This window comes from Aotus nancymaae, unplaced genomic scaffold (assembly GCF_030222135.1).
Source record: "Aotus nancymaae isolate 86718 unplaced genomic scaffold, 86718_ANA_hifiasm-v0.15.2.pri h1tg000069l, whole genome shotgun sequence".
NCBI lineage: Eukaryota > Metazoa > Chordata > Mammalia > Primates > Aotidae > Aotus > Aotus nancymaae.
Genome location: NW_026988484.1, coordinates 1,577,600 through 1,719,987, shown reverse-complemented (window position 1 = coordinate 1,719,987; position 142,388 = coordinate 1,577,600). Strand labels below are relative to the sequence as shown.

At 44.0% G+C, this 142,388-nt stretch overlaps 7 protein-coding genes and 1 non-coding gene across 17 annotated transcripts in view; 3 read left to right on the top strand and 5 right to left on the bottom strand.

Annotated features, from left to right (window-relative positions):
- The window catches only part of ZSCAN4 (zinc finger and SCAN domain containing 4), a 103,203-nt gene extending 77,379 nt beyond the window's left edge, over positions 1 to 25,824 (bottom strand). Inside the window, exon 1 of the mRNA XM_021668177.2 lies at positions 25,754 to 25,824. Coding sequence (XP_021523852.2) covers positions 25,754 to 25,763 — 10 coding nt within the window. The 5' untranslated portion in view covers positions 25,764 to 25,824. The remainder of the gene's footprint in view (positions 1 to 25,753) is intronic.
- On the bottom strand, positions 25,323 to 32,881 carry LOC105731383 (zinc finger protein 134). The gene is made up of 3 exons (XM_021668180.2): positions 32,601 to 32,881; positions 27,778 to 27,879; positions 25,323 to 27,087 (listed from the first exon to the last, which is right to left on the bottom strand). The coding sequence occupies exons 2-3, from the start codon at positions 27,815 to 27,817 to the stop codon at positions 25,844 to 25,846; spliced, it is 1,284 nt and encodes a 427-aa protein (XP_021523855.1). The 5' UTR covers positions 27,818 to 27,879; positions 32,601 to 32,881; the 3' UTR covers positions 25,323 to 25,843.
- A 2,386-nt stretch (positions 32,882 to 35,267) lies between these two features.
- On the bottom strand, positions 35,268 to 45,200 carry ZNF530 (zinc finger protein 530). Its single transcript, XM_012473213.2, has 3 exons — positions 44,989 to 45,200; positions 40,415 to 40,544; positions 35,268 to 38,816 (listed from the first exon to the last, which is right to left on the bottom strand). Exons 1-3 carry the CDS (start codon positions 45,016 to 45,018, stop codon positions 37,093 to 37,095), a joined length of 1,884 nt encoding a protein of 627 aa, XP_012328636.2. The 5' UTR covers positions 45,019 to 45,200; the 3' UTR covers positions 35,268 to 37,092.
- Positions 45,201 to 49,149: 3,949 nt separating this feature from the next.
- On the bottom strand, positions 49,150 to 58,738 carry ZIK1 (zinc finger protein interacting with K protein 1). Of its 6 annotated transcripts, XM_012473208.2 has the most exons (5): positions 58,512 to 58,738; positions 57,922 to 57,960; positions 54,033 to 54,159; positions 53,076 to 53,111; positions 49,150 to 52,781 (listed from the first exon to the last, which is right to left on the bottom strand). In XM_012473208.2, exons 1-5 carry the CDS (start codon positions 58,542 to 58,544, stop codon positions 51,517 to 51,519), a joined length of 1,500 nt encoding a protein of 499 aa, XP_012328631.1. In that variant the 5' UTR covers positions 58,545 to 58,738; the 3' UTR covers positions 49,150 to 51,516. The 6 variants fall into 6 exon arrangements, with proteins under 6 accessions (XP_012328631.1, XP_012328632.1, XP_012328633.1 ...); XM_012473209.2 differs by lacking the exon at positions 53,076 to 53,111; XM_012473210.2 differs by lacking the exon at positions 57,922 to 57,960.
- A 20,525-nt stretch (positions 58,739 to 79,263) lies between these two features.
- On the top strand, positions 79,264 to 88,096 carry ZNF416 (zinc finger protein 416). 2 transcript variants are annotated; one of them, XM_012473220.2, is made up of 4 exons: positions 79,264 to 79,500; positions 80,028 to 80,069; positions 82,442 to 82,568; positions 84,816 to 88,096. In XM_012473220.2, exons 1-4 carry the CDS (start codon positions 79,468 to 79,470, stop codon positions 86,396 to 86,398), a joined length of 1,785 nt encoding a protein of 594 aa, XP_012328643.2. In that variant the 5' UTR covers positions 79,264 to 79,467; the 3' UTR covers positions 86,399 to 88,096. The 2 variants fall into 2 exon arrangements, with proteins under 2 accessions (XP_012328643.2, XP_064223459.1); XM_064367389.1 differs by lacking the exon at positions 82,442 to 82,568 and having other exon boundaries at positions 84,816 to 88,095.
- A 16,348-nt stretch (positions 88,097 to 104,444) lies between these two features.
- Positions 104,445 to 119,548, top strand: ZNF550 (zinc finger protein 550). Of its 2 annotated transcripts, XR_001110724.3 has the most exons (5): positions 104,445 to 104,620; positions 106,827 to 106,953; positions 109,037 to 109,132; positions 114,153 to 115,682; positions 117,686 to 119,548. XR_001110724.3 is itself a non-coding variant. In XM_012473132.3 (4 exons), exons 1-4 carry the CDS (start codon positions 104,594 to 104,596, stop codon positions 115,163 to 115,165), a joined length of 1,263 nt encoding a protein of 420 aa, XP_012328555.2. In that variant the 5' UTR covers positions 104,445 to 104,593; the 3' UTR covers positions 115,166 to 119,548. The 2 variants fall into 2 exon arrangements, 1 of the variants encoding a protein (XP_012328555.2); XM_012473132.3 differs by having other exon boundaries at positions 114,153 to 119,548.
- Positions 119,549 to 127,725: 8,177 nt separating this feature from the next.
- Positions 127,726 to 141,976, bottom strand: ZNF549 (zinc finger protein 549). 3 transcript variants are annotated; one of them, XM_012473123.3, is made up of 3 exons: positions 140,169 to 141,976; positions 133,051 to 133,177; positions 127,726 to 131,145 (listed from the first exon to the last, which is right to left on the bottom strand). In XM_012473123.3, exons 1-3 carry the CDS (start codon positions 140,325 to 140,327, stop codon positions 129,413 to 129,415), a joined length of 2,019 nt encoding a protein of 672 aa, XP_012328546.2. In that variant the 5' UTR covers positions 140,328 to 141,976; the 3' UTR covers positions 127,726 to 129,412. The 3 variants fall into 3 exon arrangements, with proteins under 3 accessions (XP_012328546.2, XP_064223456.1, XP_064223457.1); XM_064367386.1 differs by lacking the exon at positions 140,169 to 141,976 and adding an exon at positions 136,854 to 140,132 and having other exon boundaries at positions 133,051 to 136,427; XM_064367387.1 differs by lacking the exon at positions 140,169 to 141,976 and adding an exon at positions 136,322 to 140,127 and having other exon boundaries at positions 127,726 to 133,177.
- LOC135270938 (U6 spliceosomal RNA) lies at positions 135,920 to 136,026 on the top strand. The gene has a single exon (XR_010339091.1). It is a non-coding gene; the product is annotated as a U6 spliceosomal RNA (small nuclear RNA).
- Positions 141,977 to 142,388: the final 412 nt, after the last annotated feature.

The following is a 142,388-nucleotide window of genomic DNA, read 5'->3' as shown; positions in this document are numbered from 1 at the left end:
CATTCCCTTCGTGGAAATCCATCCATAAAACAATTACATCTCAGGGCTCCATCTGCCACTCTACCAACCCCCAGGGACTTTTAAGACGTCCCTCCCTTTCCCATTCACCAAGCCCGGGGATTTACCCACGTGCAAGATTGGCAAATTGACTTTATTCATACGCCTTGTGTCCGAAAATTCAAATATCTTCTTGTATGGGTGGATATCTTTACAGAGTGGACTGAAGCCTTCCCTTCTGGAACAAAAAAGGCCACTGCTGTGATTTCTTGTCTGTTAAATGATATAATTCCCTTGTTTGGCCTGCGGACTTCCATATAATTTGACAATGGTCCCATTTTCATTAGCCAAATCACCCAAGCAGTCTCTCCAGGCCCTTAGCATTCAACGGAATCTCCATGCCCCTTAGCACCCTCAGTCATCAGGAAAAGTAGAAAAAGCTAATCGCCTCCTAAAAACAAATCTTATCAAACTCACCCTTCAATTAAAGAACTGGGTATCCCTTCTATCTACTCTTCTCTGAATTCATGTCACTCGCCAGGAACCCACAAGATACAGCCCCTTTGAACTCTTTTTTTTTTTCTTTTTTGAGATGGAGTCTTGCTCTGTCGCCAGGCTGGAGTGCAGTGGCACAATCTGGGCTCACTGCAACCTCCGCCTCCTGGGTTCAAGTAATTCCTCCGCCTCAGCCTCCCGAGTAGCTGGGACCACAGGTGCATGCCACCACACCTGGCTAATTTTCATATTTTTAGTAGAGACGGGGTTTCACCATGTTGGCCAGGATGGTCTCGATGTCTTGACCTTGTGATCCGCCCACCTCGGCCTCCCAAAGTGCTGGGATTACAGGCGTGAGCCACCGCGCCCGGCCTCCCTTTGATGTCTTATATGGCTGCACCTTTTTGCTTGGGCCTAACTGTCTCCCAGACACTAGCCCTCCTGGAGACTATCTTCCCATTTTACAACAAATTCATCAAGCTGCTAACCTCCTCCCCACTCCAGATACACAGCCTTATGAGGACACCTTAACTGGATGATCAGTGCTGGTCAAGGATCTAACCTTTCCAGGTCTACAGCCTCAGTGGAAGGGCCCCTACCTGGTTGTCTACAGTACCCCAACTGCTGTCCATCTACAAAACCCTCCCCACTGGGTTCACCGGTCCAGGATTAAACTGTGCCCATCAGACAACCAGCCTAGCCCATCCACCTCCTCTTGAAAGTCGCAAGTACTCTCTCCTACTTCTCTGAAGCTTACTCAAATTCCTGAAGAGTAGACACAAACCACACATGAGTTTAGTTTATATTTCTTTTCTTTTTTTTTTTTTTTGAGACGGAGTTTCGCTCTTGTTACCCAGGCTGGAGTGCAATGGCGCCATCTCGGCTCACCGCAACCTCCGCCTCCCGGGTTCAGGCAATTCTCCTGCCTCAGCCTCCTGAGTAGCTGGGATTACAGGCACACGCCACCGTGCCCAGCTAATTTTTTGTATTATTAGTAGAGATGGGGTTTCACCATGTTGACCAGGATGGTCTCGATCTCTTGACCTCGTGATCCACCCGCCTTGGCCTCCCAAAGTGCTGGGATTACAGGCGTGAGCCACCGCTCCCGGCAGGCCTCTTCTTATGTGGATCCTCCACCTATATGTGTTTAGCTACTAACCGGACAGGCACCTGTGCCTTAGTCTTCCTTATTCCTAAAATACAATTTGCCAATGGTAATAAACAACTGCCTGTCCCCCTAATGACACCCACTAGACAAAAAAGAGTCATCCAGCTAATTCCATTACTCCTAGGAACAGGGTTTGCAACCTCCATTGTGGGCCTCGGAACTGGCATAGTGGGGGTCACCCCCTCTGTCACAACATTCTGTAGTCGGTCTGTTGATTTCTCTGCTAGCATTACTGACATATATAATACTTTATCTGTCCTTCAGGCTCAAATTAATTCTTCAGCTGCAGCTGTCCTCCAGAACCGTCATGGCCTCGACTTACTCACTTCAGAAAAGAAAGGACTCTGTATATTTCTAAAGGAGGAATGCTGCTTTTACTTAAATCAGTCCGGCTTAGTTTATGATAATATCAGAAGGCTCAAAGACAGAGCCCAGAAGTTTACTAACCCGGCAAATAACTATGCCAAACCCACCTGGCTGTTTTCTAGCTGGATGTCACGGCTTTCTCCGATCCTTACTCCCCTAATAACCATCTTCCTTCACCTCCTATTCAAACCTTGCATTTTCCACTTAGTCTCTCAATTCCTACAAAACCATATCCAGGCCATTACTAATCACTTTATATGGCAAATGCTACTTTTAATAACCCCACAATATCAACCCCTGTCCCAGGACCTCTCAGCAGCTTAAGACAAGACACCTTACCAATCCTCCCGGCTCATTTGCCTGCCTTGTCTCCAGTTCTATTTCATAGGCTTCACTCTTCTAGGATCAACCACAAACACCAGTTCACCACTCATAAATTCCAGGCGGCTGGGCGCAGTGGCTCACGCCTGTAATCCTAGCACTTTGGGAGGCCGAGGTGGGTGGATCACCTGAGGTCAGGAGTTCAAGACTAGACTGGCAATCATGGTGAAACCCCATCTTTTTTTTTAAAAAAAATAAATAAATAAAAAATTAAAAGAATTCCAGGCAACACCTGGCTAAGGTTAAGATGCAGTTTAATACCTCTCCAGAACCCACACATATCCCTTTCAATCCAAGTCTTCTAGGATCAACTCCCCATAATAGTAGTTTGACCTATTCTCAAGAATCTTCCCTACCCCTGAATTAAAAAGCCTCTGGGAAAAAATCCTAAGACGTAATGAGGTGGCAGCCATCAGACACTTGCCCATGGTGTCCCCAGGCCCAAGCTTATGAAGATAAACTGCAGTACACATATACAGAGCCTGCACCCCATATCTGGCAGCCAAACCAACATCCAGGTCACCACAAAGTATACCAATGGCTACCAGAGGGCTTGGGACACTTTTCCTTTTGCCAGCCTCAGCTCAACTCAGGAGATAGAGAGTATTATACTTATCTCTCTTGCACAGGGTCGGCAATCAGAACTATTGAACTCCTCCATTCAGACCACCACTTAAACTTATGGGAAAAGGGTAATATAACAGATTACTGGCTTGACGACAAGCAGTCTTTTTCATATGATTGAAAATGGAGACAAAAAGCATTGGTAGACTGGACACTATCCCAACCTTGGCCCAAGGCTTCATCACTACTCCCATTAAAGCTATTATGTTTAAAGGCTATTTTTAGAAAATTCACCCTATTAGGAAAATTTCAAGCTCAAAAATATGCTAATTGGCACCTTGTTAAATACATAAAATGGTGCCCTAAGCCAAAGACTTAAGTAAACACTTACTGAACTACAAAAATCAAAGACTTTTATTTTAGGTATCTGCGCCGCCCCCTGTCATGCTTAAAGAAGCCTTGAGAAACATCACCCCTACTCCCTTCTCTTTTTAAACTTTTTTTTGTACATATATCAGAAGACAGGAATGTCAGGCCTCCATGTCCAAGCCTGGCCATTATATCCTTGGTGACCTGCACATACACCTCCAAATGGTCTCCAGGAGCCAGAAAGTCTGAAGTAACCGGATGGCCACAAAGAGAAGTGAAACAACTAGTTCTTGCCTCAACTGACTGCTCTCCCCCTGCAATGTCTGACCATTGTTCCTGCTCAGCCTTGAGAAATTTCCTCTTAGACATTAGGTTTCTCAAGACCCCCACCACTGTTTGTAATTTACCACACCCTCCCCTCTGCTAGCAACAGATAACCCCCACCCTTATGACTATGCCAGTTGGTAATAGATAACCCCCACCCTTGTGACCATGCATCCCGTGACACCCTTCCCCTCCCTAAAATACATTACCATCTTTGACCATTTGCACCAACCTATAAAATCAGTCCCCTTTCCTACTCCCCTTGCCTAACTCCTATCTTGGACTTGGCCCGCTTGCACCCAAGCGCTAAATAGAACAGCCTCGTGGCCTACACGAAGCCTGCCTGGGGGTCTCTTCACCGAGCAACGCGCTTAACAACTCCAACCCCTCCTGTCACTACTCAGGCCCAGCAACCACCAAAACACTCCTGGAGTCTGTTGCAGGGGCTTTCTTAAAGGTCTCCCTGCCTCCATCCTCATCGTTTTCTTTTTTTAATTTTTTATATTTTTTTACAGTCCCTTTCCCCCAATCCCATCCTCACCGTTTCTAACTCACTCTAGTCTGTTTCCTAATCAGTGAACCTATGAATACTTTAAAAATGCTTTATCAGATTTCCCTCCACCTTTCAGAACGCGCCGTGACGCCTATCGTCCTCACAATGGAGCAACTTCTCCCCGCGCTACTGCAGGCGTGACTACCGCTCACACACGCTCCCGACTGCTCTGGGGTCAGTCCGGCTCCAAGCCTCTGCTCAGGCTGCCCCTCTACCCGTCACAATCGCCCCCACCTTAAACGCCGGATTCAGGAAGGGGGCCCCACCACCCACCGGCGCCCCGCTGCCCCGCTGCCCCGGACACTAGCGCCTGCGGCTGCAGCGACCCAGGCGGGCGCTCCTGATTTGGGACTTCAGGATTCCCGGCGGGCGAAAGTCTGGGGAACACAGCACCCACCTGCGCCAAGCCCATCACCGCGGCTGCCGCCATTACGTTCGTAGGCCGCGATGATCCGGCCCCGGGGTCGGAGGCGGGGTCTTCGCTGGCGGGCAACTCTGCAGGGCGAACAGCGCCTCCTCCCCACCCTCCTACTTCCGTTTCCGTCACCTCGAAACTCCGCAGCAACCCGAACCTTTTAGTCAAATGCTTCCACCTAAGAACCGGCAAGATTGCCGAGGGGAGGAAGATGCCGGAAGTCCCGCCCAGAGAGCGTCCGCCCGCAGGGAAACGCCCGTAACATTACCGCCGCCACGCGGCGCAGAGGTTTCTGGGCAATGTAGTTCTCATGTGCACTTGCCCGAGACGACTTCTAACTCCACTGCGCACTGGGCAAAGGCTAAATGGTACTGTGAGGGGCGCTGGGAAATTATGCCCTGAGACTCTGATGGCAGGGCGTAGCTTCGCTCCTCTTAAAGGACCCTCATCCAGATCCTGTGAAGTCTCTAGGGATCCCCGAAATATTGAGAGGTATATTCTTACAGATGTTCCCCAAAGTCACAAAACCAGATGGACACACAACATCCAATGTCACTCTGAGTCCACTCATAGTTCACTTGGATTTCCTTCATTTAAAAAATATGTGTACTGTAGAGAAAAGTTTTGGATCAATTTTGTGAGCCTCAGTTGCGTCAGGGTTCACCAAGAATTGTCCGCAGGCAGGGCCAGGGAGTGGAAGAAGAATGGTCTCCAGACAGTGGCTATGGAGGGACGTTGAAGCTCCCTGAGGCAAGTGGACTAATGTAGAGCTCTTCCTCTGGTTTCCTCAGAAACGAATACCTGGGAGAACCAAGGCAGGCAAAAGAAGGTGGTCAAGGAAGGCAACTCTCCTGCCTATATAGTCACTAATGTCCAAACAAAGGAGCAATACTGTTATCAAAATGAGAGTTCCTAGTCCAAAAGTTTAGATATATGTATTTCCTTTTGGGAATGTTTCTTATCTGAAAAGAAGAACCATTATAAATGCCTTTATGTGCCAAAGCAGGGGCTGACATAGTGCTAGTGAAAAGGTGGTATCTGAACCAAGAAATAAAGATTTGGAAAACTGGGATCACATTTCTTGGCTAGGAGGTGATTCTCATTTCACCTGCAATTACAGGGACAGTGTCTGAATCGAAACTTGAGATTTATTTATGGTTAGAAAAACGAAAGAAGGGGGCAAAATGTATGGAAAAGGAAAGAAAAAAACATTTGCAAATTGTTTAAGTTACTGATAATAATAATTCTGTAGTTATTCACAGATACATGAAGAAATGGATCTGGAGAAACATCTATGATAAGTGAAAACAGTTGACAGCAAAATTCAAGCAGGAGATATTGAAGTCTGAGAAGTGAGCACATGAAGCTGAGCACACAGCTGTGACAGAACTATGACTACAAACAGGTTTTACTCTCCAAAATGTAATTTTATTTATTTATTTAATTTTGGAGACAGAATCTTGCTCTGTTGCACAGGCTGGAGGGTAGTGACATGATCATGGCTTGCTGCAGCCTCAAACTCTTGGGCTCAAGGGATCCTCCCACCACAACCTCCCAAAAAGTTGGGATTACAGATGTCAGCCATCATGCCACACTTCCTTTCATTCTTGAAAACACTAATATCTGGAAAGAAACCTAAAGAAAATATTTAGAAAGTGCTATCAGAATGTTAAAATGAACAGGGATGCTGTAGTATTCATGCTTATTCATGGTTCTAACAAATGTTCAAGAAACACCTACTGTATTTCAGGCACTATCTTAACTGCATGAGACATTTACAAAACAAGAGACAGACCCCAGTAGCTTACATTGCACTCAAGAAAGAGGAGGAAATATGAAAAAAAAAAATCCTGAATTATATAGAGTCTTAGATTGTGGCAGGCATAATGGATAAAAGAGAAGGTGAAGGCACTGAGACGTGCTGGAATGATATGTAATATTACATAGCCAAGAAAGGCCAATTTGTGGATGGATCTTTATTGGAAAAGGACATGGAGAGTTCAATGCCACTGAAATAAAATTTCAGCGTTTCTCAGAATTTCCCTAGAAATCTGAAGTACAGTGTGCCATGCAGGGCCACAGGAGGAACAGGTTTTAGTGTGAAGGAAGAGGCAAGAGCTAGGGGAAAGCCTAGACCAGATCCTTTATTGTGTTTTCCATGGGAAAGGCAAGGCAGATCAGAGCCAACATCTGAGTACCAGCTAGTCTGAATAATTCTGGTTGGCTTTGATTTACAGGAGTGGTCTCTAGTTGCCTCCCACCTGGCCCTGGTGTTACAGTAGGTAGTTAGATATGAGTAGGGCAGGAGAGAGGGACCCCAGGAATGTCAGGCAATTTTGGAGTCAAGGACAGGCAATCATAAATCTTTTCCTCTGAGATAACAAACATAACAAGAGAGGAACCCCAGAGATGTCCAGCTGTCATTGGCTGAAGGACAGGAGAGCATAAAACTATCCCTCTGAGATGCTAAGTGGCCATGATTGGTACTGGGAGGGAAAAGAATTTTCCAACAGATAAAAAACCCCTGGAGCCAGTGACCCACAATCCCTACACAAAATGTGGCAAGATGGCAGAATTTGACTGGTATTTGACCTTCCTCTGGGGGTGCTTGACTCACCCCAAATGAGTATGTGCATTAATTCAGCAAACAAACAGTGCACGCGGCCCCTCCCAAGTGCTGGCAGACTACTGTGCATGCAGTGGTCAAGCAACGGCCTACCCAAGGGAGGAATCAGGAGGAGAATAAAGAGCCTGGGAAATGAGCAAATGTATCAAGTCCCAAGTCAAAGATCAAGTGGGGCACTTGACGTCTCAAGTCATCTACTTGGCCCTTTTCCAAGTGTACTTTGATTCCTTTCACTCCTACTCGAAAACATTTTACTAAACTCTCACTCCTGCTAAAAAACCTACCTTGGTCTCGTCCTCTGCCTTAAACTAGCTCTGCCTCAGTTTAATTCTTTCTTCTGAGGAGGCACTGACCAAAATTGCTGCAGACTGCTGCAAACTCACTGGCAGTAACACTGGGATGATTTAGTGCAGGGAAAGAATTGGCTTGGTAAGAGTTAAGTAAAGAGGGTGTTTGGCTTGCCTTGCTCCCAAAGTCATTGTTTACTATTTTTAGAAAGCAGCTACCTCTGGTAGGGAAAGTCTCCCCATAGCCAGCAAGAATTTTAAGATGTTAAGACATAAAATACAAAAAAGAAAAACCATGATTAATACATAAGCCTCCTTAATGAGAAGGTGGTTGAAAAAAAAAGGTTGAGGAATGAGGGCCCTGAGCAGATCATTCCACAATTATAGACATAAAAATATTCACTTAATGTGCGTGTTCTTGGAAATTATAAGATGGCACATGGAATTTACGGGCTACTGATTTAGGCAAGGTTTTAAGCTTAGAATTTTGTTCAGGAAGCATTTAAATGACTCTCAATCCTATTTTATAGAGCCTAATCCATGGTAAGCCAATGAGTGCTTATGTAAAAGCTTCAGACCCTTGATAAATATTAACACCAGTTAAACCCCTTATACATGCAGATTTTCAGTTACACAATTAGGGAAAAAACCTGGCTCTTAACTATGAGACATATTTCTCTTGAGTTTATTAGAAGCCAGAACTTTATGTATTTCTTCATGATTTATCATTTATAGCAATCACTTTTCCCAAATACATTGAATTTAAATATTAGATAATTTACAGATTTTATATTTATATACATTAAATATTTTATACGATTCAGCTTTTTAAAATAAAAAATAATTTTTCAATACAAATTTGATTAAATAGACATCATGTAAGAGAATTGTACATTTAGCCACACACACACACACACACACACACACACACACATTGCATTTTTTTTTTCTTCTTTCTTCTCTCTAGACCACCAGGGATTCCTGGTTTCTTTTTTGAGACAGAGTCTTGCTCTGTCATCCCGGCTGGAGTGCAGTGGTGCGATCTCAGCACACTGCAACCTTTGCTTCCGGGGTTCAAGCATTTCTCCTGCCTCAGCCTCCTGAGTAGCTGGGATTACAAGTGCCAGCCAACATGTCTAGCTAATTTGTGTGTTTTCAGACGAGACAGGGTTTCACCATGTTGGCCAGGCTGGTCTCAAACTCCTGTCCTGAGGTGATCCACCTGCCTCAACTTCCTAAAGTGCTGGGATTATAGGATTAACACACATATGTTTTAAGAACCAAGAATTATGGGCCGGGCGCAGTGGCTCACGCCTGTAATCCCAGCATTTTGGGAGGCCGAGGCGGGTGGATCACAAGATCAAGAGATGGACCTGGTCAACATGGTGAAACCCCGTCTCTACTAAAAATACAAAAAATTAGCTGGGCACGGTGGCACGCTCCTGTAATCCCAGCTACTCAGGAGGCTGAGTCAGGAGAATTGCCTGAACCCAGGAGGCAGAGGTTGCGGTGAGCCGAGATCGCGCCATTGCACTCCAGCCTGGGTAACAAGAGCAAAACTCCGTCTCAAAAAAAAAAAGAAAAAGAAAAAAAAACAACAAGAATTATGACTATAAAATTGGCAAGGCTGGGTGTGGTGGCTCACGCCTGTAATCCCAGCACTTTGGGAGGCTGAGGCAAGTGGATCACCTGAGGTCCGGAGTTCAATACCAGCCTGACCAACATGGCGAAACCCCATGTCTACTAAAAATACAAAAAATTAGCCAGGTGTGGTGGCGCATGCCTGTAATCCCAGCTACTTGGGAGGCTGAGGCAGGAGAATTGCTTGAATCTGGGAGGCGGAGGTTGCACTGAGCCCATATCGCACCATTGCACTCCAGCCTGGGCAACAAGAGTGAAACTCTGTCTCAAAAAATAAAATAAAATAAAATAAAATAAGTGGCAATAAAATTAAATGATTATTTAAAAATTGAATAAAGGTGAATGAAAGTGAAACCACGAAGGTTTTAAGTGGCAATGACTGCCAAATATTCTAAAAGTTACTTTTTAAATGACAATTTCTAAGATATATTTTTAAAAACTAGTGCTAGATAGTAGCTAAAGTGGTAAAAGCAGATTTCAACCAGTACCTCTTGCAACAGGTGGAAAGAGACCTCGTTATGAAACTGGGCTCAATTCTGAATACAGCAAAGATAACTGGGAATTTCTAGCCAATAAACAGACTGGGGGTGTGGTCAGCTAATGCTTAATTACCAAGAGGAAACATTAGAGCTAAAGGGAAAAATTTTTTTTTTTTAAGATACAGTCTCTCTCTGTTGCCTGGGCTGGAGTGCAATGGCACAATTTGGCTTACTGCAGCCTCCACCTTCCAGGCTCAAGCAATTCGCTTACCTCAGCCTCCTGAGTAGCTGGGATTACAGCCGCTTACTACCACATCTGGCTTATTTTTGTATTTTTAGCAGAGGCAGGGTTTCACCATGTTGGCCAGGCTGGTTTAGATCTCCTGACTTCAAATAATCCATTCACCTCAGCCTCCCAAACTGCTGGCACGAGCCACCGTACCCAGCCGGGAAATTCTTATAAAAGGATCTAATAGGATTTCTGCCAAAGGTAGGCTAGGGTGGTCAGCCATCACCTGCAGGATGGTCAGAGGCTCAATAATTTAATCTGATACTGAAGTCATTCAGATATCAAAGGTGAGGGCTTCTTGCTAAGGCAACTTATCAGAAGTCTTACTGAAATTGGGCAATGCAAAGATGAACATCAAAGTTCAAAAGTCAAAGGCTGGTTGGGAAGAAGATTCAGAGGAGCCTGACTAAAGTTTGGTCATGAAGAGACTGTCAGTCCCTCCCCTTGTTCAAGGAAAGAAGTATTTGAACAACATAAATCAATTTCTCATGCAATCACCTTACTCTTCACTAAGAATCAGCTGAACTATCTGCTGGACTTGTCAATGGAGAATATTTGCTGAATGGGGAAGCGGTCAGATATTTATTGAGGGGAATTCCTATGAAAATAAAAATAGAAAGTTTAATAGATAGAAAACCCATTTTCTTGAGTCCAGGGACAGTCAGTTTAGATTTCTAGATGTTGGGCTTAAACATATTTATTTATTTACTTATTTATTTATTTATTGAGATGGAGTCTTGCTCTGTCATCAGGCTGGAGTGCAGTGGCACAATCTCGATTCACTGTAACCTCCAGCTCCCGGGTTCAAGCAATTCCCCTGCCTCAGCCTCCCATGTAGCTGGGACTACAAGTGCACGCCATCATGCCCAGCCAATTTTTTTTCCTGTAATTTAGTAGAGACAGGGTTTCACCATGTTGCCCAGGATGGTCTCGATCTCCTGACCTTGTGATCCACCTGCCTCAGCCTCCCATAGTGCTGGGATTATAGGTTTGAGCCACCACATCCAGCCTTAAAACATCTTTTGTAGGCCAGGTGCAGTGAGTGGCTCATTCCTGTAATCCCAGCAGTTTGGGAGACCAAGGTGGGTGGATCACCTAAGGTCAGAAGTTTGAAACCAGCCTGGACAACACGGTGAAATCTCGTCTCTATTAAAAATACAAAAATTAGGCAGGCACAGTGGTGGGTGCCTGTAATCCCAGGCACTTGGGAGGCTGAGGAAGGAGAATCACTTGAGAGGAACTCAAGAGGCAAAGGTTGCAGTGAGCCGAGATTACACCACTCCACTGTAGCCTGGGTGGCAGAGTGACTCCAGCTCAAAAAACAAAAAAAGAAAAAAAATTACATCTTTTGTAGGTTAAATGTTTTATGTTATGGCATCAGGTGTTCTGGTAAACTTTCTGAGTGACCCACATAGCAGGTATCAAGGTTAATCATACACGGTCTGTCAAAATAATTTCTTTTAAGTTTCTATCAAGATGTCCAGCTTCCACTTTCAGGGCTTCAGGGAAAGGTCATTTTAATGATCAGTGATGCCAGTTCAGAAGGGTGGGACAAAATTGGAATTGTTAGTTTGGAGTGTCATAGCCAGATACTGGAGAAGTAAGAATTGAGAACCCACAGGGGTCAGTATAATTTTCTATTTCAACATACAATTTTTATCTACAATTACCCACTTTTGATTCTTGTTTGCAAAATTTGTCTGGTTTCATTATATTTGGCTGGATTATTTATATTAGTGCAGCAAAAATGATAATTAACTACTTAGGCCTTTTTAAGTTTGCTTTGCTAGAATGTTTCATAAAGAATCTCAAATTAGGCCGGGCGCCGTGGCTAAAGCTGTAATCCCAGCACTTTGGGAGACTAAGGTGGGCAGATCACGAGGTCAGTAGTTCGAGACCAGCCTGATGAACATGGTGAAACCCTGTCTCTACTAAAAATACAAAAATTAGCCAGTGTGGTGGCACACACTTGTAATCCTACCTACTCAGGAGACTGAGGCAAGAAAATCACTTGAACCTGGGAGGCAGAGGTTGCAGTGAGCTGAGATCGTCCCATTGCACTCCAGCCTGGGTGACAGAGCAAGATGTCATCTCAAAAAAAAAAAAAAATCACAAATTAGAGTTTTTAAGACTCAAGACTTGGAAGCTGAGCCAAGAACGTGCCACCAGATGTTGCCTTCTGTAGATTTGGGTGGATTCCTCTATTCTCAAGATACTTCAAATATTCTGTTTCTTGACTGTATTAGTTAATTCACACATTGCTATAAGAAAATACCCAGGACTGAGTGATTTATAATGAAAAGAGGCTAAATTGACTCACAGTTCCAACAACTGGAGAGGCCTCAGGAAACTTACAATCACGGCAAAAGGCACGTTTTCACAGGGCAGGAGGAGAGAGAATCACTGCTAAGCAAAGAGGGAAGACCCTTATAAAACCACCGTATCTTCTTCTCAGCACCACATCACACTTGCTCTAAAATTGACCACATAATTGGAAGTAAATCACTCCTCAGCAAATGCAAAAGAACGGAAATGATAACAGTCTCTCAGACCACAGTGCAAATTAGAACTCGGGATTAAGAAACTCACTCAAAACCAGACAACTACATGGAGTCAAAGCCTTGTTTCCAATTATGTCTTGTTACAAGGAGAATAGATTCTTTTTCAACTTAGACAAATGTTCACACTGCTGTGAAAAGAATAATATTCACATCAGTCATGGTGGCTCACATCTCTAATCCCAGGACTTTAGGAGTCTAAGGCGGGTGGATCACCTGAGGTCAGGAGTTTGAGGCCAGCCTGGTCAACATGGTGAAACCTGTCTCTACTAAAAATGTAAAAATTAGCTGTGTGTGCTGGCATGTGCATGTAATCCCAGCTACCCAGGAGGCTAAGGGAGGAGAATTGCCTGAACCTGGGAAGCAGAGGTTGCAGTGAGCCAAGATTGGACCAATGCACTCCAGCCTAGGTGACAGAGCAAGACCCTGTCTCAAAAAATATACATTCAATAGGAGTTCCAAATTTTGGAGGGATGAGGCAAGAAGGAAAAATAAATGTTTTCTTTCTGTTTACAAAAGTATAATCTACCAAATGTCATGAGTATAGATAATTTAAGAGGCTTCAGAGAATGGAAAGGATTTACTTATATCTGGAAAATAGGACACTAAATAACCACTAATGTTCCAAACAAAACCATAATTATCTTTAGTCAGGTCATTTCATCTATGAAATTCACTTTCGTTCTGATGGATCTTGTGTTAGTCATTTCATGAACCCATTTTTTGAGAATTTTTGCATGTATGTTCATCAGGGACAGTGGCCTGGAGTGTGGCTCATGCCTGTAATCCCAGCACTTTGGGAGGCCGAGGCGGGTGGATCACGAGGTCAAGAGATTGAGACCATCCTGGTCAACATGATGAAACCCTGTCTCTACTAAAAATACAAAAAATTAGCTGGGCATGGTGGCGCATGCCTGTAATCCCAGCTACTCAGGAGGCCGAGGCAGGAGAATTGCCTGAACCCAGGAGGCGGAGGTTGCGGTGAGCCGAGGTTGTGCCATTGCACTCCAACCTGGGTAACAAGAGCGAAAACTCTGTCTCAAAAAAAAAAAAAAAAAAAAAAAAAATTGAAAAATTTAGTAATATTTAGCACTGACAGCATATTTTAAAATTTTCTAAAATATTAATCAGCTATATGAAAATCCCATGTACTTCAGAAAATTATTCTAAAGAAACTATGTATTAAATTACATCTCTGGCTTTAACAGTAAAATAACTCATTAATGTGCATAAGAATGCATGCAACAAGAATGATCATAAATTGTAATAGAAGACTGAGGGGGAAACCATGGAGCTTCCTAAGAGTGTTTACCACTTTTATGTATATTTGAAAACAGCCACTATGAAAGATAAAGTATCTCCTTGTATCAGTAATTTTATGTGTAAGAAAAATTTGCAAGAGCAGGATAAAACTTTATGTAAACATTTATTAAAACATTTTAATTAGGAGTTAGGTCAGCTATATAACTGATTTAATCAATTAAGCTGTTTAAGTTATATTCAAACCTTGTCACTCAAGTATTTTACTATGTGTGTTACCTATGTGCTTGAAATTATTTGCAGTCACTACATCAATATGGCACAAATAGGATGGTGTGCTACTGACAACTCTGTACATCTCCATGTTCAGTGACAAAATATTGACAATTTGAAATTGGCCATGGTGAGATTCCTAGTATCAAGGGAATGGCAAACACTACAAACTAGAGCTGCATTTCTGCTATTATTAAATTTTTTTTTTTTTTTTTTTTGAGACGGAGTTTCGCTCTTGTTACCCAGGCTGGAGTGCAATGGCGCGATCTCCGCTCACCGCAACCTCCGCCTCCTGGGTTCAGGCAATTCTCCTGCCTCAGCCTCCTGAGTAGCTGGGATTACAGGCACACGCCACCATGCCCAGCTAATTTTTTGTATTTTTAGTAGAGACGGGGTTTCACCATGTTGACCAGGATGGTCTCGATCTCTTGACCTCGTGATCCACCCGCCTCGGCCTCCCAAAGTGCTGGGATTACAGGCGTGAGCCACCACACCCGGCCTATTATTAAAATTTTACACTTAGAAGAGTGATGAAAAATGTTAATATATGCTGATGAAACTTATATAAAAGTATATACTAAAGGAAGCCATTATGTTGTACAACAAGATGAAAAAAAATTAGAAAATGTTTAGTATGCAAAAGCAAAAATGTCATTCATGTTACTGAATGAAAAAAATTCCAACATATATTTGTTGTTCCACTGTCTATTTTTACTGAAAGAAAATGAACCAAAACTCATAATGTGTAAGACAGGTGAAATAGACAATTCACTGAAAATATACAGGTGGCAAATCTAAAAGTAAAAAAATTGGTTGGCCAGGCATTGTGGTTCATGTCTGTAATCCCAGCACTTTGTGAGACTGAGGCAGACAAATCATGAGGTCAGGGTATTGAGACCATCCTGACCAACATGTTGAAGCCCTGTCTCTACTAAAAATACAAAAATTAGCTGAGCGTGGTGGTGTGCACCTGTAGTCTAAGCTACTCAGGAGGCTGAGGCAGGAGAATGGCTTGAACCCAAGAGGCGGAGGTTGCAGTTAGCCGAGATCGCACCACTGCACTCCAGCCTGGTGACAGAGTGAGACTCTCTCACCAAAAAAAAAAAAAAAAAGATCTTCCATCAAGATGGCTAGATAGCCAAATAGGAACAGCTCTGGTGCACAGTTCCCAGTGAGAGTGATGCAGAAGAAGAGTGATCTCTGAATTTCCAACTGAGGTACCAGGTTCCCAGGTTCATCTCAATGACACTGGTTGGAAAGAGAATGAAACTAAGTTGGAAAACATTCTTCAGAATATTATCCAGGAGAACTTTCCCAATCTATCAAGGCAGGCCAACATTCAAATCGAGGAAATACAGAGAAATACCACAAAGATATTCCTCAAGAAGAGCAGCCCCAAGGCACATAATTGTCAAATTCACTAAGGTTGAAATGAAGGAAAAATGCTAAGGGCAGCCAGAGAGAAAGGTCAAGTTACCCACAAAGGGAAGCCCATCAGACTCAAAGCGGATCTCTTGGCAGAAACCCCACATGACAGAAGGGACTGGGGGCCAATATTCAACATCCTTAAAGAAAAGAACTTTCAACTCAGAATTTTATATCCGGCCAAACTAAGCTTCATAAGTGAAGGAGAAATAAAATCCTTTACAGACAAGCAACTGCTGAGAGATTTCATCACCACCAGGCTTGCCTTACGAGAGCTCCTGAAGGAAGCACTAAACATGGAAAGGAACAACCAGTACCAGCCACTGCAAAATCATGCCAAATGGTAAAGGCCATCAACACAATGAAGAAACTGCATCAACCAATGGGCAAAACAACCAGTTAGTATCAAAATGGCAGAATCAAATTCACATATAACAATATTAACCTTAAATGTAAATGGGCTAAATGTCCCAATGAAAACACACAGACTGGCAAATTGGATAGAGTCAAGACCCACTGATGTGCTGTATTCAGGAGACCCATCTCATGTGTAGACACACATAGGCTCAAAATAAAGGGATGGAGAAAGATTTAGCAAGCGAATGGAGAGAAAAAAAAAAAAGTAGGGGTTGCAATCCTAGTCTCAGATAAAACAGATTTCAAATCAACAAAGATCAAAAGAGACAAAGAAGGGAAGAAGGGTATTACATAATGGTAAAGGGATCAATGCAACAAGAAGAGCTATTTTAAATATGCATGCACCCAATTCAGGAGCACCCAGATACATAAAGCAAGTTCTTAATGACGTATGAAGAGACTTATACTCCCACAAAGTATTCGTGGGAGACTTTAACACTCTACTGTCAATATTAGACAGATTAACAAGACAGAAAATTAATCAAGATATCCAGGACTTGAACTCAGATCTGGTCCAAGAGGACCTAATAGACATCTACAGAACTCTCCACCCCAAATCCACAGAATATACATTCTTCTCAGCACCACATCACACTTGCTCTAAAATTGACCACATAATTCGAAGTAAATCACTCCTCAGCAAATGCAAAAGAACAGAAATCATAACAGTCTCTCAGAACACAGTGCACATTAGAACTCGGGATTAAGAAACTCACTCAAGCCGGGCGCGGTGGCTCAAGCCTGTAATCCCAGCACTTTGGGAGGCCGAGGCGGGTGGATCACGAGGTCAAGAGATCGAGACCATCCTGGTCAACGTGGTGAAACCCCGTCTCGACTAAAAATACAAAAAACTAGCTGGGCATGGTGGCGCGTGCCTGTAATCCCAGCTACTCAGGAGGCTGAGGCAGGAGAATTGCCTGAACCCAGGAGGCGGAGGTTGCGGTGAGCCGAGATCGCGCCATTGCACTCCAGCCTGGGTAACAAGAGCGAAACTCCGTCTCAAAAAAAAAAAAAAAAAAAAGAAACTCACTCAAAACTGGACAACTACACAGCAACTGAACAACCTGCTCCTGAATGACTACTGGATAAATAATGAAATGAAGGCAGAAATAAAGCTGTTCTTTGAAACCAATGAGAACAAAAACAAGACATACCAGAACCTCTGAGACACATTTAAAGCAGTGTCTAGAGGGAGATTTATAGCACTAAATGCCTGCATGAGAGGCGAGGAAAGATTTATAATTGACAATCTATCGTCACAATGAAAAGAACTAGAGGAGCGGCTGGGCACGGTGGCTCACACCTGTAATCCCAGCACTTTGGGAGGCTGAGGTGGGTGGATCATGAGGTTAGGAGATTGAGACAATCCTGGCCATGGTGAAACCCCTTCTCTACTAAAACACAAAAACTTAGCTGGGTGTGATGGCACCTGCCTGTAGTCCCAGCTACTCAGGAGGCTGAGGCAGGGGAATCACCTGAATCCAGGAGACAGAGGTTGTAGTGAGCTGAGATTGTGCTGCTGCACTCCAGCTTGGCAAAAAGACCAAGACTCCATCTCAAAAAAAAAAAAAGAACTAGAGGAGCAAGATCAAACAAATTCAAATGCTAGCAGAAGACAAAAAATAATTAAGATCAGAGCAGAACTGAAGGAGATAGAGACATAAAAAACTCTTTAAAAAAAAATCAATGGGGGCCAGGCGCGGTGGCTCAAGCCTGTAATCCCAGCACTTTGGGAGGCCGAGGCGGGTGGATCACGAGGTCAAGAGATCGAGACCATCCTGGTCAACATGGTGAAACCCCGTCTCTACTAAAAATACAAAAAATTAGCTGGGCATGGTGGCGTGTGCCTGTAATCCCAGCGACTCAGGAGGCTGAGGCAGGAGAATTGCCTGAACCCAGGAGGCGGAGGTTGCAGTGAGCTGAGATCGCGCCATTGCACTCCAGCCTGGGTAACAAGAGCGAAACTCCATCTCACAAAAAAAAAAAAAAAAAAAAATCAATGAATCCAGGAGCTGGTTTTTTGAAAAGATCAACAAAATAGATAGACTGCTAGCCGGACTAATAAAAAAGAAAAGAGAGAAGAATCCAATAGATGCAATAAAAAAATGATAAAGGGGATATCACCACTGATCCCACAGAAATACAAGCTACCATCAGAGATTACTACAAACACCTCTATGCACATAAACCAGTAAATCTAGACGAAACTGATAAATTACTGGACACTTACACCCTCCTAAGACTAAGCCAGGAAGAAGTTAAATCCCTGAATAGACCAATAACAAGGTCTGAAGTTGAGGCAGCAATTAATAGCCTACCAACCAAAAACAGTCCAGGTCCAGATGGGTTCACAGCTGAATTCTATCAGAGGTACAAAGAGGAGCTGGTTTCATTCCTTCTCAAGCTATTCCAAACAATACAAAAAGAGGTAATCCTCCCTAACTCATTTTATGAGACCAACATCATCCTGATACCAAAACCTGACAGAGATACAACTAAAAAAGAAAATTTCAGGCCAATATCCATGAGGAACATTGATATAAAAATCTTCAATAGGGCCGGGCGCGGTGGCTCAAGCCTGTAATCCCAGCACTTTGGGAGGCCGAGGCGGGTGGATCACGAGGTCAAGAGATCGAGACCATCCTGGTCAACATGGTGAAACCCCGTCTCTACTAATACAAAAAATTAGCTGGGCATGGTGGCGCGTGCCTGTAATCCCAGCTACTCAGGAGGCTGAGGCAGGAGAATTGCCTGAACCCAGGAGGCGGAGGTTGCGGTGAGCTGAGATCGCGCCATTGCACTCCAGTCTGGGTATCAAGAGCGAAACTCCGTCTCAAAAAAAAAAAAAAAAAAAAAAAAAAAAAAAAAATCTTCAATAAAATACTGGTAAACTGAATCCAACAGCACATCAAAAAGCTTACCCATCATAACCAAGTCAGCTTCATCCTGGAGATTCAAGGCTAGTTCAACAAACACAAATCTAAAAGCGTAATCCATCACATAAATAGAAACCAAAGACAAAAACCACATGATTATATCTCAACAGATGGAGAAGGCCTTCCACAAAACTCAGCCCTTTATGCTAAAAACCCTCAATAAACTGGGTATCGATGGAACATATCTCAAAACAGTAAAAGCTATTTATGACAAACCCACAGCCAATATCATACTGAATGAGCAAAAACTGAAGGGTGTCCTCTCTCACCACTCCTATTCAACATAGTATTGGAAGTTCTGGCCAGAGCAATCAGGCAAGAAAAAGAAATAAAGAGTATTCAGTTAGGAAAAGAGGAAGACAAATTATCTCTGTTTGCAGATGACATGATTGTATATTTAAAAGACCTCACTGTCTCAGCCCCAAATCTGCTTAAGATGATAAGCAACTTCAGCAAAGTCTCAGGATGCAAAATCAATGTGCAAACATCACAAGCATTCCTATATACCAATAACAGACAAACAGCCAAATCATGAGCAAACTCCCATTCACAATTACTACAAAGAGAATAAAATACTTAGGAATACAATTAACAAGGGACATGAAGGGCCTCTTCAGGAGAACTACAAACCACTGCTCAAAGAAATAAGAGAGGACACAAAGAGATGGAAAACCATTCCTTGCTCATGGTTAGGAAGAATCAATGTCGTGAAAATGGCCATACTGCCCAAAATAATTCATAGATTCAATGCTATCCCCATCAAGCTACCATTGACCATCTTCACAGAACTGGAAAAAACCACCTTAAACTTCGTATGTAATCAAAAAAGAGCCCACATAGCCAACACGATCCTAAGCAAAAAAACAAACAAACAAACACACACACAAAAAAAACAAAGCTGGAGGCATCACAATACTTGACTTCAAACTATACTACAAGGCTACAGTAATTAAAACAGCATGGTACTGGTACCCAAAACAGAGATACAGACCAATGGAACAGAACAGAGGCCTCGGAAGTAATGCCACACATCTACAACCTTCTGTTTTTTGACAAACCTGACAAAAAGAAGCAATGGGGAAAGGATTTCCTGTTTAATAAATGGTGTTGGGAAAACTGGCTAGCCATGTGTAGAAAGCTGAAACTGGAACCTTTCCTTACACCTTATACAAAAATTAACTCCATATTTCTCTGCCTGCGTTGATGAATTAAAAAAAAAAAAAAGAAAAAAAAATTAACTCCAGATGGATTAAAGATTTAAACATAAGACCTAACACCATAAAAACTCTAGAAGAAAACCTAGGCAATACCATTCAGGACATAGGCATAGGCAAGGACTTCATGACTAAAACACTAAAAGCAATGACAACAAAAGCCGAAATAGGTAAATGGGATCTAATGCAACTTAAGAGCTTTTGCACAGCAAAAGACACAATCAATATAGTCAACCAGCAACCAACAGAATGGGAAAAAAATTTTGCAATCTACACATCTGACAAAGGGCTAATATCTAGAATCTACAAAGAACTTAAACAAATTTACAAGAAAAAGACAAACAACTTCATCAAAAAGTGGGCAAAGTATATGAACAGACACTTCTCTAAAGAAGACATTTATGCAGCCAAGAAACATATGAAAAAAAGTTCATCATCACTGCTCTTTAGAGAAATGCAAATCAAAACCATATTGAGCCCGAGGTGCGGTGCAGGCTGGAGTGCGCAGAGGCATGCAGGGCGGAGGAGCCCTGGGACTCTGCTGTGGCGGCTATGCCCACAAATGCATAGGTTGGGGCTGGAGGTTGGGTGAGGCACAGTGGCAGCCCGGGAATTGGATGAAGACCCTGAAAACCCATCAGGTGCGGAGGGAATGCTCAGCAGACACTGGCTACACCCATGGATATCCCAGAAGCTGGGCTGCTTGGGGCCACAGGGGTCAGGGCAACAGGACTTGGCGCCTGGAAGCCAGAAAGCCCATAGAGGCAGGCTGATGGCTCCAGAGCTCTCTTCAGACTCACCAACTGGGTGCCCACCTCGGTACCCAAGCCCAGCAGAGGCAGCCAGGCCTGGCCAGCCCCAGTGCCTTTATACCTACAAAGTCCCCGTGGCCCCAGGTATTCCCAATGCTGGCAAGTTGTTACCTTCAGAGGGCTCTATGGTATCAGATTCCTCTCAACTGGCTTGTTGACAGAATTAAGTTCCATGTGGTTGTAGGCCTGAGGTCTGTTTCCTTGCTGTGAGATGTGTGCTCCCCTTGGCTCCTAGGGGCCCCTCTTGTCCTGGATAGCCCGGATATCCCCCTTCCATCTCTCTGACTCCGTTGTCCTTGCATCTTTCTCCTTGCAGCTGGGAAAGGTTGTCCGTTGTTGAGGACCCTGTGATTAGATTACGCCCATCTGAGGTGTCTTGCAACACTAATCACATCTGCAAAGTCCCATTGGCTGTGTAAGGTAACATATCTACAGGTAGGGATTAGGGCATAGACATCTTTCAGAAGCATTATTGTTCCTACAAGTTTTCCCTCTGGACCCTCAAGATTCACATCTGTTCTGAATGCAAAACATATTCATCCCATCTCAGGTTCCCAAAAGGTCTCATCCCATTATACTATCAACTCAAAATCCAAATAGCAAAACCTAGTTAGCTCAAAAGTCCCCATTCTCATCTAAATTGTCTAAGTCTGATATTGATGAGGCTCTGGGTATAATCCATCTTGGGGCACAATTCCTCTCTGTGTTGCTGGGGGATTCAGGAGGGTCTCTGGACATTGTCAGTAAGATCCAGGTTTTTAACGTCATTGAAAGAATTCAGTGATGAGTCAGAATGAAGCACAGGCAAGCACCTTTTATTGCAAAGCAGAAGTACACACACAGAAGTGAGGGCAGGCCCCTGAGAGCGAGTCATGCACAACGGAGTTTGGATTTCTAATTGTATGGGTGTTCCTTTAATCAAGGGATAATCATTCAGTATTCTGAAAAGGGAGGGGATTTCAAGGACCCCCAATTACCACCCCTCTTCCCTTATTTGGGTTTGCCTTGAAGAGTCATGGACACATCATCCTGACTGGGGTTCTGGCTGTTTTCCCTTTTATTTTTGGTTTTCTGTTATCCTGTGTTTTCTTCACCTAGTTTCCGTTTTAGCTGTTGTTTAGGTTTTTTGTTTTTTTTTTTTTTACTTTTTTTCACCTGCACCAAAACCAGGGTGGTGGTTGAGATTTTCAATCCTCCTGTGACCAATGAGTGCTATTCCTGTCTCATTTAGATCCATAAAACTAGAAAATTAGTTATCTGTTCCCAAACAAAAGGGTAGGAAAGACCCAGGATAATAGTTATATATACATATGCATTGCTTCAAAGCAGAAGGAAATGGAAGTGGGAAAACAAAAAAATGGGATCGCCAGTCCCAAGAAATTTTGAAATCCAGTTTGGCAAATGCCACTGGGAGTCAAGACATGGGATATCAGGTGGTTCAGGGCTCTGCCCACTGGATTCTCCTCTGCTCTGAGTCATCCTTCTTTTCTTATGAAAGACAGCAAGTGTCTACACCTGTTTCCTCAGCCAGTCCCATGTATAGAATATTAACACCCATTAACTTCATATTGACAAGGTTCCTTTAGACCCAAGGTGAGCATTCTCACTGGTATAAAATTTTCAAGAACTTTTTGAGTCTCCTGTATGTCACTGAAATTCACATCATTAGAAAAGAGGTTTACGCAGATTATTTTTCTTAGGGAATCCCCTATCTATTTTAGGTTTTTGCTGATATGACTGATAGTTTAAACTTCTTATAAGCTCTCTGCTCGTACTGAGGAGATAGGCAAGGCACATTTAATCTTTTCAAAGAGCTTTTTGTGTGACAATGTTTTTACATATGTTTTGATCTTGATAATAGCAAACACTCCTGGCTCTCTCTCTAAAACATTCTTTTTTTTTTTTTCTGAGACGGAGTTTTGCTCTTGTTACCCAGGCTGGAGTGCAATGGCGCGATCTCGGCTCACCGCAACCTCCGCCTCCTGGGTTCAGGCAATTCTCCTGCTTCAGCCTCCTGAACAGCTGGGACTACAGGCACGTGCCACCATGCCCAGCTAATTTTTTGTATTTTTAGTCGAGACGGGGTTTCACCACGTTGACCAGGATGGTCTCGATCTCTTGACCTCGTGATCCACCCGCCTTGGCCTCCTAAAGTGCTGGGATTACAGGCATGAGCCACCGCGCCTGGCCCTTAAAACACTCTTTCCTGACAACGAATCTCTTAATTTCAAATTTTTTTTTCAATTAAGATGGGCTGAGCATTTCCCAAATCATCAAATCTTGGGTCTTTTCTTTTGCAGTTCCTCTTTATAATCAGTAAAAAACATAGCCACACTTTCAAAACTTCTGCTTAAAAATGTTCTCAGCTAAACGTCCATATACTTATGCATCAATATTTGTAGCAGCTTTTTAATATTTTAATATTAAAAATGGAGGTTGCTCAGTCTAACAGGCTGTAAAAAAAAAAAAAAAGAAAAAAAATGGAGGTTGCAGTGCAGACAGCAATTAAGATAAATTGATAAACTGTGGTATATCCATACTGAATATGACTAATTTTAAAATGGGCTATTCATACCACGGGCAAATTTCAAATTATGTTGCATCAAAGACGGGAGACAAAATTAACTGTATAGACTTATATAAAATTCTAGGAAAGACAAATTTACCTATAGTGAAACCTATTCAGTGGTTGCCTAAGGATTTGTGGGGAAGGAGAGCACTAAGAGAAAGGTTAAGTAAGGGCTTGAGGCTAACTTGAGGGGTGACAGGTATGTCCAATACCACTGATAAGGTGATAGTTCCAAAAGTGTGTGTGTGTGTGTGTGTGTGTGTGTATTACGACTTACTGGTACATCTTAAATATGTGCAGTATATTGCACGTTGATTACACCTGAATGAACCTATACAAAGTTATTCCATTTAAAAATCTGGGTCTCCCGGCCGGACACGGTGGCTCACTCCTGTAATCCCAGCACTTTGGGAGGCTGAGGTAGGCGGATGACGAGGTCAAGAGATCAAGACCATCCTGGCCAACATGGTGAAACCCCATCTGTACGAAAAAATACAAAAATTAGCTGGGCAGGGTGGTGTGTACCTGTAGTCCCAGCTACTCGGGAGGCAGAGGCAGCAGAATTACTTGAACCTGGGAGGCAGAGGTTGCAGTGAGCCGAGATGGTGCCGCTGCACTCCAGCCTGGCAACAGAGCGAGACTCCATCTCAAAAAACAAACAAACAAAAAATCTGGGTCTCCGACTTCTATGGATAACTGGACAACTGGACATCACTGAGTGACTCTACCTCACTATGGTGACTCTTATCACTCCAAATGCCTTGGGAAGACAATTTCTTCCTCAGTAATAAGAAAAACTGGCAAACAATGAGGACAACTGCCAACAGAGTCACCAGAATCTCTAGCTGGTCTCCAAAGCTACCACCTTGGACCCCCACATTTCTTTACTCCCAGGATTACTGAATGTGCAGCAAAGACATTAGGTAAAGAGCCCGGGGAAGTACAGGAATCTAAGAAAACTACATTTGTTGCTGCACCAGTGACCCCGGCCATAACAACATGGCCCTGGATATCCTGAGATTTTTAGATACCCTGATCCCATTCAGTCATAGTGCCTGGACTGTCTGGATTTTTTTTTTTTTTTTTGGGAGATGGAATCTCTCCTGTCTGCCAGGCTGAAGTGCAGTGGCTGATCTCGGCTCACTGCAACCTCCACCTCTCGGGTTCCAGCAATTCTCTTGCCTCAGCCTCTCAAGTAGCTGTGACTACAGGTGTGCACCACCACGCCCAGCTAATTTTCGTATTTTTTAGTAGAGATGGGGTTTCACCATATTGGCCAGGCTGTTCTTAAACTCCTGACCTCGTGATCCACCCGCCTTGGCCTCCCAAAGTACTGAGATTACAGGCACGAGCCACTGTGCCCAGCCAGATGTTTTTATAATGGGCACTTCTCCTCTAGTTTGCCACAAATCACCCAATCCCAATTATTCACACCAAATATTTATCAGTTTTGTTTCCATACTGGATGCTTTAGTTCTTACTAAGAGTGGCCTGTGTGCCAGATTCTGGCCTTCAGGGAATGTGACCACTCAGCAGGGTCTGAGGAACAGCTTTCCCTCAACAGTGTTGGGGAACATGGGGCATATGCTGGAAACAAGAAGCCCAATCCATGCTGTTTCAAAACACTGCAGGCTGTCAGCAGCAGCACCCTCCTCAAGGTGGCACATGGGCTCTCAAACAACTCTAAAATCCGGACAAATCAGGCCTACAAAGATCTAAATTCTTACTTAACAAGCTTAGTCAGCTATGGAAGTTAAGTTAGTCCAGTCCAAAACTGGACTGAGAACTGTTCTCCCTCAACCCCCTGTCCCATTTGAGGCACAGAGTTGGAGGCCCCCACAAAGGCTGTCTTCAGTTTGGCAGGGCCTGGTCTCAATCCAATCCAGTGAAAAGAACCCCCAAGATTAAAGGTGGCTTAAACTGTAAGGCCTTTATTATCGCAAACCAGAGCAACATGAGGCAAGTACTTTCCCAGGACAGGTGACTTGGAGGCTGGAAAAATTCATTACAAGTATGTGACACCAAGACTATCCATGAAGAAAGCAAACCTTTTTAATAAGCCACCAACAGATACAGCTCAGACCTTCTTGGCTAAAGATGGGTCATGTTCGTATCTATACCTGTCACACAGAAGGGAATGAGGACCCCCAATGAACTCAGGCATTTCATGATTTTCTCCAGGGACTGGAGAATATAAAACCCTGCCTTCCCCAATGCTGGGGTATCTAAGCTGATAAAGACGGTTTTGGCCACAGGCATTGACAGTGACATAACTCCGGCAAAAAACCTGAGCAGGTCAGAAAGTGCAACATATCTCTAGATGCATCCTACATACCTGGCACCATAAAGTATCTCCCTTGAGTCAATGTTCAGATATATGAAGTTCAACATCTGACTGATGAGTTCTGTTGTATTCAAAGCACTCCTAGAGCCTGCCTGCAGTGTGAACTTTCTGGTGCCGATTAAGGTGGGAGCTTAAGCTGTAGGCCTTCCCACATTCACTGCACTCATATGGCCTTTCTCCAGTGTGAACTCTTTGGTGACGAACAAGGTGGGAGGTTCTGATAAAATCTTTCCCACATTTACTGCATACAAAAGGCCTTTCACCAGTGTGAACCCTCTGGTGTGCAATAAAGTCAGAACTTCGACTAAAGAATTTCCCACATTCAATGCACTCAAAAGGCTTTGACTCAGTGTGAATTCGTTGATGTTTAATGAGGGTGTATTTGTGGCCAAAAGACTTCCCACAATCACTGCAATCATAAGGATTTTCTCCAGTATGAATACTCTCATGCTGAACAAGTGTAGATTTGTGTCTAAAGACTTTCCCACAATCACTACACTTATAAGGCCTTGCTCCATTGTGAACTCTCTGGTGTACAATAAGATTGGAGTGATGGCTAAAATATTTCCCACATTCATTGCACTTATAAGGCATTTCTCCAGTGTGGATTCTCTTGTGCTGAGTAAGGTTGTCTTTTCGACTGAAGGTTTTTCCACATTCACTGCACTCAAAAGGTCTTTCTCCAGTATGGATTCTCTGGTGCTGGACAAGAGTAGCTTTGCGGCTGAAGGCTTTTCCACATTCGCTGCACTCATAAGGCTTCTCTCCACTATGGATTCTCTGGTGCTGGACAAGTGTGTCTTTACGGCTGAAAGCTTTTCCACATTCACTGCACCTGTAATGCATTTGTTCACCATGAAATGCATCCCCACTCTCTGTGCTCCTGTGTGTCTTCCTCTTGCTTCGGGTGGCCTTTTGTTGGCAAGCACCCAAAGTAGCCTGGAAGTTTTTCTGCTCCTCCTTACAGGCAAAGGGCTTTTCTGACGGGTGAGGTTCTTTGCTAACTGTGCAGTTCTTCACAAATGAGGCCTCACCTTCATCCTTTCTTAAGGGTTTCTCTATACTGTAACACTTCTGGTTCTGGTGAAGGTTTGCACTGACCCAGAACTGTCTCTCACATGCCTCACATGTGTGAAGTTTCAGTCCATGGTGTGTACCCTGGTGTTCATCCAGGTGCAAAATATCTTTAAAGATGGGGCCACATATATCACAATGGTGAGCTGTCTGTGTGGGCAAACCTGCCTTGGAAGTATTAACATGTGACACTGCTATAGAAATGCTCTGTTCAGAAGACACCTCCTCATCCTTCACTCCATGCCAACAACCTAAAGGCAGAAAAATACCATTGTCTACATGGTGACTTTGGTGAGTGGGGTAACTCCATCACAAAAGTCTGTCTGGTGTACCCAGGACTGAGTACATACCTAAGTTTCCTGGTGGAACAGAGCTAGGATCAGGTTGAAGTACAGTACTGAAGTACAGGCCTGCTGTACAGTATTGGAATCTACGAGTCACAGAATGGAGATGGCCTCACAAGAAACAAAGACACAAGGATGGGGTGTAGTGCAGGGAGAAGTGCAAGGTCTCCAACTTAATCCTCTGTAAATGACTTTTAGCTGGACCTTGGCTAACTGTGGGTGACAGGAGACTGCTATACAGAAATGTGTGTCCAGGCCAGGAAAATGTGATTAAAAGTGAGTAATGTGTTCAGGGACTATTTCAGGATGTGTGTGCATCTTATGACACATTAGTGTTTAAGTGTAGTCCAATACTGGACAGCACTGCAGAGAAAGCTATTGCTCTACTAGAGCCCCTCTGATAGAGAGTGGGGGAGAACAGCCCGGGTGAGAAGTCAGATTAGAAATGACAAGAGTGTACAGAATGGGGAAAAAAAGGTAGAAATAAGTTAGGGCCTCTGGCCTTGGCACCAGTGATGGGCACAACATAGGTTTCTGGAAGTACAGGAACCCAGCCCTGAGGTTATGCCCTCCCCCTCAGCCTCAGCTCCCACTCACCAGGGCCTGCCCAAGCCCCTCCTGCTGTGACTAGAGTCATCCCCTCTTGAGTTAGGTACCCGGAGTTCTCCCTCTTGTTACAATTCAGCAACCACAGAGGATCTGGAAGATACAAAGCATAGACAGGGGAAAGATGAAAACCACGCAAAATCACAAGAAAACAAATACTACAAAATGAACCTCAGAAAACTGTCCTACAGGAACAGTCCAGTGGGCCCAGAAGTAGTGACCATGATGACTGAAACTGATGACACACAAGCAGACTCAAAGAAATTGCAATTAGAGGAAGGGGGTGAAGTCTGGAGTCCAGAGGTTTCATGAATATGGACAGTCACCTGGCCAGGGAGAGGCCAAGCAGGATTCAGCGGTTTACCTTAGGACCCCTGACCTGTAAACCATTCCTGGCAAGGCTTCAGGGCAGCAGGAGCTGAGGGACACAGGGAACAGGGGAGGCAATGCATCTAGCTGAGCCTGTGCACCAGAGGACCTATGTGAGGGAATCAGAGAAGACAGCAGTGCCCATGCTCTTCCTTTCTGCGCTATTGCTCTTGTCTTTCCATAGTACATGCAAGAGCAATCCCTAGGGCAAAAAGAGCAGAGCAGAGCCCAGCCCACAAAAATGGGACACTGGGGCCTTACCTAGGGAGACTACAAATGCAAAGCACAGAAACCATTATTTCATCATAGAAGAGTCTCTGAGCCTCATCAAGCAGCTCCCATTCCTCCTAAGAGACGCACACAAGTAAGTCCTCAAAGGTCACACAGTCCTGTGTGAGGTGGTGGACAACTGAGCCTAGGGGCAGCCTCTCTCTCCAGGAACTCCTTGTCACATCTAACTCAAATGAGACAACAGTCCCTGATGTGATTGGTGTCTGTTCTCTCCTCATATTCCATTAATCCTTTTGTCCAGCCTAGAACAGGCAAGTGGACAGACAAAACACCATGGCCTGGCTTCTCCTATCAGCCTGCTCCCCTGGGAACAACTGATTATGCCTCATAGACAAACCTGAGCTCAGCACTCTCTCAGAAACCCTCAGTAGCAAAGCTCTGGGCCCGTGAATTCACACTCCATCTACACGTGCACATCACCCTTTTGGCCATGCCTCCTTTACATCTATGGATACCCACTATATAGGTACCGCCCAGGCTTCCCCACATGCAAATCTACGTACAGCATCCAGAGAATGCTTGGATAATGCATTCAGGATTACATCTGTTCCTGGTCAATGGCCCCACTGCCATGGTTTCACCTGAATCCAGCTATTAAATCCTCCCCTCCTGGCTCTATTTCATGGGTCAATTCAGCAATCCAGAAACATGGGTAGAGCTCAGTTGAACTCAGCACTTTTCTGCTTTGCTGTTGTACTACTGAGGTCAGTCTCCGACTTCTGCTCAACATTTAACTCATTCAAAACCCACACCCGCTGGGCACCTACCCCAAGCACAGTGATTCTGCCTACCGACCCAATCTGTCCCTGGGCTAATTCACTCGCTTGAAACTCCACAGGGGCCACCGCGGAAGCCTGAGGACACATAAAGAGCTGAATAAGCACTGGCTCTGGCCTCACGGCCACCTCCCTTCCATTACTACAGTGCCTCACCTCACGTCCACCCTCTCCCTGAAACACTTTGCCACCTGCCTGACCCTATTATTCCCCTTCCTCCCAAGGACACTTCCCTCCCTCTTCTAGCCTCTAAGATGGCCCCTACCCCCACCCTGCTGCGCCTGCCCTTACATTGTGCTCTCTGACGGCACTGCCACCATGACCTAAAGATTCTCCCTCTAAACTGGAAGCAAAATTCTATCCTGATCCACATGCCAGTTGCCATGTGTCCAGCTGTCTACTTGACACCTCCACTCACGTGGCTTTGGAACATGGCAGATTCCACATAGCCAAACTACACTCGAGATATAACCTCTGAAAGGTACTCCTACCACCAACTTTGTCACCTCAGTCGATGGCATCCTTGTATCTTCTCAGAATGAAAAAATGCAGGGTCATCCCTCACCCCTCCCCTTTTCTATCTCATCTTCCAAAATCTGGTTGGTCCCTCTTTAAGGAAAATGATTCAGAATCCATCCACATCTCCCACCTCTACAGCCACCACTCTGGTCCAACCTAAACTGTTGCATTCAGCTCCTCAGTGGTATTCCTTCCCTCATCCTCACGCTCAGTCTCTTCTTCACTGGACAGTGAAGACAAAGCTGGTTAAGACCAAAGTCAGATCATTCCCTCCTAGCTCCAAACCTGCAGTGGCTCCCACCTCTCAGCATAGAAACCCAGATCCTCAGGCTGCCGTTCCTGGGCTGAATCCTGTTCCTGCTGTCTGATCCCCCCAGACATAATGGAGACCTGAGGTTCCCCAAACACTCCTAGTTTAGTCTCAAGTGAAGTATTTGCATGTGCTGGTTCCTGTGCCTGAGATAATGCTCCACACTTCATCCCACTGCTTGCCAGAAATGGAAACCCTTCCACATAATTCCAAAACAGAATTTACAACACAGAGCTTTAAGTGACTACAGGACCTCCCCAAATGGTAGGTAGAAGGGACACTGAAGAGTCCCAGAACACTCTAACTCTCTATACTGAGTTGCTGAGATAATGGGGGTGTGTTGGGCTACGTGAGGGACTGAGACAATCTGGACTCATCTAGGTAGGAATCACAAGCTTCTGCCACCATGGCAACCTCACAACAAGAGGGAAGCTGGGAGTGGCAGGTTCCCACAGTGGGATCTCATGGACTGAACTGTTCTCCTAACCCCTGCCAACCCTGCCCTTTGGCAGGGATGATTTTGGGTTGCCTCTCTAACTTCAGATACTCACACCTCAGTGCTGGCTCCTGCCAGCTGTGTGGACATAAAGAAAGACTGGTGTCTCAGTGTCCTCATCTTACAAGTGGGAATAATAACGGCACCCACCTCATAGAGCTGTCGTTTGCATCAGGCTTGTCTGTACATGTCAAGTGCCTCTGAAACAGCTACTACTATCCATGCAAATGAACTGATGAGTTTTTGAAAAATTAGGTTTGTTTTGCTTGCTTTAAAAGCTTTTCAGAAAATATTGTTAAGATTTCCCATTGTAATAAAATACTTTAGACAAATTAGTATTTTGACCAATCATTAAGTGCTGGTATAAATTTAACTTATATATACATTTTTTAGTTCCCTACTTCTGTGTACTTGCAAAGTATACACTAGCCCTTGCACTAAACCAGCCTACCTGATACATATTCCTCTGAAGGGGAGCTGCATGATCCTTCATTAGAGATGTTCATAATTTTTGCTTACCTGTTTGGGTAACTGAGGCACAAGTGCACTGGTTGGGGATGGGACTGTTCCACAGGCAGTGCCCATGGGGGCGTGCTGAGCCTGTAGGTTGGCAAATCCACTGCATCCCACACCTTGGTCTCCAGTGCAGGCCACGCTACTTATGCTCTACAGCCCTGTCCTCTTGCTGACACCATACAGAATCCTTTTACATACCAGGACCTCTCCTTTCTGGAAGGAATCTTAAATGTCCACACCTTGGCCAGGCGCGGTGGCTCACGCCTGTAATCCCAGCACTTTGGGAGGCCAAGGCGGGTGGATCACGAGGTCAAGAGATCGAGACCATCCTGGTCAACATGGTGAAACCCTGTCTCTACTAAAAATACAAAAGAAAAAAAAAAAAAAGTCCACACCTTGTTCCCTGGTCTGCCAACCTAACCCTACCTCTCACTTCAGAGACCACATAAAATAACACCCTTAATATCCCACCCTCTAAATCTCATCTACACGCTTTGACCTTATGCCTCAGGCAGTGAACGTCTCTAGCACAACTCCCTCTCTCGAACTCCAGACCCGCATGTTGAGCTACCCATGAGAACCTCCAACGCAGAACACCTGAGATTCACCAAGTCCAAAATCCAATTGCTGATCCCTCTGAAAGGTGCTCCCTGATCTGACTTACCAATTTCCATTCTTTCACACGTTCAAGAAGGCAAACAAACTGGCAATAAAATAAAAACCTGGAGAGCCCTTCCCTCCATACATTTACTCTCGACCACATCTGCTGCAGCAGGAAATCCTGTTGGTTCCATCTTTAAAAATCCATCCAGGATCTCATGACTTCCCCACCCCAACCCCTCCTGCCACTGCTCGGGCCCAGCCATCAGGCAACACTCCTGGAGTTTGTTGCAGGGGTCTCCTCAAAAGTCTCCCTGCCTCTATCCTCACCGTTTCTACCTCACTCTAGTCTGTCTCCTCCTCCTCAGCGAACGCTGGAATACTTTAAAATGCTTTATCAGATTCCGTTCCTCCACCCTTCTATTTTTCTTTTCTTTTCTTTTTTTTTTAAGACGGGGTTTCACCATGTTGGTCAGGCTGGTCTTGAACTCCCGACCCCAGGTGATCCGCCCATCTTGGCCTCCAAAGTGGTTGGATTACAGGCGTGAGCCACCACGCCCGGCCTTTTTTTTTTTTTTAATATAATTTCAACTTTTTTGCGAAAGGACCCTGCACCCTTATAAACTCGCCATGGCTCCTATCGTCCTCCCAATGAAGGTATAACTTTTCCCCGCGACACTGCAGGCCTGACTACAGCTCACACACGCTCGCGACTGCTCCGGGCTCAGTCCAGCCCCAAGCCTAAGCTCAGACTGCCCGGCCCGTCTGCCCGTCACGCTCGCTCCTACCTCACACGCCGGTTTTAGGAACGGGCCCCACCCACCAGCGCCCCGCTGCCCTGGACACTGCGACCTGCGCTGCAGGGACACAGGCAGCCGCTCCTCATTCAGGACTTCAGGATTCCCGGCGGGCAAAGTCTGGGGAACGCAGCACCCACCTGCGCCAGGCCCAACACCGCGGCCGCCGCCGCCATCACAGTTCGTAGACCGCACCAAGCCGCGAGGTACACCCAGGTCGCGGAGCCCTGGCACCGAGATGGTGCGACCCCGGGGGCGGAGGCGGGGGTCTTCGCTGGCGAGCCACTCTGCAGGGCGAACAGCGTCTGTTCCCGCACCCTCTCGCTTCCGTCACCTCGGAACCGTCCAGCAACCCCGAGCTTTTGCTCGGATGATCCCGCCGGAGAGCCGACAATATGTCCGCCGCGAGGAAGATGCCGGAAGTCCCGCCCAGAGACCCTCAGGCCGCAGGGAAACGCCCGTAACATTGCCGCCGCCGCGGGGCGCAGAGGTTTCTGGGCAACGTAGTTCCCATGTGCATTTGGCCAAGACGACGGCTAACTCCACCGCGTGCTTGGCAAAGGCTAAATGATACTGCAATGGGCGCAGGGAAATTATGCCCTGAGACTCTGATGGCAGGGCGTAGCTTCGCTCCTTTTAAAGGACCCTCATCCATTTCCTGTGAAGTCTCTAGGGATCCCCGAAATATTGAGAGATACATTGTGTTCCCCAAAGCCACAAAACCAAATGGACACACAACATCCAATGTCACTCTGAGTCCACTCATAGTTCACTATTTTTTTATAATGGAAAGAGGCTTAATTGCCTCACAATTCCAATGACCAGAGAGGCCTCAGCAAAAGTACAATCACGGCAAAAGTCATCCCTTCACAGGGCAGCAGGAGAGAGACTGAGTGCTGAGCAAAGGGGTAAGCGCCATATAAAACCACCAGATCTCGTGAGAATTCACTCAATATTACGAGTACAATATGGGGGAAACCGTCCCTGTGATTCAATTATCTCTACCTGGTCCCGCCCTTGACATGTGGGGATTACTACAATTCACAGTGAGATATGGGTGGGAGCACAGAGCTAAAGCACCACTGGGCCTGCCAGAAAATGCCCTTCCTAACCTACCTGTAAGTCTGCTAACCCTGTAAGCCAGGTACCAGGCCGGTTTTCCAAGAGACGTTTCTAAGCATTGGCTCCATAAACTCACCTTAATTCATTAAAACTGGTCATCTTTTTCAAAAATGACATTCCAAGCCTTGGTAATATAACCAATGTTTCCAATTATGTCCTATTACAAGAACAGATTCTTTTTCAGCTTAGACAAACGTTCATACTGCTGTGAAAATAAGAATATTCAGGCCAGGCACGTTGGCTTGCACCTGTAATCCCAGCACTTTGGGAGGCTGAGATGGGCAGATCACCTGAGGTCAGGAGTTCAAGACCAGATGATCAACATGCAGAAACCTTGTCTCTACTAAAAATGCAAAAATTAGCTGGGTGTGGTAGCATGTGCCTGTAATCCCAGCTACCTGAAGGCTGAGGCAGGAAAATTGTTTGAACAAGGGAGGCAGAGGTTGCAGTGAGCTGAGATCATGCCACTGCACTCCAGCCTGTCGACAGAGCAAGACTCCTTTTCGAAAACAAACAACACATTGTTGTTAATTATAGTTACTGTTCTCTGCTATGAAATATTAAAATTTATTCTTTTAATATAACTATGTTTATACTCATTAACTGTCTTCTCTTCATCCTCTCCCATCCTCCTTAACATGGCCTTCCCAGTCTCTGGTATTTATCATTCCACTTCCTATCTCCAAGTGATCTATGTTATTAGTACCCATATATAAGTGAGAATATGTGATATTTGTCTTTCTGTGCCAGGCTTAATTACCTCCAGTTCCATTCATGTTGCTGGAAGTGATATGGTTTCATACTTCTTTGTGGCCAAATAGTATCCTATTGTGTATATATACTACATATTCTTTATCTATTCATTTCATGATGAAGACTTATCATATCTTGGTTATGGTGAATAGTATTGCAATAAACATGGGAAGCATGTATCACTTTGATATCACTGTACTGATTTACATCCCCATTAACAGTGTACAAGAGTTTCCTTTTCTCCACATCCTCACCAACATCTGTTAATTTTTGTCATTTTAAATAAAACCCATTCTAACTATAGTAAGATGATATCTTGTGGTTTTTATATGTATTTCTCTTATAATTAGTGATTCTGGCTTTCTTCATGTATCTGTTGGCCATTTGTATGTCTTGAATTTAGAAATACCTGTTTATGTCCTTTGCCCATTTTTAAATGAGATAGTTTGCGTGTTTGCTCTTTGCTGTTGAGATGTTTGAGTTCCTTGTATATTCTAGGAATATCCCCTCTGGATGAGTAGTTTGCAAATATTTTCTCTCATTCAAGAGGCTGTCTCTTCACTCTGTTGTTTCTTTTTTTTTTTTTTTTTTTTTAGATGGAGTTTCGCTCTTGTTACCCAGGCTGGAGTGCAGTGACGCGCTTTAGAATATATCCCATTTGATCATAGTGTATATTTTTTGATGTGTTATTGATGAATTCATCAGTTAACTTGTGTGTGTGTGTGTTTTTTTTTTAGAATTTTTACATGTGTGTTCATCAGGGATATTGGCCTGTAGTTTTGTTTACACTTACTATTTTTAAAAAAGTCTTTGAAAAACTTAGTAATATTCAGCACTAATAGCATATTTTAAATTTTTATATTTTCTAAAATATTAATCAGTTATATGAAAATCCCATACACTTCAGAAAATCATTCTAAAGAAGCTATGTATTCAATTACATGTCTGGGTTTAATAGTAAAATTACCCATTAATGTGGGTAAGAATGCATGCAACAAGAACAATCATAAATAATAATGGAAGTCTGAGGGGGAGATCATGGAGGCAAACAAAATTTGAATACTTACAAATCTGATTTACCCTTTTAAGCTGACAGAGTCCTATTATCTTTCCAAACTATTCCACAGTTAATACAACTTACAAGATCAAAGGTACTTAAACAAATCCTTTATCACTGCACACGCCAGTTAACAGGTAGTTCATGGTATGTGGTGGAAGCTAAAGAAAACTTCATCACAAGCATCACCTGAGATCAATAATGTCCTCAAAAAAGGCAGTCCTCTGAAAGTTGCCAGCAGAACTCACATCAGGTCCTTTGGCCAGTGCTGGGGTAGTTACATGCACTATGTGTTAGGGACAAACTGCCTCAGAACACCTGCTCCGTGTAAGCTGACCCTTTCCAGTCTGATTGCCATCTGCAGCTCTGATTGCTCTGCAGTTGCATTCCTTTTTTATTTATATTTATATATTTTTTCTTTTTTAAAGACGGGGTTTAACTATGTTGGTCAGGCTGGTCTTGAACTCCCGACCTCAGGTGATCCGCCCGCCTTGGCCTCCAAAGTGCTTGGATTACAGGCGTGAGCCACTACGCCCGGCCTGCAGTTGCATTCCTAAACCCCTACCTAGGCGCCACATCAAGGCTGCCGGACATGCTCCAATTAAGCAAAGTCTGATTACAGCCATCTGGGCAGCTCAGGCAGCTCGAGGGAGGACAGGAAAAATAAATTTTGTTATCCATATTTGTAAATTCCTGTTTGACACATATCTGTAAAAAATCCTGGTTTCTCTTTTAAAAAAACTGCTGCCACAAAAGTCACAGGATGATGTATTGTAAGTCTGTTACAAGTTAATAAACTAGCTCTGTGCCTGCTACCAGCAGATAAATTACCTCAGTCCTGAAACTCCCTTATGCCCCTCACACCCCATATAAATCCCTTGGTTTGTAAGTCTGGGGCTGCCTCCTCTGATTGTTATGGAGCAGCTCAGCAGGTTAATAAAACTTGCTTTCCTAACTTTGGGTCTTTTCTCCTTTCTCTGGGCTACCCTTACCCTATGTAGCCAGAGGAGGAAACAAGAAACCCCTCTAAGAGCTCAGACTACTTCAGCTAATGGAAGAAGTTTGCTTCCCTGAGATGCACACTCTGTGGGTCTCCCAGGTGGCGTAAATGAAAAGGCTTCAGCTGCAGAAACTGGTAGTGACGTGAATGTTGTAAGGTCTCTGGGCAGGTTTAGAGAGTACAACATAGCTACACATACTTCCCACATACCTCAAACTTATGGGGAATCCATGGATGTTTGGATACATAAGTCAAATCAGGAGAACGCTCTTCTCAAAGGCTAGCCTCCAGTGCCATCACACCTAGTTAAAAAAAAAGCACATTCACAGCATATATAAGGCCTTTCTCCTTTGGGAAATCTTCAGTGTTAAATGTGACAAAACAGGCTGGGTGCGGTGGCTGACACCTGTAATCCCAGCACTTTGGGAGGCTGAGGCGGGTGGATCACCTGAGGTCAGGAGTTCGAAACTAACTTGACCAACATGGTGAAACTCCGTTTCTACTAAAAAAACAAAAATTAGCTGGGCATGGCAGCAGGCACCTGTAATCTCAGCTACCCGGGAGGCTGAGGCAGGAGAATCACTTGAACCCAGGAGGTTGCAGTGAGCGGAGATCCTGCCATTGCCCTCCAGCCTGGGTGACAAAAGCAAAACTCCTGTCTCAAAACAAACAAAAAAAGTGACAAAATAATTTCCCAGATTCACTGCACATGAGCTCTTTTGTGTCTTAAGAGGCTAGAGCTTTGGCTAAAGTATTTCCCACATTCACTGCATTTGTAAGGCCTTTCTCCAGTGTGAACTGTCTTGTGTTGAATTAGGTGATTTTTGCAGGTAAAAGATTTCCCACATTCACTGCACTCATAAGGCCTTTCTCCAGTGTGAACTCTCCTATGCTGAAGGAGGGCAGATCTTTGGCTAAAGTATTTCCCACATTCACTGCATTTATAAGGCCTTTCTCCAGTGTGAACTCTCCTATGCTGAAGGAGGGTAGAGCTTTGGCTATAAGATTTCCCACATTCATTGCACTCATAAGGCCTTTCACTGGTGTGAACAGTCTGGTGTTGAATGAGGTGGGTTTTTTGGCTAAAAGATTTCCCACATACACTGCACTCATAAGGCCTTTCTCCAGTGTGAACTGTTTGGTGTCGAATGAGGTCGGTTTTGCAACTAAATGATTTTTCACATTCACTGCACTCATAAGGCTTTGTTCCAGTGTGAGCTCGTCTGTGTCGAAGGAGGCTAAAGCTTTGGCTAAAAACTTTCCCACATTCACTGCACTCATAAGGCCTTTCTCCAGTGTGAACTCTTTGGTGTTGAATGAGGATAGATTTCCGGCTAAATGATTTCCCACATTCAGTGCACTCATAAGGCCTTTCTCCAGTGTGAACTCTTTGGTGATGAATAAGGTAGATATTTTGACTAAATGATTTCTCACATTCACTACACTCATAAGGCCTTGCTCCAGTGTGAACTCTCCAGTGTCGAAAGAGGTTAGTGCTACAGCTAAAGGATTTTCCACATTCACTGCACTCGTAAGGCCTTGAGCTAGTGTGGGTACTCCTGTGACGAGAAAGGTTAGTGCTGTGGCTAAAAGATTTCCCACATTCACTGCACTGATAAGGCCTTTCTCCAGTGTGAACTCGTTGATGTTGAATGAGGACAGATATCTGCCTAAAGGATTTGCCACATTCACTGCAGTCATAAGGCTTTTCTCCAGTGTGAACTCTTTGGTGCTGAGTTAGGTGAATTTTGCGACTAAATAATTTCCCACATTCAATACATTCATGAGTCTTTTTTCTATTGTGTGCTTTCCTGTGTCGAAGAAAGCCAGAACTTTGACTACAGAATTTCCCACATTCACTACACTCATAAGGCCTTTCTCTGGAGTCAATTCTTTGGTGTTGAATGAATACAGATTTCTCCCTAAAAGATTTCCTGGATTCAATGTATTTGAGAGGCTTTTGTACAGTGGGAACTCTGAAGTGTCGAATGCTGCCGTGTGGTCTCTCACTGCTGGGAGTCACCTGATGCTGGAGAAGTCCTGAGGTGGCTGGAAAGTTCCTCCCAACTTCCCCAAATGTGAAGGGTTTTCCTTCCACATGGAATCTGCAGTTCAACATAAATGAGGCCTGGTCCCCATCCATTTTAAAGAGCTTCTCTCCATTATCAGGCTTCTGGATCTGAAGAAGGTTTGAACTCAAACGGAAGACTCCTGATGCCCCACCCAAGTGTAATTTCTGTCCAGAGGGTGAGGCTTGGAGCTCAATTATTTGTAAAATGTCTCTCAGGACTGGGGTACAAATCTCACAGGGGTGACTCTTATGGGTGGATGGATCTGCCTTTGGAGTCCTGCCCTGTGACAGTTCTTCTTCAGAAATGCTCTCTGCAGAAGGTGCCTCCTTATCTTCTGCTCCACACCAACAACCTGAAAAAAGAGAAATGGTGAGAAAATGCAGGTTCATTATGGTGTGAGACGTTACACCAAAAATGTGTGCCAGACAGAAAAGAATGAGTCGAAGAAAATATTCGTAGGATATGAGAGCTGGTGGCAATTTGGGGAAAAAAGCTCCTAAAAGTCACAGAACAAGGGAGGCTTTATGAGATGAAAGACACAAAGATGGGGCACAATTCAGAGAGAAAAGGCAGGGTCTCTGACTCATATTCTGCCAAAAGCTTTTATCAGGATCTCCTCTCCTGATGACTTGGGTACACTGCACAGAACATTATTGGTGTCCAGGCCCAATAGAAACCCATGGGAACTGAATACTAGTTGTGGAAGGACTATTTAAAAACATGCATTATAACTCGATCAAGACAGTTGAAGGTGAGCAAAAAAAGAAAATGTGTACATCTGACAACATATTACCTGTGGGTCAGTGTCAGAGAACCCTCTAAAAGTTGCACTGGAAAGGAACAGGTGACACATGGAGGCCAGAAATTGGGAGCAGCTAAGGGCTGGATGTCATGGATGAAATAAAAATTAGAACATGTGTAGATAAGAAAAAAAAATGATATATATCCTATGTAATTGGTCCCCAATCACTGACAACTCAGGACAGGTTTATGGGGTGATTAGAAACAGCCCCAGCATCTTGCCCTCCCTTAGTTGTCACTCATCAGGGCCAGGCCTCCTCTGAGAGGATCTTGCTATGTGCACCCTGTAAAGCAACCAGAGCCATCCCCAATCCCAGTTGTGCAACTATACCGGATCTGTAAGATGCAAGCCCTAAAGGGAAGACCAGAGAGGTGCACAGCCAGCACTGGCACAGAGCAACTTAACACATGACAAACTACAGCAGAGAAAAATAATGTTACAAGAAAATCTTTTAGGTGGGTCTTTATGAAAAGCCTATGGACCAATCAAGTAGTTACCATGATGATGCCTGCAATTCCTGAAACAGGTGGCTTGAGATTTCAGTTAGAAGTAAAAGGCATAGGCTGGGCAAGGTGGCTCATGCCTGTAATCCTGGCACTTTGGGGGGCCAAAAGGGGTGGATCATTTGAGGTTAGGAGTTCAAGACCAGCCTGGCCAACATGATGAAATCCCATATCTACTAAAAATATAAAAATTAGCTGGGTGGTTCAGAGGCTGAGGCAGGAGAATCCTTTAAACCCAGGAGGCAGAAGTTGTGGTGAGCCAAGATTGTGCCACCACAATCCAGTCTGAGCGACAGAGTGAGATCCTGCACCCCCGACCAAAGAAAAGAAGCAAAGGCAGATCATGGAACAAAGAGCACCCTAGAAGTAGACAAAGCCATCCTGTCATGGAGAAGGCAAGGACAAATCCTTTAGGTTAAAAGGAAGATCCTGTCTCCCAGACCCTTCACTGCATGCCTAGAGGCAACAGGTGTTAGGACAGTCTTGAGGGCACATTGCCTGGCGATGTCCCCCATAATACATATGCCAAGAAAGTGGGAAGGTCTGTAGAGCTCAGGGTCTGACTGAAGAATGGGCAGAACTGCCTCAGGAACAGGGGAAAAGCAGAGACCCACAAAGGACACTGGAGAAATATGAGGGCCTTACCTAGGGATGCCATAACTGCAAAGTTCTCCAGCATCACATCACGGTACAGGAGCCTCTGAGTCTCACTGAGGAGCTCCCACTCCTCCTGGGAGAAGTAAATGGCCACATCCTCAAAGGTTACAAAACCCTGCTATGATGGGGGACAGTTCATTCCATGATCAGCATCTCTCCTAGGACCCCAAGTTGATTCCCCAACATGTCCATCCCAGCTCACCCTCCTCCCCATCTCAGGGAATACAACAGGCCCTGATGCCACTGATGCCCCTGATGCCCACTCTCTCCTCATGATCCCATTGGTCACTGTATTCTCCCAGAGCAACAACAGGAAGGTGGACAAATAGAAACCACATTCTCGTGTCTATAAATTCTCCTGGAATCCCTCAGACCGTGGCTTCCAAACACAACTGAAGGTCTTGATTTACATTTCACCCTCATGTCCTCAATGTCCAGACTCATGAAACAAAAACTCACATTCCCTCTTCATGTGTGTATCACTTTTTCTACCACACCTCTCTTACCCAACTCACTCCCTCAGCCACCTCCACCCCGATCCCAACACGGGCAACTCTCCTGCCTTCCTATATGTTACTCAGCACAAGACATCTAGAGAGTGCTTGCAAATTCAAACAGGTTCCAGGACTACCCAGACCTCTGATGGTCCCCACTACCACAGGCAGTCCTATATCCTGCTCTGAAGGCATGTCTACCTAAGTCTATTCCTTTCATCAATCTCAGCCACTCAGAACCGCATACATATCTCAGATACACAAGGCCCTTTCCAACTTGTACCGCACTATATGGTAACCACCTTTTTCTCCTGCTACCCTTCATTCAAAACCTTGCCCAGTGGCCCTCCACCCAAGGTTAAGTGATGCTCCCAGATGACCACTTCTGTCCCTAACTGATCAACTGGGATGCATGAAGCCCCCTAGGCATAGGAGCAGTCACAAGATACTGGTAAGGCCACAGAGCAGCAAAGCACTACATCTGGCTTCAGCCTCATCACGTCTGAAATCCCACTAGGTCTCTAATATTGTTTGGTTGTGTCCCCACCCAAATCTCATATTGAATTGTAACTCCCACAACTCCTACGTGTCATGGGAAGGATCCAGTAGGAGGTAATGGAATCATCTTTCTTGTGCTGTTCTGACAACAGTGAATAAGTCTCAAAAGAACTGATGGTTTTAAGGCCGGGTTTAGTGGCTCACGCCTCTAATCCCAGCACTTTGGGAGGCCAAGGTGGGTGGGTCACTTGAGGTCAGGAGTTTGAGACCAGCCTGGCCAACATGGTGAAACCCTGTCTCTACTAAAAATACAAAAAGTAGGGCCGGGCGCAGTGGTTCACATCTGTACTCACAGCACTTTGGGAGGCTGAGGTGGGCAGATCATGAGGTCAGGAGTTCAAGACCAGCCTGACCAACATGGTAAAACCCAGTCTCTACTGAAAAAAAAAAAACATTAGCCAGGTATAGTACTGAACACCTGTAAACCCAGTTACTCGGGAGGCTGAGGCAGGAGAATCCCTTGAAAATAGGAGGCGGAGGTTGTGGTGAGCCAAGAGTGCACCACTGCACTCCAGCTGAGGACACAGTGCCGTCTCAAAAAAAATAAAAATAAAAAATAGCTGGGTGTGGAGGGGCACGCCTGTAATCCCAGCTACTTACGAGGCTGAGATAGGAGAATTCCTTGAGTCTGGGAGGCAGAGGCTATAGTGAGATAAGATCTCACCAGTGCCCTCCAGCCTGGGCAACAGAGCAAGACTCCATCTCTCAAAAAAAAAAAAAAAAAAAAGGAACTGATGGTTTTAAAAAGAGGAGTTCCCCTGCACACACTCTCTTTTTGCCTGCTGCCATTCATGTAAGATGTGACTTGCTCCTTCTTTCCTTCTCCCAAGATTGTGAGGCCTCCCCAGCCATGTGAACTGTAAGTCCATTCAACCTCTTTTTCTTCTCAGTAGGTATGTCTTTATCAGCAACATGAAAATGGACTAATACAGCTTCCACATCCATCTCATGTTCACTCATCCTTCATAACCTTTGGCCACCTGCCTGGGATCCTCTCTCTCTCTATTATTTCTAGGGTCATGACCTATGTTCGTGATTTCTGCAACATCCATCCAGATACCCAAGTATGGTACCTTCCTGTGGCTCCCACCCCTCCCCTTCCTGGCCTGCTGTTAATATTATCATCATGACAAGGAATCCCACTACTAAATGGGATCTATGATGTTATGGGCTCAATGTGTCTGTCCCAAGCCCACCCACAAAATGCCTATGGTGAAGCACTAACACAATGAAGCCTAGTAAAATGTGATAGTATTTGCAGATGGTATCTTTGGGTGGTGATTAGATTCAGATCAGGTCAAAAGAGTGGGGCCCTCATGATGAAATTAATGCTTTTATAAGAATAGAAAGAAAGAGATTCCTTGCTGTCTTCACATCCTTCCTTCCAGGAAAGGCCATGTGAGGACAAAGCAAGAAGGCAGTCACTGCAAGCAAAGAAGCAGGCCACCTAAAAGAAATGAATCTATAAGCACCTTGATGTAGAATTTCCTAGACTGCAGAACTGCGAGAAATAAATTTTTGTTATTTAAGCCACCAATATAGGCTATCTCATTATCAGCCCAAGGTAAGACACTGATATCATCTGGATGTTTGTCCCCTTCCAATCTCACATGGAAATGTAATCCCCAAAGTTGGAAGTGGGGCCTAGTGAGAGGTTATCTGGGTCATGGAGATGGATCCCTTATGAATGGCACAGTGTCCTCCCCACAGTAATAAATTCACATGACACCTGGTTGCTAAAAAGAGACTCGTGCCTCTATCCTGTTTCGCTTGCTCCCTTTTTGCCTTCTGCAACGACTGGAAGCTTCCTGAGGCCCTCACCAGAAGTGGACACTAGCACTAGACCTACTTGTGTCTATTCCTTTCATCAACCTCAGCTCATCAACCTTCCTGTACAGCCTGCAGAACTATGAGCTGTAATAAACCTTGTTTCTTTATAAACTGCCCAGCCTCAGGTATTTCTTTATAGTAATGCAAAAGGCCTAATACAGACACAGGGCTCCATCCTAGTTCAATACTATCTGCCACTCTCTGTATGTCTCTATCCTGCATCCCTCCTCAGAGTTCAAGACCTGTGTGTCCACCTAGCCACTTGATACAGCTACTTATTTATTCCTAAAACATCTCATATTTTTAACATGGATGAAACACAATCCTGATATCTGAGGGAAAAATAATCCTACTATCTACTTGGCACTCCAGCTGCTAAACCCAAAAAGCCTTCAGTCATCCTTTCTTTTTTCAATTTGGAAAAGGCAAGAGTCACCCCTTCTTCCCTCTTAGTCCCAATACCAGAAAATCAGAGCTGACCTACAAGCCAAAATTCAACCATCTCTACCACACTGTGACCACACTCTTCTCTGGCCCACATCATCTATACTCACTTGGACTGTTGCAGTAGTCTCCTCTTCCCTCTCTGGTATTGCTACCATCTCCCTTACACTCACAGTCTATTGTCTGGGCTCAGCCACAGGAGCCTTATGAGGCCTGGGGATCACCTCCCTCTTCTGCTCCAAACCTTCATTGCTGCCATCAACTCCACAGCGGACACATCTGAGACAGCCATTTGGTTTCTAACTCCTCTACCCCTGCTCTCTGTTCCCATGAGAAGGAAACGAGACTTGAGGTTTTCTGAACCAGCTCAGCCTCACCTCCAAGCAGCTCCAAACACCTGTACTTATCTCTGGGAGGAACTTCTACATTCATCCTATTATATGACAGCAACAGGCACCACTTCATATAACACCCACCCTGGACATAGGATCTGTTCAGAGTCCCTAGGTTCAAAGTCTGGAAAAGTGGTAAATAAAGGATCCCAGGTCACCAGAGTCCCAGAGATCTCACTGCTGGAATCAGTGAGGTTCCGGATTTCCTTTATTCATCACCCTTGTAGGATCTGTAAGTGCTCCTTACAGATCTATAAGTACTAGTGGCAATCTGTGGGACGAGAGACATTCTGAGAGGCAGGTGACCACAGTGGGGCTCCATGGGCTTCCGGTTCCCCCGTGCAACACTAGAGTCAGGTGTTTTAGGACGACTGCTTTCTATCTGGGTGTCACTCCTTGGTGCTTTTACCAGCTATGTGACCTTGTAAAAGGCCCAAGTTCTCCCACGCCTATCATCATTGTCCTTCCAGAGCGTTCCCCTGAACAGCTTTTGTGAAACTTTTAGAAGCGTGATGGGGCCGTGTCCCTCTTCTGTCCACAGAGAGCTGTGGCCCTGAGGGTGCTGGTCAAATGCAGGGTGGCGCTGTCCCACCCTCTGCTCCCCGCACACGCGAAACCGGCCTGGGTCTCCCGAGTCGCCCGGCTCGGGTGGAGCTCCAAGCCGCTGCCCGCGCGGCCCCCGGCCCGTCTCACTCTCCCGCTACCCGCCACACTGCCAGAAACGAGGCCCAGCACCAGTGCGTCACTGTGCTGCACAATGCGGCCCGGGCTGCAGAACGCTCTTCACGCGCCGCTCCGTTTCGGCTGCGGAGGGCGGAGGAGGCCGGGAGGACGCAGCGCTCACCCGGGTTGGGACCCTCAGCGCCGAAGCCATCGGACTCTGGGCGGAAAGGGCCGGGAGCGGTGGACGATCCGGGCGGAGACACGAGCAAAGCTGTCACCACCGCCAGTGACGGTCAGGCCCCGGCCGTGCAGCTAGGAAACCGACTCCCTTTGCGCCTTCTCGCTCTCAGCACCGCGGTCCAGACCCGGCGCCCGCGGAAGGAACTGACACAGGACAAAGTGCCCGCCCCTTGGAGGACGCCGGAAGTCCCGCCCAAACGTCCCTCCCCTGGGCCTCATTGGCTCCATGCCAAACGCCTGGCGCACAGACCTCTGGGTACTGTAGTTCTCAACGCTCCCTGGGCTGGCAGAGGTCGCCCTTCTGCTGGACCTCAGGGAGAAAAGGCCACGTGCTGTGGAGAAGAGTGGAGGGGAAGCCTGAGAGAGAGGTGGTGTCTCCAGCCTCCTAGGACTAGGGAGGAGCTTCGCTGTTTTTTTAAGGTACCATACAGAGATTTTTGGAGAGTATTGTGTACAACTAGTCACGTATGTAGTCAGTCATTCAGACACAAAATGCTTCTACCCTTGGCGAGAACCTAGTAAACATTACTTTCTCCTCACATTTGTGTAGAGTAGAAAGCTAGAGTCAGCTTTGTGAGTTTCATTATACTCAGTAAGGAATAAGAGAAATAGGGTTCACATAGAGCCATGACAGGAACGATGAAACATCCGTTAGATGGCACCAAAGCAGGAGGACAAAGTGGAATTGGTGTCTCTGGTTCTCACAGAAAATGCTTCTCGTGGCTGTGTAATTAGTGAGTGTGTCTAACCCTGTAAGGTACAGTGTTTTATTCAAGTAATACTTCTTCCTCCATATTCTTAGATATGCTTCTTTTAGGATTGTAGCAACTTCTAAAAAGAGTCACTTAGCATATGTTTTTTGTTGTTGTTGTTGTTGTTTGTTTGTGATGGAGTTTCGCTCTGTTGACCAGGCTGGAGTGCAGTGGCACAATCTCTGCTCACTGCAATCTCCACCTCCGGGGTTGAAGCGATTCTCCTGCTTCAGCCTCCTGAGTAGCTGGGAGGGACTACAGACACGCACCACCACGCCCAGCTAATTTTTGTATTTTCAGTAGAGACAGGGTTTCACCATGTTGGCCAGAATGGTCTCAATCTCTTGATCTTGTGATCTCCCCGCCTCGGTCTCCCAAAGTGTTGGAATTACAGGCGTGAGCCACCGCGCCCAGCCGCATATGTCATTTTAAAGTAAAGCAGTCTCTATAGTGTTCAGAGTCAGAGCACTTTTGCAAAGGGCACATCAGAATGCCAGAATAAAGGTTTGTGACACCTAGCTCTCATCTCTTTGATGGGAAATTTTGATTATTGATACTGTTACTGCAGGAGCAGTGCCTGCATGGGGAGTTATCTCAGAAAAACAGCTGTGAAATGAAAATTACTGAAAGCTATTGTATTAGTCAGGATTCTCCAGAAAAACACAGAACCAAAAGGGTACATAGATGTGCAGGAGGGGATTGATTATGGGAATTGGCTTATCCAGTTATGAATGCTAAGTGTAAGGTATATTGTCGAGTTAAAATGAGGAAACTGAGGCCAGTGAGAAAAAATGAGAATCCAATTTATTCAGCTCCCGGGCAAGGCTCTGTGGTCCAGGAAGGGTCCAGAGAAGTCGCAATGGGCTTCTCAGGGCGTGGGGTTTTATAAGAAGTGGAGGTAGTTGATTGGTCATTGGGAAACAAAGAGCAGACAATTTCCTTGGTAAGGAGATTTGATTGATTGTTAGGGAAACAAAGAGCAGACAGTTTCATTGGTAGGCTGACTGGCTGGGGAGGTTAATGTTAAACTGCCATTGGACAAATCTTCCGCGGGCTTTTTAAATTTTGAAAGGGTTGAGTGAGGAATGCAGGAGTGGGTGTGTGGAGCCTGCATGGAGAAACCAAATAGGAGCAGGTGTGAGGAGCCAGCACAAAGAGATAAGTGTGTCCATTTGGCTCTTCAGCGAGGCAGCCGGCCTTACACTAAGAAGTCGCAGGATATGCATTTTGCAATCTGATTAAACATGAAGGTAGGTGTTATCATTCAGTCTGCATCTGAAGGCCTGAAAACCAAGGGAGCCTATGATGAAATTCTCAGTTGGAGACTGAAGGCCTGACGACTGGGTGAGGGTCACTCTTGTAGGTTCGAGTCCAAAGGCCCAAGATCCAAGAACTTTAACGTTGGAAAACAGGAGAAGGTGGATGACCCAGGTCAAGAAGAGCATAAACTTGCTCTTTCTCTGCTTTTTTGTTCTATCTAGGCTCTCAATGCATTAGATGTTGCCCCCAACACTGATGAGGCCAGATCTCCTTTACATTTTCTGCAGACTCAAATGCCAGTATCTTCCATAAACATTCTCACAGACACATCCTGTAATAAGGTTTTCCCAATGATTTGGGTATCCATTAATGCAGGTAAGTTGACACAAAACATTAAACATCACAACTATTAATAATTATGTGGCTATTAAGAAATAGTGGAAGTAATGCCTCTGGGAAAACCATAGTAAAGGGTTAAAAAAAAGCTAAAATCTCAGAGAAAATTGAATGAGAGACAATAGAATCCAAATGAGTTAAAAATTAAGTTAAACTGTTGAAATCTTTGGCCAGTCTGAGGGTTTTGTATTATTAAAAAGTTGATTTTTTCATTCATGAATACATTTTTTTTTTTTGAGACGGAGTCTCACTTTGTCGTCAGGCTGGAGCGTAGTGGCGCGATCTTGGCTCACTGCAATCTCTGCCTCCTGGGTTCAAGTGGTCGATCTCCTGACCTTGTGGTCCTCCCGCCTCGGCCTCCCAAAGTGCTGGGATTACAGATGTAAGCCACCGCATAAGCCGCCATGCCTGGCCTGGAGTTTTTAGGGTAAAACGTGCAGCCACTCACGTCTTCAGACTTTCTTGCCAAGACTCGTGACCACTGGGGGAGATAAGCATTTTTATGAAGTGATACCTATGCTACTGCTTCAGAACATAGGTCACCATGACAGTTTCACTTCAAGATGACATCAGTCTTGCCACACCACATGCTGTATGTTCCTACATAATTGTTCTTGAGGTCATCTGTGGCTACTATATCAACATGATGAAAATAGAATACAATGGTGTGATGCTATCCACTTCTCAGTTCATGTTTGGTGACATTCTTTTGACAACTTGTAATTGGCCATGAAGGGATTATTTTACCAGGGAAATTTACAAATATTAAAAGCCAGGGCTTATTTGTTTTGTTGAATGGTTAGACCTAAGAAATTGATGTAGAATTTGTCAATGAAGGTAGTGTTTCATGTATATAGTGTCTGTGGTTGTTATGATGTATACCAAAAAATTGAGAAAATATTTTCCCAGTATTTGAAAGCAATTTTATCATTTAGCAAAGAAGTGCATCACATTACTGAAGACTGAGTGAAGTTCCAACATAAGTCTTTGTTATACATGTCTATTTATTAATGAAAAATGAAATATCACCAACATCCATTTAAAAATAAGCAAAAGACATTAATAAACATTTTTCCAAAGAGGGTACACAGGTGGCAACTAGATGCAAGAAAAATGTTCAATATCATAAAATGCCAGAAAAATGCAATAAAATTACAGAGAGATGCTATTATACAGCTATTAAAACAACTAAAGTTAAAAAGACTAACCAAACCAAGTATTGGCAAAAATGTAGAGAAATAGGAAGGCTCAGGCTGGGCGCGGTAGCTCACACCTGTAATCCTAGCACTTTGGGAGGCCGAGGTGGGTGGATCACACCTGAGGTTAGGAGTTCAAGTCCAGCCTGGCCATCAAGGTGAAACCCCATCTTTTTTTTTTGAGACGGAGTTTCGCTCTTGTTACCCAGGTTGGCACGATCTCGGCTCACCGCAACCTCCGCCTCCTGGGTTCAGGCAATTCTCCTGCCTCAGCCTCCTGAGTAGCTGGGATTACAGGCACGCGCCACCATGCCCAGCTAATTTTTCTATTTTTAGTATAGACGGGGTTTCACCTTGTTGACCAGGATGGTCTCGATCTCTTGACCTCATGATCCACCCGCCTTGGCCTCCCAAAGTGCTGGGATTATAGGCGTGAGCCACCGCGCCCGGCCAAAACCCCATCTTAAAAAAAAAAAAAAGAGAGAGAGAGAAACACCAAGGCTCACATACTGTAGATGGGAATGCAAATGGTAAAGTTAGGTTATAGTCTGGTCATTTCTATAAAAGTGAAGCATTCACGTACTGTACTACTGGCACAGGAGGAATAAAGCATTTCTGCCTATTAAGAATTATATGCCAGCTGGGCGCGGTGGCTCACGCTTGTAATCCCAGCACTTTGGGAGGCCGAGGTGGGTGGATCATGAGGTCAAGAGATCGAGACCATCCTAGCCATGGTGAAACCCCGTCTCTATTAAAAATACAAAAATTAGCCAGGCGTGGTGGCATACACCTGTGGTCCCAGCTACTCGGGAGGCTGAGGTGGAAGAATCGCTTGAACCCAGGAGGCAGAGTTTGCAGTGAGCCGAGATTGCGTCACTGCACTCCGGCCTGGCGACAGAGCAAGACTCCATGTTAAAAAAAAAAAAAAATTATATGCCTATGTTCATAGTAGCATTATTTGTAACAGCTTCAAACTGTAAAGCATCCAACCGTTTATCCAAATTGTGACATATCCACAATATTGCTGTGGATATTTCTCAGCAATATTTCTGTGAATATTTCTCAGCAATACAAATGAAGTATTCACATAAGCAGTATGGATAAATCTTAATAATTGTGCATCATGAAAAACAACAGTAAAAATGGAGTATTTTATGATTCAATTCATGTAAAATCCTAGAAAACCTGTAAGGAAAGTAAATGACTGGACTCTTGAAGGCCTGGAAAGTGCAGGCAGAGACTGTAAAACAGCATGAGGTGAATCATGAATATGTTCATGATCATGATTATGATGGTTTCACAGGCCTATATGACAAACTCTTCAAAATATACAATATATAAACCATGGGAGGTCACTTATACATCAAGAAAGTTTGTAAAGCAAGTTTCAAATAAAGTATCTGATCTTCCATCTTTCAGAAATCAGAATGCCTGTCAATCTATGTTGACTGCACTCTCTCCTCAGGCCTGGGGAAGGGCAACCATGCATCCCTCAGTGCAGGAAATATTGGCAAGCAATGAAGGCTGTGGCAATCTGAGACAACAGCAACACTGATAGAAATCACAAGAGCTATTAATACATCCTTGGCCTGCAGGACTTCTATTATCTTTATCCTCCTTTTTCTGCCTCTACAGCAATGAACTTGAGGTGAACACCCAGAAAGCCAATAAGAATTAAAACATATATTTTTTAAAAAAAAAACCTTAATTATTTTTTGTGACAATAACCTCAATTATTGGACATACACAGATTTCTAGGTCCTATGACTGCTCAAAGCCACAGTCATGGGAAGATTTCTAAATGCAATGTTACAAGAGGCACATTCCAACTAGTTTGCTGCAGGCTCCACCATACCCAGTATTTCTGTACCAACTGCAGTGCACTCGTGACTCCCGTTGTCTTCTGAGTGACATCAGCCTATGGCGTGTTTGCTATCAGGGCATGTCTCCTTATAAAACTTCATCAAAAGCTTCTCAACAGCACTGGGCATCATAGGACATCCTCTGGAAACAATGGAATAAAATCGTCCTATTCCCTGAAACACAGGTGCTTGTCAAAACAGCTGGACTCTCCTCAGGATGACCTCTAGTCCCACAGAAAGTATAGGGATCCAGGCCACAAATTAGAATAACCAAAACCTTGCATTGTTCCTAGATTTTAGGTAGCAAAGCAAATATGACCAAAACAAGAATGAGAATTACTCCGTCATCTTACTTTTCCTGCAGAAGCCCACAAAAGCTGTCCTTTCCTTCATACAGAGTTGAGTCTGTTTCCCAGCCACCCCACAGTAAACAAAACCCCAAGACTACAGGTAGGTTCAAATATAAGGCCTTTATTAGTGTTCAAACTGGAGCAATGTGAGGCAGCCATTCACCAGGTGGTGACTTGGAGGCTAGAAGAATGACCAAGTGTCTTGTGAGACCAAGAATTCCCATGAAGGGAATCCTTGCACATAAGTGTCCAGCAGAAACATGGCTGGGCCCTCCTGACCAAAACTGGGTCACATGTATGCTGTGATCAGTCAGAAAAGAGAAATAATTTTCTCTAAAGGCTCAGATTACTCAAGATTTCCTCCAAAGACTAAGAGAACACACAGATGTCAGCCTTGCCTTAGCACATCAGGGTGACCAATCCCCACAGTGCAAGGTGGTAGGGGGAGATGGTTTCTACCAGAGAAACAAGGAAGAATGAGATTCAACTTCAGGCAGATGGCTGCCTCACAAAGGCTCTCTACTGCTACAATACTACAGAGATAGAACATTCCTTGTAGGCCTAAGGCTCTACTGAAGTGTGGACTTTCAGGATTTAATGACGACAGATCTTGATTTAAAGGCGCTTCCACATTTGCAGCATTCATGGGGCCTCTACGTGTTATGACATTTTTGGTGATGAATGAGGCTGGAGCATTGACTAAAGGAATTCCCACATTTGTCACACTCATAAGGCCTTTCTCCAGTGTGAACCACTTGGTGTTGAATGAGACCAGACTTTTGGCTAAAGGACTTTCCACACTGGCCACACTCATAAGGCCTTGCTCCAGTATGAATTCTCCGGTGTTGAATAAGAATGGAGCTTTGACTAAAGGATTTCCCACATTCACCACACTTATAAGGCCTTTCTCCAGTGTGAACTCTCTGGTGTTTAATGAGGGTAGCTTTTTGACTAAAGGATTTCCCACACTGGCCACACTCATAAGGCTTTGCTCCAGTGTGAATTCTTCGGTGTTGATTAAGAATGGCACTTTGACTAAAGGAATTCCCACATTCACTACACTTATAAGGCCTTTCTCCAGTGTGAACTCTTTGGTGTTTAACAAGGGTGGCTTTTTGGCTAAAAGATTTCCCACACTGGCTACACTCATAAGGCCTTGCTCCAGTGTGTATTTTCTGGTGGTCAACAAGGCTGGAGTTTTGTCTAAATAATTTCCCACATTCGCTGCACTCATAAGGCCTTTCTCCAGTGTGGATTCTCCGATGGTCATTCAGGTGGGAGGTTTGGCTAAAGAATTTTCCACATTCACTGCACTCCCAAGGCCTTTCTCCAGTATGGACTCTCTGGTGCTGAACAAGTGAGTACTTGCCACGGAAGGCTTTCCCACATTTGCTACACTCATAAAGCTTCTTTCCTGTGTAAACTCTTGGATGGTGAACAGGTGTGTGTTTGTGGCTGGAAGCCTTCCCACATTCACCTGACCTGTAATGACTTTCTTGACTGTGAATGTCCTCCTCACATTCAGTAACTGTGTTGGGCTTCCTGCCTCCAGGAAAGACCAGGGACCTCAGAAGCCCCAACATGGCTGGTAGGTCCTTTCCAACTTCCAATTTGCAAAAGGGCTTCAATGACATACGGAATAGGCAGCACTTCACACATGAGGCTCTGTCCATATCCCTCTTGAAGGATTTCTTTGCACTGTGATGCTTCTGGTGCTCATGATGGTTTCTACATTCTCCAACCAAGTATGGTTTCTGCCCAGGGAGATCAGCGAGATGCAAAATATCTTTCAGGACTGGGACACACATCTCACAGGGTTGAGTCTTCTGTGTGGATGAACCTGCCTTTGACTGTGACACTCCTATAGAAACATTCTGCTCAGAAGGTGTCTTTTCATCCTCTGTTCCATGGCCACAACCTAAAAGCAGATGAAATATATATTGACTATGCTGAGAACGGGAAGCTCCATTACACACATACCAAAGGAATGATTAACCAGGTTTGTTTTGAGGATAATGGAGCTGGGGGCAGGCTGAGGAAGGGGTTGCTTTGCAATACTGGATCTCTAAAGATCACAGAATGAGGGAGCCCTCGCCAAATAAAGGACATATGGATGGGATGGAGGACAGGGAATGGCATAGTCTTCAAACCATTCCTCTACCAATGGCCTCAAAAGATATCTTTGAGTAGCTTTCAAATTCCAAAAACTCACCACAGTCTTGAGGAAGACCTTGTCTGCTGGTGACACCTGCATGATGTACAGAAGGTTGATTATGCCCAAGCCCAGGAAAATCCAATTGAAACTGTGTAGCAAGTGATATGGTCACCTATCTTCATGTGATCATATATGCACACTTTATGAGACATTATGTATGCATCGATATTGGAAAACACTGAGGGAGCAGTGCAAAGGAGCAGATAATGCATGAAGACCAGAAAGGCAAAGGTAGCCAGGTACTAGAAGTCATAGATGAAAATAAGAAGACAGAAATGTGTCAAGTACAGGGAAGAAAATATAGAAATGTGGTTTGGCTAGTGGCATGTGCACCCAAACAGTGGTGAAGACAGGACAGGCTCCTTAGATGATCTGAAAACAGCCTGGATATCGTGCCCCCCACCAGTTGCCACTCAACAAGCCCAGGCCTTCTCTGGGACCATGTTCACCCTATAAAGCAACCAGGTTTCTCTGCACACCCTCAGTTGTCTAGATATGTGGGACCTTCATGAAGCCAAGTCCTACCAGAAACACAGAACATGTGAGTGATCAGCACTCAAAACGGGAAAGTTAATATCATTGAAAAAATAAAATAAAAAAAAACTAGGAGTAAGAAGAGCCCATTGTCCCCCTAAGTATAGACCATGACAATGACTATAATCATGACACAGGTAGCCACAAGAAAATATCAGCTAGCAGATGGGGGTGCGGGGAACTTGGGACCCAAGGTGTCATGGATCTGAACACGGTCACCCAGCCAAGAAGAGGGCAGGCAATGGAGATCCATCTGGCTGACTGCAGCACACCTGCTTCCCAGACCACTGGGCAGCAGGTGTTAGGGCTGCTCAGGCAGTGCACAGTGCTGGCACCCATAGCACATATCCCAAGAAAGTGGGGAAGTCAGCAAAAGAGCACAGACAGATCAGGAAACTGGAGTTGGTGTGAGGGCCTTACCCAGTGAGGCTACAAGGGCAAAGTTCTCCAGCATCACTTCAAGGTACAGGAGTCTCTGAGCCTCATCAAGACGTCCCCACTCTTCCTGTGAGAAGTAAATGGCGATGTCCTCAAAGGTCACACAGCCCTGTCATGATGGGGACAGGTCACTCCACAATCAACGCCTCCACAATCAAGTTCATCCACCTGCTTATTCATCCCCACCTTAAAGGAAATACAGGCCCTGGTGACACAGATGCCCACTCTCTCCTCATGGTCCCAATAATCACTGTGTCCTTCTATAGCACCAACCAGGAGGTGAGCAGGATGTACCACATCTAAACTTTAGGCCCAGTATGTAGGGTTGTATCCCTTCTTGTCAGGCAGTTCCCCAAGAGTCAGATGGTGCCTCCTAGACACAATGAAATGTGAGTTCACCTTTCACCCTTAAGTCCTCAATGCCAGGGTCTTGGGTCCTTCAGTTCACACTCCCTCTCCATATGCACATCATTCTTTGAACCATACTCGCTCAGTCTCACTCCCACAGCCACCTTCACCCCTCTGCCTGGCAAACTGAGACAGCGACGTAGATCTCTGATGGTTTCTACTGGCATAGGCAGCCTCTATCCTGCTTGGAAGGCCTATCTTCCTGACTCTGTTCCTTGCTTCAACCTCAGCCACCAAGAATCACCTGATGCCAGACAGTGATGGCTGCCCTCCACTTATGCTGCACTTGATGTCCCTTCTTCAGTCATAAACTTCCTCTCACCGCTTAACCCTCATTCCAAATCAGTGGCCTCAGTGGCACAGACTCTCAGAGGCTCTCTACCCCCAACCTAATGACTCATACAGATGAACACTTGTACTCCTAAACTTAACTAACTGCTTGACTGACAGCCTCCCCAGACACGCCAAGGATTACAACAAATTCCTGGTGAGTTTTTACCATGTGAATAAGCACTAGTCCTAGTGTTATAGTCAGTTTGGGCTGTTAGCATAATAGCATAAACTGGGTGGCTTATCAGTAACAGAAATTTATTTCTCACAGATCTGCAGGTAGATGCCTGAGATTAGAGTGCCAGCATGGCCAGGTTTTGGTGGGGGCTCTTTCCAGGTTGCAGACTGCTGATCACTTGTATCCTCACATGGTGGAAAGAACACCAGGTAGTCCTCTGGCCTCTTAGTTTAAGAGTACTCACTAATCCGATTCATTAGGTCTCCACCCTCATGACCTAATTATCCCCAAAGGCCCAACCTGCAAATACCATCACACCGGAATTAGGGTTTAAGCATATGAAGTTTGCAGGGACACAGTCCACTATACCTGGCTTCAGTGTTATCTTCTAACAATTATTTCTTTGTCTACATGTCTGTCTTATGTCCCTAATGCCTTGGAAGCCTTGACCACTTGTCAGATGTTATAATTTGGCTGTGTCCCCACCCAAATCTCATATTGAATTGTAGCTCCCACAGTTCCCACGTCATGGGAGGGACCTAGTGGGAGGTAATTGAATCATAGGGGTGGGTCTTTCCCATTTTTCTCATGATAGTAAATAAGTCTCACGAGAACTGATGGTTTTATAAGGGGGAGTTCCCCTGAACAAGTTCTCTCTTGTCTGCTGCCATGCAAGACATGCCTTTTGTCCTCCGCCATGATTGTGAGGCCTCCACAGCCACGTGGAACCGTGAGTCCATTAAACCTCTTTTTCCTTATAAATTACCTAGTCTTGAACACATCTTTCTCAGCAGCATGAAAATGGACTAATGCAGTAAATCGGTATGAGTAAAGTGGGGCTCTGCTGTAAAGATACCAGAAAACGTGGAAGCGATTTTGGAACTAGGCAGCAGGCAGAGGTTCGAACAGTTTGGAAGGCTCAGAAGAAGACAGGAAAATGTGGGAAAGTCTGGAACTTCCTAGAGACTTGCCTTTATCAGCAGTGTGAAAACAGACTAATAAACCAGATCATCCTCTTTCCTACAACCTTCCCATGATCACTTCTCTCCCATAACTGTTAGTGATGCTCACCACCTCTACCAAGTGTCCAAGCACAAGATACAGTCGTAGCCCCCACCTTTCCTTTCCTGGGTTATTAATAGCATTATCTTCATGACAAGGATTACCCACTTCTAACTGTAACACATAGTTACCCTGGGCCAAACACTGACCACCACCTTTTAGATGTCTTCATCTTAAACCACTTCCAGAATTCCAGATGTACTGGACAGCTACTCACTTGATGTCTGCATATACCATTCTTTGGAAGATCTCAGACTAACAGCTGAAAAACAAAACTCCTGATATCCTTAATGAAAATTAATCGGCTGGGTAAGGTGGCTCACGCCTGTAATCCCAGCACTTTGGGAGGCTGAGGCAGGGGGATCACCTGAGGTCAGGAATTTGAGACCAGCCTGGCCAACATGGTGAAACCCTGTCTCTACTAAAAATGGTGGCATGTGCCTGTAATCCCAGCCACTTGGGAGGCTGAGGCAGGAGAGGAGGATTGCTTGAACCCGGGAGGCAGAGGCTGCAATGAGCCAAGATCAAGTCACCTTACTCCAGCCTGAGTGACAGAGTGAGACTCTGTCTAAAAAAAAATAAAATAAAATAAAAAAAGCAGAGCGTGATGGCTCACGCCTGTAATCCCAGCACTTTGGGAGGCCAATGCAGGCAGATCATGAGGTTAGGAGATCAAGACCATCCTGGCTAACATGGTGAAACCCCATCTCTACAAAAACACAAAAAATCAGCCAGGCATGGTGGCACGCACCTGTAGTCTCAGCTACAGAGATCCAGCCAGGATCGAGCCACTGTACTCCAGCCTGAGTGACAGAGTAAGGCTTTGTCTCAAAAAAAAAAAAAAAGAAAAGAAAAGAAAAGAAAAAAGATAAAAGAAAATTAATCCCATTACATGCTAGCTGATAGAGCTTCCATCCTCCCAGATGCTAAATTCAAAAGGCCTGGAGTAATGCTTGACTACTCTTACCCAAAAAATCTGAAAATGCAGGAAGGCCTAATTAAAAATCCAGGCACTTCTTCTACCTCCACAGCACAACACTGGTGAAGCCACTATCAAAACTCACCTTGGCCACTGCAGCAGCCTCCTCCGTGGTCTTTCTTTTTTTTTTTTTTTGAGACGGAGTTTCGCTCTTGTTACCCAGGCTGGAGTGCAATGGCGCGATCTCGGCTCACCGCAACCTCCACCTCCTGGGTTCAGGCAATTCTCCGGCCTCAGGCTCCCGAGTAGCTGGGACTACAGGCACGCGCCACCATGCCCAGCTAATTTTTTGTATTTTTAGTAGAGACAGGGTTTCACCATGTTGACCAGGATGGTCTCGATCTCTTGATCTCGTGATCTACCTGCCTCAGCCTCCCAAAGTGCTGGGATTACAGGCGTGAGCCACCGCATCCGGCCCCCTCCCTGGTCTTTCTATCGCCTCCCTCACACCCACAGAGTATTCTCTATGTGTTGTTAACAGTGAACCTGATGAGACCAGTGTCAGATAACCTCCCTCCTCTTCTCTAACCTTCCCATTGCTCCCATCACCTCCAGAAAAAACACCCAATTTCTCAGAGCCATTCCAGGCCTGAATCCTGCCCTGATGCTCTCAGTTCCCATGAGAAAGAAAAGAGAGCTGGGTTTCCCTGAACCAGCTCAGCTTCACTGCTGACCTTACACATTATTGTAAGTAGGCAGGACAACCTTTTCCATCTCATTCCACTGTCTGCCACCAATAAAAACTTCTACAAGTAACCGTCAGTCTAGAATCAGGAAGTCAAGTTTGGGGTCTGTTAAAGCGTCCTTAAGTCAAAAAAGTGGATGTGGCAAAAAAAAAAAAAAAAAAAAAATCCATGAAAAAAACCCCAGGATGGGGTCAGGACCAGTGAGGGCCTGGGACACCCGCCACTCACCTTTGTGAGGTCCATATGTGTTTCTGGAGTCACGGTAACCTGTGGAAAGCCAAAGATCATGAGAGGCAGGTGACCAGAGCAGGGCTCTACTGATTCAGGCTTCCTTGGATTCCTGTCCAGGCCAGATCCCGGTGGACTGAGAATGTCTGCATTGTTTCTGAACCTCAGTGTTCCATTCTCTGCTCCTAGCAACTGTGGGACCCTGCACAAGAACTCAACCATTCTATGCCTCCGTGTTATTCCGTTCTTTTCTAGTCTAACTCCATGCGGCTTCTGGAAAACTTCGAAACACCTAACTCAGACCATATGCCTCTTCTGTACACAACCCTCCACGGCTCCTAGTATCCTAAGAATTAAGGGAAAACTCCCCACCTTGGCACTCAATCTCTAAGAGTTTACAAACGCCGGCCCCTGTCACCCTCTTACATGCCTCATCACCCAAGTTCTGGAAATTGGGACCCCACCCACGAGTCTCCACTGTACTGGACATGGGGATCTCGACCGTAGCGACTCAAGAAGGCACCCCTTACTGGGCCTTAGAATTTGAATGGGGATAAAGGAGGGTGAGGCCCAGTGGAGGCGGCGCTCACCTGAGTCGGGGCCCTCAGCGCGGCCGCAGCCATCGGAGCCTGTGGGCAGAGTGGGGGCGGGACCCGAGAGCGACAGGCGAGGGGACCTGGGCAAAACCGTCAACCCGCCGCCGCTGCCCCTTAGAACCGCCACTGTTCAGCGGAAGGACCCCTCCCCTCGCGCCTTCCGGCTTTCTCGCCAAACAAAGCGCTCCCAAAGCTCAAGGTCTGCATGCACTCAAGGGCTGCTAAAATGACCGCCACTGAAGCAATACCGGAAGTCCCTCCCAGACCCATTGGCATAAAAGCGGAAACGACCCTTTTCTCAGCGCTGATTGGCTCAGCATCCCTGCAGCTGGAGACAGAGCCTTGTGGGTAATGTAGTCGTCCCTGGTACCCAGGGGCCAGGGAAGGATGCTGCGGCCCAGAGTGACCCCGAACAAAGGCCAAGCGGCCGCGCTGGGGGCGCTGGGAAATGGCGTTGCCACCGTCCAGGAGCGGGCTGGGCCTTGTCGCTCCTTAAAGGGGCTGCTGGTCGATTTCTGTGGTCCCGTCGCGGCTGAGGTGATGAGAGGCGTTCATTCAGACTCAGGGAGCTGAGGCCCGACCCACACGGACGCGTACTCCACAGGGCCGCCCTGCGGGAGCAAGAAACCTCGTCCCCGTCACGTGCAGGGTCGAGGCGTGCGAGGCCGGCCGAGGCGCTTCCGTGAAAGACAGGAGCCACCTAGGTGTCGCGCTCTGCGCAGGTGTTCCGGAAGGCCACGTGGCGGCCTCGCCCCTCCGCACCTGCTCGGACCTGAGCCCCCGACTGGCCCCAGATGCGGAAGGCGGGGCCGAGATGTCCCAGGGGCAGAGGTCCTGGGCGGCTCTACCCCGGGGGAGGCCCCGGAGCGGCGGAGGAAAGCGCCTCTGCTTCCCTGAGTTCCCTCCTGGCGGGACTGGGAGCCGCTCTGCGTTTTCCGACGCCCCCTCCACCGCCCTTCGGCTGAAAACTGGGTCCAGATGAGCCTTGAGCCCCACTGAGGAAGTGTCCTACTTCGTCTCCCACACCGGCTGGGACCATCTCCAACCGCCCTCGGGCAATAGGGAAGCAGGCGGGTTCCCAGGGCGCCCCACGCGGTGGCGTACCGTAGTAGGAGCGACGCTTCTGGAGCCCAAAGGTGGGATTTAGTCCCCCCAGGGGAAGTCCATGCTCTGCCTTACAGCTGCTGGTACGGGCTTCTGGGGGCACCCTGAGACTCGGCCTCCGCGAAGGTGCAGGGATAACCGCTGGACCAGTCTCATCTGGCCATGCTCTGTTGGTAACAGAATGTTCGGTTCTTCTGCAGGCACAGAGCTAAAGAGTTGCAAGTTACACAGCTAGAGAATGTGAAGAAAAGCAAATGTCAGGCCGGGCGTGGTGGCTCACGCCTGTAATCCAAGCACTTTGGAGGCCAAGGCGGGCGGATCACCTGAGGTCGGGAGTTCAAGACCAGCCTGACCAACATGGTGAAACCCTGTCTTTAAAAAAAAGAAAAAGAAAAGCAAATGTCAGGCCCGGCGCGGTGGCTCACGCCTATAATCCAAGAACTGGGAGGCTGACATGGAAGGATCTTTTGGGCAGCACAGCCAGATCCCCTCTCCACAAAAAATAAAAAATTATCCGGGTGTGGTGGTGCACCTGTAATCCTAGCTACTCAGGAGGCTGAGGCAGGAGGATTGCTTAAATTCAGGAGTATGCCGATCTGGTGTCCACACTAAGTTCAGCATCAATATGGTGACCTCCGGGAAGTAGGGGACCACCACGTTGTCTAAATAGGAGTGAACTGACCCAGGTTAGAAATGGAGCAGATAAAAACTCCCATGCTGCTCAGTAGTAGGATCACACCTGTCAATAGCCACTGCACTCCCACCTGGTCTTATTTTTTAAAAAGATAATTTAAAATGTATTTTTAAATTTAAAAACAAAAGTGAAATATTCGATTCCTTGGTTATTATCTGTAACCCAAAAAGAAAATAAAAGAGAGTGCTGGGACAGACTTTAGTGCTAGGCGAGGTTAGAATGTAGTCAGAGAGTAACTAACTTGGGGGCAGTATGCAGTTTTCTTTTGTTTAGTTTTTTTGAGACAGAATCTCCCTCTGTTGCCCAGGCTACAGTGCAATGGCATGATCTCGGCTCACTGCAACCTCTACCTCCTACGTTCAAGCGAGTCTCCTGCCTCAGTCTCCTGACTAGCTGGGATTACAGGCACCGCTATCATGCACGACTAATTTTTTTGTATTTTTAGTAGAGATGGTGTTTAACCATGTTGGCCAGGCTGGTTTTGAACTCCTGACCTCAAGTGATCCACCCACCTGGACTTCCCAAAGTGCTAGGATTACAGGCATGAGCCACCATGCCTGGCCGGCAGTATCTAGTCTTCAGTGCTGCAGAGTGGAGAGCCTGTTTGGATTCATGCAGGACCCACAGCTCACTAGTGAACAATAGCAGATGGGTATATGTAATTCCTGAGGGAACAGCCAGCCTGGTGGACTAGATAAAAGGCACCATAATACCGGTGTACCCTGAGAAGGGGTCTAACTCCACCTATAAATGTTAAGTGTGGTCCTCAGCGAAACAGAGTCTCAGGGAAGCAGAGTTGCTTTCCTCTGTGGCTCCCGAGGTGACGTCCCCCGGGGTGGAGTTGCCCAGGACCTCTGCTCCTGGGACATCTCTGCCCTGCCTCCCGCATCTGGGGACGTCAAGGGGCTCAGGTCTGAGCAGGTGCGGCAAGGGACGAGGCCGCCACGTGGCCTTCTGGAACACCTGCGCAGAGCGCGATACCTAGGTGGCTCCTGTCTTTCACAGAACCTCCTCAGCCGGCAAGGCCTCGAACGCCTCGACCCTGCACATGATGGGGAGGAAGTTTCTTTGCTCCCGCAGGGCATTCCTGTGGAGTACGCGTCCGTGTGGATCTGGTCTCAGCTCCCTGAGCCTGAATCAACGCCTCTAATCAATGCCCTGAGCTTCCTGAGCCTCTGAATCAACGCCCCAGATGAGGCAGCTGATAGACTTTATGTGCTAGCTTTGTGGGACTGGCTTATGACTACTGAGATATTTATTCTTTAAATATTCTCATTACCTAGATCATGTTAAATGCTGTGGTTAAGGAGGCCCCATCTACATGGACACCCCATGTGATGTTATTTCTGCAGAATCAAACAACAGTTTGAGAACCTTATCAAATTTGCTATTTCAGCTTCCTCTCCTGATCTTTCAGATCCTAATAAAAACATCAGGTTAATTAACAAGAGAATGGGGAAAGGCAAAAGACAGAGTGAAAGGATTCATCCCAGGAGGGTGGAAGTTTTTAAATGGTTATTAAGAAATAAGGTGAGGCCGGGCGCGGTGGCTCAAGCCTGTAATCCCAGCACTTTGGGAGGCCGAGGCGGGTGGATCACGAGGTCAAGAGATCGAGACCATCCTGGTCAACATGGTGAAACCCCGTCTCTACTAATACAAAAAATTAGCTGGGCACGGTGGCGCGTGCCTGTAATCCCAGCTACTCAGGAGGCTGAGGCAGGAGAATTGCCTGAATCCAGGAGGCGGAGATTGCGGTGAGCCGAGATCGCGCCATTGCGCTCCAGCCTGGGAAACAAGAGCGAAACTCCGTCTCAAAAAAAAAAAAAAAAAAAAAAAGAAATAAGGTGAATAAAGAGAACATTGATGGGTTGAAACTAAGAGGGAAAACAAAGGGGAAAGTCACGGGACTCATCTCAGCAGGGTGAAAATATTTAGTTGTTAAGAAGCGGAATGGACAGGCACGGTGGCTCATGCCTATAATGCCAGCACTTTGAGAGGACAAGGTAGGAGGATTTCTTGAGTCCAGGAGTTAAAGATCAGGCTGAGCAACACAATGAGACCTTGGCTGTACAAAATAAATAAAAATGAGCTGGGTGTGGTAGCACATACTTGTGGTCCCAGCTACTTAGGAAGCTGAGGTGGATCACTTGAGCTCAGGAGTTCAAAGCTGTAGCAAGCTGTGATTACACTACTGCATTCCAGCCTGGGTGATAGAGCGAGACCCTATCTAAAAATAAATAAATAAATAAAAATAAGAAATGGAATGAATAAAATGGATATTGATGAGGTGACAACAAAGATCTTAACAGAACACCATTGAAGGTTGGGTGGACCAAAGGAAGCCCTTGCTGACCCTCAACAGTAAAGGGTCTCAAACTGGTTTGCTGTATTTTCCACAATTCGGAAAAATTTTAAAAGCTGGAAGGCAGAGATTACCATGAGAAATCTCATCTGAAGTTGCCTGGAGCAATAGTTACACAGATTAATCAAGATAAAGATTGACATAAGAGCCGGGTCCTTTGGCTCAGCCTTTGGCTAGGGACCCAAAGCCTTGTGCACAACAGAGGCTAAAACAGTCTTGGGGAGAAGAATAGAAGTTCCTGGAACTAGAACATAAAATGGAAGGGCTGACTGGATTATGAAAATTGGTATATTTGAAACATTTCTTGTGAAGTGGTTGTGTCTCTTTTACTGATCTTACCATGGAAATGAACACTGTATCTGACTAGTGCCATAAAACAGAAAGTACATAAATCTGCCCTTCAAACAATGTTAACTGGACATGCTGAATAGGAGCCAGTAAGATTCCTCAAGCCCACACAGTGCATAGTGGAAATGACAGTGCTGGTAGGGACAAAGTCTTCATTTAAAAGCCTTTTATGGAGTATTTACTGGGGCTTATGGCAAAGGCCTAGGCAAGTCTCCCAGCAACAACTATTGAGACTTTGGTCTAGAGAATTTCCACTTCAGGGGCATTTACAACCTTGTTATTGGACATTAACTGAACCTACCCCTATGAATGAAGGACATAAAACAATCTCAAAACATGAAATACTTGGTTTTGGGTGATGTCAGAGAAATGCTGAAATGGGGATGGCAGTGCCGAGAAATGGTCCATAATAAAATGAAAATGGTTTCTACAGGCTGGTGACAGTTGAGAAATGAAAGGAGGGAGCCTCTTTACCTCAGAACTGACTCTGGAACTGTTGAGATGCTGCTGGATTCTACCGACACTTGGACGGTGTACTATGAATAGCTTTCAACTGACCAAGAAAGAGCTACTTGATTTACGGACATTTCTTTCTTTTTTTTTTCTAGGACTGATAGCAGAAGGAGAAGACATTACTTTCAAAGTGAATGTATAACATCCTGTTTGGAAGACTGCTACTTTGATCAAAGAAGGTAAAAACAGATCAGCTGGGCGGGCCAAATTGCATGCTGTTTTTCTAATAGTAATGGAAGAACTGAATAGTGGTGGAAGCCCCTGTGATTGGGTTTTTCCTGACTCACGGGCAATGCCCATGGCCTGGGCTGTATTAAAGTAGAACAAATGAATGCTCATCGGAAGAACTCTCTCCTGTGGAGTCCTAATTACGGAAAAGGAGTCAGGCTAATGAGACCAGGAGAAAGTCAAGAGATAAAGCAAATAAGCTATAAATCTGTTTTTCTTTGTGGTCCAGGACATATGGCCCAAGACATATATGGCCCTCCTGCTCAGATAACATACATAACTCACAAACTTCCTGCTTACCATCAAATGCCTCAATTTATCAAACACTCCAGCTGACTAAAGAACGCAAATTAAGCTCCCTGCTGCCCTGGCATTATCAAGCCACCCAAGTTCTAGTCTATAAAATCTCCAGCAAGCCCCCCTTTCTCTGCAGTCTGCTTCTCTCTTGCAGGCTGCCCACTGCCTCCTCATAAGTATTTTTCTACTTTCTCTAATAAAACTGCTTTTCTCTGCCTACACCTGTCTTGGTAAATACTTTTACCCCTGTGCCACTGGCCCAGAGAGTCATTGCTCCCTTATGACACTTTCCAGGTTCAGAAGGTAACTGATATCAACAAGCAGATATCCTCGTGTGCTCCCTTGAGGTGGCCACCTGAGTCCATAAAATGACTGGGTACAGGGAGACTGCAGTAGTGCAGAGACGGGCTGAATCTAGACATTTTCCTCTTGCATTCTTTCAGGCATATAATATCAGTAAAAACTGGTTTCTCAGCAAGAGAGACAGAGACTGCTGATGGCTGTGGGGCAGTTGCCCTGATGGTAAGGCCCTGGACACATCTGGCAAGTGAGACTGATGCTGATAGCTCTGAGGGACTAAAAATGAGTCTTGACAAAAATAGACACTGACTCTGGAGTGGGCTTTTTTTTTTTTTTTTTTTTTTAAAGATGGGGTTTCACCATGTTGGCCAGGCTGGTCTCGAAATCCTGACCTCAAATGATCCACCCACCTCAGCCTCCCAAAGTACTGGGATTATAGGCGTGAGCCACCACGCCCGGCTGGAGTGGGCTTTTTTACCCAATGGAAGATGAAAATGCCCAATGTGCCACAAAGAAAAAAAAAACAAAACAGAACACAAAATATTGCATAGATCTGGATGGCCAACCATCATTTCTTCAGACCAAGAAACACACTTTATAGCCCAAAATATCCAATAATGGGCAGAGAGATAGCTTCCTCAAAGTAATAGTTTGATAAAGTATAACAGACAATTGATACATCGGTTGTCTAAGCAAAAAGGGGTTATACACCTTCACAGTTGTGGGCTCACACTAGAGCATTCTTTCATGCATTTCCACTGATCATAAACCCCACACCACTATCTCACTGAGGCCATAATGTTTAACCATGCCGTTTACTTAAAGAATTCTAGGAACAGGCCTCAGGAAATCCAATTATCAAACCAAGGCTGCAGAGTGTTCTGCCTCAAGAAGGAATGCTGAACAACTGACTCGAAGCCTTGTTGCCACTGGCCAGACCACCAGGTGGTCCATTACTCAAGATAACCGTTAAACGAGATATGCTGACGTGCATCGTCTACCTATCATGTGCTTTGCCCAGCCAAACCTGCTAACCTTACCTCTGACGTCAACCCCTGTGCTTTGCCTAATAAAAAATCCCTACTGGCTTTTTCAGGGAGTCAGCTGGAGGATCCCTGTGACTGCGCTGTTTTCCATGCCCTGGAGCATAAGCCCCCAAATAAAAGCCTTGTCTGGGAAATCTGTTTGACCATACATTAATTTTAATTACATGGGAAGCCAAAGAGCATGTGGTCTGTGACAGTGTGACTGTGCAATTCTTGCCGAGGGAAGAGTACACTGGTATAACAGCTATGTATTTTATTTTATTTTTTTCTCAAAGCACCTCAAAAAAATTTTTTTGCCCTTCCCTACCTGATATAGTAGAACTCGGACCAGGGATGCAACTTCAAGTGTTGGACGCAAGGATGGTTTATAAGCAAGAAATTGTAACTGTGTTTGTAAATCTTATGTCACAATTCCTAAAGGACTGATGGGGGTGGGTTTTGCCTTCACCCCATCTAGCAATATTGGGGCTAAGGGTAAATGCAGCTAAATTGCCTGATGTTAAAAATGGATGTGTAACCCCCCACCATGTGAAAGGGAATGCACTGAGGGGGAGAAACTTGCTATCAACAATCTGGACCAGCTTAGTGGCTGAACTTAAGGTTCCTTCCAAAGGTGAAAAGCTTGAGTGTTTTTAGTTTTTTTTTTTCTTTTTTTTATTTGTGAAGTTTGAGTGTTAATGGAAGAAAACCAATAGTAGCTGAGGGTTAAAAAAAAGCAAATAAATGAATTATAAATGGAAGGAAACTCAATATTACATTAACAACACTTTTATTTTTTTTCATTTAAGAATTTTCTGCCTAGACAAATTTTTTTTTTTTTTTTTTTTGTCTTTTTGTTTTTTTCCTTTTTGTGGAGAACGGGGTCTTGCTATATTGCCCAGGCAGGTCTCGAACTCCTGGGCTCAAGCTATCCTCCCGCCTCTGCCTCCCTAAGAGCTGGGATTACAGGCATGAGCCACAGCGCCTGGCCTTTTTTTTTTTTTTTTTTTTCCAAAGACAGGGTTTCACCATGTTGGTCAGGCTAGTCTTGAACTCCCGACCTCAGGTGATCTGCCCGCCTTGGCCTCCAAAGTGCTTGGATTACACGTGTGAGCCACCACGCCCAGCCTTTGTTTTTTTTTTTTAACAACACTTTTACAAGAGTCTCAGACATTATCTCTTGGCTTAATTACACCAGATGCCTGAAAGGACGAAGCTGTATATTTCTCGAGACTACTTCTGCTTTTGGAAACTGACAAGACTGAAAGGAATCCTGCGAACTTGAGTGGCTTCAGCCTGCACCTTAGACACTGGTTAAATGGTTGTGACCAAAATCCTGATAGTGATATGGACAGGGACGTCCAGGATGATGACGTCTCAGATGGAAAGGAGAAATGCATTGGGAACTGGAGCAGAGGTCAGCTGTGTTATGGCTTAGCAAAGAACGCATTTGCCTATGCCCGAAAGATGTGCGGAAGTTTGAGTTTTAGAGTATTGGCCAAGGATAGCTGGTGGAAGAAACTTCTAAGCAGCAAAGCTTTCAAGATGTGGTCTGACTACTCCAAAAAACCTGTCCTAGACGCTCGAGCAAATAAATTGCCAAAAGATAGAATTTATGTTTAAAAGGGAAGCAGAGAAAAAAAATTTAAAAAATTTGCAGACTTGACATGTGTCAGAGAAACAAAAAATTTTTTTGGGAAAGGGATTCAAGCAGGTTGTGGAACAACCACTTTCTAGAGATACTTTTACAACTAAAAGAGAGCCAAGTGCATGTTAAAATCCAAGACAAGAAGAAAAAAGCCTTGAAGGCATTTTTTTTTTTTTTTTTTTTCTGAGACAGTGTCTCGCTCTGTCGACCAGGCTGGAGTGCAGTGGCACGATCTTGGCTCAGTGCAACCTCCGCCTCACAGATAGTGACACGGCAGGCCAGGGCGGTCTTGGGAATTGCGCCATTTAAGCATGAAAACAGAAATGCCCATCCTCACCTAGCTAGGTCCGTAGGCATAGGCCCAGGGGTGGAGCCCTTGCCAGGGACCCGCCCTTCTTTACCCAGCACTTCCTTGCCCCACTCTCTTATCACCAGCACCGTAAAGTCTGCAGAACTATGAGCCAATTAAACCTCCTTTCTTTATAAATTACCGAGTTTCAGGATTTCTTTACGGCAATGGATGAAAAGCCTAATACACCGGAGAAGTGATATTGTATCATCCTTGAGCTGTCATGAGCCACATGATGCTTGCACTTCTGAAAATTATGTTAATTTTGGCCACTTTAATTTTCTCAGTCCTCTTGAATTTAAACTATTTTTCCTTAACATTTACTAGTCAGGAAATATTTTGAACTATGTACATATCCTGATCCATATCAGCCTTTTTTTTTTTTTTTGAGACAGATTTTCGCTCTTGTTACCCAGGCTGGAGTGCAATGGTGCGATCTCAGCTCACCACAACCTCTGCCTCCTGGGTTCAGGCAATTCTCCTGCCTCAGCCTCCTGAGTAGCTAGGATTACAGGCATGCACTACTATGCCCAGCTAATTTTTTTTGTATTAGTAGAGACGGGGTTTCACCATGTTGACCAGGATGGTCTCGATCTCTTGACCTCGTGATCCACCGGCCTCAGCCTCCCAAAGTGCTGGGATTACAGGCGTGAGCCACCGCGCCCGGCCTCATATCAGTCTTTCACCTCTCGTTTTAGCAACCACTGATGGTTTTCTAACTCTTTCAGTGTGACTATTTGGCATTCTCCTGTGGGATGAATATTCCCATATCCCCACTTTCCCTCCCTTCCTCCCACCTTCCTTCCTTCCTTTCTCTTTTTCTTTCTTTCTCTCTTCCTTTCTCTCTCTCCCTCTCCCTCCTTCCTTCCTTTCTTTCTCTTTCTTCCTCTATCAGCATGTATTAATGGATTATTACATGTTTCATTGGGTTTTAATCTGGAATTGTCATGATTTACTCTGATGGTCAAGTGATCCCAGATTGGGCCGGAGAGAGCTTCTTCAAGCTGGCTTCTTTGCCCTTTGCTCGTGTCACCATTGCTCTTTGGGCAATTCTTTTTGGTCCAACAAGACATTACAGACTTATCTTGTAACTTCCTTGACTGGAGCAGGAATCAGACTTTTTTCTAAGGAATTTTGATTTCTTTTCTGTTTTGTTTTCATTTTTAAAATTATTCTTGAGACAGGGTCTCACTCTGTCACCCAGGCTAGAGTTCAGTGGCGAGATCACAGCTCACTGCAGCGTCAAACTCCCAGACTCAAGTGATCCTCCTGCTTTAGCCACCTCAGTAGCTGGGACTACAGGTGCACACCACCATGCCCAGTTAATTTTTTTCTGTGGAGACAGGGTTTTGCTATGTTGCCTAGGCTGTTGTTGAACTCCAGGGCTCAAGTCATCCTCCCAAAGTGCTAGGATCACAGGCATGAGCCACCACGACTGGTCTTTTGTAACCTTTAAAAGTGCTTTATGTTGTAAACAAAATTTAGATACTAAAATAATTTATGTAACAAAAAGAGAAAAAGAGCTTTTACAAATCTACAACATAGGCTCTAAATTAACTTTGACATTTTCTAAAATGCACAAATTGACAACTTCATGGACTTAACACGACCTGAATTGTACACATACCTAGGTATCCCCCTAAATTTAAACATTGTAGGCTATAATCTTAAGAAGATAACAAAATATAAAATACAGGGGAAAAGGTATTAACAACACCATTGCCTAAATTTCCTGTAGTCATCATATCCATTGGCATACAATGTTTTATACAGGTATAGAAGCTCTAACACAATAAATAAAACTAAAGGTAAAATAAGTCTTTAGCACTTAAAAAACTGCCTTAATAAAATGGGACCGGCCGGGCGCGGTGGCTCAAGCCTGTAATCCCAGCACTTTGGGAGGCCGAGGCGGGTGGATCACGAGGTCAAGAGATCGAGACCATCCTGGTCAACATGGTGAAACCCCGTCTCTACTAATACAAAAAATTAGCTGGGCACGGTGGCGCGTGCCTGTAATCCCAGCTACTCAGGAGGCTGAGGCAGGAGAATTGCCTGAACCCAGGAGGCGGAGATTGCGGTGAGCCGAGATCGCGCCATTGCGCTCCAGCCTGGGTATCAAGAGCGAAACTCCGTCTCAAAAAAAAAAAAAAAAAAAAAAAAAAAAAAAATGGGACCACATAGACTCCCAGTTAAAACAGTTAATATGGACAGGTGCAGTGGTTTGCACCTGTAATCCCAGCTACTCAGGAGGCTGATGTGGGAGGGTCAGTTGAGGCCAGGAACTTGAAAACAGCCTTGCCAACACAGCGAGATCCCCCATCTCCAGAAAAAACATTAAATAGTTAAAATGACTCAATGTTAAGTTAAAACATAAGCCTTCGAGAATTAAAATTTGTTACATAAAATCAAATAAAAGAGAAAATGGGAAATCAGTACTTTCTGCTCAATTTTGCTCTGAACCTGAAACTTCACTAAAAAAAATATAGTAAAAATAATAATAATTGACTAGCATTCTTCAAATCTTTCAAGGATGAGAACATCAAATAAAAATAAGAAAAATAAAGGAGAGGGAGGAGGCAAGAAAGCAAAAAGCTCTATAAATCTGGTTAAAGAGGAGACAAACTGGCCGGGCACGGTGGCTCACGCCTGTAATCCCAGCACTTTCAGAGGCCAAGGTGGGTGGATCACAAGGTCAGGTGATCGAGACCATCCTGGCCAACATGGTGAAACCCTTAGGTGAAGGGGAGGAAGGCAGCAAATCACACTGCCACGTATGCACCTATGCAACAATCTTGCATGTTTTTCACATGTACCCCAAAACCTAAAATGCAATTAAAAAAATAAATAAATAAAAAATAAAAATGTATATATAAAAGAATGCACACACACACACACACATACACACACACAAATTAGCTGGGCATGGTGGTGGGTGTGTGTAATCCCAGCTACTTGGGAGGCTGAGGCAGGAGAATCGCTTCAACCCAGGAGGGGGAGGTTGCAGTGAGCTGATATCGTGCCATTGTACTCCAGTCTGGAGACACAGCAAGACTCCATCTCAAAAAAAAAAAAAAAAAAAGAAATGAAAAGGAGTCAAACTTCCTCTTTCCTTTTTCTTTTGCATCTTTTCTGTAAGTTTAAGACTGCATAGAAACAAAAGCTTAGAAATATCAATCCAATCCATGCATTTCAGTACTTTAGCTGAAAAAGAAATATCACATAAAATGTCAATTGCAGCTTAAAAGTAATTGAATATTATGTGATCTCATCATTAAGGAAACAGCTACAAAAAGAAGAGACTGTCTGAAAGCAAACAGGATCTACATAAACCCATATCAGCATCATAACCATTGGTCCAATATTAAAATATGTTTCTTGTAAGGAGACGCAAAAGGAATTTGCATTCTTCCCACTACTATACATTAGTGTCATGTAACTGTAATCCTATCAATTGCAATAATGCAAGAAAAATGTCAACATTTACAGATTTAAAATAATCAATCCTGCCCCTTTACCTCTTTAAAGTATTTGCTTAGGTATCAACTGCCCTATCATTTCTATTATGGATATCTCAGTGTTGCAATCCTTCCTACGGCCTCAACTTTTCATCATGTTCTGCTCTTTTTTCTTTCTCATATGCTAACAACTTAGTGACATTTTTATTTAATGCTGTACATTTCCCTCTACTAGAAGTTAGGTTCTATGTTTTGTGCACAGATGGTACAGCATAGCTACCGAAGGGCCCGGCTGACACTGGAACCTCAATACGTGTCTTGGAGAACGCTTAATGAGTGTGACATCATAGATTTCTGCTCATTTGAACCACCCAACGATTCTTTCTGTCTATTCATTTACTAATCTCTTCAATTTCAGTATCCTCAATGAACTCAAGTGTATGAAAGAGTCATATTTTGAGTCAGACTTTAAAATGGTTAATAATCATGGTTAATGAGGTGTTCAGTTTTTATCTCTTCACTTATTAGATCCCAGTGTTTTCTGGTCTGTTCAGAGTTTCTCAAGATTTTTAAACAATGTTTCACAGGAAAGTGGTTCTTCAGCTGTTTCTGCAGTTATTTACAGAAAACTTTATAATTCAAATTAATTACCTTCAGTAATTTGTATAATACACAAATATTTTTCAAACGTGTTCTCAGCTCCCTGTGCACATAATGTCACTGAAGTTACAGGTGAAATGATAATTACTTCCCAGCAAGGAGATGAGATCATGGAGTCTCAAACCTTTATCTCAGGGTCAGATGCCCCCTTTGCACACCTGCACAGATGTTGCTCCAGCACCCACTGACCTGATTGCAAATGTCATTTGGTAAGGGTCTATTTTTTTCAGCTAAGTGTCAGATTTACAGGGGAATTATATCACAGAAAATCCAGTAAAAAACCCACAAACATACATATATATTGTATATGTTTTCTGTGATTGAACACAAACATATTTTGTTATATAGTGGGAAATGACACTTTTTGAGAACATCTAATCTACACAAACCCTTGTGCCCACCTGCTTTAGGGGTGCCTGACATTTCTCTCCTCACAGTGAAGACTTTGGAAATCTTCCATTGTTAATGATAAAAAAAAATGCTGAACTTCACAGCATTCACTCTAAAGACTTCACATTGCAGACATGTGCCTAGCACTTGGACAAGGATGCTGAGCTCCCAGCTCTGAGTAGTTAGCTGCCTGGCTGAGTGATAGTCGCTGATATGCACACTTGGATTTGTTGTATTTTATTGTGAGCATGTTGTGCTAAATAGCATCTGAAATGAGACAGCTCAAAAGTTTCTGTCATCAGTAAAAGAGAGTTAACATCTATTATCTCCAATATAGAGCACTGAAAGACTAATCTTATTCCTCATTTAAGGAAAATAAATGCACATGTAAAAGACAGTGTGGCTATTAAGTGTGAGGCTTAGGGGAGAATAAAAGGAATTATGAGAGACTTCAGGAGTCTAAAGATAGTAATATTACCCAGGCACGTAGGCAGATATTAAAAATGCCCTGCTATTCTACTTCTTCTATTAATATATTATTCTTTCTGCCTTCCAAGATGTGTTTTTACCAAACTAAAAAGATAAGAGAACAAAAACAATAAAATAAAATGTTGACTGGAGAAATCTTTTAACTAGCAGGTTTATATCCTTTGAGAGCAGGAGTCACTTAATTTAAATCCTCCCTGTATCTCCACAAAATCCTTTATTTTTGAATTATTTAAGATAATAAAATAATATGCTCAATAATATGCTCAATTCATACATTTACAGGCTCTCAAAGTGAATTACTTAAGAAAGCTTTATTTCCCATACCATGTGCTATAACCTAAGTCTTTTAGATTTAAATTCAGTTCAGAATATTTATTCCAAAACATTTATGAGTCTTTCCCTTTCCCCTTCACTGTCCTAATTCTATTACTTATTTTTTATTCTATTAGTTACGCCTTAAATTTCTTTTTAGTATGAAGTGGTATCTTACAAATTATACAATGTTAAATTTGAATTTAAAGACTACAAATTTCACTATAAAATTCTTAAGAAACCAATGTCTGTATAAATGTAACACAGATATTCACTCTAACACCTGGAGAGGTAATACTGCTCCTGCCACCTAGAAGATGTAATACTGCTTGGTGAGGATCCCTCGAGGCCAGTATGTATTCATTCACTTAGTTCTCTCTTAACTCACATCTGCTTGGTTTATTGCTGAGGACATTAATCTTCGGCCTTCTCTTGTGAAATGCAGTAATCAGTGTCTATGGGATATGCACGATCATGGCTAGTAAGATATTCACATTTTCCCACTACCCACCGCACGGTTCTCTCATAACTGGTCTAGTAGTTTAAGCAAAAATGATATGTCTCCCTCAAACGTACATTCAAATAGTTCTCTTTATTTCAATTATGGAAATATGGTTGTAAAGTTTTTATAAAGGATTTAATTTACTCAACATTAAATTGCACTTTTTTTCTGGAGGACAAAATTGGAAAAGATACATAAAACTGTCTATATTTAGCATTCTAAATGGTTTCCAAAAAACCACGGAACACGGAACTTGAAGATGTTTTGTATTTCTTTTTACGTTAAGTCAGATGTGGCCACAAGAGAGGACACAGGACAGGTGCAATTAAAAACATTTTTTAGACATGGAGTCTCTATATGTTGCCCAATCCAGTCTAGACTCTAATCGAGTTCAAGGGATCATCCCGCCTTAGCCTCTAGGAGGAGCTGAGACTCCATGCATGAGCCACAGTGTCTGGCTTTTTTTGAATAAAGTGTGTATTTTTTTTAAATAGTGACAAGGTCTTGCTATTTCACTGGCTATCCACATGCAGTACCGCGGCCACTGTAGCTTCTAACTCCTGTGCTCCAGCTACCTTCCTACCTGAGGCACCCAAGTAGCTGGCATGAGAAGGGTAGAGATACAAGTTTATTATGTTTTTGGTTCTTTTTTGTTGTTTTTTAAAATTTTACTTTAAGTTCTGGGGTACATGTGCAGATCTTGCAGGATTGTTACATAGGTATACACATGCCATAGTGGTTTGCTGCCTCCATCCCCCCCCATCCCCTGTTACCTACATTAGGTATTTCTCCTAATTTATCCCTCCCCAATCTCCCCACCTGTTATCCCTCCCCTAGCCCCCTACTACCCAAAAGACCCCAATGTGTGATGTCCCCCTCCCTGTGTCCATGTGTTGTTGGGTTTTTTTTGAGACAGAGTCTCGCTCCATCTCCAGGCTGGAGTGCAATGGTGGGATCTTGGCTCATTGCAACCTCCACTGCCTCAGCCTCCTGAGTAGCTGCGATTACGGGTGCGTGCCACCACGCCCAGCTAGTTTTTGTATTTTTAGTAGAGACGGGGCTTTACCATGTTGGCCAGGATGGTCTCAATCTCTGGACCTCACGGTCTCGATCTCTTGACCTTATGATCTCGGCCTCTCAAAATACTGGGATTACATGACCTTATGATCTCGGCCTCCCAAAATGCTGGGATTACAGGCGTGAGTCACTGCACCCGCCCTATGTTTTGTTTTTCAGTTAGAAATTGTAGTAATTATTATACCCTTTACATAGTAAGGGCAGTTATTTTGATTACTCATTTAAAAAAAACTTCTAGAAATCTTGTATACTTTTGATATGAGTAAAATAATTTTGGATGTGTTAATATTTTCATTGGATCTTATTCAATAACTACTTATTAGTGTGCATTAAATTAGTAACATTTGAAACATTTCCACATAGAACGAGTTTCTTTGCTATTATTTAAAACGAATCCTATGATGCAAATGTCATCTTTAGTTTTCATTCAATGTTTTTATTATTATTTAATTTTAATGTCATTTTCCAAAATTTCACGTCTTTCACTAATGTATTTTCACGTACACATTTAAGCAGATGATTGCCTATATAAAGGGGAAACTGGCTATACTGATTTGTGACTAAATTGTATTATTGATCCTGCTGACATTTTATGTGTTTCTAGAGTGTCATTACCATGCTAGGAAGATGGTGACTCAATAAGGTGCTCTCCTGCGTGGTGGTTTTTTTTTCTTCCCTATTTGAAAACATCCACATACTTCATCATTCAATACTGAAACATCATTGCAACTGGAAGAAGGAATTGTTCTCATGAGGAAGTCTCTCTACATTTCACTGAATTGATTTTTTAATTTTATTTTGCATCTCTGTCGTTACCCATGGTATAAAATGTTTTTATGTGACATCCACAGGTCCCATCCCGGCAAGGCCGGCTTTGTGTGACTGAACAGAAATTCCTCAATGTGAAACAGTCTAGAGATGCAGGCAGGGACTGAACAGAAATTCCTCGATGTGAAACAGTCTAGAGACGCAGGCAGGAGCACTGGCCGACAGTTTCCATTTATCCATTTTTACAATAATGAGTAGTTTCCGAAACACCTCCTGGCATTAACCTTAGCAGTTAGTTTTATCTATCACTTCTGCCGTATACATTTTGGTTTATCTTTTGGAGTTACTATTGTAACAATATTGTGCAATAGTAGCTCCTGCAGGTGGAATCCTGTGATCCCATGATCACTTAAATTGCATTCAGCATTATGACAGTTTCCCTGATTCCTTTATTTGACTAGAGGTTTCAAGAGAAGTGTGGAAAGTTCCTGCCCCCTGTATGGAATTCTGAAATAAAGTTGTCTTATTTTCTCTCCCCATCCACTTTCTTATATTGAGAAAGTATATTAAGAGTCAAAAACCTGGGTGATAGAATTAGGCACTGTTTTAGGATTATTCATAATTTCTAGATTTTTTTCAATGTAAAGAGAGAAGAAATAGATGTATGTTTAGAATTAAATACTATATAAGTTAACACTGATTATTTCTAACAAATGGAGGTTGTAGAGTTTTATTCAAAATCTTTAATTATACAGATGGAGTCTCACTTTGTTACCCAGGCTGGAGTGCAGTGGCATGATCTCAGTTCACTTCAACTTCTACCTCCCAGGTCCAAGTGATTCTCCCACCCTGGCCTCCCAGGTAGCTGGAACAACAGGTGTGCACCACCATATCTGGCTAATTTTTGTATTTTTAGTAGAATCAGGGTTTCACCTTGTTGGCCAGGCTGGCCTCAAACTACTGACCTCAAGTGATAGGCCAGTCTTGGTCTCCCAAAGTTCTGAGATTACAGGCATAAGCCACTGTGCCCAGCCTTTAGTTTCATATTTAAATTTACTTTTTCTTTCATAGAAAGCATTATTTACATTTACATTACTATATTAACTTCAAAAATACCATATCAATAATTGTAGTAAAATATACAGACACGTTTAAGATTTCTTTGCAGCTTAAGTTTTGCCTTAAGATATCCTTCTAGGAATATGCAGTCAAAACTTTGTATTTTCCATTTACTTGAAATAATTCATTTTCTTAGACGTCACCACCTGGACATCCAATCATTTTTTAACCTTTAAATGTTATGTTTTTAAAACATTTAATTTGGCTTAATATTGTTTAATAATTATGTGAAATATTTATTTTAGAAAACAGTATAACATATTTTTTTCCTAAAAGTCCAGCTTAAGTTCTGCCCCATCCTCTATATATTCCAAGCCTATATTTTTATTCCTTCATATACATGGAACAACTTTAGCGTATTCTACACTGTTCTTTACCTAGCTTTTCATTTCAGAAAGCATCCATTTGGTAACTAGTTCAGAGTGTAGACAGCCTCCTCATTCAAATTACAGGTGCAGAAAGTTATGTTGTACAGATGGACCATAAAGCATTCACTTAGTTTTTGTAGACAGACATTTAAACTGTTTCCACATAGAAATTTCAAGAGTAGCTTTGGCATCCATAAGCACACCTGCTTAGGGCCCACTTGAATTAGGAAAATACGTATTAGGTTTAGTACTGGAGGTTATTGGGCATGGTATGATAATTTATTTCTTTTTTTTTTTCTTTCTGTTTTTAAAAAAGAGACAGGGTCTTGCTTTGTTACCCAGGCTGGAGTGCAGTGTTGTGATCATATCTCATTGGCCTGAATGTCACTATACCTAGCTATTTGCTTTTTTAGATATGGGGTCCTGCTATATTGCCCAAGCTGGTCTTGAAATCCTGGCCTCAAGCAATCCTCCTGCCTCAGCCTCCCAAAGTACTAGGATTACAGGAATGAACCATCATGCTTGCCCAACATACATCTTTTCGTTTGTTGAACTCTTCATTGTTCTGGCACCAATTAAAATCAACGTCTTATAGACAATAACATGATGGCTCCCACCAATCTGCAAATGGGGTTTACCATTCTCACTCAGATGGTAGTGGGAATCCTTGGAAACTCCTTCCTTCTTTGTCTTTTTAACTTCACTTTGCTTACTGGACACAAGATTAGACCCATGGATCTTATTGTCAATCAACTGGCCTTTGCCAATTTGTTTGTGCTTCTCTCTAAAGGGATCCCTCATACAATAGTAGCTCTTGGATTGAACTTTTTCCTGGATGATGCTGGATGCCAAATTCTCTTCTATTTTCACAGAGTGGCCAGAGGGGTTTCCCTCAGCACCACCTGTCTTCTCAGTGGCTTCCAGGCCATAAAGCTTTGTCCCAGTTTCTCTAGGCGGTTGGAGCTCACAATGAGATCCCCAAAGTGCATTGGCTTCTGCTGTTTTCTCTGCTGGATCCTGCAGGGGTTGGCAAATATCTTTGTTCCTATGAGAATGATTAGTCCATTAAACAGCAAAAATATAAGTGTGAAAATAAATTATGTATACTGTTCTTCACTCAAACCAGCTAGATCTATAAAGTTTCTAGTCGTATTCACATTCTCTGCAATTGACTTTATGAGTTTGGGCCTCATGGTCTGGGTCAGTGGTTCCATGGTCCTTTTCCTGCACAGACACAAGCAGCGAGTTCAACACATTCACAGCAACGGACTCTCCTCCAGAGCTTCCCAAGAGGCCAGAGCCACACGCACCATTTTGATGTTTGTGAGCACCTTTCTTTCCTTTTACTCACTCTCCTCTCTTTTGCACATTTGGATGACTCTATTTGTTATTCCAGGTCAGTGGCTGGTGGACATGTCTATGATTTTGTCCTCATGTTTCCCAGCGTTCAGTCCCTTTGTGCTCATTCATGGTGTCACTCGATTCTCTGTGTTTCCTGCAGCCTGCTAGTCAAGGAAAAGCCCTTTTCCCAGCTCACCCAGGGTGGAGGGTCCGCCTGAAGGAGGCATCCCCTGGGTGAAGCCACCCAGGAACTGTGCCCCAGGAACTTCTTGGCCCAGCCTCCTGCACCTGGGAACCATCAAGGGGCTCAGGGGAGGAGCAGCCAGAGGGCATGGCCCCCAAGTGGCCTCACAGACCAGCGGCCCTGAGCCTGACCCTGATCTGTGGGTAGCTTCTGCCGCCTACGGAACTGCTGAGGTCCCCAAAATGGCCTCAAATGCCTCGGCCCTGTACATGAGGAGGATGTGGCTCCTTCCCTCCCATGGGGCAGGGCAGCCACGGTGTCCATCTGGCCTGTGGAGTGACGCTTCAGTGTGGATCCAGAGCCTCAGCTTCCTGAACCTGAATCAATGTGTCTAGCCACATGGGTACTCAGTCTGGTATGGGACCTTGGAAATCGGCCAGTGGCCTTTTTAAGGTGTGGCAAGACCCTGTCTCCCTGTTGATGGTGTTGTGCCTTTTCCTAGCACCCTCCCAGTGGCCACTTGGACCTTGTGTCAGGGAGGGCACTGGAACCCTGGCGTTACATGTAAATTTTCAGTGCCACAAAGAAAAGTCAGCACTGGGACAAAGGATCTCAGCAAGGACTTCCTGCAGAAAGGGTACCCTCACCAGCAATCTTGCCAGGAGAGTACAACAAACAAAGAAAAAGCAGGCATATTTATCCCTTACACATTTGGGATTGTCCCTACTGCTGTGTCTAATCTCCACTGGTTAGAGCCAGACCTCACAATCTAAACTAAAACCCAATTGGCTAAAAATTTAAAACTCTTCTAAACAGGTAAAAGCAATGGAGAAAAAAAAGCAAGCCCAAATAAAGGAAGGGGCATAGGCTGTAAGCTGGGACATGCTTGTTAGCACGTCCAGCACAGATATATTGGTTAAAGTACAAGGACACAGAATGTACTAGATGCCTAACAGCCACATAGGATAGGGCTTAACAAAGAGCTACTAGCAAAAAGCAAGAAGGCTTTGAAGAAAGTGTTTAAAACAAACTATTATTTCTAACACTTATGATTATTCTTTAACAAGAATGGAAACTTTGAAAACTTTTCTACTTCCCACATCTGGACTTCCGAGAACTACATTACCCACAACGCCAGCGCCAAGCTGCAAAGAGGAGGAGCCAATCAACGTTCAGGACCGGGCGTGTCGGTGGTTGTTGCATACAGTAAGGCGGGACTTCCGGCGCCACTCAGAGGTGCTGGTTTTGGTTGTTCCCTATTTTGGCCCACGCCTGAGTTAGGAACGCTGCCTCCGGCACGGAACAAGGATCGCCCAGCTGCGCAGCAGTCTGTGGGTCGCCGGCGCCGGTGGCGGCCGTTCCTGGGTTCCCGCCCCGGGTCGCCCGCCCCTCCCGGCACCGCTCTGCCCATAATCCGATGGCGGCGTCCGTGCTGAGGGCTCTGACTCCGGTGAGTGCTGCGTCCCCGCGAGCCTCACCTGCCCTCCCGCCCGAAATGGAACGCCCCGCGTGAGGGGCACCTGCTCGCGTCCCTGCAGCCCGGCCCCAGGTGCCAGGACCCTGGACTCCCATTTACAGGCCTGGTGTCGTGGTTTGTGGAGGGCGTGGCAGGTGGAGGGACCGGTTTCTGTGAATGTTGCTGGGACAGTTGAGCCAGGAGCGTTCACGCTGGAATGGCAGAGTGAGGTTTGCTCTTCTCAAGACGCTGGGAGCCATGGGTGGTTGTGAACAGAAGAGGCACATGGTCTGAGTTAGACTTCAAACATTTCCTGAAGCTACTCAGAGTTAGAACAGTCCTTGTGCAAGGTCCCAGAGCAGGTAAGAATCACACTGAGGACCGCGGAGCTGCGTAGCAATGATAATTTAGTCATCACCAAGTCACGTGGCTCCAGGGCTGCTCAGGGAAACAAGGAGGCATGAGCCCATGGAGCTTTCAGCATAGTTAACCTGCCTCTCACAGCCTTCCTCTTCCCGCAGGTACCCATGACTGCAGAAGCTAAATTTACGGGCTTCACACAGGTGAGTGGAGAGTATTTCGGGCCCTCACTGGTACTGACACGTTTTTGTCTCTGAGATTGTGTTCTGGGACTCTGCTCTTGGCACTCTTTTGGTCCTTGGTTCTAGGGACCCTGAACAAACATCAATCCCAGGGTCACACATCCAGGCTGGAGGCTGGTATAGAACGGCTCCTATTGCTGGAAACCAGTAATAGGAGTGTGGAAAGTTGTTTCAGGCTTAGATACCAGATGAGCAAGTGCTTGAAGGTCAGGCTGAGCTGGTTTAGGGCACTACAGCTTTTTTCTTTCTCATGGGAACTGAAAGCTGGGCTGCAGGAATCAGACTGTAAACGGTTCTCAGATGTTGGGTGTTTTTTCTGGAGTGTGTGATGAGCAGTGAGAGGTTGGGGGCAGAGGAGGTATGTGATGTGACCCAGGTCTCACTAGGTTTCCTGTGTGTGGCCAGGCTGCGTGTGAGCGATGAGATAGGAAAAGAGTGAAGAAGCCTGCCTGCAGTAGTCCAGGTGAGTGTTACTGGTGACTGGACTTGTGTTGTGGCTGTGGAAGTAGTAGTTGGATTCTAGATCCGTTTTTTAAGTAGGAAAGTCTGGATTTTGAGATGTGGAAGGTGAGAGAAAAGTAGGATTCAGAGGCAAAGGCAAGGTGTTTGGGTTTAACAGCTGGAAATAGGGAAGCTCCACAAGCCAAAATTGTAAAGTTGGTAGTAGAGTCAGTTATCTCTGGAGATAGATAATCAGAAGTTTTGTTTTGGAACATCTTTATTTAAAAAAATTTTTTTTTTTAAATCATCATCTCAGGCCGGGCGCGGTGGCTCACGCCTGTAATCTCAGCACTTTGGGAGGCCGAGGCGGGTGGATCACGAGGTCAAGAGATCGAGACCATCCTGGTCAACATGGTGAAACCCCGTCTCTACTAAAAATACAAAAAATTAGCTGAGCACGATGGCGCGTGCCTGTAGTCCCAGCTACTCAGGAGGCTGAGGCAGGAGAATTGCCTGAACCCAGGAGGCGGAGGTTGCGGTGAGCCGAGATCACGCCATTGCACTCCAGCCTGGGTAAGAGCGAAACTCCGTCTCAAAAAAAATAATAATAAAAAATAAAAATAAAATCATCATCTCAACATGCAAAGAACAGTTTAGACATCAAGTGGATAGTTTATCCTACAGGATTAGAACTGTGGGGAGGGATTCAGGATGGACACATTTAAAAGGTGGTGGCCACTATTTGCCTAAGGGCTTATCTTGGGTCACAATTAGGAGGTGGAATCCTGATCACTCTGGTAATCCTATTACCAGCCCAGGAACGAGAAGTTGGGGGTCACTACTGGGTCTTCTGCTTGGGTACATGGTTGGTCATGGTGGATCACAAAGACAGGTGTGGGAGAGAGGCAGCCATGGTAGGGTGTGAGAGCAAGGATGATCTGGCAAGTGGCCAAGGCTCTAGGAAAAGAGTGGGCATGAGATCAATGCCTGGAAGTAATTGAGACAAAATGATACTGAGACCAGAATAGTGCTTACTCAGGGTTTTGTGGTAACCCTTGGGGTGTCAGGAATTTCAGGGAGGTAGATAAGTTGAAGGGCACAAATGGTCATTTGGGAAAATCACTGGGCCTGAGGTGGGGGTCCTCTGGGGCAGACTTTGAATGAGGGTTAACGGGAAAGGAAGGCTGTGACTGAAGAGAGGACATCAAGTGCAGCACTAGTGAAACCGGGCCATGGGTGTCAGATCCTCAGGTATTTCTGGGTGAGTGAGGATGTAGCAAGGGACAGAGGCAGGCAGGGAGGCCTTCAGAGCAGGACGGGGCTCTGAAGGCTGCCTTTGGCACTGGGGACCATTCAACCTCCGAGTAGCACTGGACCCTGTTTCAATTTGCAAAGCACTTTCTGGATGTTTAATTCCAGGTATCGTGGGGATGCCAGAGAGATGCTTATGGTGTGGGGCAATGGGGTGGAAATAGCTATGGGAGTGAGATTGAGAGTGTGTGCTCCAAAGAGTGATATGCATATGGAGAGAAATTGTGAACTGAACACCCCACGGCAATGGCATTGAGGATGTAAGAATGATGCCATAATAGTTTGTGTGTGAGAGGCATAATCTTGGAAACCCCAGAAGAACTCTCTGACAAGAGAAAATCCAACCCTATATGCTTGACCCAGAGTTTAAATGGCATTTCCTGGTCCACCTGCCTGTTGGTGCTGTGGGAAGACACAGTGATGATGGGACCATGAGGAGAATGCAGGAATTGGGGCTTGGTGGCTCCTCTGAGATGGGGCTTAGGGATGAGGGTAAGCAGGGGAAGGATGCTGGGGTGGGCATGAACTTGGGGTCCTAGGAGAGAATCTGATCATGGAAAGATCTATCCCCATTATGGCAGGGCTCTGTGACCTTTGAGGACGTGGCCATTTACTTCTCCCAGGAAGAGTGGGGGCTCCTTGATGAGGCTCAGAGGCTCCTGTACCGCGATGTGATGCTGGAGAACTTTGCACTTTTAACCTCACTGGGTAAGGCCCTCACACCCACTCTCATTTCCTGGTCTTCGTCTATCCTCTTTTTCCCCAGAGGCAGCTCTGCCCTTTCCATTGCCGGACTGTGAGCTCTGCTGACTTCCCCACTGTCTTGGCATATGTGCTGTGGTGTAAGGAATGAAACTGTTGCAGTCCTCGGTCAGCCCTGACATTTGCTGTCCCAAAGTGTGCAGGGATAGGTCTGGGTGTTAGGTGTCTTGAGTCAGCCTAATGCATGTCAGTTTACTTCTTCACTTCCTCTTTGGGTGGCTGTGTCCATATTCATGGCACTTTGTGTCTCAAGTTCTGCCTCCTAGGAGACATTTCCTTTGACTGCCTGTGTTAGGAATTTGCAGAATTTTCCTCTTCAGTATTTACATGGACCATGAGCTGCTGTTGCCAGAACCTCTTTCAAGGATCTGTGTGACATTAATTTTCTTTCTTGTGTTCTCAAGGATGCTGACTTGCTCTGGGCAAGGATACTCACCTGTCCCAGCTTTCCCTTAGGACTTGCCTCATTCAAGTCCCAAGTAGCGGCGCATCTAGAGGTGCCAGGAAAGCCCTGGTTTTGGAAAGGGTGAAGATAGGAATATGGCTTCAGAGGAAGCCTGGCCTCAGTCAGTGGCACCTAGGTGAGGGCATGACATCCAGCCTGTTTTCTAATCTTACCAGTAACTTGCCCTGTGTCATCCAGAGTTTTGGTGCTAATACCACTGGACACACCTCATTTCTACCTTTTCTTTCTCTTCTTTGACACTTTGCTGACTTATTACTTTATCTAGGACATCTGGCCTCATGCTGCCCCCATCTTTCTGCCATCCAGGTGTCACCAGTTTCTCTGCACTGCCCCCCAGCATGTTTTCCAACACTGACCCACTCACAATATGTTGTGAGTTGTGCACATGCCATTAAATAGTTCTTGAACACAAGATGATCGCAATTGGAATCTCCCATTCAGTTCCAATTGCATTATATTGGGCCTGAATAACACCAGCCTTCAGCACAGCATGCACATGTCACCAGCCAACAAGATCCTGCCAAAGGATTTCGCAAAACAGTAGATTGGAGACCCCACCTCTTCTTATGTGCTGCACCCCATCCTTATGTCCTGTGTTTGGTGAGGCCTCCCTAGTTTGTGATCTTTAGAGGCCCACTTCTGCCAAACAGCCCCTTTTTTATCCTGCTTTCAGCTCCTCCATATTGCTTCAAAGTAATACTGTGAATTCATTCCTTAATGTATATGTGAAGGTGCTTCCCCTTTCATGTTTTAAAATGTACCCACAGGATTTCAGTTAATGGAGGTGGTAGAGTAGTTAATGTCAATGACATAGGAATTTATCACCTACAGTAGCAAGAGCATGTGAACACCGTGCCATGCAGGGCCCCATGAGGAAGTGCTTAGTGGTCAGAAGGCAGAAGCAAGAGAGAAGGGAAAATATTAAGCCACAACCTTAATTGGGGTTTTGCAGGTAACACAAGACATGACAAACGGTTTAGGATTGGGTAATTTGAGTAGTTTGCTTTGGGGCGAAGAGGCTCACTAGGCTTAGCTGTCTGCTGCCTGACCTTGGGATGATTAGAGCAGAGGGATATTAGCTCCTGAAGCATCCAAGTCACAGAGAAAAATGGGAGTATTGGCTCTCAATTGATTACTTTGTATATTTGGTATGCTCCCTCCTGAGCCCTTTGCTATCTCTTAAGATTTGGCTTGGCCGGGCGCAGTGGCTCACGCCTGTAATCCAAGCACTTTGGAGGCCAAGGTGGGCAGATCACCTGAGTTCAAGACCAGCCTGACCAACATGGTGAAACCCCGTCTTAAAAAAAAAAAAAAAGATTTGGCTCACTCTGGAAGCACCATTCTCTTTCCAGCCAGCAAAGTTTTTTATTCTGTTTTGTTTTGTTTTTGAGACAGAATTTCGCTTTGTCTCCCAGGCTGGAGTGCAGTGGCATGCAGTGATCTGAGCTCACTGCAACCTCCACCTCCCGGGTTAAAGCAATTCTTGTGCCTCAGCCTCTTGAGTACCTGGGATTACAGGCACCTGCCACCACGCCCAGCTAATTTGTTGTATTTTTAGTAGAGACAGGGTTTCGCCATATTGCCCAGGCTGTCTTGAACTCCTGGGCTCAGGCCAACAAAGTTTTTAAGATATTGGAACATCAGTTTTTCAGAAAAACATTTTTTAAACGATTAATACACTCCCATCATAGTCAACATGCATTTCATCACCATTTCTCTGCTTTCAGTTTGTTGGCATGGGATGGAGGATGAAGAGACACCCGAGCAAAGTGTTTCTGTAAAAGGAGTCCCTCAGGGCAGGACTCCAGAGGCAAGTCCGTCCATCCAGAAGACTCAAGCCTGTGACACGTGTATCCCATTCCTGACCGACATTTTGCACCTGACCGATTTGCCTGGGCAGAAACCATACTTGACTGGGGCATGTGCGGTCTTTCACCAGGACCAGAAGCATCATAGCGCAGAGAAACCCTTGGAAAGGGACATGGACGAGGCCGCATTTGTGCAGCGCTGCCTGTTCCATGAGTCAGGAATGCCTTTCACCAGTAGTGAGGTTAGGAAGGACTTCCTAGCCCCATTGGGCCTTCTGCAGCCACAGGCCACTACTAACTATGAGAAGCCAAACAGAATCAGCAAATGTGAGGAGGCCTTTCATGTTGGAATAAGTCATTACAAGTGGGGTGAATGCAGGAAAGATTCCAGCCACAAACACACTTTTGTTCACCCTAGAGTCTGCACTGGAAAAAGGTTTTATGAATCTAGCGAATGTGGGAAAGCCTGCTGCTGTGAGTGCTCCCTTGTTCAGCTCCAAAGAGTCCACCCTGGAGAAAGGCCTTATGAGTGCAGTGAATGTGGGAAATCTTTTAGCCAAACCTCTCATCTGAATGACCATCGGAGGATCCACACTGGAGAAAGGCCTTATGTGTGTGGTCAGTGTGGGAAATCATTTAGCCAAAGAGCCACCCTCATTAAACATCACAGAGTTCACACTGGAGAAAGGCCTTATGAGTGTGGTGAATGTGGGAAATCTTTTAGCCAAAGTTCTAACCTTATTGAACATTGCAGAATTCACACTGGAGAAAGGCCTTATGAGTGTGATGAATGTGGAAAAGCCTTTGGGTCCAAATCCACTCTTGTTCGGCACCAGAGAACTCACACAGGAGAAAAGCCATATGAGTGTGGCGAATGTGGGAAATTATTCAGACAAAGCTTCAGCCTTGTTGTACACCAGAGAATTCACACTACAGCAAGGCCTTATGAGTGCGGCCAGTGTGGCAAATCATTTAGCTTAAAGTGTGGCCTCATTCAGCACCAGTTAATTCACAGTGGAGTTAGGCCCTTTGAGTGTGACCAGTGTGGAAAATCCTTTAGCCAAAGAACCACCCTTAATAAACACCACAAAGTTCACACTGCAGAAAGACCTTACATATGTGGGGAATGTGGGAAAGCTTTTATGTTCAGATCTAAACTTGTTCGGCACCAGAGAACTCACACTGGAGAAAGGCCTTTTGAGTGCGGTGAATGTGGGAAATTTTTTAGACAAAGCTATACCCTCGTTGAACACCAGAAAATTCACACTGGATTAAGGCCTTACGACTGTGGACAGTGTGGAAAATCCTTTATCCAAAAGTCTAGCCTCATTCAACACCAGGTGGTTCACACTGGAGAAAGGCCATATGAGTGTGGCAAATGTGGGAAGTCCTTTACACAACACTCTGGCCTCATTCTCCACCGAAAATCTCACACTGTGGAGAGGCCTCGTGAAAGCAGCAAATGTGGAAAACTCTTTAGCCCAAGATCTAACATTGTGTAACCCACACCTGAGAAAAGCCTTAAACCTGCAGGGAATGTGCCATCTCTGTCTTCAGTGTTATGGCTATAGAGAGCCTTTGTGAAGGAGCCATCTGCCTAAACCTCATACTTCTAGACCTCCAGATGGGGGAGACTCCCATGAGTTCCTGGCATGTGTGTCTTACAGGAGCTCCTTTGTACATTCTTAACTGCTGGAAGCCTTTGCTGGAATTAAATCATTAGTCACCTTTGCATACTAAGGCAAGGCAGATAACCTATGTTCTCCCATTCCTTGGAGGAAATTCCTTGAGCAGTCTGAGCCTTTAAGGGGAATTCATTCCCTTTTTTGACTGATTGCAGCATATATCTGACCAGCTTTGGCCAGAAGGGCCCAGCCTGGGTTCTGCTGGAAACTGATGTGGAAGGCTTCCCTTCATGGAAATTCTTGTTCTCACACGACATGTGGTAGTTTTTCCACCCTACAAGTCACCACCTGGCAACTGGCTACCTCACATTGCTCTAGTTTGTGTGGTAATAAAGGCCTTATTTTAAAATCTATGTGTAGTCTTAGGGTTTGGTTTGCTGTGTGAGGTGGCTGGAAAACACACTTGGGCTCTTACCTAAAGGAATGGACAGCTTTTTTGGGGTCCCTGGCATTGTTGGCCTGTGCAGGGAAAGTAATGACAGAGAGTAATTCTCATTCTGGTTTTAGTCCAATTTGCCTTGCTGCCCAAGGCCTCCTAGGAAACAATGCAAGGATTTGATTGTCCTAATTTGTGGCCTGGATCCCTACACTTTCTCTGGACTAGAGGTCATCCTGAGGACAAGTCGGCTGGTATGACAGACTCCTGTGCTTTGGGGAATAAGACGGGTTTGTTGCATTGTTCCCACAGGTTCCCAGCTTCTGCAGAGGAGTCATGTGCTCTGATGCCCATGATTCCATAGATGGCGATACTCAAGCTGACGGGAGCTAAGCATGGGACATAATTGGTACAGCAATTTTGGGCATGATTAATAGAAAGTGGAGGAGCTAGTAGCAAATGTGCCTGTGGTAAAAGTGCATCTACACATCTAGTAACTGTGTCTTTATTCTCACAACACACACAATCTCCATGTACAAAGTGTGACGTGTGGGCATAGCCTGGCTTGGAGGGAACAACTCCATTCTGCAGGCATGATCGTCATAGCATGGAGCCAGGCAAGCAATCTGGAGGCTTACATGGGATGGTACGATGTGAGTGCAGGAGGACACAGGGAAGTAGAGAATCAGAAGGAGCCTGAGGAGCAGAAACCTTACCTTGAAAATGACATCCCCCATCAGAGGCTTTACCCTCTGCCACAGTTACCCTATTTTCACTGCCACAGTTACCCTATTTTCAGAGGCAGAGTCCCTCCCCCTTGTGCCCTATATGGAGCTCAACTCTCAGATGTCCTAGCTCTCTGCACCTTTTCCAGTGACCAATTAATAGGTTCTAATATCCAACAGCCTAAGGTCAACTTGCTGCCTCTGACTTGCCAGGCATTGGTGCCTTTCAAGATCAAGGTCCTGACCTTCCCTTGATAGAAATGTGGATATTTGGACCTGGCCCAGAGGACACTGCGCCAAGATATGAGGCTGGAGAACTGTGGGCTCTTGGTCTTGCTGGGTAAAGCTTTATTTCTGTCCCATGTGGGTGACTCTAGTCCTCCGATTTCATTCTCTTGCCATACCTGCCTGGTGAGAAAGGCATCTTAAACCTTTCTCCTTCTACCCACAGGTCCTGCTGTATTCTGTGTTTTGGTCTCACATCCTTTTGCCTGGTCTCCCTGCGTCTGCATTGGGGATCAACAAGGTAGAAATGGCCCTTTATTTATTTATTATTATTATTATTATTTTTTGAGACGGAGTTTCGCTCTTGTTACCCAGGCTGGAGTGCAACGGTGCGATCTCGGCTCACCGCAACCTCCGCCTCCCGGGTTCAGGCAATTCTCCTGCCTCAGCTTCCCGAGTAGCTGGGATTACAGGCACATGCCACCATGCCCAGCTAATTTTTTGTATTTTTAGTAGAGACGAGGTTTCACCATGTTGACCAGGATGGTCTCGATCTCTTGACCTCGTGATCCACCTGCCTTGGCCTCCCAAAGTGCTGGGATTACAGGCGTGAGCCACCGCACCTGGCCCTTTATTTATTTTTGAGACAGCAGGCTGGAGTGCAGTGGTGTGATCTGGGCTCACTGCAACCTCTGCCTCCAGGTTGAAGTGATTTTCTTGTCTCTGGCTCCTGAGTAGCTGGGACTACAGGGGCCCAGCACCATGCCTGGCTAATTTTTAAATTTATTTTTTGTTTTTATTAGAGACGCAGTTTCACCATGTTGGCCATGCTTCTCTTGAACTCCTGACCTCGTGATCCGCCCACCTTGGCCTCCCAAAGTGCTGGGATTACAGAAGTGAGCCACTGCGCCTGGCCCTAGAAACGGTCCTTTAAACACAAACCGTCACCCTAGTGCCCAGCACACACTGCCCTCTGTCTGAGGTCTTTATTCCAGAATTCAGGGGAGAAAACTTCATTGATCCAGCCTAGTTGGGTCAGGTGTCCCCAGAGACTGGTTAACAGGACTATGGATGGTGGACTGTTCTCAAAGAAGGGACTGAGTTAGGCAACCCTCTAGGATAACATGCCCATCAATATCCTCCAGGTATCTTAAATAACTTAACATTGCTTTCTTTCTTTCTTTCTTCTCTCTCCTTCCTTCCTTCCTTCCTTCCTTCCTTCCTTCCTCCCTTCCCTCCTTCCTTCCCTCCCTCCCTCCCTCCCTCCCTCCCTCCTTCCTTCCTTCCTTCCTTCCTTTTCTTTTTCTTTCCTTTTTTTTTTTTTTTTTTTTTTTTCTTTTTGACAGAGTCTCACTCTGTCGCCCAGGCTGGAGTGCAGTGGCATTATCTTGGCTCACCACAACCTCCACCTCCCAGGTTCAAATGATTCTCCTGCCTCAGTCTCCCGAGTAGCTGGGATTACAGGCATGCACCACCATGCCCAGCTAATTTTTTGTATTTTTAGGAAAGACTAGTTTTTGCCACGTTAGCCAGGCTTGTCTCGAACTCCTGACCTCAGGTGATCCGCCCGCCTCGGCCTCCCAAAGTGCTGGGATTACAGGTGTGAGCCACTGCATCTGGCCTATTTAATTTTTTTTTGTTTTTTGAGACAGGGTCTCTCTGTCACCCAGGCTGGAGTGCAGTGGTGTGATCTCAGCTCACTGCACCCTCTGCTTCCCAGGCTCAAGCGATCCTCCCACCTCAGCCTCCCAAGTAGCTGGAACCACAGGTGCATGCCACTATGCCCAGCTAATTTTTTCTATTTTTTTTGTAGAGACAGGGTTTTGCATGTTGCCAAGGATGGTCTCAAATTCCTGAGTTCAAGCAATCCACCCACCTTAGCCTCCCGAAGTGCTGGGATTACAAGTGTGAGCCACCACACTTGGCCTCCAGCTAATTTTTAACAATTTTTTGTAGAGATGGGGTCTCACTATGTTGCCCAGGCTGATCTTGAATAATAATAAGACATTTCAGGTATTGTATGATCCAGGTGTCCCAAATACAGTGAAAGTGTTTCTGTGTGTGATAGTTTTTCTGTAGTACAACCTTGGGACAATACTTAGGAATGCTCGGTGGTGGTGTGTGAAACTGACATCCCTCAACACAGCCTGGATTCACACATGGGTATAGCATGTTCACAACAGGAAATGCTGACAGACATGAGACACATAACTGGCATATGCAAAGCACACCAAGGACCTGTGTGACAGGATGGAGGTTCTGATACAGCAGATGTGGCCACACAATACAGCACAAGAGATTTGTGAGACAGATGTGATAGTGATGGAGATGCCCAGTGCCTGGTGTTTGGGTCGCTGGCACACATTATATTGCTGTTGCTGCAGCAAGCTCTGAATACCTAGGCTTTGCACGTTCGTGTTCGATACTTATTAATTTCCAATACACACATACACAATTGCACAGTCACACTGTGTGTGACGATGGAAGCACAGCCTGGCTGGAAGAGAACAAGCTCACCATCCTGCAGCTTGATGATGCACTGATGAGGGTCACAACAGGGAGTTGGGTGCTGCTTTTGGCATAATCTAGAGGCTCACACGTAGGATGATTGCTCGTGAGCGTGTGAGGATGTAGGGTGAATTGATCCGATGGAGCCCCAGGAGCAGAAACCAGGACTTGGGAAGGCTTTCCCATGTGGAAGGGAATCTTTTCACTGTCACAACTGCATTGTGTCGAGACCACATTAGCTTCTCCCTGAGCCCTGCATAGAACTCCACCCTCAGTATTTTGGACCTGGGTCTCTGCACCTGTCCTAGTGGTGTCACAATAGGTTCTAATCTCATCCAACAGTCCAAGGTGGACTTGCTCCCTCTGACTTCCTGGGCATTGGTGACCTTAAAGGATAGGACCATGACCTTCTCCTGGAAGAAATGAACACATTTGGGACTGGCCCAGAGGCCCCTATACAAGGATGTAATACTGGGCAACCATGGGCATCTGGTCCTGCTGAGTGAGACCTGCTCTTGCTCATGCCTGCCTGGTGAGCAAGGCCTGGCAAGCCTTCCTCCTACCCACAGCCCCTGCAATGTTCCGGCCTCACAAGTTTTAGCTTGGCCATTGGACAAGAACCATAGTCCTTCAAAACATGAACTCTCACACCAGTGCCCAGCATGCTCTATCCTCCATCTCAGGTCTTTCAGAATCCACAGGAAAGGAGCTCATTTGCCCAGCCTAGTTGGGTAAAGTGCCACAGCCCAGGGCTGTGGGTGATAGGCTGTTTTCAGAGAAGAGACAGAGTCAGGTAGCCCTCAGGTGTCTCCCTAACTGAAGCAACCTGGTTCCAAACTGCACACCCCTAACCCCCTGCCGTGTGTGTGTGATCGTCTCTTGTCTCTGCTGCCTGGCTTTTGCTTCTCTGTGGATACAGGAATGAGCTCAGATGGTGTACAACACATTCTCAAATGGCATGGAGAGAAAGTTGATATTTTTTGCCTTCTCTTTCCCTTAAAAATGTTTTCAAGAGGAAGTCTAGTTGTGTGCTTGGTAGTTGATGCCCCCTGACTGTGGCTAATTTCCCTTTTAAAGGAGGGAGCATTTTCAGACACACAGCCCTTGGCAGGTGCCATGAGATCACTGGGACTTGATAACATTTCCTTTTCATTTTGTTGTTTTGAGGGTAAATTTTCGTTTATGTCAAATCAAACTGGTTTTCCCATTTACCAGAGCATTGCAAGGTGCTTTTTTCAAATCTATTTATATTAGGCCATTCTTGCATTGCTGTAAAGAAATACCTGAGACTGGTTAATTTATGAGGTTGAATTGGCTCATGGTTCTGTAGGCTGTGCAGGAAGCATGGCACCACCAGCTGCTTCTGGGGAGCCCTCAGGAAACTTCTAATCGTGGCAGAAGGCGCAGCACATGCAAACATATTACATGGCAGGAACAGGAACGAAAGAGAGAGAGTGGAAGGAGATGCCACACATTTTTAAAAGACCAAATCTTGTGAAAACTCACTATGGTGAAGACAGCACCAAGCCATGACGGATCTGCCTCCATGACCTGCACACCTCTCAGCAGGCCCCACCTCCAGCAACGGAGATTACAATTCAACATGAGATTTGGGGGGGGAACAAGTATCCAAATTGTATCACTATTTAAGGTAAATAAATAGTGGATCCTTTTGAATTGAAACCAGTAGTAACAATGGCCGTCGCTAATGTCTCCTGACACTGACCACATTTCATGCCTGTTTCAGCCACTTTTCCTGGCCATTCATTTAAACTTCATGGGATCACTTTCCTTTCTAAGTAAAAAAATACATCAATACAGTGAATCTCTTATAAAACTCAATTCAGAAGATGCTCCTTCGTCGTGAGGTGCCCATCTCTGTCGTCTTTGGTGGTACAGGAGAGAGCAGAGGATAGTTGACATCTGTGAATTGTCCTTATTGGAACAATTCCTTGTGTGGGCTTTCCAACTTTAAAATTTTTTAGCAGTTCATAAAATGCCAGTTTCCAGGAATCACCCAATTTTCTCCTGTAATAGGCTCCTTTTCCCTGCGTTCCCCACTCACACCCCCAGTTCCTTTCCAGACTGCTGTGGCCACACAGAGGCCGTGAATCATTTCCTCCTTAGTGTAGCAAGTGGGAATAAAATTTATGTATGCATCCTCTTGTTGAGGAATTTTTTACGTTATTGGCGTTTATAAATATTACTTCTATATGCATACCTGCCATGTTTTCTGATGTATATATTCACAAGTTTCTCTTGAAATTCATTTTGCATATGCAGGTACATTATTAAATAAACTGTGATGCCAGGATATTCCCCAAAATGAATGTGACCAATTTAGACACCCAATGATATTTTACAAGATTTACAAATTTTTTTTTTAATTGTGTGAATAGAGACAGGGTCTTGCTATGTTGTCCAGGCTGGTCTCATACTCCTGGGCTTAGCAATCCTCCTACTTCAGCCTCCCAAAGTGCTAGGATTACAGATGTGAGCCATTGTACCAGGCCACATTTACTAATTTCTGTAATTTTGGGAAACTTGGCAATATCAGGCTTACTGAGTTTTGTCAATATAATTTTTGCTTTAGTTTACATTTTTCTTGGTTACTTATACAATTAAATGTGATTTTCCTTTGTACATATTTGAGTTGGTTTATTTTCCTCATTCATTTGTGAGTTACTTTTAAACCTTGATATCATCTTCCTTACTATGTGGCTTCCACTTCAGTTTTGATGCTATTTCCTGAGAAACAGTGGCTCCTCATTTTAATGTGGTTGAATTTAATTTTAATTTTTTAACACTTTTTATTATTTTCATTTTAGAGATAGGGTCTTACTCTGTTACTCAGGCTGCAGTGCAGTGGCACAGTCATAGCTCCCTGGCCGTCTTGAAGTCCTGGGCTCACTCTGTCCTCCCACCTCACCCTCCTGAGTTGCTGAGATTACAGCATGCCACTGCGGCTAGCTAATTAAAAAAATTTTTTTTGGTAGACGTGGGGTCTCAGTATACTGCTCAGGCTGGTTTTGGACTTCTGACTTCAAGCAATTCACTCACCTAGGCCTCTTAAAGTGCTGGGAGATTACATATTTTATGAAAGTGTTTTGTATTTTATCCATATAATCCCTGGATTTGTATTTCACTTTGTGACACTGACATGGATACCTGGGAAACGAGTTCCAGTGGTTTTGACTGAGTCTGAGGTGGGGCAGGAAATGAACATTTGTCACAAGTTCCCAGGTAACACTGATACTGCTGGCACAGGGACCAGACTTTGGGGACCCAGAACAATTCCATCTTTATAAAAATGTATTCTATAAAATTTTCTTATGTCCATGTTTATATTCTATTCTGTCAGAGGCTTTTCATTCCATTGATTCATTTCTCCCAATATTTATAACCAGGAAATGGGTTGGTATTATTCACATAAAATAAATATAAATCCTTGTAATTAGAAAACTTACATCAAGAAGTGTTTGCACATGCTAATGCTTCTGTCATTTTCCAATGCAGTTCCTACATAGATATTTACCAAGAAGTAATTCTGTATGAGAATGCATCTTAGTAAGACTACATCACATCTTAAGGAAATAAATATAAATCCTTGTAATTAGAAAACTTACATCAAGAAGTGTTTGCACGTGCTAATGCTTCTGTCATTTTCCAATGCAGTTCCTACATAGATATTTACCAAGAAGTAATTCTGTATGAGAATGCATCTTAGTAAGACTACATCACATCTTAAGGAAATAAATATAAATCCTTGTAATTAGAAAACTTACATCAAGAAGTGTTTGCACGTGCTAATGCTTCTGTCATTTTCCAATGCAGTTCCTACATAGATATTTACCAAGAAGTAATTCTGTATGAGAATGCATCTTAGTAGGACTACATCACATCTTAAGGAAATAAATATAAATCCTTGTAATTAGAAAACTTACATCAAGAAGTGTTTGCACGTGCTAATGCTTGCGTCATTTTCCAATGCAGTTCCTACATAGATATTTACCAAGAAGTAATTCTGTATGAGAATGCATCTTAGTAAGACTACATCACATCTTAAGGAAATAAAACCACAAAAGGGAGCAATTTCTTTCCAGACTTGGACCTGCCCATCTTCCAAGCAGTTAGATCCTTCTCAGTGTAACCATGAGCACTACAACCTTTGATCCAACCACTCCTTCTTGATATGTTCCGCTCTTGGTGCTTTCCCTGACCTTGCCTGCTAGTAGGTTCTACAGCAGCAAATAGATGAACTTAACTCTGAAAAGCATAGACTATAGCAGGTATGGTTTTTGCCACTTTGTAAATTATAGAGAATTATAAATCATCATATATGAGATTTAAGAAAATTATTTGGGGATCTTCTTTTTGCTATTCTTTTCTTAGGGTCAAAGACATAGGCCAGGAGCAGTGGCTCATCTGTCATCCCAGCACTTTGGGAAGCTGAGACAGGAGGACTGCTTGAGCCAACAAAGTTGAGACCAGCCTTGACAACAAAGCAAAAGTGAGATCCTATCTCTACAAAAAATGTAAAATTTAGACAAACATGGTGGTGTGTGGCTGCGGTCCCAGCCACTCAGCTGGCTGAGGTCTGAGGATCATTTGAGCCCAGGAGTTCGACGCTGTAGTCACCCATGTTCACGCTGCTGCACTCCATCTGGGTGACAGGGTGAGACCCTGCTACAAAAAAAAAAAAAAAAAAAGGACATAGCACCTAATTTTCCAAGAATAACCCAGGCTCTATAATGGGAATTAAGTTAATCTCAGAATCACTTTTATTAAATTGAAGTGTGTTGTATTTAGCTGCATTATGGCTACAACAGCAGCATAAGGTACTTAAAAATTCTGACAATTTATACCTATTTTAGTCTATTCTGAAAAGTATTTCTCAACTAGTTTATAAAGCAAAAATAGTTTTCTTTCCTTGTAGCACTTGTTCCTTTCAGTTAACTAAAGATGGTTTCTTTGATATCACAATCTTCTGTCAAGGTATCGTCCTGTTCAGTGCTAAACTGACAATGGGATGAGGCTAGGGCATAGTGTGGTTTTTGAGTTGAATTGAAGCTGGGTTAGATGAGCCCCAGGCACCAAACCACAGTTGGTGACAAAGCCTATTTCTTGTAGCCAGATATCCTTTAATGTTTACATGCTCAGTGAGAACCCCCTTGACCAATGCACTATATTAGAAGCAGCAACTATTAAGAAAGAGGTATAAAAGATAGCATTCATCATAGTGATAAAACATAAAATAGTATGTTGAGGAACTTACAACAAAAATGCAAAGTTCTTTCAGGTGATTTTGTTTTCAAATAGAAACGGCAGAATAAATATAAAGATATTTGGATAATAATGAGGGAGGAGAAAAGGAAAAATCAGGTAGACAATGAAGGCTACTCCTGAGAGAAGCAGCCTGCCTGAAAAATCACAGCTACAGTTAGAAATAGAGCAACCTGGGGAGAAAACTCAGACTGCAGCTGCTAAATAAAGATGCAAGGTCCAGCATAGAGGTCCTTTGTTCTTTTTGTGATTAGCAGCCTCCCAGGAAAAATTTTCCTCCCCTTTTCAGACATGTGCACTGCTAGTGGGCTCCCTGGGAGCTTGCACAGGGTGTGGAGGGGGACTTATGTAAAACAAACCCACAGTTATACAAACAAGAGAAGCTGTGTTTTGTGCTTACTTAGAGACATCCCACAGCTGCATAAGATAAGGGGAGTTGTACAGACAGCTTTTCAGATACGTTACTCAAACAGCTACAGAGATGAGAAGTGTTTCTCCTAAAAGTTTTTGGATTCAACTGTGAAAACAACAACCAACTCAGGATCCCCTCTCCACTGCAGAGAGCTCTCTTCTTTTGCTTATTAAACTTTTACTCCAACCTCACCATTTGTGTCCATGCTCCTTAATTTTCTTGGTTGTGAGACAACGAGCTCAGATAACAACTTGGACAACAGGACCACCGAACCTGACCTGTTTCATTAGTGGAACTCATGTGGGATTGATTCATCAGAAGGGTGAGTAGAAGTGGACCCTTAAGTCTTTACTTTCATTTTTGAAGCTTCTTGTCCATCACATGGGGCTAAAAGGAGGTCCTAGGGCAACTGAAGGTTTCTGGCTGAGGCTACACCTTGGTGTTATCTGAAGGCCCCTGGACTAAACCCAAACCATGACGACCCATCGGGTGTTGGCACCAGGACTTCCAGACTTTCCTATTGCATTTTCTTCATTTCTTTTCATGGCTATCATGTCTCCTATCCCTTCTTTGTATGCAGTGTTGTGGGTGTTATTACAGCCTGGGGATGTAATCTTGTTGGTAGAGTCAGCAAGGACCTTAGTTATCAGGTATGTAACTTAAAGAATTGCTGCTTCTGTGATTTCCTTGAGACAGGGGGACTTCACGATTTCTATCTAAACTGTCACCTAGTGAGAGCTTTTTGTCTCTAATGATAGACATTCATGGCACTGTATAGGGGGATATTTTACCCCAAGTGAATACCCTTCTCCTTCTCCATTTGAGTTTTTTCCTCCATGTAAAAGTTCAGGACTGCCCAATGAATCTAGACAGTTCCAAGTTAACTTTCTTCTTCTGGAAGGCATACACTGGGGACAACCTATTAAGCCCCAAACCTCTCTTTCTAAATTCTTCCTGGAAAGAATTTGGAGTCCAAGTTTTTACCTAACATTTCAGATCCTACAGCACCACCAAGTGAAATAGGATTGATTTTTTTCTCCAGAAGAAGCCCTGTCTGCCCCTTGTTCAACACCTTTAGTTCCCAATTCCTCTCCCTTCTATGTGCCTTTATTAGGGACCAAAATTCAAGCCCCATTTGTTAACAGCAAAGCTGCACCTTTAACAGTTGTGAGAACAGCCATTCAATCCTTATGTTCTTTTGAGTCACCTGCTCTGCACTGAACTACATTGACATTTAAACAAAAAGGGGATTTCATGTTTGGCAGTCAATCAGTCCCATTCTTTGGGAATTCGGTGTTTTGCTAGGGCCATAGCAAGGGTAGCCAGATATATTATTAAAACACTCCCTCCATTAAAGGGCCTCACCCAAATACAATGTCTCCCAGAACGCTAGGGTATCCTGGGAGCCCATGGGCCACGTGGGACTGGGAAAGCAGCAGGGTGGAGAGTTAGGTCCTCATACAGGTAAGCGTGACTATTCCTCCTGACTAGCTCTCCCAGATCCACAAGTGAAAGTCATGCCTGCATCCGTGGGTGGTGCCTATGATGGTGGCCAGGACCCAGAGTATGAGAGGAAAAAGAAGTGAAATGCACTTTTGAGCTTTCTCTCCACCCTGGGTCACCCAAAAAAGAGGATAAAGACTAAGGGATGCGTTTTCTTCTACTCTTTTTTTAAAATGGGTAACAAACCATCTTCAGTCTGCACTCCTTGAGTGCATCCTGAGACACTGAGACACATTTAACCCTGAGACTGAAGAAAAAAATGGCGCACATTCTTATGTACATAGCCATCTTACCAGCTTCAGGCCTGGACTGCTGAGGGAAGTGTTAATTTCAGTAATAGCCAACAACTATATCTCTTCTGCACATGGGAGGGCAAATGTTCCAAGGTTCCCTATGTGAAAGCCTTCTTTGCCTTGTGAAATAGCCCAGCTTTTTCTAAGCACTGCAAAATTGACCCTGCCTTCTTAACAGTCATATCAGACGAGCCCATGGTGGATAATATCCCAAAGTCAGAAAAGACCCCGGGGGAACCCTCAAATGGAAATTATGGATGCCCTACATCCCCACGAGGCCCCCAATAGCCTTATCAGCTCCTCCAGCTGTGCCACACAAGAAACCCTTACTTCACTGTTGCCTCTGCAGGAAATGCCCAATGTACATGGTGTTACTAGAGTTCAAGTTCCTATCTTATTGCAGGACCTTAGACAAATAAAGGGGTCTTAGGCAAGTTTTCTGATGATCCTGATAATACACAGAGGTGTTCTAAAATCTAACTCAAGTGTTTGATCTTGCATGAAGAGATGTTATGTTACTCCTAAGCCAAATCCTAACTGCTGCTGAGAAACAGGCAAACCTAAGTCAGCAGAGATTCAGAGACAAAAGCATGTATCCTATAGCCAGTCAAAAGAAAAACCCAGTCAAAGGGGAAAGAGGGCAAAAAAGAGACAGGATTCCCATACCCATTAGGAAGAGAAACAGTGCCCCTTGAAAACCCTAACTGGAGTGTAATCATCCCATAGATAAGTGAAAAACACTTTCTGATTGTGCATATTAAAAGGCTAGCAAAAACTCAAAACCAAACCTCTTAATTACTCTAAACTGTCCATGTTTAATCAAAAACCAGATGGAAATCCTGCAGCCATTATGCAAAACCCTCAAGTTTAAACTTTGAAGTACATAAATGACACTCTCCTCTGTGCCCCAACCAAGGAAGTAACAGGAAGGCACTGAGACTCTCCTCAATTTCTTAGCTAAAAGGGCATGTAGGATCTCAAAATCTAAAGCTCAGCTCTGTCAGACTTCAGTAAAATACCTAGGTCTATTCTTATCAGAAGGCACTAGAGTACCAGGTAAGAAAAAGATTAAGTGCATTTCCTTGAACAGTTAAGGAGATTCTTAAGCATTACTGAATTTTGCAGACTATGGGTACCTGGATAGGGTGGAATACCTCAGCCTTTATACTACCTCATAAAAGAAGCTGAAACAGCTAACACTCCCTAACTTGGGAACCTAAAACTCAAAAGCCTTTAACCAGCTAAAACAAGCCTTACTTAAAACACCAGCCCTCAGTCTTCTCATAGGGAAGGCATCTAATCTCTATGTATCAGAAGGAAAGGAAATAGCCCAGGGAATTTTAACAAAGGTTCAAGGTCCAGCTCAACAGTCAGTGGGTTACCTAAGCAAGGAACTTGACTTGGTTGTTAAAGGATGGCCAGCCTGCCTCTGAGCAGTTGCAGTGGTGGCTTTGCTCGTGCCAGAGGCCACCAAGTTAATCATGGGAAATAACTGTTTACAACCCACATAATATAGTACGACTGCTATCCTTTAAGGGAAGTCTCTGGCTAACAGACAATCACCTCCTCAAATATCAGGCTTTGCTGTTGGAGGGATCTACAGTCCAGTTAAAAACCTGTTCTTGACTGAACTCAGCCACTTTCTCCAAAAGGAAACTGGAGAACCGGAACATGATTGTGAACAGAGAGTGATGCAAACCAGCAAAAAAAATGATAAGGCTCACTGTTTATATTCTCTATAAAGTTTTAATTAGTGAAAAATAATTTTCTGAAAGAGCATTCAGCTTAATTAAACGTGGATATCCAAGCTATAGGTGTACTTCAAATACCTTTTTGTTTTTCTCTTCTTAGATCTTGTTTTTCTGGAAAAGGTTTTTATCTCAGTCAACTGAACTACTTTTCTCCACTCTGTCTTGCCAATCTTTGTGCATGCATGAAAGGCTCTAGGATGACTTCTGATGGCCTGGGACTCCTTGGAAAAACAGACAAGGTGCCACAGAGTCGATTTTGGGAGAAATCTCTGTTTCCTTCATGGAATCCCAAGAATTAGAGATGGATAAATCCCTCACAAAAATTGTTTTTGCCTTCAAGCTGTGCCTGTTTATTAGGCCCCAGAAACTACCCTACCCTATTCTTTTATTTTATTTTATTTTATTTTATTTTATTTTAGGCAGAGTTTTGCTCTTGTTGCCCAGGCTGGAGTGCAATGGCATGATCTCAGCTCACTACAACCTCTACCTTCTGGGTCCAAGCAATTCTCCTGCCTCAGCCTCCTGAGTAGCTTGGATTACAGGCATGCACCACCATGCCCAGCTAATTTTTTGTATTTTTAGTAGAGGCAAGGTTTCACCATGTTGGCCAGGCTGGTCTCAAACTTGTGACCTCAGGTGATCCACCTGCCTCAGCCTCCCAAAGTGCTGAGACTACAGGTATGAGCCACAGTGCCAGGCCCCTAGCCTTGTACTTAAAGGGCTCCACCCTGAGCTGCTAGATCTTCTTCTATCTGTCTGTGTAGTCATATATGTGTTATGTGTGTAATATCTATAAAAAAGAGCTCTAATTGATTGGCCTATAAGCACTTAGATAAAATTTTCTTTTTTTTTTTCTTTTTTTTTCACAAGTAGAATCTCTTAAGATAAAATTTATTTTAAAAGAAACTGGCCAGGTGCAGTGGCTCATGCCTGTAATCCCAGCACTTTGTGAGGCCAAGGTAGGTGTATCACGAGGTCAGGAGATTGAGACCATCCTGGCCAACATGGTGAAACCCCATCTCTACTAAAAATGCAAAAATCAGCTGGACATGGTGGTGAATGCCTCTTAGTTCATGTGACTTTAATCTTTAAAAATAAAACAGTCTTAGGGATTATTCCTAAAATACAAACATATTCAAGATGTAAATATATGGTCTAAATTATGCTGGTCAGATACTAGGTTTGCTAAATGTTTTAAGGTTGTAAACTGCTACTTTGGCCTTTAAGAATTATTCAACTTCTTCACAATAGGTAAGGTCTGGGAACATATGGAAGTAACCACGCCCCTAACTTATTCTGGAAGGAGTTAAATTTCATCTGCACCTAGCACATAATTAAAACAACTTAACAAGTTTTACATTAAAGTTAAAAATTGTTAAGTGGTAAGGCAGGGCACAATGGCTGATGCCTGTGGTCCCAGAATTTTGGGAGTCCAAGGAGGGTGTATCATGAGGTCAGGAGTTTGAGACCATCCTGGCTAATGTAGTGAAAACCTATCTCTACTAAAAATACACAAAATTAGCCAGGCATGGTAGCATGTGCCTGTAGTCTCAGCTACTTGGGAGGCTGAGGCAGGAGAATTGCTTGAACCCAGGAGGCGGAGGTTGTAGTGAGCTGAGATCATGCCACTGCACTCCAGCCTGGGTGACAGAGCTCAATTTTGTCTGAAAAAAAAAAATTGCTAAGAGTTACCATTATGATATGTAATTAAAAATAAATAAATAAATAAAAATGATATGTAATTAAAACTACTGAAATAGATTTACATGCAAGGTTTGTAAAAACAGTAAAATGTGTTTTTCATAAAGAAGTTATAAGAAGGCATGGAAATGTACATTTTGCCTTGGGATAAAGGATTGTCTTTTTTTGTTGTTGCTGTTTTTGTTTTTGTTTTTTTGTTTTTTCCAGGATTGTCTTAAAGTAGGTAAAATATAGCTGAAGGTTTAAGCAAATTGGGAGAAAATTGTAAGAATTAATCTTGCAAAGGAAACTCTGTGAACATATTGACTAAATTCAAAAGGGTTATTATATAGTTTCCTGTAAATTGAGCATTGAAATAAAAATAACTCTTTTTTTTTTTTTTTTTTTTTTGACAGAGTCTCACTCTGTTTCCAGGTTGGAGTGCACTGGGGTGATCCTGGCCCACTGCCTCCTCAGTAGCTGGGACTACAGGCGTGCACCATCATGCGCAGCTTATTTTTGTATTTTTAGTAGAGACAGCGTTTCACCATGTTGGCCAGGATGGTCTCGATCTCTTGACCTTGTGATCCACCGACCTCAGCCTCCAAAAGTGCTGGGATTACAGGTGTAAGCCACCCCACCCGGCCACAAAGAATGCTTAATGCACTAATCTACTCTTTAGCAAAATTTGTAAAGGATTATAAAAGGTTTGCGAAAATCTCACCTCATTGTCAAACTGATTAAGATTGGATAATTTGCTGATAAGATTTCATTAAAAATTGGAGTTAACATTAATAGTAGACTAAGGCAAGGGTGAAATCTGGCTTTCTCCCTCTTGAACATGATTTTCATGTAATAGTAAAGGCTAATGAAAGGTTTTTGCTTTTTTAGATTTTTGAGTCATCATTTTGGCAAAATAAATAACTTATAAGTAATCTGGAATTCTATTACATAACATCAAATATTTTAAACCTGTTAACATGTTTAACAGGTTTCCATAAATCTATTGTCTTTCCTCACACCTAGCTTTTGGATGCTACAGAGGGCCCCTGGGGCATCCGGAAGAGAGGTAAACAGGATTATTTGACATGTTTAGATACATGGGATTGCCAAAATGATGTCTAGTCTTCTTCAGGTTATATTTCAGTAAATATTATTCATGTATGTTGCAAAATTGCATGGGATTTTGAAAATTCTATTGTCTAAGTATTTGCTATCAATCACAATTAAGGTTGTTATGTTAAGATATTGCAAACCACAGAGATAACAAAATTCTTTTGTCAATCATATTTTTGACTAACCACTCTGGACATTTTGTCATTTACAGACAATTGTTGTCTCTTCAAATATAGTTCATAATTAGCTGTAGGACTTTAACAGGTATTCCCAAATGCAAGTTTCTGATAACAGAAAAACATACAGGACTCATGAGAAGCTAAAATGTTTATAAATATCAGGCAGAACAAGAGTTAACAGAATAGACTGAATTAATAGAAAAACTGAAATAATCTTTTTGACTTTTGCTTGGAACATTGCTGATCTTTGTTTTGTTTTTCAGAGTCAAGGAAACTTTTGTTGAGCTAGCTACTGCCTTTAACAATTGAAAAAGGTTTACTCCTGTTAACAAAATTTGTAACATGTTTGTTTCCCTTTGCCTTATTGGTTTTTTAAGGACCACTGCAACATGGCCTTGGGAATTATACTTCAAGAAGCCTATAAGATTAAAGGATGTTTATACTCACAGTGATATAGGAATAGCACTGGGTGGTTGCAGGAGGATGGAAAAACTCAAACTATAACTAAAAACAAGAAATAGGCAAAGAAACCATAGGATAACAGAAAACCCAAAATGAGAGAGAAAATGTCCAAAATCCCAGTAAGGATGACATGTCCGTGACTCTTCTGGGCAAACCCAAACAAGAGAGAAAGGGGGCGATAACCAGTTGGGTCCCTGAATTTCCCTCCTTTTCCCGAACACCTAATTATTCCACTCTCAACACCCACAAAATAGGAATGCTGCGTAGTCACAGAAGGGGGAAATCATCAAGCTCATAAATTAGCTACACCAACGAGAAGACTGGGCTGATGAGACCTTAACAAACAGGACGGAGGCTAGGCTACTCCATGACGCTAGATTTGACCCATTTCCTACCTTAGACCTAATTATACACTCATTACCAAATTAAATCACACACCCACCAGTGCCAGGCAGATTCAAGCATGCCCACATTTTAGTATAAAAATGGCTGGCACCCCAATTCTGAGAAATTCCACCTTTTCCTAGAAAACCTCATGATTATTCCACCTCCTAATTAGAAGAGCCCATAAAGTTAGAATCCCAAACTCCATTCTGCCTGACCCGCTCTCCCGCATACGTCCGCACTTCTCTCTTCTCTTGGGAAAAGCACACTCTTCTCAAAAATGTGTACTTTCTTTTCCCAATAAAAGCTTCTTGCCTTTGGCTTCATTTTGACCCCTTCCTGAATTCTTTCTCGCTATGGTGTCAAGAACCTGGACTCGGGAAGCGGGTGGGGTCTCACGGCCCGTGGAGACCCTCCTGAGCCCTAGGAACACCAGTTCTCGCAGAGGGGCAGGCGTCCCGCAGAGGGAACCCCGTGAACCAGTCCTGGGAGTGGCTCCACGCAGGAAGCGGGGATCCAGATCGACTGCAGTCCCAGGGATGGTGCCTGTATTGGGGTCAGGGTGGAGGACGACGCAATAACCAGGCGTAAGATTTTCCTGGTACATGGGAATGTCACTGGGTCACTCGGAGGAGGCAAGCAGGGGACCTCGTGGCAGGGCCCCCTTTATCAAACTCGTTCACCTGTGCGTCTGGGCGAATGCTCACAGCCTGCTTGTAGGGACGCTGAGGCATCCGAATAATGGGAAGTTTTAAAAATTTACAATCCAGTATGTACACTTGCTCCCCTAAGATCATCTGAGATACACAGAATCATGGTGTACATAATTTAAAAAGAGTCAATCCTGGCCCGTCGCGGGTCAAGACTACATTATCCAGAAGGCATTGGGGCCGCGCGTACGCCGCATTAACGTCGGCACAGGAAAAGGCGTGGCAGGTGGCCGCGACACAGGGGCGGGACTTCCGGCCCCGGTGTGGACGTTTGTAATGGGGCGCATCGGTCCGCATCCCGAGCTGAGCTGGCAAGGATGGTGAGGAGACGGGGGCTCACCTCCGCACCGGTGTAGGGCCTGGTGGTGGGAGCCGTCCCCCGCGGCCCCATCGTCCCATCGGTCGATGGCGGAGGGGAAGGACGCGGCGCAGGTGAGCAGACCGGGCTGGCTTTCTCCCTGCCACTCGGCCTCAGGGTCCCAGGCCCAGGGAGCGGGAGGACGGCGTGCCGGCTCCTTCGCGGTGCAGTCCCTACCATTGTCTGCGAAGTCTTGGAGGCCTAGAAGGGAATCGCGCGGGCTCGGGTCCGGAATCCAGGCCCGGGGTGGAGGGTGTGAAACAGAGCTTTTCGGGCCCCAGACCCCCTCACAGGTGAGTGGAGCGACGGCGGTCCTTCTTGTGGCTTCCAGCGGTGTCCTTCCCGGGCCTGCGACCTTGAACAAGTCCCGTTACTGTCCTCGTCCTTCATTTTTGCGCGCGGAAAGTAGACAGAATTACTTTTTTCGCCCTGGGTTGAGGGAACTTGAACGACCCCTCTGCATGATGTGTGTGTGTCCGTCCCGGTGTACAGCCCGGTCTGGGGGCGTCGCTCAGGATGTTATTTCCGGAGATGCTTCCTGGACCTGTACTAGGTTTAGAGACTCAACCCCAGCAGGAGTCTGATCCTCTGGCCTCCTGTCTCTAAAAAACGAAGGGCAGCGGCTGAAAGAGGTGGGGGGAGCGTTTTTGCAGTTGTTGCTATGCCTGGGGAGAAAAGGCAGGCTGAAGAATTTGTCTCTTAGTTTAGGGCAAGTGAGGCTGGGTTGCAACTAACAGTGTATTTTCCTGTGTAAGACATTTAGTTACAGGTGAAAAACGAGTCCATTAAAATGTTCAGTGGTGATGGCATGCAGAATGCAGTGTCCCTTTGGATGTGACACATGAGGCCCAAGGTTAATCTCTACTTTCATGATAGCCCTGATTAGTCAGTTCCTGTCGTAGTTGTTAATTTCTCATCCACATCTCCCTCCCTGGCTTTATTTCTGAGTCCCTCTGGTGCCTGCTGTGTAAAGAGCCCTGGTCTCTTGCATCGTTTAAAGTTGACCAGAATCTCGTCTCCTTGCTCTGTTTTCCTGTCATCTGAATCTTTAAGGTCATCTGACATTGCTTTACTCATTTATTTAGTTGCCTGTTTAGGATGGTTTTCCAACCCTGGAATGTGATTGCCTGTTGCTCCCCTCTCCCAAGACCCAAAACAGCCAGGCTTAAGTACATTTATTGTACTCAGTAAATGGTTGATGATTGAATAGGCCTCTCTTTCCGGGGGCTCCCATCACATCTCCAATAAGTCCACCCCCTCCCTCCAGCATGGTCTGCAAGGCTCTGCTTGGTCTGGCCTTCTGACCACATCCTCTTCCCCCTCTTCCATTCTCCTCTTGATGACTGCATTCATCCAGGGAGTCTTGAGCTTGCCAAGCTCTTTCCCAGTTTTCAGCCTTTGCCCTTGCACTTCCCTTTGGGAGGGCTGCCCCTCCACATCCATCCTGGCAGTGCTAGCTCTAGCTAAAGCATCCCTCACTCCCACCTGCTTGCTCTCTGGCAGCTTGGTGAGGTGTTTTTTACTGGTGCTCGAATGCTGCTTTTGGTTCTTAAATGTGACGCTGTGCATGACTTCTAAAGCTCCCTGAGCCCTTGGTTGCTGACTGTGAAATGGAAATGATAATGACATTTACCTCTGAGCCTGTCAGATTAATAAAGTTGCCAAACACATGAAGCACTTACAATGTGCTAGGCACTCCACTGGATGTCTAAGTGAACATTTTCTGTTTAGTTCTTAGAACTGCCTGCTGAGATGGGAATAATTATTGTGTTGATTTGGAAATTGAGCTTTAGGGAGATCATGTGACATTGTCATGGTCACATAGCTGGCAAGTGTGATTCAGGAGGCCTGATTTAAATCACACCTTTATTTGCTTTACCACCGCTAACGAAGCCTTAGCCTGGAAGGGACAGTGAGGACCAGCGGACTCAGCTGCTGCTGTAGCTGTTATCATGGGTGGAATTAGTATCGGTCATTTTCCTCCATTCTTTTAATATGCCAGGGTACTTACTATCTGCTTCCTGCAGTCCTCATGGGATTGCCATTGTTTGTGTCACCTTCACCGGCTTCCCTGTGAAAGGCTTTTCTCCTCTCAGGCACTATTTCATTATATCAAAAGGTAGTATCTGCCTCCCCTCTGAGTCCTACACAGAAGTCAGCCCTAAAGAGATCTTGTTGATTCAGGCCTGGATCTCTCTGCGCCTTGACTGACTGATTGACAGGTTCTGATCCTATCCAACAACACAAGGCCAATAGCAGTACTTCTGTTTGACTTTCCAGCTGTTGGTGACCTTCAAGGATGTGGCTGTGACCTTTACCCAGGAGGAGTGGAGACAGCTGGACCTGGCCCAGAGGACCCTGTACCAAGAGGTCATGCTGGAGACCTGTGGGCTCCTGGTTTCACTAGGTAATCGCTTGCCTCTCATCCCTGAAGAGGACCCTAACCTTCTTCTTGATTATTGGTCAGACAAAAAGTCACTGGAACTGTCTCCCTTTCCCTTCACAGACCCTGCAGGTGTCTGATCCCACCTCTTCCTGACTGGTCTCCCTTTGTTTGCATCAGGGATTGCTTGGGTAGGAAACGTCCTTTTAACAGAAACCCTCACTCCAGTGCTCAGTCCATTCTGAGGTTCTTATTCCAGATTCCACAAGAAGGAAGCTGACTGGCCATCCTGGTGGGGTCAGCTGTGGCCACAGTCCTGTTAGCAGGGGTCATGGGTGATGGGCTATTCTCAGAGAAGGGGGCAAGTCAGGCAGCCGCCCAGAAGACATTTGTCCTCAGTGTCCCTTGGATGTCTTGCTAAGCAATACAATCTCTATAAAAAGGCATCTCTGTGACTGCATGATCATTAGTTGTTTTCTGATGCTGGACATCCATGCTCTATTGATCCAGGAGGTGTTTTTAGAGGGTGCACAGGAATGTCCTCAAATGGCATGGGTTGATACCCTGATAAAGTCATTCCTTTTACTTTCTCTGTCTGGCATGCTAATTGTTGTCATAAAAAAAAGTCTCAGATCACCGCTGAGTCTTTCATTTTCCTTTCACCTACCAGTGCAGTTCCTCCCTTTTTTCAACAGAGGAGACAGCCTCCAGTTCAGCCCTGAGAAAGTGACATGGGCTTGCTGGGACTTAGTGGCATTTTTTTGATTTTGTTGTGTTGTGATTGCAGACTTCTATGTGTAGGAAGTGAAACTGACTTTCTCATTTACCAGAGCAAAACAGGGTTCTGTTTTAGAATACAATATTTAAGAAAAAATGGATCAGGATAAAGAAGTTATTAGAAATGATGGCACACTCTGAGTTCAGTTGGGAAGGCAGACATCAATCCACAGATGACAACTGAACTGAGTTCTAGAAAGAAAAATGAGGGGAAACTAGGAATAAATAACCAGGGAGTCATAACCTCATGTGGGTGCTCCAAAGAGGGCATCTTAGGAAGGGATGGTGGAGCTGAGACCTGAAAGCTGAGTAGGAGTTAGCTGGATAGAAGGAAGTAAAGGAAAGGAAGGGTGTTCCAGGTGGAAGAACCAGCGTGTGAAAAGTGACAGGGAGCTTAGCTATTGGCAGAGCCAAAGTATCATCTGACCAACATGGTGAAACCCAGTCTCTACTAAAAATACAAAAATTAGTTGGGTGTGGTTTTACATGCCTGAAATCCCTGCTACTCGGGTGGCTGAGGCACGAGATTCCCTTGAACCTGGGAGGCAGAGGTTGCAGTGAGCCAAGCACTGCACTCCAGCCTGGGCAACAGAGTGAGATTCTGTCTCAAAAACAAAACAAAACAAAAAAACAAAAAAGAAAGAAAATGCTTTCTGGAGGAAGGGCTCACCTTTGCAGTGTCCTATGGCTGTCAAAGTGGTGTGTGCCTTAACAACGTTGGCTTCTGTAGATGGAGGTCATAGGCAGTGGGTGTTGTGCAGACAGCACTACCCTCTATGGCAGTTGTAGCCCAACAATGGGATTTGTGCCTGTCTTGATCTACTTGGCTGCCATAATAAAATGTCATGGATTGGGTGGTTTAAACAACCAGAGTTTATTTTCTTACACTTCTGGAGGCTGGGAAGTCCAAGATCAAGGTGCTGGCATGTTTGATTCCTATTGAGACCTCTCTTCCTGGCTTGCAGATGGCTGCCTTACTGTGTTCTCAAATGGAGGAGAGATCTCTCTCCCTCTCTTCCTGTTCTTATAAGGCCATAATCCTATCAGATTAAGGCTCCACCCTTATGAACTCCTTTAATCTTAATCACCTTTTAAAGATCCTCTCTCCATATACAGCCACATTCGGTGTTAGGGCTTCAACATATGACTTTTGTGGGGAACACAGTTCACTCAGAACAATGCCCTTGATTTTCAGGTCTCACATCAGCATTTTGCTTACTTTGGGAGCAGCTTCATATAAGTTCTGGCCTGTCATAAAGTCCTAGGCAGGATGGAGAGATTTCATTTTCTCATCAAATTACCCCTGTTCTATTTCTTTTGCTATCAACAGGGTATTGGGTTCCCAAACCAGAGTTGGTCCACCTGCTAGAGCATGGGCAGGAGCTGTGGACAGTGAAGAGAGGCCGTTCACACCCTACCTGTGTAGGTAAGCAGCCCCCAGCTGGTCCGGTAGAGTCATGGCAGTCTTCAAGGTGTGAGGGCACCACTGCCTCTGAATTTCTGCGTGAAACTGCTCATTGTGGCCTCTCCGGGGCCTGGTTGTTTCTGACTCACATTGGGGTATAGTGTACCTCATCAGGTGAACACTGGGCCACACAGTTCTTCATTGACACAGGTACCTTCCACTGTAAACAGGAATCTTTATGGTTGTTCTGGCTCAATCCAGCTGGTAGAAGGTGAACAAGAAGGGGAGAAGTCATACCCAGTTGTACACATACTTTACAACCACATAGTCTTGACAAGAACTAGGCATTTCGCCACACCTGTATGCTCAGGACTGACACATGTGATTTGGCTATGTGCCCAAGGAGAAGAGTTAGTGGGTTTGGTTTACATCACTTCAGGCTCCTCTACTCAAAAAAATCAGAGTGATATAATTTCTGTGTTATTGAGTTGTTAGAGGATGTAGAGATAATGCATGACACTGCTTAGTTCAGTTCCTGGTCCATAGATTGGCAAATGTCAGCTGTTAGTATTATCCATGTATAGTTTTAATTATAATAAATAAAAGTAGTGAGACACTTAAGTGGAAATGTGGGATTCAGGGAATGGGTAGGGAGGTATTTGGAACACACAGGGCTGCAGATGGGGCTGGCTGAGAAGCACGAGAGGAGAGCCCATGACTCAGTGGTGATACCAATCCATGAGGCAGATGACTCCAGCTACACTTTTTGTATTTTTAGTAGAGATGGGGTTTCTCCACATTGGTCAGGCTGGTCTCGAACTTCCGACCTCAGGTGATCCGCCCTCCTCGGCCTCCCAAAATGCTGGGATTACAGCCGTGAGCAACCACACCTGGCCTTAAAAAGGGTAGTATCACACATTTCTTTCCGGACTCAGAGAAAGGAGACTTTCTTCCCCTTGATATTACTAGCTGCATTATGCTATGAATCCCACTCTTTTCCACCTTCTCCATCCACTCATCCATCCTCCAGTGTGACCATCAGACACTCAGAAGCAGCCCTTTGCCCCATATCTTCCTGCTTTTCTTGCCCTGAAAAACACCAAGATGACATTTGGCCTTCTCTGCCCTCATCTGTGCTGATGAGTGTAGCTGCCTCATGGATTGGTATCACCACTGAGTCATGGGCTCTCCTCTCAGCTTCTCAGCCAGCCCCATCTGCAACCCTGTGTATTACAAATACCTCCCTACCCATTCCCTCAATACCACATTTCCACTTGTGTCTCAGAGGCACCTCTAGCTCCTGATGCCTAAAAAGACACTCAGTTCAGAGAATGTCTTGCCATCTAAGCAGGTTAGAAAGCTGGAAATTCTACATAGCTCCTGGATTCCTCCTAACTTCATCAAACCCAACATCCATTCATCCACAGTCCTGCTCATTTTAAATGATCTGTATCTCCTGAGTCCATCACCTCCACCGCTTTCAATGGCTCCTTCACCGACACCCTAGTCCATGCTCTCATCATCTTTTGCCTGCACCGTACCAGAGGCTGCTAATAAATCTCCCGACATCTGCCCCATGCTTCTGGGGAGCTCTTGTCCCTGCACCGGCTCTTGGAGCTACTCAGATGTGTTTCAGATTTTCACTGCTTCCCCAGCAGCTGATGTCTCAGTATATAATTTACTTCATTTTAAAAACAGAATAATTATTTAATGTTCTTAAAGATTCATCTGCAGTCTCAGAGCTGGCTTTTCTTGTCCATTATGGAGATCTTACCTCTAGCCATGGCCAGTGTCTTTACCAGAGCTTGCATCATACCTGCTGTGTTCTCAGGGAACTTGATTTTTAACAAAATCTGTTTTGTCTGTGCCTTCAACTTCTCTATATTCAACATAAAAAGTGTGCTCAATACAAAAGCAGAAGTCAATATAAGTTTAAACAACAACAAAGTGTACCACTGCTTACACTTAGGGCAAACAGACAAAACATTTTTTCACCTACAATATCCTATAACTTGTGTTGATCCCACTTATAAACCAAGCTTCTTGGAGTTGTCTCATGTTTGGAAGAGATGTTTACACCTGACTTTAATATTTGTTTAAAATTTCCCAGATTAAAATCTTATGTGTACAATAATATGTACAAATCTGAAGAGCTGAGCTTTAATTTTTGCTTTTCTACAAATTGAAGAATTCTTCATCTAGGTCAAGATTTACAGTATTTCCAGCACCTTGGCAATTCCTGTCACCCTGTCTTTGTCAATAGCTCCTCCTGCAGTGGGAGCCACTGTGTAGACTCTCTCCCTAGGCATTAGTTTTTAATTGGTTGTGAATGGGCATAATTGGAGCCCCAAAGCATTTTCTCCTTTGTGTGCTGCTTCTTTTCACCATCATTATTTCCATGAGCTGAGTTCATCCTGTATGCTGTGTACCATAACATTGTGTGAAAACATCAGGATCTATTTCTTCACTCTCCTATTGGTTGACATTTGTATTGTTTACATTGTTTGGAGATTATGAAAAATGCTGCTATGAATATTATTTTTCATAATATTTAGTGGATATAAACACTCATTTCTGTTGCATATACACCCAGGAGACAACTGGTGGAGTCGAGAAAGATCTGTGCTCCGCTTTAAGTCAGACCCCCAAATATCTTTCTTTCCAGAGTAGCCATACCATTTCCTATCCCATCCCCAGCAGCCAGGTATGAGACTGCTCCTCTACTCAGGTCTTCTGAGCATGTGATGTTGGCCACTTTATGAAGCACAGCTGCTAGCTTCCTCAGATCCCAGCACTGAAGCTGTTCTTGCTCATGTCACTGCCATTACCCTAATTGCCCAGTGCAGCAATGAGAACAATAATGAGGATAATGTCTCATTTAACCTCATGACAACCTGAGAAATTGAATCTCCTAGTCTCTTAGTTGAGGAATTTGAGACCTGGTAGAGAGTCATCCTCCAATATCAACCCACTTGACAGAGGCAGGAGTTGAACCGAGCCTTTCTGTCTCTGGTACCCTCTTGTCCGTCATGCACTGTGCCTCCTAACACAGCAGAAACTTGTCAGATCTTACCATGCTTGGCCTTCTGTACCATTTGTTCCTGGGTGTCCTTCTATCCCTTTTGTGCTGGGTTCTTCATTCTCTTCCTCCAACTCTAATCACCCTTTTATGTTGGTTTCACCAGGCATCTTGTTCCCAAAGGGTGAATGTGCCCATTTTTACTTCCTCCCTTTCAACCCATTGCCCACTTCCTCTCTCTGGCAATGACTCCGGCTTCTCTTTTAGGACTCAGCTTATGGGATACCTCCTCTAGAAAGCCTTCCATCATCTTTTTTTCCTTCCAGTCTTGTTAGGTGCCACTTGCCTAAACTCTCATAGCACCAAGGGGCTTCAATTCTTTTTATTTATTTATTTATTTTTAGACAGAGTTTCACTCTTGTTGCTTAGGCTGGAGTGCAATGGCACAATCTTGGCTCACCGCAACCTCCACCTCTTGGGTTCAAGCAATTCTCCTGCCTTAGCCTCCCAAGTAGCTGGGATTACAGGAATGCGCCACCACACCCGGCTGATTTTTGTATTTTTAGTAGAGACAGGGTTTCTCCATGTTTGTCAGTCTGGTCTCAAACTTCTGACCTCATCAGCCTCCCAAAGTGCTGGGATTACAGGCGTGAGCCACTATGCCTGGCCTTAATTTTTAACTTATGTGGGTACATAGGTGTACACATTTATGGGGTGCATATTTTGATACAGACATACAATGCATAATAATCACATCAAGGTGAAGGAAGTATCCGTCACCTCAAGCATTTATCATTTCTTTGTGTTACATACAATCAAATTATATCCTTGGTTATTTTAAAGTATACAGTAAGTTACTGTTGACTTAGCCACCCTGTTGTGCTATCAAATACTAGGTCTTATATATTCTTACTTTGGTACCCATTAACCATCCTCACTTCCTCCCTACTGCCCTTTCCAGTTTCAGGTAACCATCCTTCTCCTCCCTGTCTCCATGAGTTTGATTGTTTTGATTTTTAGCTCCGACAGATGAGTGAGAACATGCGATGTTTGTCTTTCTGTGCCTAGCTTGTTTCACATAATGATTCCTAGTTCCATCCATGTTGTTGCAAATGATAGGATCTCCTTTTTTATGGCCAAATAGTACCCCACTGTGTATATATACCACATTTTCTTTATTCATTCATTTGTTAATAGACCCTTGTTTCCAAATCTTGGCTATTGTGCATAGTACTGCAATAAACATGTGAGTGCAGCTATCTCTTTGATACACTGGTATTTTTTTCTTTTGAGTATATATCTATATTGGGATTGCTGGATCATATGGTGGCTCTATTTTTAGTTTTTTGAGGAACTTCCAAACTGTTCTCTATGGTAGTTTACTAATTTAAATTCCCACCAACAGCATATAAAGGTTCCCTTTTCTCCACATCCTTGCCACCATTGCCTGTCTTTGGGATAAAAGCCATTTTAACAGGAGTGAGATGATATCTCGTTGTAGTTTTGATTTGCATTTCTTTGATGATCACTTATGTTGAGCACTTTTTCATGTACCTGTTTGCCATTTGTATGTATTCTTTTGAGAAATGTCTATTCGTATCTTTTGCACATTTTAAAATCAGATTCTTAGATTTTTTTCCTATAGCGTTGTTTATGCGCCTTATATATTCTGGTTATTAATCCCTTGCCAGATGGATGTAAGTCTTCAACTTTTGAAGGAAATGCTCTTCAGACAATGTCATCAAAATTTTTTATCTCTTCCTTACTCTGAATTGTGAAGAAGAATGTCTGTACTGTGGATTCTCTGTCCCTTGGTCCAGTCGGCCCTCCAGATTTTCCCTTTAATAGTGTCAAAGATACAAGGACCATAAGAAGTATTTGCAAACTTGGGTTACAGGTGTGAAAATGCAGCAAGTATCACAGGCACTATTTCCATCTTTATTTTCCTACTGAAGTGGTTATTTTGTTTTTTCTATATTTTATCACTAAAAGTCCCCTCCTTTGTTTGTCAATGCCCTTCAGGTGACAAAGCACAAGTTCAGACCAGAGAGCCAACCACTTACCTACCAGTCTTATCTGAGCGGGCCTTTCTCCGGGGAAGCCTGACTCTGGAATGTTCAAGTGATTCAAAGTTGGGGAGATCTAGGGATCAGGAAGGGCTTTTGGAAATGCAGAAAGGTCAGGTGACACCAGAAACAGACCCCCACAAGGAGACTCATCTGGGGAAAGCGAGCCTTGAAGGTGAAGGTTTGGAGAAAAATGATAGTCTGCACTCCAGGGCATTACAAGAGTGGTTATCAGCAGATGTTCTCCATGAATGTGACTCACAGCAGCCAGGGAAAGACACCTTGATTCATGCAAGGACAAACCCCTACAAATGCAAACAGTGTGGGAAAGGTTTTAACAGGAAGTGGTACCTTGTTCGACATCAAAGGGTTCACACTGGAATGAAACCCTATGAATGCAATGCGTGTGGGAAAGCCTTTAGCCAGAGCTCAACTCTCATTCGGCACTACCTTATCCACACCGGGGAGAAACCATACAAGTGCCTTGAGTGTGGGAAGGCCTTCAAACGCAGGTCATACCTCATGCAGCACCATCCAGTCCACACTGGAGAGAAACCCTATGAGTGCAGTCAGTGTCGAAAGGCCTTTACCCACCGGTCTACTTTTATTCGCCATAATAGGACCCATACTGGAGAAAAACCCTTTGAGTGCAAAGAATGTGAAAAAACCTTTAGCAATAGGGCTCACCTAATTCAACACTACATCATCCACACTGGAGAGAAGCCCTATGATTGCATGGAGTGTGGAAAGGCCTTCAGATGCAGCTCAGAACTCATGCAGCACCAGCGGATTCACACTGGGGAGAAGCCCTATGAATGCACCCAGTGTGGGAAAGCCTTTCACCGGAGCACATACCTCATTCAGCACTCTGTCATCCACACTGGGGAAATGCCCTACAAGTGTATCCAGTGTGGGAAGGCCTTCAAACGCAGGTCACACCTTCTGCAGCACCAAAGGGTCCATACATGAGAGAACCCAACTGCAATGAATATAGCAAGGCCTTCACTGACTGTTCCTATTTTATCATTCATAATGGGACCCACACTGGAGGAAGAAATCCTCCAAGTGCAAAGAATGTCAGGAAACTTCATTTTTTTTTTTTGTCAGCTCTTTCTTAACTAACACATGAGCAGTTACTTTGGAGAGAAGCCCTGTGAATACAGTGAATGTAAGGATCCCTTCAGCCACCACTCAGTTCTGACTCATTGCAGAAGGATTTGTACCACAGAGAAATGTGGAAGGCATTCCATCAAGATCAGATAACTCATGCTGGAGAAAGACATTCCAAATATACCTATTAAGGACAATCTTTGCCAGAGGAAAAATCTTACTGAGAATTCATAATGAAAAGTTACTACATAATTGTCACTGATTTGAGAAAACTTTCTGTGACCAGATCATCACTTACTTTTCCTATAAAGAGCTATGCTGGAATTTGACCCACCTTGGGATTTATTCTGTAAACTTAGGAAAACCTTCAATACAGGTATCTTCTTGCTTTATATCCTTACAGACTTCCTTGTAAGATCAGTTTTCTTTTTTTTTTTTGGTAAGGGAATGTTTGAGAGGTAAAGCCCTTGTTTTTTCTATACATTCACTGCTATCCTGTGTCAGAGTTGGACCATGAGGGCAGCTCTTAAGACACTTCTTGGACACTGCCTCTGATCCAGACATCTCTGGGAGGATATCCATGAGGACAGGAATTCTTTGTGAGAAATATGAAAGCTTGTGTCATGAGATTCTTGAATTTACAAGAAATTAGAATACTGACAATGTCTTCATGTGACACTTCTACTTTATATCTAAGGTGCAAAGAACCCATGTATGGATGTCCACATTAAAATGTGCACCACATAAGACTATTTAAGGCTTTGATTTTTATTTATAAACTCAATTATTATTATTAAGAGACAAAGACTTGCTCTGTCAACCAGGCTAGAGTGCAGTGGCATGATCATAGCTCTCTGTAACCTCAAATTCTTGGGCTCAAATGGTCCTCTTGCCTCAAGTTTCTGAGTAGCTTGGGCTACAGACATGCACCACTACACCTGGCTAATTTTTGTTATTTTAGTAGAGACAGGGTTTTACCATGTTGGCTAGGCTGGTCTGGAACTCCTGGCCTCAAGTGATCTGCCTGCCTTGGCCTCCCAAAGTGCTGGGATTACAGCTGTGAGTAACTGCACCTGGCCTTAGATTTTTTTATATAGATGGGGTCCTGCTATGCTGCCCAGACTTGTCTCAAACTGCTAGACTCAAGTGATCATCCTGCCTCGGCCTCCGAAAGTGTTGGGATTGTAGGTGTAAGCCACCACACCCAGCCTAATATGGTTTCAAATGCTCAGCACTCTCAAATTTTCCTGATTCCATTCTATTTGTTGTCTTTGTTTTCTCTGGCAACATAGTCACTTTGTATCTGCTTGGCCCTGTCAGGTGAGTCCTAATTCTTTCTGGTGTTTCTTTTTTTTTTTTTTTTTGAGACAGAGTTTCGCTCTTGTTACCCAGGCTGGAGTGCAATGGCGCGATCTCGGCTCACCACAACCTCCACCTCCTGGGTTCAAGCAATTCTCCTGCCTCAGCCTCCTGAGTAGCTGGGATTACAGGCACGTGCCACTATGCCCAGCTAATTTTTCATATTTTTAGTAGAGACGGGGTTTCACCATGTTGACCAGGATGGTCTCGATCTCTTGACCTCGTAATCCACCCGCCTCGGCCTCCCAAAGTGCTGGGATTACAGGCTTGAGCCACCGCGCCCGGCCTATTGTCTGATCTTGTAAATGTTTGTGTGAAGTTCTGCTATGAAATAAAATGCCTAGCATTTTAACAGATGAATCAGGATATATGCGTGGAGGTTTATGTGCGTTTCATAGTTAACCACCATGAACATACTCCCTTGGTGCTAGCATTGAATATGGTAATTTGTTTTGTTTTGTTTTGAGATGGAGTCTCATTCTGTCACCCAGGCCGGAGTGCAGTAGTGCGATCTTGGCTCACTGCAACCTCTGCCTCCCAACTTCAAGTGATTCTCCTGCCTCAGCCTCCCGAGAAGCTAGGATTACAGGCATGCAACACCATGCCTAGCTACTTTTTGTATTTTTATTAGAGACAGTTTTGCCACGTTGCCCAGGCTGGTCTCGAACTCCTGACCTCAGGTGACCCACCTGTCTCAGCCTCCCAAAATGCTGGGATTACAGGTGTGAGCCACTGCACTCAACCTGAATATGGTAATTTGAAATTCCTTTTGTGAGATTTTCTTAGAGTTAGTTTTCAAGCTACATGAGAGAATCAGTGTTAGGTTAAAACATGTATTGTGTGAAAAATAGAAAATTAACATTTTCTCACTTTGAACTTTGCTCACAGCCTTTAAAGCACTGCATATATATTTCATGTTTTCATAGTAGGCATGTACCTTTTACTGTGGTGCTTTTGCACATGTTATATTATAAATACAATTCTTGGTGAATTATGATTTCTATGTTTTTGTTTTTTCAGGACAGAGTGCACAGTTTCCTCTCCTTTGGGAAGGAGAGTGGACTCTTGAGGACCCCCACCCTCCTGCATCCTCTGTCTGGAAGGCTGCATGTATTGTAGCTGTGGCTGCACTTGTACCTAAGGCCCTGGGTTCAAGAGAGTTGGAGAGATCCCTCTAGAAACATATTGGCTATCATCAAAGTGTTCTTTCCAGGCCTCAGGACCTGGGCCCCAGTTTGTCCCAAAGCAGGAGTGATGCTCTCCATGGGATAAAGGACACCCTAGGGTTTTTCTTAGCTTTCAGTTCTTTCCGTACAGCCTTCACTTAAGTGTTTGGTACATGGATCTACTATGAACTTGCTGCTGTGACAGGCAGGAATCTCATGAGACACCCATCCTTCAGCGCCATGGCCACTCACTGTTGTGGTCACACTTGGAAGAGTAGGGTACATGGATGGCTGGGCTATGGGTACTGCCCTTGAGCAGGGAAGGAACTTACTGTCTATTGTAGGAAAAACACATGAGAACAGCTGCAATATATTAACCTAAAATTGTTTAAGCACCCATTTTTAAGTCAGTAAAAGTTTTGAACTTAATTCTGTATGCTTTCCACAAATACTAAGTTTATGATTAAGCTAAAACATGTTTTCATGTGCACAGTTGTTATTATAACTTTGTTACATTTAATGAGCAAATTATATAAAAGGCACCATGCTCTTATGGTGCTTAATCTGTGGGAAGTGATTGTGGGGGTGGGACTAGTTATGACCATTCACTGTTGGTGTACTTCAATTAGTAAATCTCACAGAGGAAATATGGAAGGTGAATTAATTTAGCAAGTCGGTCATGCAAAGATGAATTAGAAATTTTTTTTTCTGAGATGGAGTCTCGCTCTGTTGCCTAGGCTGGAGTGTAATGGTGCAATCTTGGCTCACTGCAACCTCCACCTCCTAGGTTCAAGCAATTCTCCTGCCTCAGCCTCTCAAGTAACTGGGATTACAGGCACATGCCACCATGCCCAGCTAATTTTTTTTGCATTTTAGTAGAGACAGGGTTTCACCATGTTACCCAGGCTGGTCTTGAACTCCAGAGCTCAGGCAGTCCACCCACCTCAGCCTCCCAAAGTGCTAGGATTACAGGCATGAGCCACCACGCCCAGCTGAATTAGAAATCTTAATGTCTGTAAATAAACAAAAAAATGTGTCTGGAAGGATCCTCATCCAGTTATATGGTATTTGCTTCTTGGGTGTAGAGGGAGGGAAGGGATGGAGCAGAGGGGAGTGTCAGAGTGAACACTCACTTTAACTTCATGCACATGTGGAAATGTTTGAAATGTTCACAGTGAATTTTATAATTTCAGAAAAACCACTTAAGGTTGAAAAGAGAAATTTAAGAAATTGCTGATGGAATAAAAACATAATAGAACTAGAACAGTGAAGGAAATGAAGGAAGCAGGAAGCAAAAGCACCAGAAGTAATTTGGAAGAGAAATTCTAAAATGAATGTGAACAACAGAGTAATCAGAAGAGTATAGGGAATTAATAGTTTCTTTAAACAAGCCGTCTCACGTAGAAGCCTGTTTATCTTGAAATTACTGTGGTTATTGTTCACTCTGGCCTTTGAAGAACTGCAGAAATTCACAGGGCGACGGTACTCATAGGTCATATGGCAATTCAGTATGTAACTGGAATTATGGTATAGATTACCCTTTCATCTCCCATAAGATGGACAAAGGTGTTTCTGTATCACGGTGTCCCAGACAATGTTTAGAATTACCCAGCTTTCCAGTTTTTCTGAATTATTTTAGAAGTTTAAAGTGATATACAGTAGAATATGTATCTGGTATTTGTTTCTCAGATTGAAATATATTTGAACATTAACTCATCATCGCCTTTTGTTTTTCCTCGTCTGTCAGGGGTCTGCTCACATGCTGGCCTGTCTTTATTTGTATCCTAACTTTTCACTGCGGTATTTTGTTTATGGTGGGGCACTCTATTGATGTTAATAAGATTTTCAAGTATATTATATGGGCTAGTCCCTTGATACTATTGACATCGTATGTATCTTCTTCAGTCTTTTGTTAGTATCTAACTTTGGTTCTGAAGTTTATGGAAGTATTTAATTGGAAAGATATATTTATCAACGTTAGTATTTTTGACTTGTTAGGATTTTTGAATACTCAGGCATAACTCGAAAAATTATGCTACTGGCTTTAAAATTAGTTTTAGTTTTGCATTGATTCTTAGAGCATCTTAATCCTTAGTAAGGATTTTTTTTTTTAAATTATTATACTTTAAGTTCTGGGGTACATGTGCAGATCATGCAGGTTTGTTACATAGGTATACACATGCCATGGTAGTTTGCTGCATCTATCTTCCCGTTATCTACATTAAGTATTTATCCTAATGTTATCCCTCCCCAATCCCCCTACCCCCTGAAGTGCAGGCTGGCATCATCTCAACAGTGGCCAGGCTGTAGACCCATTGCCTTGAAGTAATCCCTAGAACTTCGCACCTGGGTCTCTATGACTTATTTGTTTCAAAATTAGCCCCTGGAATTACTAAGCAAGCACATAATTAGATAAGCAGGCACTGTGCATAGCAGCAGCTGGCCGGAAATGAAGGGAAACAAAGAGTTTTAAAGTACGTTTCAAGGCTATATTCCAAGATTAGGAAGGAAAGGAAAGAAAAACTTTAAAATACATCTCAAGGCTGCCATACTCTTAGTTACAAACCTGCCCTTCAATCAGGGTTTCGAGTGAGATTTTTTCTTTTTTTTTGAGATGGAGTGTAGCTCTATCGCCAGGCTGGAGTGCAGTGACCAATCCCGAATCACTGCAACTTCCGTTTTCCGGTTTCAGGCAATTCTCCTGCCTCAGCCTCCCGAGTAGCTGGGACTACAGGCACGCACCACCACCATGCTGGGCTAATTTTTTTTTTTGTATTTTTAGTAGAGATGGGGTGTCACCATATTGGCCAGGGTGGTCTTGATCTCTTGACCTCGTGATTTGCCCTCCTTGGCCTCCCAAAGTGTTGGCATTACAGGCGTGAGCCACCACGCCCGGCCTCTAGTGAGATTTCTTAAATGGAAACAGCACACTTGGCCAGATGCAGTGGCTCACGCCTGTAATTCCAGCACTTTGGAGGCCAAGGTGGGTAGTCAATAAAATTAAAATTTACAATAACATAGGATGGAGAAAATAACTGGATATATGGCTTGCAAGACATATGCAGGGAAAACCAAAACACTGCAGATAAAAATTTAGTAAGAGGACTTCTGCCAAGATGGCCAAATAGGAACAGCTCCAGTCTGTAGTTCCCAGCGAGAGCAATCCATAAGGCAAGTAATTTCTGCATTTCCAACAGAGGTACCAGGTTCATCTCATTGAGACTGGTTAGACAGTGGGTGTGGCCAAAAGGAGGGCAAGCCAAAGCAGGGTGGGGTGTCGCCTCACCCAGGAAGTGCAAGGGGCCAGAGAACTCCCTCTCCTGGCCAAGGGAAGCCATTAGGGACATTTCCTGACACTCTGGCTCAGATTCTGCACTATTCCCACAGCCTTCACAACCTGCAGACCAGGAGATTCCCTCCAGTGCCTATAATACCAGTGCCAGGGTTTCTAGCACAGAACTGGGTGGCCATTTTAGCCGCAGCAGATTTTTTGTTCATACCCCAGTAGTGCCTAGAATGCCAGTGAGACAAAATGGCTTATTCCCCTGAAATGGGGCTGAAGCCAGGGAATCAAGTGATCTGGCTCGGCGGCGGGTCCCGCTCCCACGAAGACCAGCAAGCTAAGATCCACTGGCTTGAAATTCTCACAGCCAGCACAGCAGTTTCAGCTCGACCTGGGACATCTGAGCTCGGTGGGGGCAGGGGTGTCCGCCATTGCTGAGGCTCCAGTAGGCGATTTTAACCTTGCCTGTGTAAACAAAGTCTCCGGGAAGTTTACACGCCAACTGGGCGGAGCCTATGGCAGCTCAGCAAGGCCTCTGCAGGCAGATTGTCAACTAGACTCCTTCTTGCTGGGCAGGGCATCTCTGAAAAAAGGTAACAGTCCATCAGGGACTTATAAAGCCCCATCTTCCTGGGACAGAGCACCTGGGAAAAGGGGCGGTGTGGGTTTCGCTTCAGCAGACTTAAACATCCCTGCCTGGCAGCTCTGAAGGGATCTCCCAGCACTGCACTTGAGCTCTGCTAAGGGACAGACTGCCTCCTCAAGTGGCTCCCTGACCCTGGAGTATCCTGGCTGGGAGACACCTCATACAGGAGAGCTCTGGCCGATATCAGGCAGGTATCCTTCTGGGATAAAGCTACCAGAGGAAGGAACAGGCAGCAATCTTTGCTGTTCTGCAGCCCCCGCAGGTGACTCCCAGGTAATCAGGGTTTGGAGTGGACCTCCAGCAAAATCCAGCAGACCTGCAGCAGAGGGGCCTGTTAGAAGGAAAACTAACAGAAAGAAATAGTTTTAACATCAACAGAAAGGGCATCCATGCAGAGACCCCATCCAAAAGACACAAACTTCAAAGACCAAAGGTAGATAAATCCACGAAGATGGGAAGAAACTGGCGCAAAAAGGCTGAAACCACCAAAAACCAGAATACCTCTTCACCTCCAAGGGATCACAACTCCTCACTAGCAAGGGAACAAAACTGGATGGAGAATGAGTTTGACGAATTGACAGAAGCAGGCTTCAGAAGATGGGTAATAACAAACTTCTCAGAGCTAAAGCAGCATGTTCTAACCCAATGTAAGGAAACAACCTTGAAAAAAGAAATGCTAACTAGAATAACGAGCGTAGAGAAGGACATAAACGACTTGATGGAGCTGAAAAACACAGCACGAGAACTTAGTGAAGCATACACAAGTTTCAATAGCCAAATCAATCAAGCAGAAGAAAGGATATCAGAGATTGAAGATCAACTCAATCAAATAAAGCAAGAAGGCAAGATTAGAGAACAAAGACCGAAAAGAAATGAACGAAGCCTCTAAGAAATACGGGATTATGTGGAAAGACCAAATTTACATTTGATCAGTGTACCTGAAAGTGATGGAGAGATGAAACCAAGTTGGAAAACATTCTTCAGGATATTATCCAGGAGAACTTCCCAACCAAACAAGGCAGGCCAACATTCAAATTCGGGAAATACAGGGAACATCACAAAGATATTCCTGGAGAAGAGCAACCCCAAGGCACATAATCGTCAGATTCACCAGGGTTGAAATGAAGGAAAAAATGTTAAGGGCAGCCAGAAAAAAAGGTAGGGTTACCCACAAAGGGAAGGCCGTCAGACTCACAGCAGAAACCCTACACGACAGAAGAGAGTAGGGGGTAATATTCAACATCCTTAAAGAAAATAATTTTCAATCCAGAATTTCATATCCAGCCAAACTAAGCTTCATAAGTGAAGGAGAAATAAAGTCCTTTACAGACGAGCACCTGCTCAGATTTCATCACCACCAGGCCTGCCTTACAAGAGCTCCTGAAGGAAGCACTAAAAATGGAAAGGAACAACCAGTACCAGCCACTGCAAAGACATACCAAATTGTAAAGACCATCAACGCTATGAAGAAATTGCATCAACTAACGGGAAAAACAACCAGCTAGCATGAAAAAGGCAGGATCAAATTCACACGTAACAATATTAACCTTAAGTGTAAATGGGCTAAATGCCCCAATCAAAAGACACAGACTGGCAAACTGGATAAAGAGTCATGACCCATTAGTGTGCTGTATTCAGGAGACCCATCTCACATGCAAAGACACACATAGGCTCAAAATAAAGGGATGGAGGAAGATTTACCAAGCATTAAATAATGAAATGAAGGCAGAAATAAAGACATTCTTTGAAACCAATGAGAACAAAGACACAACACACCAAAATCTCTGGGACACATTTAAAGCAGTGTCTAGAGGGAAATTTATAGCACTAAATGCCCACATGAGAAGCGAGGAAGGATTTAATACCAACATCCTAATGTCATGATTAAAAGAACTAGAGTAGCAAGATCAAACAAATTCAAAAGCTAGCAGAAGACAAGAAATAACTAAGATCAGAGCAGAAAAGAAAGAGATAGAAACACAAAATAACCTTCAACAAATCCATAAATCCAGAAGCTGTTTTTTTTAAATGATCAACAAAATAAATAGTCCACTAGCCAGACTAATAAAAAAGAAGAGAGAAGAATCCAATAGATGCAATAAAAAATGATAAAGGGGGCTGGACGCAGTTGCTCACACCTGTAATCCCAGCACTCTGGGAGGCTGAGATGGGTGGCTCACGAGGTCATGAGTTAAAGACCAGCCTGGCCAAGATGGTGCAAGTCCATCTCTTAAAAAAAAAAGAATGGGGATATCACCACCAATCCCACAGAAATACAAACTACCATTGGAGATTACAACGAACACCTCTATGCACATAAACCAGTAAATCTAGAAGAAATGGATAAATTCCTGGACACTTACATCCTCCTAAGACTAAACCAAGAAGAAGCTGAATCCCTGAATAGACCAGTAACAAGGTCTGAAGTTGAAGCAGCAATTAATAGCCTACCAACCAAAAAAAGTCCAGGATCACATAGGTTCACAGCCAAATTCTACCAGACGTACAAAGAGGAGCTGGTTCCATTCCTTCTGAAACTATTTCAAACAATACAAAAAGAGGGAATCCTCCCTAACTCATTTTATGAGACCAACATCATCCTGATACCAAAACCCGGTAGAGACACAACTAAAGAAGAAAATTTCAGACCAATGTCCACGATGAACATTGATGTGAAAATCCGCAAATACTGGCAAAACCGAATCCAGCAGCACATCAAAAAGCTTAACCATCATGATCAAGTCAGCTTCATCCCTGGGATGCAAGGCTGGTTCAACATATACAAATCTATAAATGTAATCCATTACATAAGCAGAACCAAAGAAAAACCACATGATTATATCAACAGATGAAGGCCTTCCACAAAACTCAACAGCCCTTTATGCTAAAAACTCTCAATAAACTAGGTATCAATGTAACGTATCTCAAAATAATAAGAGCTATTTATGACAAACCCACAGCTAATATCACACTGAATGGGCAAAAACTGGAAGCATTCCCTTTGAAAACTGGCAGCAGACAATGATGCCCTCTCTTACCACTCCTATTCAACATTGTATTGGAAGTTCTGGCCAGGGCAGTCAGATATGAAAAAGAAATAAAGGGTATTCAATTAGGAAAAGAGGAAGTCAAATTGTCACTATTTGCAGATGACAGGATTGTATATTTAGAAGACCGCACTGTCTCAGCCCAAAATCTCCTTAAGCTGATAAGCAATTTCAGCAAAGTCTCAGGATACAAAATCAATGTGCAAATATCACAAGCATTCCTATACACCAATAACAGACAAACAGAGAGCCAAATCATGAGTGAACTCCCATTCACAATTGCTACAAAAGATAATAAAATACCTAAGAATACAACTAACAAGGGATGTGAAAGACCTCTTCAAGGAGAACTACAAACCACTGCTCAAGGAAATATAGAGGATAAAAATAGATGGAAAAACATTCCATGCTCATGGTTAGGTAGAATGAATATCGTGAAAATGGCCATACTGCCCAAAGTAATTTATAGATTCACTGCTATCCCCATCAAGCTACCATTGACTTTCCTCACAGAATTGGAAATAACCACCTTAAACTTCATGTGGAACCACAAAGAGCCCGCATAGCCAAGGCAATCCTAAGCAAAAAAAAGAAAAAAAAAAGCTGGAGGCATCACACTACCTGACTTCAAACTATACTACAAGGCTACAGTAATGAAAACAGCTTAGTACTGGTACCAAACAGAGATACAGACCAGTAGAATAGAACAGAGGCCTCAGATACAATGCTACAAATCTACAACCATCTTTGACAAACTTGACAAAAACAAGCAATGGGGAAAGGATTCCCTATTTAAGAAATGGTGTTGGGAAAACTGGCTAGCCATATGCAGAAAGCTGAAACTGGACCCCTTCCTTATACTTTATACAAAAATTAACACCAGTTGGATTAAAGATTTAAACATAAGACCTAACACTGTAAAAACCCTAGAAGACATAGGCAATACCATTCAGTACATATGCATGGGCAAGGACTTCATGACTAAAACATCAAAAGCAATGGCAACAAAAGCCAAAATAGACAAATGGAATCTAACTTAAGATCTTCTGTAAAGCAAAAGAAATTATCATTAGAGTGAAACGGCAACCAACAGAATGGGAAAAAATGTTTGCAATCTACCTATCTGACAAAGGGCTAATATAAGAATAAAACAACCCCATCAAAAAGTGGTCAAAGGATATAAAGACATTTTTCAAAAGAAGACATTTATGCAGCCAACAAACATATGGGAAAAAAACTCACCATCACTGGTCATTAGAGAAATGCAAATCAAAACCACATTGAGATACCATCTCACTCCAGTTAGAATGGCGATCATTAAAAAATCAGGAGACAACACATACTGGAAAGGACATGGAGAAACTTTTACAGTTAGTGGGAGTATAAATTAGTTCGAGCATTGTGGAAGAAAGTGTGGCGATTCCTCAAGGATCTAGAAATAGAAATACCATTTGACCCAACAATCCCATTACTGGGTATATATCCAAAGGATTATAAATTGTTGTATTATAAAGACACATGCACACGCATGTTTATTGCGGCACTGTTCACAATAGCAAAGATTTGGAACCAACTAGAATGTCCATCAATGATAGACTGGATTAAAAAAAAAATGTGGCACATATACACCAGGGAGTACTATGCAGCCATCAAAAAGGACGAGTTCATGTCCTTTGCAGGGACATGGGTGAAGCTGGAAACCATTATTCTCAGCAAACTGACACAAGAACAGAAAACCAAACACCACATGTTCTCACTCATGTGGGAGTTAAACAATGAGAACACATGGACACAGGAAGGGGAACATCACACATCGGTGCCTGTTGAGGGGTGGGGGGCTAGGGGAGGGATAGAAGTGGGTGGGGTGATTGGGGAGAGATAGCATTAGGAGAAATACCTAATGTAGATGACAGGGTGACGGATGCAGCAAACAATCATGGCACACGCATACCTATGTAACAAACATGCACGTTCTGCACATATACCCCAGAATTTAAAGTATAATAAATAAATTAAATTTTAAAAATTTAATAAGGCCTAAATCAGAGGCTAGATATGTCATCTTTAGGAATTAGAACACTCAATGTCCTTCTTTAGATCCATAGGTAAAGTGCAATGCCAATAAAAATCCTAGTTTTTTAATTACTTTCTGTATAAATTGACAAGTGGATTTATAATTGGTATTAAAATGCATAGGAAGAAGAACGGTCAAAACAACTTTGAAAAAGAGGTTGTAGTAGTACATGGCCATGATTTCAAGACTTTATAAAAACACATCACTAAACACTTCAAAGTACTGGCAAAAATACAAACACATAAATTTAACAGAGTAGAAAGTACAGAAGGAAATATACACAAATGATTAGCTGATATTGAATAAAGGTACAAAATCAGCTCATTGAAGAATAATCTTAAATCAATGTTGCTGCAGCAAATGGGCATCCTCCATATTTTAAAAATAACAGAAAAATTAAGTAAATATGATCATAGACACAAACAAAACACCTAAACTGTAAAAGTTTCAGAAGGGAACATAAAAAAATATTGTGTTTTTAAATTAGGAATACTTTTGTTTTTTTGAGACAGAGTCTCACTCTTTTTGCTCAGGCTGGAACGATCTCGACTCACTGCAACCTCCGCCTCCTTGGTTCAAACAATTCTCCCACCTGAGCCTCCTGAGTAGCTGGGATTACATGTGCCCATCACCACGCCTGGCTAATTTTTGTATTTTTAGTAGAGACAAGCTTTTGCCATGTTGGCCAGGCTGGTCTCAAACTCCTGACCTCAGGTGATCCCACCCACTTCAGCCTCCCAAAGTGCTGGGACTGCAGGTATGAGCCACCACACCTGGCCAAGGAATGCATTTTTAAATAGCACCGAAATAACAATCAGTAAAAGAACACACAGACAAATTAGACTTCACCAATATTGAGAACATTTTATTTGGAAGACCGAAATAAGGTGAATGAAAAGGCATAAAATAGAATATATACACACATATTTCTAAGACAAGACACTTACTGAGATTACATTAATATCAAAACCCATTATTAGCCAATAAGCCACACAAACAGAATTTTTTTTTTAGTTTCTAGTTTTAAGTCTGTTTACTATTTTTTTTTTTACAAACAGAATTCTTAAAAAGATAGGTTTTGTGTATGAAAACTGTACTTCAATGTTGTAAGATAAATTGTTCCACACAAAAATATGCATCTACTTCTCCTTTTGGAAAACCAGACTATACGGTAACACAAGATTTACTTATTATTAAGGATTCATCGCCTCACAAGTTAGGAAGGACAGCCTTCTCAGCAGCAGCAACAAATGGGAAGGAATGAAGATAATTCCTAACTGGCACAACAGATCTGGTTGAATCACAAAAACCACATATCTGGAAGGCAAGGTCTACGTTCATTCAAATCCTGCTTTCCCGCTTGTGCAGCAATCATCTCAAAAACAGTACAGAAGTTATAGGAGTCCACAAAACCTTTACATGACTTATTCTGACGATGACTGTTGCCAAAGGTGAAACAAAGATCTGAGGTCCTGAGAATCTCTATACACCACCAAACCACGAAGCCATATTAACACAGATATTTCTGGATGTACTTTTGGATGGAACATGTTTACTCTTCTTGGCTACAATCTTTTCCACTCTCTATCACACCTACCTGTCTGGGCCAATTATTGTTCTCACCTGGCCCCGGTAGGTCTTAGAACCAGTGACCTGCCTACCAATTCTGTCCTTCAGTGCTCATGGCTACAATGAAGGATCTGGGAAATAAGATGCCATGAACAATGCTAGGACATATGGAGCATCACTGCAAATAAACAATTCATGCAGATCCCAGCACTTGAGTTTGTCACAAATGCCTCTTCTCAGGGAGACCTCTGGACCTAAAAATAAATTTGGCATCAACACCATGATTAGGACCACAAAGCTCTGTGGTCTTTCCTCGGAGACCTTTGAAACCAATAAAAATTAAGACAAACAGGATTAAGAACTATTTTCTGATCTCATACTATGTCCTTGGGAGCACAGAAAATTGGAGCTGTTCACCCTTCATACTGGCAGAACACATACATCAGCACAGGTGAGATAGTCCATTTCCCTCCTCAGTAATGTGTAGGAGGGAATATCCTACCTACCATGGCCATCACATTAAAAAAAAAAAAAAACCAATGAAGAAGGTGTAAACCTCCATGGGCTACAAAAATCCAGATCACTCTTCTTGGTCAAAGCTGGGTTTTGTCTATGCCTTGATCAGTTCAGCAAGATGGAAGAGGACCCTCAATAAGCTTTTATTATTCATTATTCCCTTCAGAATTGGATGAGCAAAAATGTCTGCATTCCTTGGGCACATGTGAGTGACTGATGAAAACTATGAGGATATGCCACATGGTAGTAATGTCTGTTGTAACACTGGGTAGATTAGAAAGTACAAGTAATCTCCAGAAAGCTTCCCAAGTACTTGGACCTTGTAGTGAATCTTTCAAGTATTGATATGCAGATGTATGAGGTTCAATTTCTATCTGTTGGATCCCTTGAAAAATCGGCTCTCTGGTGTGTTATGGTGAGTAAGATAATGGCACGTCCCAACACTGCTAGGGCTCTTCTCTTGTATGAACTTTCTGGTGCCTGACAAGGGAGTATCTTTTGTTGAAGGCTTTCCCACATTTACCACACTCATATGGCTTTTCTCCAGTGTGGATTCGCTGATGCTCAACAAGTTTGTTTTTATAGATAAAGGCCTTCTCACATGCAGTGCAGTTATAAGGCCTCTCTCCACTATGAACTTTCTGGTGTTGAATGAGGCTGGTGCGATGTCTAAAGCATTTCCCACATTCACTGCACTCACAGGGCTTTTCTCCAGTGTGAACTTTCTGGTGCTCAAGAAGTCTTTTTTGATGGCTGAAGACTTTTCCACATTCATAGCACTCATAAAGTTGTTCTCTAATATGGATTCTTTGGTGCTGAAGAAGTTTAACCTCAAGGTAGAAGCCTTTTCCACATTCACTACATTCATAAGGCCTTTCTCTAGTGTGGATTTTGTGGTGCTTAAGAAGTGTTTGTTTGGAAATGAAGGCTTTCCCACATTCACTGCATTCATAAGCCCTTTCTCCAGTGTGAATTCTCTGGTGTCGCATGTAGTCAGATGAGCGGATAAACGATTTCCCGCATATGATGCACACATAAGGCTTTTCTCCAGTATGAATTCTCTGGTGCTCAAGAAGTCTTTTTTTGTGAATGAAGGCTTTTCCACATTCTTTGCACTCATAAGGCCTTTCTCCCGTGTGGATTCTCTGGTGATCAAGAAGTGACTGTTTGTATATGAAAGATTTCCCACATTCACTGCATTGATAAGCCCTTTCCCCAGTGTGAACTCTCTGGTGTCGAATGCGGTCATAGGAATGAATAAAAGATTTCCCACATTCAATACATACATAAGGCCTCTCTCCGGTGTGGATCCTCTGCTGGTGCCCAACAAATGTTTGTTTGTGGCGGAATGATTTCCCACATACACTGCACACATAAGGCTTTTCTCCATTATGGGTTCTCTGGTGTTCCACAAGTGAGTATTTGGAGCTCAAGGATTTCCCACATTCGATGCATACATAAGACCTTTCTCTAGTGTGAATTCTCTGCTGGTGCCCAACGAGTGTTTGTTTATGGAGGAATGATTTCCCACATATATTGCACACGTAAGGCTTTTCTGCATTATGGGTTCTCTGGTGTTCAACAAATGAGTGTTTAGAGTTCAAGGATTTCCCGTATTCCCTGTGTTTATAAGCTTTTTCTCCAGTGTGGACTCTCTGATGATCAGTAACATGAACCTTCTCAGTGAAAACTTGCTCACATTTGCTCCATTGGTAATGTCTTTGTTGAAAGGTCTCCCTGCTTCTATGTGCATACTCTTCTCTGCTGTGGGTGGTCTGGTGCTGGAGAAGGCCCAGGATGGTTGGGAAATCCTTCTCAACATCTTTGCATGGGAAAAGATTGTCTGGCAGAGGAATTTTGCAGCTATTCAGAAGCAAGGCACTGCTCTGCTCCTTTCTGATGTGTTTCTCTCCACTGTGCTGGTTTCGGTGCTGTTGCAGGTTAGAACCAAAAGAAAACCATTTCCCACTGGCTGCAGAAGTATAAGGTTTCTGCCAGGGAAGTGTTCCCTGGTGCTCAGTGAGGTACAAAATGTCTTTCATGACCAGGATACACATCTCACAGGAATGAGCATTTGGGATGGAAGAACTTGGCTTTGGAGTCCTGGCCTGTGACACTCCTTCTACAGAAACAATCTGCTCAGAAGGGGCCTCCTCAGCCCCTATTCCATGCAAACAACCTAAAAGCATAAAAATGCAAGTGAAGTGTATGCAGACTTTGGTGGAAGGGAAGAGCCCCATTACAAATACCTGTGGAACACAGGGAGGGATGAGTCCTTTTTTTTTTTTTTTTTTTTTTTTTTTTTTTTAAGAGAGAGGGTCTTGCTCTGTCACCCAGGCTGGAATGCAGTTGCAATCATAGCTCACTGCAGCCTTGACCTTCCAAGCTCCAGTGACACTCCCATCTCAGCCACCTGAATAGCTCAGACTACAGGCGCACACCACCATGCCCAACTAATTTTTTTTTTTTTAGAATTTTTTGTGGCGATGAGGGTCTCACTATGTTGTCCAGGCTAGTCTCAAATTCCTGGGCTAAAGTGATGCTCCCACCTCAGCTTCCCCAAGTGCTAGGACTATAGGCATGAGCCATTGCACTCAGCCCATGTGTTTGTTTTCAGCAAGGGAGCTGGAGTCAGGTCAAGGAAGACAATACTTGCAGTACTAGGCCTCTTAAGGTTACCATGCGGAGGAAGACCATAACCAGAGAGAACAAACAATAGGGTGCTGTGGTGGAAAGAGAGGCAGGGGGCATCTACAACTCACTTCTCTGTCAATGGTTTTCAACAGGACATTGTCTCATGGAGACAGGGGAGACCTGCATAGAATGTGTCACCCCAGGAAAGTGCAATCACAACTCAATAGCTGATGTTTGAGAACTGAAATAGACAGTCTCTGATTTACAATGGTTGAACTTATGATTTTTCCACTTTATGATGGTATAAAAGTGATATGCATTCAGTAGAAACCATACTTTGAATTTTGAACTTCTCCCAGGCTAGTGATACACAGTGTGTCTACTCTTGTGACGCAGTGGTAGCAAGCTACAGCTCCCAGTAAGCCATGCAGTCACAAGGCTAAACAACTGATACTCTACTGTACTGCTAAGCTAGGATGGCTAGTAAGTTGTGTGTATTAAACGCATTTCTGACTTACAATATTCTCAACTTACAATGGGTTTATCAGGATATAACCCCATCATGAGCTGACGAACATCTGCATATGCACAGCTCATAATATTAAATTTATTAAGTATAGGCTAATGTTGGAGAACATTATAAAATAGGAACAGGAGAGATGTGGAGAACAGAGGTAGGGGACAATCACAGTAGAAATGCCAAGTAGGCAAAATGTCAAGTAGGCAGAGAAGAGAGAAAAATGAGGTATGCCCATGAACCCTGGCACTAAAATAGGGAACACAGGACATTTGCCTGGTATGATTTGAGTTCAGCCCTGAAATCATGCCCTCCCACTGCTCCTACTCACAGGTCCCAAACCTTGTTAACCCCCCTTGCTGTGGTTGAAGACTTCACTACCCTTTGAGAAACACAGGCTTCTCTCCTGTCCCTGGCTTAAGTCAGGAGACTATCTGGGTCCTGGAAGGTAGAAGTCTCAAGAGAAAAATAGGGAGGTGAGTCAACAACACTGGCCCAGAGTGCACCATTGGGAGAGTGTCTTGCTGTCATAGTCTAGAAATCCCTACAAATAGCAACCATGTAAGTATCTATAATTCCTGAGACAGGCAGGTCCAGAGACAAGTCTACTAAAGGCAGGGGGAGAACCTGTAACACAGGTCCGCCACGGAACTGAACAGTTACCTTACCAAGGAATGGCAAAACCAAGTGGTATTGGTTGGGCAGGTTACAAGAGTCTGAACCCAAACTCTTAACTAAAAGGCTTCAGGACAGATGTTGCGGCTGCACAAAGCCCAGGCCCGGCAACCACAGCACCTATGTCATCCACAGGTCAAGAATCCAAGCAAAGAAGCAGGGCCCATGTCCAACTCTGGAAAAGACAAGGAAACTCCTGGAAAAAGGGGCAGAGCAGAGTCCAACAGAGGTCAATGGTGTGGTTTTAAGAGATCTTACCCACTGAGGTCATAAGCGAAAAGTTCTCCAGCATCACGTCATGATACAGGCACCTCTGAGCTTCATCAAGGAGGCCCCACTCCTCCTGGGAGAAGTACACAGCAATATCCTCAAAGGTCACATGGCCCTGCATGATGGGGGCAGGTGAGATCATGAGCAGACTCAATCCCCAGGAACCCCAGTAAATCTCCCTCCTCCCTAGTTCTCCAACTCAGAGGAGATACCAGGTCCTTATGGTATCTCCCACTGGGCTCTCGGTCTGACATAATGGAATCTCACTCATGTTCCTGCTAGTTCATCTCCCTGGAGACCCAGATATACTGAAACCTGTGCTTACTCTGTTGGCTTAAAGTGTCAGTACAAGGATCCTGAGTACACCCATACTCCCTCCCCATTTGAATACCACTCACAGGAACAAAGCTCGCTCACATCTCCAGACCATGACTGCTACACCCTAAACTCCACTGCCCTCAGCATCCATGACACAGTACTTCACTGGCTTCTCCACATGCCACTCTGCTCAAGGGACCCAGGCAGCACTTGCTAAATGCAACAAGGATCCAGCACCACCACACATCTTTGTTAGACCCAATTCAGAGGCAGTCTCAGGACTGTTACGAAGTCTTCTCCATCTGGCCTGGCTCTTTGTTCCAATTTCAGTCACTCAGAACTCGTGTGAGTTCAGTTGCCGAAGCCCACTTCTGTCTGTGTTGCCTGTGCTGTCCCCAAACGTCACATCTTTCCTCTCTCCACCTATATACTTAGTCAAAGCCTGGCCCCACTACATGCTGAATGACTCTCCCAGTCAATCTCATTTGCCTTTAACCTAATCTGTCACCCTGTCTGAAATACTCAGGCCCCAGCAAGAGTTACCAACAAAAGTCTGAGCCAGCAGAGGGAGAAAAAGCACCAGGCCTGACCTTGGTGTCATTTGACCTCCAGTACTGCTTTGCCTCTGAATGAATCTCTTAACCATTGCCCATTTAAAGACTGTGCCAACAGCTAGACACCCTTTTCATCCTACCCCCACACCCCCATGGTTACTACTCTTCTTCATTTGTCTTAGCGATGGTTCCCACTCTACCTAGGTGACCAAGCGAGACCCAGTCATTACAGAGTACTCTTTACATCCTTCCTCGCTGTAGGCACTGCCACTATGACCTAAAGAGTGCTCCTCTTAAATCTGCAATGGTCCACATGCCAGCCACTGGCTGACGGATAGCTTTCACTTGGATCCCTTCCCTGAATTCCATGTCTGTCTCTTGCTCTGCACCTGACATCACCACTAAGGGTTCCCAACAGGAGAGTCCATATTGTGAAGGCCTAACTCCTGGACTTTGGTTTCCTATTCTGCATGTAAGGAGCTTGCAAGTGGCCACTCCATCACAATAGCAAGTAAAGAGTTAAACAGACGGAAAATGGACAGCTCTTCTAGGATCCACAGGAAAGATCAGGACACACCACTGCCCACAAGATTGGAGAGAAAAACAAGGGAAAACAGGAGAATCAAGGCTTACAGGAGCAGAAACTCATGAAAGGAAATCATCATGCAAACCCTCGCCAGGTTAGGGAAACCCAATCTATAATGCATAAATTGCTGGACAATTCTGTGAGCTGAAAATTCAAGAGGCACTCGGTGATAGCCCGCACAATCTTGCAATATTTACCTCCAGAGTCTTAAACAAGTTCTCATGGTAAATACTGGCGAAAAAAATCCCCTTGTGCTTCCAGCAGAGGAGAAAATGAATCATTTTATAAAACATGCCATAGCAATATGTTCCTCTAAACAAAGCCTGTCCTCAGGAGACAACAGTTAACCAGAGCTTAACCTGCAGAGGTATTATCAGAGCTGAGTCTTATCCAGGGATAGACTAGGGAAATAACCAACTACAGCCCATTCTAGTAATCCTCTTCCACATAATGGGAGAGAAAAAGCAAAACAAAACAAAATTTAGAGACACGTGAATTTCATTAAGAGAACAGGCTCACTAAAACACTGAGACCTACCTGCAGGACTTAAAATGCTTCCCCTGCCCACTGGCACACCTCACCACCACATTATTAAAGGCCTATTTACAGCAATTCCTTTTTCTGAGGTCATCATGTCTAGCTATCAAGAAAACATCAGAAGCACTTTGGGAGGCCGAGGCAGGTGGATCACCTGAGGTCAGGAGTTCGAGACCAGCCTGGCCAACGTGGTGAGACCTCGTCTCTACTAAAAATGCAAAAATTAGCTGGGTGTGGTGGTGGATGCCTGTAATCCCAGCTACTTGGGAGGTTGAGGCTGGAGAATTGCTTGAATTTGAGAGGTGGAGATTGCAGTCCAACATCGCGCCACTGCACTGTAGCCTGGGTGACAAGAGCAAAACTCCATCTCAAAAAAAAAAAAAAAGGTGGGGGGAGAAAAGAAAACATCACAAGGCACACCAAAGGTAAAAGAACACAATTGGAGGAAAGGGAGCAAGTATCAGAACAATACGTGGCACAGAAACGAAATTATGCAACCAGCAATTTAAAACAACTACAAACATGACACTCTAATGGACAAAGCAGATGGCATGCGAATAAGCAGAGCTGGAAATCCTCAGAAAGAACCAATGAGAAATGCTCGGCTTCAAACATAATGTAAAAGAAATGAAGAGAGCCTCTGATGGGCTTAGTAGCTTGGGCAAGGCTGAGAAAAGAATCTATAAGAATGAGGCTACATCACTAGACCTCCAAAATTGGCAAGTGAAGTGCACAAAGACTTAAAAAATATATACACAAAAGAATATCAAATGACTATGGGACAACTACAAAACATGCAACATACATATACTGGGACTACAAGAAGGAAAAAAATAAAAATAAACACAAGAATTACACTTAGGTGCTCATTTTGGCAGCACATATACTAAAATTGGAACGATACAGAGAAGATTAGCATGGCCCCTGCGCAAGGATGACACGCAAATTCGTGAAGCGTTCCATATTTAAAAAAAAAAAAAGAAAAGAATTACACTTAGAATTTCCCCAAATTCATTTCAGTCACCAAACCTGACAGATCCAGGAAGCTCAGAGATCACCAAGTAGGACAAATCCACCCCCAAAACCTACTCCTAGACATATAGTCAAACTACAGAATATTAAGGATTAAAAAAAAATTCTGATAAAAGCTAGAAAACCACTTTACTTATAGAAGAACAAAGAAAAGAATTACATCCTACTCTTCCTCAGAAACCATGCAAAACAAGAAAACAGTGAAGTACAAAGTGTTGAGAAAAACCCTTACCAACCCAGAAGGGTGTGCTCTGTGAAATGATCCTCCCGAAGTAAAGGAGAAGTAAAGACTTTCTCAGACAAACACAAATTTAAAACCTGTAGCCAGTAGACCTGCCCTGAAAGAAATGTTAAAAAAAATTCTTCAGAGAGAGGGAAATGAAACAAAGGCCAGAAACTTGGACCTGCGTAAAGAAAGGAAGAGTACTACAAATTAAAAAAAAAAGTGAAGGTAAAATAAAAATTGTTCTTATTCTTAGTAAGTCTAACAGATGAATTTGTTAAAAAAAAAGGATAGCAACAATGTATTCAATTGTGTGTGTGTGCGCACGTGCGTGCATGCACACTCATGCATAAATAAATGATAGCAACAATGTATTCAATTGTGTGTGTGCGCACGTGCGTGCAGGCACACTCATGCATAAATGATAGCAACAATGTATTCAATTGTGTGTGTGCGCGCGCACGTGCGTGCATGCACACTCATGCATAAATAAATGATGGCAACAATATAAGGGACAAGAGGGATAGGCACGCTGGCTCACCCTTGAAATCCCAACACATTGGTGAGGCCAAGGCACAAGGATTATTTGAGGGGAGGAGTTCAAGACCAGCCTGGGTAACAAAGTGAGGCCCTTTCTCTATAAAATTAGCTGGGTATGGTAGCACATGCCTGTGGTCCCAGCTACTGGTGAGACCCAGGCAGGAGGATCGCTTGATCCCAGGAGATTGAGGCTGCCATGAGCTGTGTTCATGCCACTGCACTCCAGCCTGGGTGACAGGAGGAGAGCCTGTCTCAAAAACAAAACAAACAAAAACAAGGGACGGGAGAGTGGAATTAAGATTATCTATCTTGTTATAAAACACTCAAAGTACCTGTGAAATGTTATAGTGCTATTTGAATAATATGGACTTAGACTAGTTGCAAAAGTATATTGCAGCCGGGCATGGTGGTACACACCTGTAATCCCAACACTTTGGGAGGCTAAGGCAGGCAGATCACTTGAGGCCAGGAGTTCGAGACCAGCCTGGCCAACGTGGCGAAACCCTGATCGCTACAAAAAAATACAAAAATTAGCTGGGTGTGGTGGCTCATGCCTGTAGTCCCAGCTACCTGGGGAGGCTAAGCTGGGCAGATCCCTTGAGTCCTAAAGGAGGAGGTTGTAGAGAGCTGAGATTGCGCCACTGCACTCCAGCCTGGACACCAAAGCCAGACCCTGTATCAAAAACAAAACCCAAAAGACAAAACAAAACAGTAAGGGCAACAAATAGTTAACAGTAACAAATACGGTGCAAGCTACTCCACCCACATCAACAACTACATCAACAATCACTTTGAATGTCAACAGTCTAAGTGTACCAATATTAAAACAGATGGTCACAGTGGATCAATAAACAAGGCCTAACTATATGTTGTCTAAAAATAAATCACCTTAAATATAAAGACACATATCGGTCAGAAGTAAATGGATGGTGCCTTAGTCTGTTCTGTGTTGCTATAAAGGAATAACTGAAGCTGAATAATTTATAAAGAAAAAATGTGTATTTGCTTCACAGCTCTGCAAGCTCAGAAGCATGGTACTAATATCTGCTTCTGATGAGGACTTCAGGAAGCTTCCACTCATGTCAGAACATGAAGTGGGGGTTGGCAAAACGTGGCATAAGCATGACAGAGCAGGGGAAGCGCCAGGCCCTTTTAAACAATCAGAGCGCATAGGAACTAACAGAGGAGGAAATCACTCATTACTCTGATGACAGCATCCAGCTGTTCATGAAGAAACTGCCCTTATGACCCAAACACCTCTTACCAGGCCCCTCAATACTGGGTATCAGATTTCAACATGAGATTTGAAGAGCATATTCAAATTGTAACAGATGGAGAAAAACATACCATGGTAATATGGTAATAAAAAAAAAAAACGAGACGCCTTATTAATTTTAGAGCAAACTTTACAGCAAGAAAAGTTACCAGAGATAAAGAAGATTACATAATGATAAAGGGGTCAGTTTCCAAAAAGATGTAAGAATCCTTAACACACACATGCCTGACCACAGAGCATCAAACTATATGAGGCAAAAACTGATAGATCTTTAAGGAGAAACAGATCAATCCACCATCATAATTGAAGTATTCCACGCTCTTCTGTTACTGACAGATCCAGTAGGCAGAAAACCAATAAACACAGCTGAATTCAACAACACCATCAACCAACTGGACATAACATCTTTAGATTATTTTGTCCAACAAGAACAGAATACACACTATTCTCAAACTCACACGGAATATTCAACAAGACAGACCACACTCTGGGCCTGTTTTATAAATATTTAAAACTTTCTATTTTCCTGATGCTTCAACATCCCCAACACATTATGAGCAACCCACCCTGGTGACCAGGTACCTAGTGTGCTAAGCCTGGTCCCTGTCACAACCTCCCCTTCTTTTTCTCCCTTGACTGTGACTGAATGATATTCAAACACACTAGGAAAAGCACCTGCCCACAGGTCCTTGTGCTCCCTCTTGGCTCCCTGCCTGCTTGATTGAGTCTGCTGCTTAAGAGCTCCTCCCATATGGCTTCATGCATGGCTTGCTGTGCCACCCTCTATGAGAATCTACGAATATAATAAATCCTTTAATTCCATATGCCTCTCAGTTTAATTTCCATGGCAGTGTTGGAATGATCCTAGAGACCCACGAAGGGCACCTACTCCCCCATTTATAATACACATTCATAAAACACATCCTAATAAATTTAACAGAAATAATACAATGTTTGCTCTGTGATCATAACAGAATTAAACTAGAAAATAGTCACAGAAAGATAGCTGGGAAATCCCAAAATACTTGGGAGATTAAACAAGACAACACATGGAGCAAACAAGAAATACTCAAGATAAATTTAAAACTATTTTGAACTAAATGACAATGAAAACACAACTTACAATGTGTGAGATGCAGTGGAAGCGGTGCTTAGAATACAATTTATAGCACTGAATATCTATACAGTCGTCCCCGCTCTCATCCATGATTTTGTTTTCCACAGTTTCAGTTACCAGTGGTCAACTGTGGTCTGAAAATATTACACGCATAATTCCAGAAATAAATAACTCATAAGTTATAAATTACGTGCTTTTCTGAGTAGTGTGATAAAATCCTACACTGTCCCACGGTGTTACGCCCAAGATATGAATCGTCCCTTTGTCCAGTAGGTCCACGCTGAATACAGTACCTGCCTGTTAGTCACTAAGTGGCCATCTTGGTTACCGTATCAACTGCCTCATTACCACAGTGCTTGTGTTAAGTAACCCTGATTTTACTTAGTAATATCCCCAAAGCACAAGAGCAATACTGCCAGCAATTCAGATGTGTAAAAGACAACCTGTAAAGCACTTCCTTTAAGTGAAAAGGTGAGAGTCCTTGATTTAACAAGAAAAATAGAAATTGTACTCTGAGTTTGCTAAGATGTACAAAAAGGACAAACCATGTATCTGTGAGATTCTGAAGAAGGAAAAAGAAACTCATGTTAGTTCTGCTGTCACAGCTCAAACTGCCAAAGTTTTGGCCACAGTGCACAGAGCCTTGCAATTCCTATATATGCCCATATGATTCTCATCTCTAAGCATTTGGACATACTGGCTCCTATGCCCAGGAACCTTTCATCACTTCGTTCTATTGGATGCAGACATGGGAACATCTCTGTAGAACTTCTGACCCTGATTAATCATCCTGGGTCTGAGGTGACCCAAGGGACCCAAAACCAAGGAAAAAGAGTCTCAGGATATCAGTGTCACCTGTATCTGTGGGCCAGAACCATGGCTTTAGGGAACAGGGCCAGTGAAGACCTGGGACTTCTACTTACCTGTGATGGTTTCACAAACTCTTCTGTTGCCACAGGAATCTGCAGGAAGAGGGAGGCTATGAAATAAAGGTGTTCAAGGTGGCATTTACAAAGGGTAAGTTGCTCTTGCCAACTGTGTGACACTGGACAAAGATCTGACCTCTCTGAGGTTGCCTCCATCTGTAAAATGGGAACACGTCGTGGTGGCTACCTTGTAGTGCTATTGTAGGCATCAAACTCATTCGTACCTGTCCAATGCTAAGACCGGGCTAGTACTGACCACAGCATTGAGACTTCTGTAAACAGTTTTGAAAATTTTGGTGTTTCTTACTTGCCATTTAGGTCTTTATGTGAATGTGATATGTTATCAAATTCTTAGAGGCTTCAGTGATTCTTTGACAATAAATATGTAGTGTCTTTTCCAGCACCATTCTCTGATTCTGATACCAACTAGGTGTCCTGCAATTCAATCCTATTCTAATACTAACTACCTGGAGTTGCTTCTAAACCAACAGGTTTTAAAGGCTCAGTCATACACAACTGTCCTTGCTTCATATGCCCATTGCAAGCCAACATCCAGACCAATAAACATAGCTGAATTCAACAACAGCATCCATGTCCAGACCAATAAACATAGCTGAATTCAACAACACCATCAATCAAGTGGACAAAACCAACATCTTTAGATTATTTTTTCCAAAAAGAACAGAACATACACTGTCACCAAGATCACACAGAATAGTCAACAATGTCCAAACCAATAAACATAGCTGAATTCAACATCATCAATCAACTGGACATAATCAACATCTTTATTTTTTCCAACAAGAACAGAATACACACTGTTCCCAAGCTCACACAGAATATTCAACAAGAAAGATTACAAGTCTTTATGTGAATGGGATATGTTATCAAATCATCAGAGGCTTCTGTGATTCTTTGACAATAAATATGTAGTGTCTTTTCCAACACAATTCTCTGATTCTGATACCAACTAGGTGTCCTACAATTCAATCCTATTCTAACAATACCTGGAGTTGCATCTAAACCAACAGGTTTAAAGGCTCAGTCATACACAACTGTCTTCACTACATATGCCAACTGCAAGCCAATCTGGGGGCTGCCATGACCTTATTCAATAATTTGCTAGAACCACTTACAGAACTCAGGAAAATACTTATGTTTACCAGTTTATGATAATACATGTAACTCTGGGACAGCCAAATGGAAGAGATGCATATGGCAAGGTACTGGGAGGGGGGTAAGGCAGGATACTTCCATGCTCTCTTATGTCACTCTCCCAGCATTTCCAAGTGTTCACAACCTTGAAGCTTCCTGAACTCATTGTTCAAGATTTTATATAACCTAATCTCCAAACCTCTGCTTCCCTCCCTGGAGGCCGAGCTGGGGCTTAAAGTTGAAATCCTGTAATCACTTGATTTGTCTCGTGACCAACTCCACTCAGGCTATCTGGAGACTCCACCCTGTCTGCTCACCCTAAGCCATCTCAAAACTCAAGTATAGTAGCCTTCCCTTATCAGCTGTTCTGTTATTTGCAGTTTCAGTTACCTGCATTCAACTTCAGTGTGAAAATTATAAGTATTAAATTTCAACTTCAGTCTGAAAATAGTAATGTTAAAATTTTAATATTAAGTATTAAAATATTAAATTTCCAGAAATAAACAATTCATGTTTTAAATAGTGCACCATTCTAAGTGGTGTGAGGAAGTATTACGTTATGGAGTTTGTTTAGTACTTTCTTCTTGAGATGAAGAAGGGTAAATAGTATATTTAGAGATACCACATTCACATAACTTTTTTAATAATCTTTTTTTTTTTTTTTTTTTTTTTTTTGAGACGGAGTTTCGCTCTTGTTACGCAGGCTGGAGTGCAATGGCGCGATCTCGGCTCACCGCAACCTCCGCCTCCCGGGTTCAGGCAATTCTCCTGCCTCAGCCTCCTGAGTAGCTGGGATTACAGGCACGCGCCACCATGCCCAGCTAATTTTTTGTATTTTTAGTAGAGACCGTAGAGACGGGGTTTCACCATGTTGACCAGGATGGTCTCGATCTCTTGACCTTGTGATCCACCCGCCTCGGCCTCCCAAAGTGCTGGGATTACAGGCTTGAGCCACCGCGCCCGGCCTATTTTTTTGTTTTTTAATTGTCTCAACTGCAGTAACATAACTTTTATTAACTTTAATTAAAGTGTAATTGTTCTATATTTTTTGCAGTTATTATT

What these genes read in the sequence shown, in the direction of transcription:
- LOC105731383 (XM_021668180.2), bottom strand. Translation starts at nt 27,817, where the DNA reads ATGACTCTAGTCACAGCAGGAGGGGCTTGGGCAGGCCCTG. An exon ending in AGGGGCTTGGGCAGGCCCTG is followed by an intron (nt 27,088 to 27,777) that starts GTGAGTGGGAGC and finishes TTCTGCCTTTAG; the next exon opens with GTTGTTGGCATGGAGTGAAG.
- ZNF530 (XM_012473213.2), bottom strand. Translation starts at nt 45,018, where the DNA reads ATGGCTTCGGCGCTGAGGGTCCCAACCCGG. An exon ending in CGCTGAGGGTCCCAACCCGG is followed by an intron (nt 40,545 to 44,988) that starts GTGAGCGCTGCG and finishes CCCCCATCATAG; the next exon opens with CAGGGTTTTGTAACCTTTGA. An exon ending in TGCAGTTATGGCATCCCTAG is followed by an intron (nt 38,817 to 40,414) that starts GTAAGGCCCTCA and finishes CTCTTTTTTCAG; the next exon opens with GTTGTTGGTGTGGAGCAGAA.
- ZNF550 (XM_012473132.3), top strand. Translation starts at nt 104,594, where the DNA reads ATGGCGGAGGGGAAGGACGCGGCGCAG. An exon ending in TGGGCTCCTGGTTTCACTAG is followed by an intron (nt 106,954 to 109,036) that starts GTAATCGCTTGC and finishes TGCTATCAACAG; the next exon opens with GGTATTGGGTTCCCAAACCA. An exon ending in TTCACACCCTACCTGTGTAG is followed by an intron (nt 109,133 to 114,152) that starts GTAAGCAGCCCC and finishes AATGCCCTTCAG; the next exon opens with GTGACAAAGCACAAGTTCAG.
- ZNF416 (XM_012473220.2), top strand. Translation starts at nt 79,468, where the DNA reads ATGGCGGCGTCCGTGCTGAGGGCTCTGACTCCG. An exon ending in AATTTACGGGCTTCACACAG is followed by an intron (nt 80,070 to 82,441) that starts GTGAGTGGAGAG and finishes CCATTATGGCAG; the next exon opens with GGCTCTGTGACCTTTGAGGA. An exon ending in TGCACTTTTAACCTCACTGG is followed by an intron (nt 82,569 to 84,815) that starts GTAAGGCCCTCA and finishes CTCTGCTTTCAG; the next exon opens with TTTGTTGGCATGGGATGGAG.
- ZIK1 (XM_064367390.1), bottom strand. Translation starts at nt 58,143, where the DNA reads ATGGTTGAGTTCTTGTGCAGGGTCCCACAGTTGCTAGGAGCAGAGAAT. An exon ending in TGCCCTTGTAGCCTCACTGG is followed by an intron (nt 53,112 to 54,032) that starts GTAAGGCCCTCA and finishes TACATCATGCAG; the next exon opens with GTGTCACCAGCAGACAAGGT. An exon ending in AGGTCTTCCTCAAGACTGTG is followed by an intron (nt 52,782 to 53,075) that starts GTGAGTTTTTGG and finishes ATCTGCTTTTAG; the next exon opens with GTTGTGGCCATGGAACAGAG.
- ZNF549 (XM_012473123.3), bottom strand. Translation starts at nt 140,327, where the DNA reads ATGGAGGCAACCTCAGAGAGGTCAGATCTTTGTCCAGTGTCACACAGT. An exon ending in AGTTTGTGAAACCATCACAG is followed by an intron (nt 133,178 to 140,168) that starts GTAAGTAGAAGT and finishes CCCATCATGCAG; the next exon opens with GGCCATGTGACCTTTGAGGA. An exon ending in TTCGCTTATGACCTCAGTGG is followed by an intron (nt 131,146 to 133,050) that starts GTAAGATCTCTT and finishes TTATGCTTTTAG; the next exon opens with GTTGTTTGCATGGAATAGGG.